This window comes from Heterodontus francisci, chromosome 2 (assembly GCF_036365525.1).
Source record: "Heterodontus francisci isolate sHetFra1 chromosome 2, sHetFra1.hap1, whole genome shotgun sequence".
In the NCBI taxonomy this organism is placed as follows: domain Eukaryota; kingdom Metazoa; phylum Chordata; class Chondrichthyes; order Heterodontiformes; family Heterodontidae; genus Heterodontus; species Heterodontus francisci.
The window spans coordinates 197,409,202-197,553,380 of NC_090372.1; positions in this window are offsets into that span (position 1 = coordinate 197,409,202).

Consider the following 144,179-nt stretch of genomic DNA (forward strand, 5'->3'; position numbering starts at 1 on the left):
CAATACCAATAAAGGGGATATAAGGATAGTGTGGGAAAAAGGCATTGAAGTGGATGATCAGCCATGATCGTATTGAATAGCGGGGCAGGCTCGATGGGCTGAATGGCCTACTCCTGCTCCTATGTTCCTATACATACACATGTACACTTTACTTCGCACCAGTTGATCATAATTATTGATGTCTTTTTTCAGGTTTGCAATGCAGCTGGAAGAGAAATGTAATTTCCTGGTTCTTTAAGATATAATTTCAATTCCAGTTACCTGTCTATTCACATAACAGTTAGCTACAAAATGAATACAGATTCCTCATGCATATTAGTCTTTGACTTTTCACATTCAGTAAATAAAAGGCCCATGGTATGTAGCTATCATTAAATGATGCTTTTATTTCTGAGACTGTATTTGCCTTTTATGATACAATTCCGTCTCACTTTCTGGAATGTGCAAAAGTAAGATTTCTCACCCAGGTGCAGCAAGCGTACAAGAAGAGATGGTACACTTGAGTGGAAGAAGGTAATCTCAACTGCATAGGACAGTGGGACAAAGCAGAGTATGCGGCAGACCTAAAACAATAACTCTGCCTCTCTCTCCACAGATGCAGCCAGACCTGCTGAGTATTTCCAGCACTTGCTACTTTTCTGCTAGATTGCCGGCATCCACAGCATTCTGTGCTGTGATAAGTATTTGGCAGCTGTCAGGAAGCAGGTGCTTTAAATAGGACCCCAGCACCTGCTCCTCAGCTGAGCCAATGACAATCATGGCGCCGGAAGTCCCACCCCTGCCATGTAATTTGGCGGGGGGCGGGAGGGGACAGCGCATCACCGTGATGCTAGTGAGCCGCAGTGCTGAATTTAGCGGGGGCTCAGTGACGGGCGATCCGCCATCTTCAAATGCACAGCTGCAATCGGTGGTGCGCTTTGAAAATTCAGGCCCTAATATCTGGAACAGTAACTGTAAGAGTTGTCCATAGTTTGCCAGCAGACAGAGTTGACCTACTCCTGGGGAATGATTTGGCCAGAGCGAAAGTAGCACCATCTCCAGTTGTCACAGAAAAAACAAGTGAGGTTTAAGAGACAGAAAAGTTACAGGAAAAATTTCCAGGAATTTTTCCTTCATGTGTAGTAACCCGAGCAATGGCTAAACAAAAGAAATTATAGCCCTTTATCCCAATCATGTGGATATTTGTGACAGTATGCCCTGATCATCGCTTTGAGGGTCTGATGGTACCTTCTAAAGCTCTTTGTGTCTGTGGGTGGTCAGCTGAAGACTTTAACTGTGTTATATCCAAATTACCCATAACTTCCTGAAAAATTTTAGACATAAAATTGGAACCTTGATCCAACTGAATCTCAATGGGTAATCCATATCTAGTGAAGAACTGAGTTAACTTCTGTACTTAGCAGAAATTGTTCTCAAGGGAATGGCCTCATGTAACCGAATAGCCATATCCATGATAGTGAGTATATACTGGTGTCCTGCTTTTGTTTTCGGTAAGGTTCCTACACAGTCGACCAACACCCTACTAAATTGTTCCCTAAAAACTGTTATAGGAATTAGAGTTGCCGGTTTATGGCAGGTTAAGGTTTTCCCACAATCTGGCATGTATGGCATGTTTTACAAAACTGCACCACATCCTTGGAAAGACCTGGCCAGTAGAAATGTTGACTTATATATGATTTGGTCGTCTGGATCCCCACTTGTTGTACTAGAGGAATTTTATGCACTATCTTTAATAGTTCCTGGCGATACTTTGGCGGTACCAGATGCTTTATCAAGAATCTAACTTTGTTTCGAGTTATCTGAATGAAAAGAGGGTACAGAGCAAAATTATATTAACTAAAGGTAAAGAGTGAATGGGAATGAATGTGAAAACGTGTTTTAAAATTTTCATTTTTTATTTTTCCCACACTTTGTAATGAAATGCATTGAAAGATAGTGCTTTATTCCTCCAGGGGTGGAGGTGTTATGAAGGTGCTTCTGTTTTTCTTAAGTATATTTTTTGAAGAATTCATAGTCAAACTGAAGAAATGTTGGACCAATTTTTTTCCACGAGGGTCATCAAGAGGACTAGTTTGACAAAAGTTACTGGTTGTCACATGACTCAAGTTAAAAATAGAACAGCAACCCTGGTAACTGGGGAAGATGTGTGCAGAGAAGTGACAGGTCAGAAGGCGGACTTTGTGTTTCTGATTGCTCTTTTGAACTGTTTGGAGTTGGAGACGAGAACTCCAAGGAGAAGTAGAGAAGAAATAAAAAGGAAGAGAACTTCCAAGGAGAGAAGAGAATTCCCAAGGAAAGAGAGAAGACCACAACCGAACTCAACTTTCCAGCAACTTTCTAAAAAACCCGAAGTCCACTATGTCAACTCATCTCATCTTCTGTCTTTGAAGAAAGCCTGCTTAATTAATTCTCAACACCGTCTAAAAAGAACTGTTCTAAAAGATCCCGGTTACCCGTCTACGTGTACTCAGAGGCCAGACTGTATGCCGGTTTTGGAACACAACATATCTCATTTGCTGTTTTCTTCAATAATGAGCAAGTTTTCAGCCCATGTGCTTTTTGTCTGTAACAGAGCTCTGAACAAAAATCCCTTTTATTTTCTCCGGTTAACCGGTGTATGTGTGTGTGAGTGTGAGGGACTGAGGTAAAAAGGGAACTTTAATATTTCAATCTGTGTGTTTATGCTTTACTTCATTATTGGTTAAGGCCTGTTTTATAATAAACTGATAATTTTGTTGGTTCATTAAAGAAAATAGTTAGTGTGTTTTATTCTGGGAAAAATACAGTATATGATTGACAGTATCAGTAAGTGGGAAAATTTAAATATATGTTGTGACCTGTGGAGAAGTGGAACTGGACAAAGGAAAGCTGTGACCTGATTGGCTGGTAGGGAATTTGTACTGAATTTAAAAATAAAACATTGATAAAAATTGATTAAAACCCTAATTAACTAATTAATAAGTAGAGTAACTAAACCAGAGGGAGGAGATTACTGTATTTAGTCAGCATTTAATATTTATTGTAGGAATCTAGCACTAGGGACCATATCGTTAATTATAACAATTTAGTAAGGATTTAATAAGTATTTATTTTTATTTATTAAATAGTGCTAGAAATGTCAGTCAGAGGGGTCAAGTGCTTCAGCTGTGAGATGTGGGAGGTCCGTGACGCTTCCAGCGTTCCGGACGACTACATCTGCAGGAAGTGTACCCAGTTGCAGCTCTTCACAGACTGCATGGATCGGTTGGAGCAGCAACTGGATGCAGTTAGGAGCATGCAGGTAGCAGAAAGTGTCAGAGACAGGAGTTTTAGAGAAGTGGTTACACCCAAGGTGCAGGCAGATAGATGGGTGACCGTGAGAAGGGGCAGGCAGTCAGTGCAGGAATCCCCTGTGGCTATCCCTCTCTCGAACAAGTATACCGTTTTGGATAATGTTGGGGGGGATGGCCTATCAGGGGAAACAGCAGCAGCCAGAGCGGTGGCACCACGGCTGGCACTGTTGTTCAGCAGGGAAGGACAAAGCGCAGAAGAGCAATAGTTATAGGGGACTCTATAGTCAGGGGCACAGATAGGCGCTTCTGTGGACGTGAAAGAGACTCCAGGATGGTATGTTGTCTCCCTGGTGCCAGGGTCAAGGATGTCTCTGAACGGACAGGGGGCATTCTGAAGGGGGAGGGTGAACAGCCAGAGGTTGTGGTACACATCGGTACCAACGATATAGGCAGGAAGAGTGACGAGGTCCTGCAGGGGGGGTTTAGGGAGTTAGGTAGAAAGTTAAAGGACAGGACCTCTAGGGTTGTAATCTCGGGATTACTCCCTGTGCCATGTGCCAGTGAAGCTAGAAATAGGAAGATAATGCAGCTAAACATGTGGCTGAACAGCTGGTGTAGAAGGGAGGGTTTCAGATATCTGGACCATTGGGTTCTCTTCAGAGACAGATGGGACCTGTACAAGAAGGACGGGTTGCATCTAAACTGGAGAGGCACAAATATCCTGGCTGCGAGGTTTGCTAGCGTCACTCGGGAGGGTTTAAACTAGTGTGGCAGGGGGGTGGGAACCAGAGCAGTAGGACAGCAAGTGAAATAAATGAGGGGGAACTGGTAAATAAGGCCAGTAAGACTAAGAGGAAGAGCAGGCAGGGAGATGTTGTGGAGCACAGCAGGACTGGTGGTCTGAAGTGCATTTGTTACAATGCAAGAAGTATAACAGGTAAGGCAGATGAACTTAGAGCTTGGATTAGTACTTGGAACTATGATGTTGTTGCTATTACAGAGACTTGGTTGAGGGAAGGACAGGATTGGCAGCTAAATGTTCCAGGATTTAGAAGCTTCAGGCGGGATAGAGGGGGATGTAAAAGGGGTGGGGGAGTTGCATTACTGCTTAAGGAAAATATCACAGCTGTACTGCGGGAGGACACCTCGGAGGGGTCATGCAGTGAGGCAATATGGGTGGAGCTCAGGAATAAGAAAGGTGCAGTCACGATGTTGGAGGTTTACTACAGGCCTCCCAACAGCCAGCGGGAGGTAGAGGAGCAGATATGTAGACAGATTTTGGAAGGATGTAAAGGTAACAGGGTTGTAGTGGTGGGTGATTTTAACTTCCCCTATATTGACTGGGACTGACTTAGTGCTAGGGGCTTCGATGGGGCATCCAGGAGGGCTTCTTGAAACAATACGTCGATAGTCCAACTCGGGATGGGGCCGTACTGGACCTGGTATTGGGGAATGAGCCCAGCCAGGTGGTCGAAGTTTCAGTAGGGCAGCATTTCGGGAACAGTGACCATAATTCCATAAGTTTTAAGGTACTTGTGGATAAGGATAAGAGTAGTCCTCGGGTGAAGGTGCTAAATTGGGGGAAGGCTAATTATAACAATATGAGGCAGGAACTGAAGAATTTAGATTGGGGACGGCTATTTGGGGGTAAATCAACGTCTGACATGTGGGAGTCTTTCAAACGTCAGCTGATTAGAATCCAGGACCAGCATGTTCCTGTGAGGAAGAAGGATAAGTTTGGCAAGTTTCGGGAACCTTGGATAACGCGGGATATTGTGAGCCTAATCAAAAAGAAAAAGGAAGCCTTCGTAGGGGCTGGAAGGCTAGGAACAGACTAATCCCTTGAGGAATATAAAGACAGTAGGAAGGAACTTAAGCAAGGAGTCAGGAGGGCTAAAAGGGGTCATGAAAAGTCATTGACAAACAGGATTAAGGAAAATCCCAAGGCTTTTTTTTATGTATATAAAGAGCAAGAGGGTAACCAGGGAAAGGGTTGGCCCACTCAAGGACAGAGAAGGGAATCTATGCATAGAGCCAGAGGAAATGGGCGAGGTACTAAATGAGTACTTTGCATCAGTATTCACCAAGGAGAAGGACTTGGTGGATGATGAGCCTAGGGAAGGGAGTGTAGATAGTCTCAGTCATCTCATTATCAAAAAGGAGGAGGTGTTGGGTGTCTTGCAAAGCATTAAGGTAGATAAGTCCCCAGGGCCTGATGGGATCTACCCCAGAATACTGAGGGAGGCAAGGGAAGAAATTGCTGGGGCCTTGACAGAAATCTTTGCATCTTCATTGGCTACAGGTGAGGTCCCAGAGGACTGGAGAATAGCCAATGTTGTTCCTTTGTTTAAGAAGGGTAGCAAGTATAATCCAGGAAATTATAGGCCGGTGAGCCTTACGTCAGTGGTAGGGAAATTATTAGAGAGGATTCTTCGGGACAGGATTTACTCCCATTTGGAAACAAATGGACTTATTCGCGAGAGGCAGCATGGTTTTGTGAAGGGGAGGTCGTGTCCCACTAATTTGATTGAGTTTTTTGAGGAAGATACGTAGATGATTGATGAAGGAAGGGCAGTGGATGTTCTCTATATGGACTTCAGTAAAGCCTTTGACAAGGTCCCTCATGGCAGACTGGTGCAAAAGGTGAAGTCACACGGGATCAGAGGTGAGCTGGCAAGATGGATACAGAACTGGCTCAGTCATAGAAGACAGAGGGTAGCAGTGGAAGGGTGTTTTTCTGAATGGAGGGATGTGACTAGTGGTGTTCCGCAGGGATCAGTGCTGGGACCTTTGCTGTTTGTAGTATATATAAATGATTTGGAGGAAAATGTAGCTGGTCTGATTAGTAAGTTTGTGGACGACACAAAGGTTGGTGGAGTTGCGGATAGTGATGAGGATTGTCAGAGGATACAGCAGGATATAGATCGGTTGGAGACTTGGGCGGAGAAATGGCAGATGGAGTTTAATTCGGACAAATGTGAGGTAATCCATTTTGGAAACTCTAATGCAGGTGGGAAGTTTACAGTAAATGGCAGAACCCTTCGGAGTATTGACAGGCAGAGAGATCTGGGCATACAGGTCCACAGGTCACTGAAAGTAGCAACGCAGTTGAATAAGATAGTCAAGAAGGCGTACGGCATGCTTGCCTTCATCGGTCGGGGCATAGAGTACAAAAATTGGCAAGTCATGTTGCAGCTGTACAGAACCTTAGTTAGGCCACACTTAGAATATTGCCTGCAATTCTGGTCGCCACACTACCAGAAGGATGTGGAGGCTTTGGAGAGGGTACAGAAGAGGTTTACCAGGATGTTGCCTGGTCTGGAGGGCATTAGCTATGAGGAGAGGTTGGATAGACTCGGATTGTTTTCACTAAAACGACGGAGGTGGAGGAGCGACATGATAGAGGTTTCCAAAGTTATAAGCGGCATGGACAAAGTGGATAGTCAGAAGCTTTTTCCCAGGGTGGAAGAGTCAGGAACATAGGTTTAAGGTGAGAGGGGCAAAGTTTAGAGGGGATGTGTGAGGCAAGTTCTTTACACAGAGGGTGGTGAGTGCCTGGAACTTGTTGCCGGGGGAGGTGGTGGAAGCAGATACCATACAGACGTTTAAGAGGCATCTTGACAAATACATAAATAGGATGGGAATAGAGGGATATGGACCCCGGAAGTGCAGAAGGTTTTAGTTTAGGCAGGCGTCAAGATCGGCGCAGGCTTTGAGGGCCGAATGGCCTGTTCCTGTGCTGTACTGTTCTTTGTTCTTTGTTCTTTGTTCTAGAATAAAATGAGTGCTCCTCCCACCTCGGTCCGAACTAGGTTGACCTCTTTTTTGTTCCCTGCATCATACCTGTCCTTGGAGTGCTGAGCAAAATGGAAATGCCAGTTTCTCACACTAAAATCACTCACCTTGTTAAACAATACTAATTTGTATGGAGTGCCGTTGATAGCACCATAATTTAACTGCTAACAACAAAACAGTTTACAAATAAAAAAATTGGTTCTGACTGTCGGGGCCTGTCAGCACTGCATCAGGACACCACTGCTGGAATTCCTCAGGGAAGTCCCCTTAGCCCAACCACCTTCCTCTGCTTCATTAATGATCGTCCCTTCATCATAAGGTCAGGAATGGCACATCGATAATGAAGCAGATTCCAGTCTTTTTGCAGCAAGATCTGGAGAACATCCAATCTTGGGAAAACAAGTGGCATGATCATGTTGAACAGAAGGAGAGCCAGGTTTCTCCCCTTCTCCTGCAACTGACCACCATCAATGAATCCTCAGCATCAATAACTTGGAGGTCACCAGATGTTTAAGTAGACCAGCAACTGTGAACACTGTGACGACAAGAACAGGACTGGGCCAGGTACACTGAAATGGGTAGCTTGCCTCCTGACCTCTTAAAACCTATCCGTGCATGCCAGCAGCAGAGTGGGAGTGTCAATATGGCTCAGTAGTAGCACTCTTGGCTCTGAGTTGGCATGTTGTGGGTATCAAAACTGACTCCAAAGACTTAAACACAAAATCTAAGCCAACACTCGAGTGCAGTACTGAGGGAATGTTGCATAGTCAGAGGTGCCATCATTTGGAAGAGATGTTAAACTAAGGCCCTGTCTGTCCTCTCAGGTGGACATGAATGATCCCATAGCAGAATTATAAGAACAGCAGGGGAATTATTCTCAGTATAAAGGGATAGGCGGTGGCATAGTGGTATTATCAATGGACTAGTAACCCAGAGAACCAGGGTATTTCTCTGGGGACATGGGTTCGAATCCCACCACAGCAGAAGGTGGAATTTGAATTTAATTAATAAATCTGGAATTAAAAGCTAGTCTAATGATGGCCACGAAACCATTGTCGATTGTTGTAAAAACCCATCAGGTTCACTAATGTGCTTTAGGGAAGGAAATCTGCTGTCCATACCTGGTCTGTCCTACGTGTGACTCCACACCCACAGCAATGTGGTTAACTCTTACATGCCCTCTGAAATGGCCTATCGAGCCACTCAGTTGTATCGAACCACTATGAAGTCAATAAAAAGGAATGAAACCGGACGGACCACACGGCATCGACTGAGGCACCGGAAACGTCAATGGCAAACCCAGCCCTGTCGACCCTCCAAAGTCCTCCTTACTAACATCTGGGGGCTTGTGTCAAAGTTGGGAGAGCCGTCCCACAGACCAGTCAAGCAACATCCTGACATAGTCATACTCACAGAATCATACAGACAATGTCTCAGACACTGCCATCACCATCCCCGGGTATATCCTATCCCACCGGCAGGACAGACCCACCAGAGGTGGTGGCACAGTGGTATACAGTAGGGAGGGAGTTGCCCTGGGAGTCCTCAACATCGACTCCGGACCCCAAGGAGTCTCATGGCATCAGGTCAAACATGGGCAAGGTAACCTCCTACTGATTGCCACCTAGTGCCCTCCCTCAGCTGATGACTCAGTACTCCTCCGTGTTGAACACCACTTGGAGGAAGCACTGAGGGTAGCAAGGGCACAAAATGTACTCTGGGTGGGGGACTTCAATGTCCATCACCAAGAGTGGCTCAGTAGCACCACTACTGACCGAGCTGGCCGAGTCCTAAAGGACATAGCTGCTAGACTGGGTCTGCGGCAGGTGGTGGGGGATCCAACAAGAGGGGAAAACATACTTGACCTCGTCCTCACCAATCTGCCTGCCGCAGATACTTCTGTCCATGACTGTATTGGTAGGAGTGACCACCGCACAGTCCTTGTGGAGACGAAGTCCCGCCTTCACATTGAGGATACTGTCCATCGTGTTGTGTGGCACTATCACCGTGCTAAATGGGATAGATTTCGAACATATCTAGCAATGCAAAACTGGGCATCCATGAGGCGCTGTGGGCCATCAGCAGCAGCAGAATTGTACTCAACCACAATCTACAACCTCATGGCCCGGCATATCCCCCTCTCCACCATTACCATCAAGCCAGGAGACCAACCCTGGTTCAATCAAGAGTGCAGGAGGGCATGCCAGGAGCAGCACCAGGCATACCTCAAAATGAGGTGTCAACCTGGTGAAGCTACAACCCAGGACTACTTGCATGCCAAACTGCGTAAGCAACATGCGATAGACAGAGCTAAGTGATCCCATAACCAACGGATCAGATCTAAGCTCTGCAGTCCTGCCACATCCAGCCGTGAATGGTGGTGGACAATTCAACAACTAACTGGAGGAGGTGGCTCCACAAATATCCCCATCCTCAATGATGGGGGAGCCCAGCACATCAGTGCGAAAGATAAGGCTGAAGCATTTGCAACAATCTTCAGCCAGAAGTGCCGAGTTGATGATCCATCTCGGCCTCCTCCTGAAGTCCCCAGCATCACAGATGCCAGACTTCAGCCAATTCGATTCACTCCGCATGATATCAAGAAACAACTGAAGGCACTGGATACTGCAAAAGCTATGAGCCCTGACAATATTCCGGCAATAGTACTGAAGACCTGTGCTCCAGAACTTGGCGTGCCCCTAGCCAAGCTGTTCCAGTACAGCGACAACACTGGCATCTACCCTGCAATGTGGAAAATTGCCCAGCTATGTCCTTTACACAAAAAGCATGACAAGTCCAACCCGGCCAATTACCGCCCCATCAGTCTACTCTCAATCATCAGTAAAGTGATGGGAGGTGTCATCAACAGTGCCATCAAATGGCACTTGCTTGGCAATAACCTGCTCAGTGACGCTCACTTTGGGTTCCGCCAGGGCCACTCAGTTCCTGACCTCATCACAGCCTTGGTTCAAACATGGACAAAAGAGCTGAACTCAAGAGGTGAGGTGAGAGTGACTTCCCTTGACCTTAAGGCAGCATTAGACCGAGTATGGCATCAAGGAGCCCTAGCAAAACTGAGGTCAATGGGAATCAGGGGGAAAACCCTCCTCCGCTGGCTGGAGTCATACCTAGGGCAAAGGAAGATGGTTGTGGTTGTTGGAGGTCAATCATCTGAGTTCCAGGACATCACTGCAGGAGTTGCTGAGAGTAGTGTCCGAGGCCCAACCATCTTCAGCTGCTTCATCAATGACCTTCCCTCCATCAAAAGGTCAGAAGTGGGGATGTTCACTGATGATTGCACAATGTTCAGCACCATTCGTGACTCCTCAGATACTAAAGCAGTCCGTGTAGAAATGCAGCAAGACCTGGACAATATCTAGGCTTGGGCTGATAAGTGGCAAGTAACATTCGCGCCACACAAGTGCCGGGCAATGACCACTCCAACAAGAGAGAATCTAACCATCTCCCCTTGACATTCAGTGGCATTACCATCGCTGAATCCCCCACTATCAACATCCTAGGGGCTATCATTGACCAGAAACTGAACTGGAGTAGCCATATAAATACCATGGCTCCAACAGCAGGTCAGGGGCTAGGAATCCTGAGACGAGTAACTCACCTCCTGACTCCCCAAAGCCTGTCCACCATCCACAAGGCACAAGTTAGGAGTGTGATGGAATACTCTCCACTTGCCTGGATGGGTGCAGCTCCAACAACACTCAAGAAGCTCGACACCTTCCAGGACAAAGCAGCCCGCTTGATTGGCACCCCATCCACAAACATTCACTCCCTGCACCACCGACACACAGTGGCAGCAGTGTGTACCATCTGCAAGATGCACTGCAGCAGTGCACCAAGGCTCCTTGGACAGCACCTTCCAAACCCGCGACCTCTACCAACTAGAAGGACAAGGGCAGCAAATACATTGAAACACCACCACCTGCAAGTTCCCTTCCAAGTCACACACCATCCTGACTTGGAACTATATCGCCGTTCCTTCACTGTCGCTGGGTCAAAATCCTGGAACTCTCTTCCTAACAGCACTGTGGGTCTACCTACCCCAAATGGACTGCAGCAGTTCAAGAAGGCAGCTCACCACCACCTTCTCAAGGGCAATTAAGGGATGGGCAATAAATGCTAGCATAGCCAGTGATGCCCACATCCCATGAATGAATAAAAAAAAATCTGCCAGTTGGTCGGGCAGTAACCCTGCTTTATCGCACTTCCATCAAATGATAAGCCCAGACTCATGGTTGAGAATGAGGTTTGGCCAGGATTAATCTCAACTCTGATGCATCCCAATGGTGACCATTAGCTGAGTAAAAAAAAAATTGGGCATGGGTAATGCTGTCAAGGCTGTATTTGTTGCCCATGCCAAGTTTCCCCGAGAAAGTGGCAGAGATGGGCTTTCTCCCTGAACCTCTGCCATCCTTGTAGTGTTGGGGTTCCCCTGAAGGATGAGATACCAGAGGGATTTTCCACCTGTATATCTGTAGCCCAGCATGAGACACTCTTCAGGTCAGAAATAGTGGAACAGTGAGGGAAGAAGACAGGAAAAAAATTAATAATCTGACAATTCTCCAATGAGTTCCTACACTTCCAATGTAATAAGATTAGGATTAACAAAACTTCTTCTTTGAAAGCAGTCAGAAAACCATGACATCAAGCAAACTAACTGAGACACAACAATTAAGGTATTCCACTATCTTAGGTATATTGTAAACAGCAATACCTTCAGGTAAATTGATTATATGCATCTCGCCTTGAGATTCAACGAAGCTCAAATTTCACTGTGATATGATATGATTTTTTTTCCATTCAGTATATAAAATTCACCTTTTACATCTAATATTTTAGTTTAAGAAAAACCTGCATTACACTTACCAGACAACCTCCATCTTAATTGCCATCACTAACATTTGAGGTTTTAGGTCACACAGCAACCAATTCGCACTTGGCTCATTTTGATGTGGAAAGTCACAAGCATTTCAATTTTCATAACAAACCACACAATTACAGTAAGGAGAAAAAATATATTTGTTGTGAGTATTTAGTAAAATTCTACAACACATTTCAAAGCAACCACCTATGTATTTCTTCAAGATGTCTTCTGGATTTCAGATACCACACACACGCAGCCTGGAGTCAACTGAGGAGATTGATACACCCAAGTGTTTTAAGTTTACACATCGAAAACCTGAAGTATACATTATAAATAATTACAAAAGCTGGAGGGAAATGAAAGGTAGTAATCTGATGTACCGACTTGTAATTTCTATTCATTATTCGCCACGAAAATGGTAACAGTATTTATATATTAATAGAGTTTACAATATGGAAAGCAGCCTCCCATACCCAACCCCCACTCCATATCCCAACATACAGGCCTAGGTATATGATAAAATTAGCATGAATGCCAAGTGCTTTTGACTCCATATCCATCCAAACTCTACTGTCATTTGATTGTGTAGCAGCCTAAATCAGACTTAGGCCAGGTGGTACGAGTCAACTCCAGAAAGGGCTCTTAAACTGAATGGGTTTTGTTATTCGACCAGCTGGTTAGTCTGCCCTCACTAGGCCAAACAATTATTGGAATCCGGATCTGAAATGAGCAAAGGATACTCGTTTCACTATTGAAATGCACTCGTTTCAGGCAGTCACCAGAGACGCCTAAAAGAAAGTCCCCCGACCAATTTAGTGATGGCCTGAACTCCCGTACTTTCAGACACAGGCCTCTGCCCTGCTAAATTGGTTATCATTGCACATGTGTTAGACCCATAAAATTGGTGCAATGTGGCTAAATTGGACCCATTATTCCTGCAGTCAAAGGGACAGGCAAGAGGCCTATTTGCAGAACTCAGAATGTTACAAGTCCCCAACCTAGCTGGAAAGATGTCAGAACACCTGTGCATGCTACAGTCACATGACATTAACAGGAAAGCAACTGATTGCACGACCCATTTGCCTTCTCTGCAGCAGTATAGTCTGGCGCTATGGCCTGCAACTTTAGGAGTCAGGAGCTGGCACAGGTGATCTGGGATCCCTCCGGATGACTTATAGGATGTACACTTTTGATATGTTGACCACCAGAAATTATATATGAGAGTCTTACACAGTGACATTTCCCTCTCTTTAGCAGAAAAGTAATTAGCCACTGCCTGAAAGCTGTCAGGAGTAGGAACTCCCCATATGGGGCATATTTACCTATCCTGTCAATTTTATATATAACAGCACACAAGCTTTTCACACATTAAATGGTTCGTTTAAGAAACCAGTGAACAGAGGAACAAATTAGCACAGAGTCACATCTTGCATCCAGCTTTAATTTCATATGAGAGAGAAAGGAACAAAGTTTCTCTCTGCCAAATACAAGGTTCCTAATAACACAAATGCTTTCAATATACATTATTCGATGTCATATACTTAGGCAGGTGTTAACACATTTAAAATAAATAGCATCACATTAACACGTGCCTAAAAATAGTGCACCGAAGAATTTAGGACCAACGCATTATTTATTTGCACCTGAACATTTGACATTCAAAACTATATGTGGCAGACATCTAAGGGGATATTTCAGAATACTCAGGATAAGTATATTCCTACGATAACAAAAAATTCTAAGGGGAGGACCCACCATCCATGCTTAACCAAAGTAGTTAAGGAAAGCATCAAACTTAAGGAAAAAACATATAATTGCACAAAGATGAGTGGCAGGTCAGTTGATTGGTCAAAATATAAAGAATGGCAGAGAATGACTAAAAGGTTAATCAGGAGAAAGAAACTACAGCATGAGAGGAAGCAAGTTAGAAATGTAAATATGGACAACAAGAGTTTCTACAGCTATTTAAAAAGGAAAAGAGTAAGTGAAGTGTGTGTTGGTCTTCTAGAGAGTGAGAATGGGCAGTTAATAGTAGACAATAAGGAAATGGTGGGTGAAATGAACAAATATTTTACTTCTGTCTTCACTATAGAGGATACAAAAAACATTCCAGTAATAGCTGTGAATCAGGAGGTGGAAGGAAGAGAAGAACATGGTGCAATTACAATCTGCAATTACAGAGAAGCGGTACTGAGCAAACTAATGGAGCTGCAGGCTGATAAGTCCCCGGGTCCGGATTCATTTCAACCTAGGGTCTTAAAAGAGGTGGCTAATGAGGTAGTAGATGTGTTGGTGTTAATTTTTCAAAATTCATTAGATTCTGGAAAGGTTCCATCAGACCGGAAAGTATCAAATATAATCCCTCTATTCAAGAAGGGTTGGGGGGGTGGGTGGGTGGGTGGGTGGAGGCAGAAAACAGTAATTATAGGCCAGTTAGCTTGATGTCTGTCGTGGGGAAGGTGAAGGTGTAAGAATCAATTCAGGAGGCATGGCTGGGCACTTAGAAAAACACAAGGTAATCGGGAATAGTCAGCATGGTTTTGTGAAAGGGAAATCATGTTTAACCAATTCATTGACGTTCTTTGAAGGAGTAACATGTCCTGTGGATAAAGGGGAGCCCGTTGACATACTGTACTTGGATTTCCAGAAGGCATTTGACAAGGTGCCACGTAAAAGGTTATTGCACAAAATAGGAGCTCATGGTGTAGGGGGTAACATATTAGCATGGATAGAAGATTGGCTGGCCGGCAGAAAACAGAGAGTATGCATAAATGGGTCCTTTTCTGATTGGCATGATGTGACAAGTGGAGTCCCACCGAGGTCTGTGCTGGGGCCTCAACTTTTTACAATTTATATCAATGACTTAAATGAGGGGAGCAATCGCATGGTAGCTAAATTTGCAATGACACAAAGATAGTTAGGAAAGTAAGTTGTGAAGAGGACATAAGGAGCTTGCAGACCAATTGTTGAGTGAGTGGGCAAAAATCTGGCAGATGGAGTATAATGTGGGAAAATATGAAGTTGTTCACTTTGGCAGGAAGAATAAAAAAAGCAGAGTATTACTTAAATGGAGAACGACTCCAGAATTCCGAGGTGCAGAGGGATCTAATGCACGAGTCACAAAAATTTAGTATGCAGGTACAGCATACTACAGCATAAAGAAGGCTAATGGACTACTATTTTTTATTACAAGAGGAATTAAAAATAAAAGTAAAGATGTTATGCTTCAGTTATACAAGGCATTGGTGAAACTACATCTCTAATACTGTGTGCAGTTTTGGTCTCATTTAAGGAAGGATATGAATGCGTTGCAGGTGGTTCAGAGGAGCTTTGCTAGATTGATACCTGGAATGAGCGGGTTGTCTTATGAGGAAAGGTTGGACAGACTGGGATTATTTTCACTGGAGTTTAGTAGAGTGAGGGGAGACTTGATTGAAGTATATAAGATCCTGAACGGTCTTGACAAGATGGATGTGGAAAGGATGTTTCCTCTTGTGGGTGAGTCCAGAACTAGGAGGCACTGTTTTAAAATTAGGGGTCGCCCTTTTAGGACAGAGATGAGGAGAAATCTTTTCTCTCAGAGGGTTGTGCGACTTTGGAACTCTCTGCCTCAGATGGTGGTGGAGGCGAAGGTAAATAGATTCTCGTTAGGCAAGGGAATCAAAGGTTATAAGGAGTAGATGAGAGTGTGGAATTTGAGACACAAACAAATTAGCCATGATCTTATTGAATGGCGGAGCAGGCTAGAGGAGCTGAATGGCCTACTTCTGCTACTAATTCATATGTTCGTATGGACAAAAGCGTTGAACTCCAGCAGTGAGGTGAGAGTGACTGCCCTTTACATCAAGGCAGCATTTGACGAAGTATGGCATCAAGGAGCCCCAGCAAAACTGGAGTCAATGGGAATGAGGGGAAAAACTCTCCACTGATTGGAGTCATACCTAGCACAAAGGAAAATGGTTGTGATTGTTGGAGGTCAATCATCTCAGTTCCAGGACATCACTGCAGGGGTTCCTCAGGGTAGTGTCCTCGGCCCAACCATCTTCAGCTGCTTCATCAATGGCCTTCCTCCAGCAAAGGTCAGAAGTGGGGATGTTCACTGATGATTTGCATCATGTTCAGCACCATTTGTGGCTCCTCAGATAATGAATCAGCCCGTGTCCAGATGCAGCAAGACCTTGACAACATCCAGGCTTGGGCTGACAAGTGGCAAGTAACATTCGCGCCACACAAGTGCCAGGCAATGACCATCTCCAACAAGAGACAATCTAACCATCTCCCCTTGATGTTCAATGGCATTACTATCCCTGAATCCCCCACTATCAACACCCTGTGGGTTACCATTGACCAGAAACTGAACTGGAGTAGCCATATAAATACCGTGGCTACAAGAGCAGGTCAGAGGCTAAGAATCCTATGGCGAGTAACTCACCTCCTGACTCCCCAAAGCCTGTCCACCATCTACAAGGCACAAGTCAGGAGTGTGATGGAATACTCTCCACTTGCCTGGATGGGTGCAGCTCCAACAACACTCAAGAAGCTTGACACCATCCAGGACAAAGCAGCCCTCTTGATTGGCACACCATCCACAAACATTTACTCCCTCCACCACCAATGCACAGTGGCAGCAGTGTGTACCATCTACAAGATGCACTTCAGCAATGCACCAAGGGTCCTTGGATAGCACCTTCCAAACCTGTGACCTCTTCCACCTCAAAGGATAAGGGCGGCAGATGCATGGGAACACCACCACCTGCAAGCTCCCCTCCAAGCCACACACCATCCTGACTTTGAGCTACATTGCTGTTCCTTCACTGCCACTGGGTCAAAATCCTGGAAGTCCCTTCCTAACAGCACTGTAGGTGTACCTACCCCACATGGACTGCAACGGTTCAAGAAGGCAGCTCATCACCACCACCTCAAGGGCAATTATGGATGGGCAATAAATGTTGGCCTAGCCAGTGGCGCCCACATCCCATGAATGAAGAAAGGAAAAGACAGGTTGGTGGAATGGCTGGTCAAGTGGCTTCTCTATTGATCTATCTCCCAGCCGAGTAACCCAGTTCACTTCAGTTAGCTCAGCTTTCATGCCCACGTATTTCCCCTTATTTAAGTTTAAAATACTAGTCTTAGACTCACTCCTCTCTCTTTCAAACTGGGTATAAAATGCAATCATATTGCATTCGTTGTTACTCCGAAGTCATTGATTAATTCTGTCACATTACACAAAACCAAATCTAATATAACCTGCTCTCTGGTTGGTTCCAGAACATGCTGCTCTAAGAAACTATCTCAAAAGCATTCTATGAACTCTTCATCCAGGCTATTATTGTCAATCTGATTTTTACAGTTTATATGTAGATTAAAATCACCCATGATTATTGCTGTCCCTTTATCACAAGCCTCCACCCAATATTCCTTCTTGTATACTTCATCCTACATAGTGGTTACTGTTAGGCGGCCTGTAGACCACTCCCACTAGTGACTTCTTTCCCCTACTATTCCTATCTCCACCCAAACCGATTCTACATCCTGATCTCCTGAACCAAGGTCATCTCTAACTATTGCACCACTGCCATCCTTGATTAACAGTGCTACCCCTCCACCTTTACCTAGCTTCCTATTCTTAAATGTCATATACCCCTCAATATTCAGAACCCAATCCTTGTCATCCTGCAGCCGTAATGGCTATCAGATCTTATTTGTTTACTTCAAAGTGCACTATCAGTTCGTATACTTTGTTATGAATGCTATGTGCATTCAGATACAGAGCCTTTAGTTTGTCTTTTTGCTATTTTTGTAACATCTAATCTTGACTATTGGTGTGTTCTTAGGTTTTTTCTCTCTGTCCCTTCCTGCCATCCTCTGACCTTCATTTCCCATATTACTATTCCGCCCTCCTGCCTTGACTCTGCCCCTTGGTTTGTTACATCTACCCAGGCTTGATCCCTCAACCCCCTTGTTTAGTTTAAAGCTCTATCTACTTCCCTAGTTATATGGTTTGTTAGAATACTGAGAAGGATGAGGGGGGACATGATTGAGGCATACAAAATTATGAGGGGCATTGATAGGTTAGATAGGAAGAGACTTTTTCCCTTAGCGGAGGGGTCAATAACCAGGGGGCATAGATTTAAGGTAAGGGGCAGGAGGTTGAGAGGGGATTTGAGGAAAATGTTTTTCACCCAGAGGGTGGTTGGAATCTGGAACGCACTGCCTGAAGTGATGGTAGAGGCAGAAACCCTCACAACATTTAAGAAGTATTTCGATGAGCATTTGAAACGCCATAGCATACAAGGCTACAGGCCAAGTGCGAGAAAATGGGACTAGAATATTTAGGCGCTTGATGGCCGGCACAGGCACGATGTGCCAAAGGGCCTGTTTCTCTGCTGTATAACTCTATGACTCTGAGTTAACATGGGCTCACAACTCCCCACAATGCACTGCCAAACAGTATCAAACTGCGACAGCCCATAAACATACTTGAAAACTGTTTTTCACCAATTCTCAGTTTGGGTTCTGCCAGGAGCACTCGACTCCAGACCCCATTACATCCTTGGTCCAAACATGGACAAAAGAGCTGAATTTCAGAGGTGAGCTGTGAGTGATTGCCCTTGATATCAAGGTGGCATTTGGCCAAGTGTGGCATCAAGGAGCTCTAGTAAAATGGAAGTGAATGGGCATCGGGGAAAACTCTTCATATCCAGCACAAAGGAAGATGGTTGGGGTTGTTGGAGGCCAATCATCTCAGCCCCAGGCCATTGCTGCAGGAATTCCTCAGTAACATTTGCACCACAAAAGTGCCAGGCAATGGCCCGTCTCCAACAAGAGAGAATCTAACCGTCTCCCCTTGCCGTTCAACAGCATTACCATCACTGAATACTCCGCATTCAACTTCCTTGGAGAGCAATACTCTTTAATGGAAAGAAAAATAAAGGAAACAATTCTGTTCCATTATGCTACCCGATTGTGCTGGTTCATGGAAGATTTTATGCATGTGACTATGTTAATGAACTTTCACAGAATCTTTAAGTGTAACCTAACCAGCACAATTTCAAAGAGAAAATTCCTAGTTCCTGAGGTACATAGGGAGCAAATTGAACCTCACCTGCTGGAAAATGATGAGAGCGGGTACAACACTGATGTAAAACTAACATTACACCCAATCATGTGGGTTTCTCGCCCAGTGAGTTAGGTTAAAATTGGTCCAACAGTTATAGGAAAATCACTGACCATCAAGCAGTCCAGGCCCTATAATAGACATTTTTACATATTCTTTCATCGGATGTGGGCATCCCTGGCAAGGCCAGCATTAGTTCCCCATCCCTAATTACCCTTGAACTGTTGGCTTGCTAGGCCATTTCAGAGGAAAGTTAAGAGTCAACCACATTGCTGCGGGTCTGGAGTTACATGTAGGTCAGACCAGGTAAGGATAATAGATTTCCTTCCCTAAAGGGGATTAGTGAACCAGATGGGCTTTCATGACAATCGATGATAGTTTCATGGCACCATTAATGAGACAAGCTTTCAATTCCAGATTTTTATTAATTAATAGAATTTAAATTCCACCAGCTGCCATGGTGGGATTTGAAACCATATCCCCATGGCATTAACTTGGGCCTCTGGATTACTAATTTGGTGACTTTACCACTACACCATCGTCGCCCCAAGATGTTAAAAATCTCCAATTGCACACAGTAGCATAAATTACCCCCATGTTCTCTGCCTGGTGTCTCTTTAAATTAATGCACAATATTCGAACAGCCAAAAAGTACACGTATTTTGATATGACATGTGGAAACATCAAAAATATCCCAGCCCATATTTGGTCTTATTAACATTTGACGTATTGGGAAATAAATTACTAACATGTGCAAGGCTTAATTGTACTGAAGGGCAGCACAGGGCATTTTATTTTGCAGTGAAATGATTTGCTAATCCCAATGAGCTGCTTATCCCAGTATGTGTATAATGAGGCAAGACTCCGGCTAAAAAAAGGGTTTCTTAATCTACCTCATTCATTGCTGTTGTTTGATGATGTTGCTAAGCAAATGATGTCATTAAATCTCCAGCTCTAAGTTTGTTTTGACAGTTATACTGATGATACGAGTATATTCGCAGAAAAACCAAGAGGTGAATGGGAATGGTTTCAATAATGAATTATGATTGCACATGGAAATTCAGGTTGAACTTTTTGTTACTACTGGGCTGACACTTCATATCATTGGGACATTGCAATCAACATCAATCACTATTACACACACAGTTGGAGTCAATTTTAACATAACCCGCCGATCAGGAAACTGACTGAATCGGGTGAAACCCAATATTGCTCTCTGTTGAAGTCAGGAAGGGGGTAAAACTAGCATTCCACCCAATCCTGTCAGTTTCCCAATCAGCAAGTCTGGTTATAATGGCCTCCAGTGATCCACATGTACACAGACAAGGGTACATCAAGAGTGAATCCTTTCAAGTCACCATGAGATAAAAGAACTTGTTGGAGTCCACGTCATTATGATAATAAAATAATGGTCGAGACCAGAACTGGCCCCCATAAATAAATACAAGCACCTGGATTGTGCTGTGGTAATGACAATGAAGCTGCCAGTGTTTGCTGTCATTACTCTATGGAAACTGACTGCAACTTCAGGAGTTCAGACATGCACAGAATAAGGCGGAAATCAGCACTTGCTGTCAGTGAGCATGATTTTATTCTGCCCTCGGAGTCAGGCACAGAAGTGGGGGGGCAAACAAAATGGCAGAGGGCATCGTTCCCGACGGTGAGCTAACTGCCATTTTGTCAAGTGTGGGGAAGGCTGAGGACGGCCTTCCCGCCCCAGGCCAATTGAGGCCTTTAAGTGGCCAATTAATGGCCAGTTATGGGCCTTTTCCTGCCTCCCCTTCAATTTTATTGAAGGAGGAAGGGCCTGCTGCTGCGGGAAGATGCTGCCAGGTAAAGCCTCCTAGCAAGATCAGGGGTCAGGGGGCCCTCTTTTGGGGGCAATCCAGGACCCCCGGAGGGCCTCCCCCCCCCACCCTCACCAACCCCTCCTGCCCACACTATCACCAGAGCCCGTTTGAATGACCCCGGCGACCATGGCCCCACTTCCCTCTCCCGGGGTCTCCAGAACCCGCACTGCAGAACCGGCAGTGGCTACCACTCCCAGTGGTGCTGCTGACACTGGAGAGCTGCTGGCCTTCCGATTGGCCAGCAGCTCTGGAGGTGGGAGCTCGTCCCTTAAAGGAACAGCACCCCGATAGTGGGCAGTTAATTGGCTGCTGGCCGTGTGATAATGACAGGTCTGATGGAGGGACTACCAGCCCACCACTGGGGAATCCATCGCTGGAATAAAATCCGGTCCTATGAGTCTATGTTCCTCCATAGGTTCCACTGTAGAATTTCCCACAAACTGCTGTCTTCCTTGCAATCATGAATTAATGCTAACTTCCACTCTAATTACTGTAAAACACCCTTACTGGCCCCGAGAAACTAACTTTATATTTGTGGAATGTCAATTTCTTCACAGTTATTAAAAATTCCACTTATTTTTAAAAACATAAAAAATGTTTTCTGTTTTTTAAAAGCCTGTTATCTTTATTTTAGCTTCTATCTTCTTACATTTATCAGCATATTAAGAGCAAGAGGATAACTAAGGAAAGGGTAGGGCCTATCAGAGATGTACAAGGGAACTTATGCATGGATGCAGAAGATATGGGCAGGGTTCTTAATGAATTTTTTGTCTCTGTGTTCACAAAGGAGAGGGATGATGTAGACATTGTAGTAAAAGAGGAGTGTGAAATATTAGATACGATAAGCATAATGAGAGAGGAAGTACTAGAGGGTCTGACATCCTTGAAAGTGGATAAATCACCAGGGCCAGATGGATTGTATTCCAGGTTTTTTAAAGGAAGCAGGGAGGAAATAATAGATGCTCTGAGGATCATCTTCAAATCCTCACTAGATACAGGCGAGGTACCAGAGGCTTGGAGGTCTGCGAACGTTGTATCATTGTTTAAAAAGTGTGCGAGGGATAAGCCAAATAATTATAGGCCATCAGTCTGACCTCGGTGGTGGATAAGTTATTAGAATCAATTCTGAGAGACAGGATAAACTGCAACTTAGAAAAACACGGATCAATCAGGGATAGTCAGCATGGAATTGTTAAGGGAAGGTCAACCCTTACTAACTTAATTGAATTTTTTGAGCAAGGATTGATAAGGGTAGTGCAGTGGATGTGGTCTACATGGATTTTAGTAAGGCATTTGACAAGGTCCCACATGGTAGACTGGTCAGAAAAATGAAAGGCCAAGGGATACAGGGGGTTGTGACAAGTTGGATCCAAAATTGGCTCAGTGACAGGAAACAAAGGGCAGTAGTCAACGGATGTTTTTATGAATGGAAAGCAGTTTCGAGTGGCATTCCACAGGGCTCAGTGTTGGGTCCCTCGCTATTTATGGTATATATGAATGATTTGGACTTAAATGTGGGAGGCATGATTGGGAAATTTGCAGATGACACAAAAACTGGCCGTGTGGTTGATAATGAAGAGGATAGCCATAGACTCCAGAATGATATCAATGGTTTGGTTGAGTTGGCGGAAAAGTGGCAAATGGAATTCGATCTGGAGAAGTGTGAGGCAATGCATTTGGGGAGGGCAAACAAAGCAAGGGAATACACAATAAACGGGAGGATATTGAGAGGGGTAGAAGTGAGAGACCTTGGAGTGCATGTCCACAGGTCCCTGAAGGTGGCAGGACAGGTAGATAGAGTGGTGAAGATGGCATATGTAATGCTTTCCTTTATTGGCCGAGGTATAGAATACAAAAGCAGGGATGTAATGCTGGAACAGTATAAAACGCTGGTTAGGCCACAGCTGGAGTATTGTATACAGTTCTGGTCACCACATTACAGGAAGGACATAGTTGCTCTGGAGAGAGTACAGAGGAGATTTACAAGAATGCTGCCGGGGCTCGAAAGTTACAGCTATGAGGAAAGATTGGATCGGTTAGGGTTGTTTCCCTTAGAACAGAGGAGGCTGAGGGGTGACTTAATTGAGGTGTACAAAATTATGAGGGGTCTAGATAGAGTAAACAGGAAGGACCTGTTTCCCGTACCAGAGAAATCAATTACCAGGGGGCACAGATTTAAGGTGATTGGTAGAAGGATTAGAGGGGACATGAGGAAAAAGGTTTTCACCCAGAGGGTGGTGGGTGTCTGGAATTCACTGCCAGGAACAGTAGTGGAGGCAGAAACCCTCAACTCTGACATGCACTTGAAGTGCTGTAACCTGCAAGGCTACGGACCAGCTGGAAGGTGGGATTAGATTGGGCGGCTAGTTTTTTTGGTCGGTGCAGACACAATCGGCTGAATGGCTTCCTTCTGTGCTGTAACCGTTCTCTGGTTCTATTTATTGCAGTACCTGAAAATTGCGAAAATCTGAAAAGTGAAGGATTTTAAGTGCTTTTAACTTCCTGGTTTTCTGTGTAGGTGTGTGTCAATTTGATTGGTTGCATAGCAGCTTGCTGACATTACTTCTGCCGCATGCCAAGCCATCCCTTTGATTTGGTGTCAGATTTACACTGTCCTGGGGAAAGGTGAAATTCCTGCCGCAGAGATCACTAGATTTGTGTCGGCAGCTTTCTTTGAGGTCAGTGGCGAGTGGCCTTGCTTCACAGGCCAAGGTAGTCACAAATAAATCCAATAGGAAATTCAGGAGAAACTTCTTTACCCAGAGGGTGGTTAGAATGTGGAACTCACTACCACAAGGAGTAGACGAGGCGAATAATATAGATACATTCATTGGGAAGTTTGATAAGCACATGAAGGAGAAAGAAATAAGAGGCCATGCTTATTTATTTATTTAGAGATACAGCACTGAAACAGGCCCTTCGGCCCACCGAGTCTATGCTGACCATCAACCACCCATTTAAACTAATCCTACACTAATCCCATATTCCTACCACATTCCCACCTTCCCTATATTCCCCTACCACCTACCTATACTAGGGGCAATTTATAATGGCCAATTTACCTATCTACCTGCAAGTCTTTGGCTGTGGGAGGAAATTGTTGATGGAGTTAGATGGAGAGAGATAGAAAGAGGGTGGAACATAACCACCGACATGGACCTATTGAGTTGAATGAACTGTTTCTGTGCTGTAAATACTTTGTTATAGAAAAATTACCTATTTTTAGTGTGCAAACGGGAGAGTAGACATTCCGGGAATAGTTTTACAATGCATAGGCGTAAGCTATGCCATGCATCTCAGGCTGTGTCTTAGTTTTCTGATTAATTAGACAGACACTGACTGTGTATTAGAGTGAATGTCAGCAAACCAACACTCCCTATTCTTTATATCAAAGCAGAAACAACTCCAGAGGATTTTAAACAAAGTAAATTAGAAAAAGAAACTTTTTTGCATTGTTGATCTCTGTAGGAAATGGATTTCTGCAACTTTGAAATCTGAGAATAAAAAAGATATTACATAAAATCCCGTTGTTGTCAGCAAACAATAGGCTTAAACAGAGCTTTCTTACAAGATTTATGTAAAATGAGGACTAATGAGGGTTGCTCATGGGTGGTAACATTTGAAGCATTTCAACAAATAATTATTGCAAAGAGAAATTGCAGCAATTGAAATGACTGGGGACAAAGGACAAACTCCTACTCAATTTTTTTCTACTTCCAAGGCAGTGTTGACATGGCATAGTCATACCGCAGTGATGAACTACACTCAGCTGCTGGGCACTGTGCAACCAATTCGGGGAACACAGAATACAAGATTCTTAAAGTCCCATTTTCCCCCTCAGGTGAACATAAAAGATCCCACGGCACTATTGAAAGAAGAGTCGCTATCCTGGCCAATATCTATCCCTCAACCGATATCACTAAAAACAGAACACTTATCACATTGCCGTTTGTGGGCCTTTGCTGTGCGCAAATTGGCTGACATGTTTCCCTCCATTACAACAGTGACTTCAAAAAGTATTTAATCTGTTAGACATGTCTATGCTGGAAAAATTAGGTCCTAAGTTTGCAAGGGCAAAATTTTTCTCGAAATTGGATGTAAAGAACGGTTGTTGGTCAGTTCACTTGGTGAAGAATTCACAAGCGTTGACTACTTTTAGGATTCCATTTGGGCGTCATTGCTTTCAGCAAATACCCTTCAGTCTGTCTGTCAGCCAAGACCTCTTTCAACAACATATGGACAGGATCACTTGTGAAGTACTGGGGTGTACCTGTCTAGCAGATGACATCAGTATTGTCGGTAAAACAAAGAAGGAACACGATCACAACCTACATCTATTAATGGAGGCAGCGTGTCGAGAGGGTCTTCAACAGTCAATTTTTTTGGCTCGATTTACTCAAGTAGAGGTATCTGTCCAGACCGAAGTAAATAGGTGCATATACATGCAATGGCAACTCCAAAAGATAAGGAGGATCACCAGTGCTGTTTGGGGTTGTTCAACTTTCTTTCTCCATATATTCCCAACTTCGCACAGAACGCATCACCATTTTTGTAATTGTTCAGGAAAGAAGTGCCTCTTCTAAGGCACGAAGGCCACCAACATATGTTCAACAAGCTCAAGAATTCGCTATCCCGATTAAACATACTTACTACAATTCTATGATCCAAGAGAAGAGACTACCTCGGATGTAGATGCTTCTTAAAAAAAGCTAGGAGCCTGTATACTTCAAAAGAGAAAGCCAATTGCATTTGTTTCCAAATGCGGCACAGTGGCGCAGTGGTTAGCACCGCAGCCTCACAGCTCCAGCGACCCGGGTTCGATTCTGGGTACTGCCTGTGCGGAGTTTGCAAGTTCTCCCTGTGTCTGCGTGGGTTTCCTCCGGGTGCTCCGGTTTCCTCCCACATGCCAAAGACTTGCAGGTTGATAGGTTAATTGGCCATTATAAATTGCCCCTAGTGTAGGTAGGTGGTAGGGAAATATATAGGGACAGGTGGGGATGTGGTAGGAATATGGGATTAGTGTAGGATTAGTATAAATGGGTGGTTGATGGTCGGCACAGACTCGGTGGGCCGAAGGGCCTGTTTCAGTGCTGTATCTCTAAACAAAAAAACAAAAAAAAAAATAAACAAGCCTATCAGCAGACCAATCAAACTACTCCAACATAAAGCAGGAGACGTTAGCTCTCATGTTTGGGATCATGCGATTTCGCACCTATTTCTTTGGGAAGAAATTTGTGGAGGACACTGACCACAAACCACTCGAAATGATTTGGTGCACCTCCTAGGTTACAGCATCTCTTAGTTAAGGTACAAGGCTATGACTGTGACTTCAGCTATAAACCCAGAAATTGACCGGTTATGTCAGATACCTTGAGCAGATTGCCCAACCCTATCAAAACTGCAGACGTTTCACTAGACCTGCAAGTAGATTTGATTGACAGTGTTACGAAAGTGCTTCCATTTTTTAAATATTTTATATTTTTAAGGACTTGTGTTGAAACTGAAAAGATTCCATGGACGTGTTTTTTTTTACCAAGTTCACCGAAAGGACACTAGAGATGTTGTTTGAAAAATACCTGTGCTGGAAGTCATGTGCTTTGGGGCTCAGAAACTAACAGAACCCTTGATGACCTTTGGAAAAATGATTGAAATATGAAAGTTCCCTTTTTAAAATTCTTCAATTACACTCACACACACACTGGAAAAAATACAGAAGTTCTCTCTGCAGAGGTCTGTTACAAAAAAAAGACAAAGAAAGATTACTTTGGCCAAATACTTGCTAATTATTGATGATAAAAAAGAGAAGATATGGAAGGAAGTCAGTTGTCCCTTTTTTGGTCTGGCATCCGGGTATACGGAGATGGGTCAAGCCACATGTAAAGGCTTATGGAGGTCAGGAGGTCAACTCACTGTTTTGGGTTTGGGCATTGCTTTCAGTTTAGTTGGGGGTGTGAACTGCTTGAAGCCAGTTGGTGTTTTCCTGCCAAGGAAAAAGAAACCACCCAGCTCACCTCCTTCTCTATCTCTTTGAAGAAATCCTTCAAAGATCCAGTGTGGGAGAGCTAAATTCCCTGGTGCTGCATAGCTCCTGAGAATTTGAAAAAAATCCTGCAATTCAAGTGTGTGCTGGTGGAAACCCCCTTACCACATTTCTCCTAGAAAGCCTACTAGAATAATTCTTGACATCTCCAGAACAGACTGCTTATGAAACGATCCCAGTGATCCATCTCCGTATACCCGGATGCCAGACCAAAAAAGGGACAACTGACTTCCTTCCATATCTTCTCTTTTTTATCATCAATAATTAGCAAGTATTTGCCAAAGTAATCTTTCTTTGTCTTTTTTTTGTAACAGACCTCTGCAGAGAGAACTTCTGTATTTTTTCCAGTGTGTGTGTGAGTGTAATTGAAGAATTTTAAAAAGGGAACTTTCATATTTCAATCTGTGTGTTAATGCTTTGCTTCATTACTGGTTAAATGTTGTTTTATAGCAAACTGATACTTTTGTTGTTTATTAAAGAAACCTGGTTGGTGTATTTTACTATGGGATATAAAAAATAAGGATTGTCTGTATCGGTAACTGGGTAAACATTTAAATATATGCTGTGACTGTGGAGAAATGGAACTAGAAAAGGCAGTGGACTCCTCTCACCTCGGTCATAACAACGGCAAAGTCGAAGATGTCCTACAGATAGACTTGATGAGTTTTGGACAACACAAATGCCAGTAATTCGAGAGACACTCACTCCAAGAAGTTCAAGAAATAGTGAGACCATTTTGGGCGTACCAGGATGAGCTCTGAATATCCCGTGGTTTTATCTTTAAAGCAAAATAGGTTCTCATTCATGAATCACTGCGACTGGGAATTTTGCAACAGTTACACCAAGCACACATGGATATAGATCGTACTAGATGGCTAGCACAAGAAACAGTATATTGGCCAGGGATTAGCAGTGACATTGAGGCAACTGTCAGGTAGCGCAAGGCATTCCAAGAACATACGCCCAACCAACACAAGGAACTGTAACTGTCCCACAAAGTTCTTGCACACCTGTGGTCCAGGAATGCCACTGACCTTTTTCATGTCCATGGTGATGATTTCTGTGTTGTGACTGACTATTTTTCTAAATTTCCATTCATACGTCAGTTACAGTTATCAGTGCACATACGTTGAGTGCTGTTTTAGCTTGTTTGGAGCACCGCAGGAGATTGTTTCAGACAACAGACCTCAACATACAGGCAGGCCATTCCAGAACCTGTGTGAGAAGTGGGGAGTGGTTCACATTACTTCATCACCACAATATCCTAGGCCAAACGGCTTGGCAGAGCACATGGTGCGTACCATTATATCCTTAATTGTCAAATGTCGGCAGACCAGGCAAGAATTACATGTGGCCATGTTACAGCTCAGAGCAACACCACTAAGTGCAACTATTCCTTCACTGACAGAGCTGGTCTTCGGCAGACAGGTGAGAATGACCCTACTGAGTCATCATCCATCTACACTTCTAGACTTCCAGAGATACAGGATGAATTTCTCGAAAGACAGGGGAAGATGAAGGATGTGCATGACTGGCATACAGGCAAAGAACTACCAGGTTTAACGGTTGGACAGAAAGTTCAGATTTTACATCCTACTGCGGAAGGTGGAATCCAGCCGAGGTAGCTGGAGTCTGTCCTGATCCAAGATCTTACAAGGTACTGACACCAAGGGGTATGACGTTGAGACAGAATCAATGTCAAATCAGGGAAGTTCCTAATCATGAAACAATAAGCAATTCTATTGCAAGCAGACAAGGTCAAAGACAAGATCTAAGCACAACTCCCCTGCAAATACAGATCATTGTGAGAACGATTAGCAACCTCAGACTAGATTTACAGCACCAGATCAGGACGTATCAGCAAACCACTGTTAGGCTTCATAGACTTATAAGCTCGCAGCCTTATAAAGTTGTAAATTTTTATTGTATAAGAGTATGCTGTGTTGTAAATTGTTTAATAATAGGAGACTCCTGTGTGGAGTTTGCAAGTTCTCCCTGTGTCTGCGTGGGTTTCCTCCGGGTGCTCCGGTTTCCTCCCACACACCAAAAGACTTGCAGGTTGATAGGTAAATTGGCCATTAGAAATTGCCCCTAGTATAGGTAGGTGGTAGGGAAATATAGGGATAGGTGGGGATGTGGTAGGAATATGGGATTAGTGTAGGATTAGTATAAATGGGTGGTTGATGGTCGGCACAGACACGGTGGGCCGAAGGGCCTGTTTCAGTGCTGTATCTCTAAACTAAACTAAACAAGATACCTTTAAGTTCAGAAAAAGGGGGATGTTGTGCTGTTCCTTTAAGTAGGTGTGGCTATGATCCATGCACAACACCAGATAGGAAATGATATGAGGTACCACATGATAGGTAGTCTGCGGTGTGTAATCATCCAAGTAAGAAGTGTTATCAAGAGCTGTCCAAGATTGTGCATGTTCTACGTAATCCTCATGAATAAAGAACCCAAATTTGAGTTTACCAATCCCATTTGAGTGGTTGGTGCATTTGTGTTCAGTAGTAAGAAAAGGAAACACAACAACCACTTCCCTTACAGCACGGCACTGACCCAAGCGGCGTCAGGACCCGGAAATGGTCCTGACGCCGGAAAACCTTATGAGTGCAGATTCCACCCTAAATTAACTAGTCCCCTCTGTCAAAAGTTGACACGGAACTTTGGCAGATTTTTGGTATGTCATGTCGAGTGTGGATCTGGGGGCTCATGTGGCGACAGTGCATGGCTTTTTCTTCTCTGACCCATTATTACCTTTTTGTGGGTAGCATTCATTTTGCTTTGAATAATGCCACACATATCCTCAGAAAAAACACATCAAGCATACTGCTGTATGACTTGCTTTGACATGTTGGCTTGTGGCTCTTGTCATTTTTACTCCAACAGCCCATAGTGTGAAAGAAAATGCTGTTAAAATTCCGACAGTGAAAAAGAAATGAGTTACATAGAATTTACAAGCACAGAAACAGGCCATTCAGCCTAACTGGTCTATGCTGGTATTTATGCTCCACATGAGCTTCCTCCCACCTTGTTTCATCTCACCCATCTATTTCTTTCTCCTTTGTGCACTTAAGTAGCTTCCCCTTAAATGCATCTATGCTATTCGCCTTACTATATCATGTGGTAGCAAGTTTCCACATTCTAACCACTTTATGGCTAAAGAAGGTTCTCCTGAATTTCTGATTAGATTTATCAGAAAATATCTTATAATTGTATCTTCTCGTTTTGGACTCCCCACCAAGTGGAGACAACAGCTTTTCCACATCTACACTATCAAACCCCTTCACAATTTTAAAGACCTCCATTAAGTGACCCGTCTGCTTCTCTTTATTACTCTGTGTTAATGTTTGTGCTTTTTTTTATATGAGGAAGCATAAAGGAAATACCATTCAGTGCTGGGAAAGTGTCCCGCTGAACTGCTTTCTTATGCCCAAGAAGTATGCAAATGGCTCCACGTCAAAGAGAACCGGGAGCTCAGATCGACATTATCACATGAAAAAACAAGAGCGGTTTGATATTTTAGCTTGCACATTCCTTCTGTCCTCAATCAAAATTCTTGGCATTGTCAAAGCCAAATCGCAGTTATGATGAAAGCAGCTGTCAGTCAGCACTAAGGCTTGCCTCTTGAACATCTGTACTTGATCCCAGCACTCTCACCTGTACAAGCCCATAGGTTGGATCAAGTCAACTCCTCTTTTCACAAAGCTCTCATGAGCCTGTCATCATCAGAACAGGCAACAGAAAGACCATCACAGCTTTTCTGTCATAGGGACATATTTGACAGAGGAAGCTGTTAGTCAAGGAGCCTTAAACTAGCACTGCACCGCAGGTATCAAATAACAACCTGGCACATGCACAAGAAGCTATCATTAGCAGTCTTATTCTTCTTGAAAAAGGTGTCTGCATATCAAAGTCTCAAGTTAAGATATTTCCTTGCAAGCCTTTTCACACTAACAAGATACGTGGGCTAAGAAGCAAGTCATTAACAAAACATTTTGCTTTGACTGCAGACTGTGACAGTGCTTGAAATTCTGACGACAAAAAAACATTATAAACTATGATATTTCCTCCAACATTTTTTTAAGATTTCAAACATGGGGAATGAATGCCAAGTTGTTATTTTTAATATAGTGGGTGAGAAATTGGAATCGTTTCCACCCATTTTCTGGCAGGACAAGTGCCCTTAAGAGCTCCAAAATGGCGTCCGCAGTACATGCGCACACTTGCGGGGCAAATTGCATCAGACGCCATATTGGTAAGGCCATTAGCATCCGCACAGTGAACGTTGGCTGGATGTAGAGCAGGCAGATCCTGATGAAAATCAATGTGCAATGTTGATTTGGTGCCAACAGTACAATTTTGGAGTTCAATGCTGCAGCTAATAACCTCTCTTAACCTCAGACAGCTGAACATGTGCTTAGCAGCAGGAAGGACTGTCAACTCTGCCTTATACTGGAACTGAAAGGGATTCCAATCCCGCAATGTCCAGCTGGTATGTGACTATTGGCAGCAAATCATGCAAGTCAATGCCCAGTATCCTGGCAGCAGTCAGCTGAGTAGCTACACTTGAGCCACCACAGCAAACCAAAAGGTGGCTACTGGGCGACAAGGGCTATCCACTGACAACATGGCTCATGACTCCGGTGCTCAACCCACATACAGATGTGCAGCATCCGTACAATGAAAGCCTTGCTCTATTCATTCCAGGAATGTGTACATCACTGGCAAGGCCAGCATTTATTGCCCATCCTAATTGTCCTAAAGAAGGTGGTGGTGAATTGCCACCATGCCACTGACCTGAAACGTTAATTCTGCTTCTCTCTCCACAGATGCTGCCAGGCCTGCTGAGTATTTCCAGCATTTCTTGTTTTTATTTCAGATCTCCAGCATCTGCAGTATTTTGCTTTTAAAATAGAGTAGAGCAATGTCATGCTGAAACAATGCTTCCGCTGCCTGGGCTGCTCTGGAGGATCCCCGTAGTATTGGGCAGAGCAGGTACCAAGATTTGTGATGGTCTGCTGCATGCTGCACAACCTTGCCCCCGTGAGGAGACAGCCCTTACTACCAGCTATACAGCAAGCAGCTGAGGAGCTGCAGCATGAGGAGGAGGAGGAGGGGAGGAGGTAACCTAGACAGCCCCTTCCTGCCCGGATTATCAGTGAAGAATTTATCTCGGTGTGATACCTGTAACTGCAACCCCAATTCCCCATTCACCAATAGTCCCACACTCCTTACCTTCCCTCTCTCACTGGCCACCACTGTATTCACTTGGCCACAATGGAAAAATAAAAGCCAGCACAAAATAAACATTCCAAACCAAATTTATTAATGAAATCATCCACAATGCATACAAAAGTCATCTAATCACCCTTGTACATTCCTTTAGTCTGTCTTCCGTGTGCCTTTACCTGTCCTTGTGACCCTATGCAGTGATATCCAATGGCTGCAGGATGGCTGGTGAAAGGCTGCTGACTTTCAGTGGAGGAGACTGCAGATGCCTTGAACCACAGCCTGGAGCAGCTCTGGGCCTTGGAGGCCCGGCTGGGGACTGCAACATCTCAGCACGGGCGGCAACAGTCTGGGCATGCTAACTGACAGGCAACAGCAAGGGCAGAGTGGCAGGGTTGGGAGGAGGAATGCAGTCATCCTGAGAGTGGACAGCAGGTTCATGCTCCACGGAGCCACTGCCACTCCCTGGGGACAGTGCTTCAGCTATCCTAGTAATATGTTGGAGGACAGACTGCTGGACTGCTTTGACACCCTGCACGCCCCATTGAACACTATAATCGACAGCCATGATGGCAGCAGTCTGAGCTTGCATGACAGCACTCAGACATCGGCTGGCTTCTGCTTGTGCTGCAATGGAAGCTGCGACATTGGCCATGAGACATTGCCATCATGGTTGGGTCCACAAGTGCAGGAGCAGAGTTAGCCACCATGTCCATGCTGCAAAGGGTGAACTCAAAGACCTTCACAAAGCCATGTGGAAATTGGTCCTTGATAATGAACAAAGGCATTCTGGCAGGCTTCCCAATGCAACAAACATTTCATATCCATCAGCTTTCTTTTGTAGGCTGCCCCACTAAAGTCCGCACCTGAATCCTCTGCAGCAGAACCCGTATGTGACCTCCCTCTCTGGCGAGATGGCACTTGCACTATTTTTACTGCCCCCACCCCCCCCAGCCTGGCTACAAGCCACTCGTAACTCACCATGTGCAGATTCTGCCTTTAAATTTATCCGCTAAATTACTCACAGTATCAGTGGCCTGTTAATTGGGTGCTGCCGGCAAAATGCTTTTGGCCCTGGCAGCGGGATTTCATCCTTCTCCAAAAAGTTCAGCCCAGTATCTGAGCTGATGTCTACGAGTGTCAGAGTGACAATGTTACTTCATCATCACTGTCTTCCTGCTCTTCCACCTCTTGCTCTTCCGCCACTGCCTGGCCAGGTTACAGTTCTAGGATATCGGAAAGGAGGCAGGCACAAGGGTAGCTTTGTGGTACATTGAGCAGAGGAATGTAAGGGTTGCATGCTTACACCATCTGCAGCTTGTAATTCAGAAAAGATTGTGGGACAAGAGTGTGCTGGGATTTGAAAAGGAGGACTAGTTATGAGGAAACCATCATCTTCAATGGTTTCAGCCCTGCCGCTGGCCACAGCTTTAGCAATGGGTGCCGCAATAATGGCCAGCACCATTTTCTCTATGGGGGTTAGGGCATGTGGGCATGCTGAATGTCCCCCTCCAGTGAGATCCTGTTGCCTTTGGTTGGGTGCCATGATGTCCTGCAAGAGAGCGGGAAGTGTGTCAATGAGTGTGGTGCTTGGGTGATGTGGTTGTTATTGTTAAATGGCTGCGTTTGCTGACAATTCAACCACTAGGTGGTGCAGTACTGGCACATGCATAAATGCAGCCTCATCAACTGAAACGTCACTGTCTGTGATCTCTCAGGCAGCTACCAGTAATAAAACTGGCGCTGCTCAATTTGACACAAAGAAACGAATTGAACCCAAACGCCCTCACCCCTGAATGTCCGCGATCGCCGCTTCCATCCCCCACAACAGTACCCCGTTCCCTCCCGCAATCATCGCTTCTGTTCCCCGCTCCCTCCGCAGTTTCCCACTTGCTCCCACGATCGTCGCTTCTCTTCCCCGTTCCCGCCTTCTCGGTCTTTCCTTTCACTTCAGACTGCTCAGGGCTCCATCCCACTGCTCCCAACTGCTCGCCACTCTATCCCGCTGTTCTCTCCCATGCCTGGAGAAGCATCAGGCGGAATGGGGGATGTGTGGAGCAAATGGGGTGCTTGCAGCAAGGCGGGAAGCGAGCAGCGGAATGGAGCGGTGAAGAGTCAGGAGCTGTCTTGACTAGGTGGCAAGGGAGAAAGCGGCGGGAGGGAGCTGGGGAGACAAGCAGCGATTGAGGCGCTGATTGCAGGAGGGAGCAGGTTACTGTTGGAGGAGATGGAGGCAGCAATCATGGACCTTGAGGGGTGAAGCAACACATGGACGTCATTATGTCTGACATCATTACGTAGTGACACCGACGTGCGCATGAGCAGACTCATACTGGCAAGCTGGAAAATGTTCGGAATGCACTGATGACGTCAGCAATCGCTCTGCACATGCTCGGCATTGTCAGGAGACACTCCATTGTTAAATAACTGGCAGTGTATGAGAGTGTGGTGGAGCATATGAATGTTAGGTATAAGTCCTGATTGATAGAGATTGTTGGTAGGTGGGTGATGAGGGTGTGGTGCATTAAGCAGTGTCTGAGGCTATTGGTGCTGTTGGTAGGATATGGCATTTGAAGATGCATGACCTCCATGGTTATCTTCTCCCAATGCTTTCTGAGCATGTGTCTGGAGGGCCTCCTGTTCCGACCACAAAGCACCTCCCCTTTGTTGTTTAGGGAAGAAAATCTGCTATTCTTACCTGGACTGGCCTTCATGCGACTCCAGACCCACAGCAATGTGGTTGACTTGTAACTGCCCTCTGAAATGGCCTAGCAAGCCCACATCCCATGAAAGAATAAATAAAGGTGCGGGCTAGCTTTAAGTAGTGCTAGTCACTCACAATAACTGCCCCCTACTGATGTGTCCAGCCAGTCAGCAGCCCGGTTAGCGCTGGCTGGATATTTAAATCATTGAAACGAGCAAGATGCATGAATTTGGCCTGCTGCTTGCATTGCAATCAACGGGCACAGGTTAGTCTCACATCACGATCCATGTGTTTTCAGGGGATATCTAATTTAACCCTCAGTGACCCTAGGCTAGATCTTGACTTTGGGTAATAATGTAAAACGGATGACAGCAAGTCAGTAGCTCCTCTTTCATCTCTCCCGATTAAAGTCAAAGGAAATATAAAAAGATGGGTTTCCCTCAGATAATGTTTCAGGTGGGACCTGTCTTCCTCTTTCAGATACTCACTCATTTGCTGGTGCATTTCCAATATTTTCTGTTTGCATTTCAGACTCTTGTGGCTTGGCCTTTTTACCTCACTATTTACTTGCAGTTTTGTCCAAACAACTTCTAATTTGGCAGAAGGATTTAAATTCCTTTTGCAGAGTAAAAATGGTCTATATAAAAAAATGCGTCTGAAAGCTTAATGTGGTTATATGAGATTCCTTTCTCTGCTATTTTAACAGATGGATTAACCTGCGTATTTTACATTGATCAGAGTGCCGCTGTTACAACAACGGACAAAGGAGGTTCTTATGAACTCATTAAGAGTTCTTTTGCTAATATCGCACAATGCAATTTCATCCCACTGGTGCAAGTTAGTTCATGAAAATTGTCATTGAATTGAATCAAGAGATACAGAAGTAAATACTCTATAAATGCCAGCTTACATAGAATTACCTAGAATGTACAGCACAGAATGAGGCCATTCATCCCAACAGGTCCATGCATATATGCTCCAGACGAGCATCCTCCCACCCTCTTCATCTAACCCTATCCACATATCCTTCTATTCCTTAAATGCATCAATGCTATTTTCCCCACAGTTTCTTTAAAGTTTCCAAAACGCAATAGGGGTAGGCCTTGGCTTTGTGTAATAGTTTAAAATGGGTGTTAGAGAGTCGGCATTTTACATCTCTCCATTGACTTGTTTGATTTGTTACCGTCTGCTTTACACTATCACACAAAGTCATGGTCTATCCCGCACTCCTGTCAGCTTGCCATACATTTCCAACATTTTCTGTTTTATTTTGTAAGTAATAAAACATTCAAAAATGATATCACTATGAAAATATAGCATGCACGAAAGGGGTCTTTTTTAAGATTTTTTTTTTGCAAATTCCGAGTTCTGGTTTTACTGCTTGCTCTGCACACCAGCTGTGACATTTTCTCGGGCAAGAAAACCAACGTAAGTGATGACCAGTGGATTTTTGATTCCAGTACAATAAATGGTTACCCTTACTGAATAGTACTTTCTCACTGCTTGTTTGTTTCTGTGCAGTATCCACAAATGAGATTAAAATGAATGTCATATTCACAATACTTTTCACAAGCTCTGAATAGCCCTTGTGGGTATAAACATTGCCCAGTATGGTACTCAAGTCTTATAAACTAGAAGATCCCAGATTCCCCAGTCTGATCAGAGTGAGCTCATTTCAGATGGAGCATCAGTTGAGAAGGGATACAGGGAAGGGAGTGTTAGCTCAGGAGCTTAGCATCAATGGCAAAGGAAAAATCAGACAGGGTCTCCACTCCTGATCTTCAGCCTGCGTACTGTGCTGGAAAGTAAATATCAGGTGAGGACAGGCTTGGCATTGTTGAAGAGTGACCTCTTGTATGAGGTGCCAGGGTACTGTTGCATTGGATGGAATTACAAACCAACAAGAGCTGGCACCTTGAGGGGCAGAAACTAGAAAATATTTTATTAAGACAAAGCGAATAGAAGAATGTCAGAAAGAGAAATCTACTCATAGTAACATGAGTTAGTTTATTTTTACAAGTAGTAAACTAATGAAAGATAGTGTGGAGCACAGAGTGATTGGGGAACTGCGTGCTTTGTAAACAGAGTGCTAAAGTTGAGAATTTAGTGCAGTGGGAATTCAGTGCAGAGGGGGAAGGAGGTGCTCTTTTTAATTTCTCTTTGTTTTACCTCCAGTAGCTGGTGAGTGTTTTTCATTTACCTCTAAGCTAGAAGATTGTAACATGCTATTATTTTACTCAATTAGTAACTAATTAACTAATCAAATAAATAAAGAAATAAATCCAGATATGGCAGGGAAGATGATGTCCTATAACTGCAAGCATGCAGGAGGTTGTGGAGAGCATGGTAATCCCAGACAACCATATCGGCAGTAATGTTCTACAGCTCGAGCAACTTCAGCTCAGAGTTGTTGAGCTGGAGACCTAGCTGCAGACATTGCAGGGCATTTGGCAGAAGGAGAGTAACCTCCGGGAGGCAGTCGTATCTGTTGGGTTAAGTAGAACTTTAGAGTTGGTCAATGGTCAGGGACAGACTTCAAGTCAGGCAGGTATGAGGATCCAGGATGAAGGAGCCTCGGCCCTTGACTTTGACCAATAGCTATGAGGTACTTGCTACCTGTATGGATGAGAACAAGAGCTGCAGGGTGGTTGGGAAAACTGACCACAGCACCATGCAGCAGGAGATCATTCAAGTGGGGAAGGTGAATAGGAATGTATTAGTGATAAGAAACAGTATAGTCAGGGAAATAGTTAATGTTCTTTGCAGCCCCGACCGGGAGTTCCATAGGTTAAGTTGCCTGCCCAGTGCCAAGGTTAAAGACATCTCATGGCTGGAGACAAACTTGGAGTGGGAGGGGGAGGATCCAGTTATCGTGATCCACATAGGAACCAATGACATAGGTTGCACTAGAAATGATGGTCTGCTGAGAGAGTTTGAGGAGTTAGGGTCAAAATTAAAACACAGAACCTCAAAGGTAATAATCTCTGGATTGTTAGCTGAACCACGCACCAATTGGCATAGAGTCAAGCAGATTAGAGAATTAAACCTGTGAATCAAAAATTGGTGTAGGTAAAAGGGGTTTCGATTCATGGGGCACTGGCACCAGTACTGGGGAAGGAGAGAGCTGTTCCACTGGGATGGGCTCCACTTAAATCGGACTGGGATCAGAGTCCTGACAAATCATATTACTAGGGCTGTGGATAGGGCTTTAAACTAAAAAGGGGTGGGGGAGGGGTCTGGATAGAGTAAATAGGGAGAAACTGCTTACATTGGAGGAAGGATTGAGAACCAGAGGACACTGATTCTAGGTGGTTGACAAAAGAGCCAGAATATCATGAGGAAAAATCTTTTTATACAACAAGTGGTAGGGATCTGGAATACATTGGCTGACAGTGTGGTGAAGGCAGATCCAATCATACCTTTCAAAAGGGAAATAGAAAAGTCTCTGAAGAGAAAAAATTTGTAGGGTTACAAGGAAAAGGCAAGGGAGTGGGACTAGCGAATAGCTCTTATAGAGAGTAGGCATAGACATGATGGGACAAATGGCCTCCTTATGGGCAGATGAAATTTAATGCAGAGAAGTGTGAAACTGATTCATTTTAGTAGGAAGAACGCGGAGAGACAATATAAAATAAAGGATGCAATTCTAAATGGGGTGCAGGAGCAGAGGGACCTGGGTGTATATGTGCCTAAATCGTTGAAGGTGACAGGACAGGTTGAGAGAGTGGTTAATAGAGCGTACAGCATCCTAGGCTTCATTAATAGGGGCATAGAGTACAAAAGCAAGGAGGTTATGTTAAACTTGCATAGCACATTGGCTCGGCCTCATCTGCAGTATTGTGTCCAGTTTTGGGCATCACACTTTAGGAAAGATGTGAGGGCATTAGAGAGACTGCTGAAAAGATTCATGAGAATGGTTCCAGGGATTAGGAACTTCAGTTATGTGGATAGACTGGAGAAGCTGGGACTGTTTTCCTTGGAGAAGAGAAGGTTGAGAGGAGATTTGATAGAGATGTTCAGAATCATGAGGGGTCTCGACCTGGTAGATAGGGAAAAACTGTTCCCATTGGTGGAAGGATCAAGAACAAGAGGGCACAAATTTAACATAATTGGAAAAAGAAGCAATGCCGACATGAGGAAAAGCTTTTACACACAGCGAGTGGTTAGGACCTGAAATGCACTACCTGAGAGCATGGTGGAGGCAGCTTCAATCAAGTCATTCAAGAGGGAATTGGATAGTTATCTGTAAAGGAAGAATGTGCAGGGCTAAGGGGAGAAGGTGGGTGAGTGGCAATAGGTAAACTGCTCTTTCGGAGACCCAACACAGACAAGAACTGTGAATCTGAAAGGGGATATAGATAGGTTAAGTGAGTGGACAAAAACTTGGCAGATGGAGTTTAATGTGTGAGGTCATGCAATTTGGTAGGAAGAATCAAAAGGCAGACTATTATTTAAATGGAGAGACTGCAAAAAAGTGCAGCACAGAGGGATCTGGGTGTTCTAGTGTATGAAACACAAAAAGTTAGCATGCGGGTGCAGCAAGTAATTAAGAAGTCAAATGGAATTTTGGCCTTTATTGCTAGGAGTTTAAAAATAGGGAAGTCTTGTTACAACTGTACATGATGTTGGTGAGGCCGCACCTGGAGTACTGTGTACAGTTTTTGTCCCTGTATTTAAGAAAGGGTATACTGGCATTGGAGGCAGTTCAAAAGAGATTTACTAGGCTGATTCCTGGGATGAAGGGGTTGACTTATCAAGAACAGCTGAACAGGTTAGACCTTTATTCATCAGAGTTTAGAAGAATGAGGGGTGATCGTATTGAAATGTACAAGATTCTGAGGTAGCTTGACAGGGTAGATGTTGAGAAGATGTTTCCACTAGTGGGGGAATCTCCAACTGGGGGACATAGTTACAAAATAAGGGGACACTCATTTAAAACTGAGCTGTGAAGGAATTTCTTTGCTCAGAGGGTAGTGAATGTCTGGAATTCTCTACCCAAAGAGCTGTGGAGGCTAGATCACTGAAAGTATTTTTTTTTATTCATTCATGGGATGTGGGCATCGCTGGCCAGGCCAGCATTTATTGCCCATCCCTAATTGCCCTTGAGAAGGTGGTGAGGAGCTGCCTTCTTGAACCATTGCAGTCCATGTGGGGTAAGTACACCCACAGTGCTGTTAGGAAGGGAGTTCCAGGATTTTGACCCAGCGACAGTGAAGGAACGGCAATATAGTTCCAAGTCAGGATGGTGTGTGACTTGGAGGGGAACTTGCAGGTGGTGGTGTTCCCATGCATTTGCTGCCCTTGTCCTTGTAGTTGATTGAGGTTGTGGGTTTGGAAGGTGCTGTCGAAGGAGTCTTAGTGCATTGCTGCAGTGCATCTTATAGATGGTACACACTGCTGCCACTGTGCGTCGGTGGTGGAGGGAGTGAATGTTTGTAGATGAGGTGCCAATCAAGCGGGCGCTTTGTCCTGGATGGTGTCGGGCTTCTTGAGTGCTGTTGGAGCTGCACCCATCCAGGAAAGTGGAGAGTATTCCATCACACTCCTGATTTGTGCCTTGTAGATGGTGGACAGGCTTTGGGGAGTCAGGAGGTGAGTCACTCACCACAGGATTCCTAGCCTCTGACCTGCTCTTGTAGCCACGGTATTTATATGGCTACTCCAGTTCAGTTTCTGGTCAATGGTAGCCCCCAGGATGTTGATAGTGGGGGATTCAGTGATCGTAATGCCACTGAATGTCAAGGGGAGATGGTTAGATTCTCTCTTGTTGGAGATGGTCATAGCCTGGCACTTCTGTGGCGTGAATGTTACTTGCCACTTATCAGCCCAAGCCTGGATATTGTCCAGGTCTTGCTGCATTTCTACACCGACTGCTTCAATATCTGAGGAGTCACGAATGGTGCTGAACATTGTACAATCATCAGCGAACATCCCCACTTCTGACCTTATGATTGCAGGAAGGTCATTGATGAAGCAGCTAAAGATGGTTGGGCCTAGGACACTACTCTAGGAACACCTGCAGTGATGTCCTGGAGCTCAGATGATTGACCTCCAACAACCACAACCATTTTCCTTTGCGCCAGGTATGACTCCAGCCAGTGGAGGGTTTTCCTCCTGATTCCCATTGACCTTAGTTTTGCCAGGGCTCCTTGATGCCATACTCGGTTAAATACTGCCTTGATGTCAAGGGCAGTCACTCTCACCTCACTTCTTGAGTTCAGCTCTTTTGTCCATGTTTTAACCAAGGCTGTAATGAGGTTAGGAGCTGAGTGGTCCTGGCGGAACCCAAACTGAGCATCACTGAGCAGGTTATTGCGAAGCAAGTGCCGCTTGATGGCACTGTTGATGACACCTTCCATCACTTTACTGATGAGTGAGAGTAGGCTGATGGGGCGGTAATTGGCCGGGTTGGACTTGTCCTGCTTTTTGTGTACAAGACATACCTGGGCAATTTTCCACATTGCCGGGTAAATGCCTGTGTTGTAGCTGTACTGGAACAGCTTAGCTAGTGGCGCAGCAAGTTCTGGAGCATAGGTCTTCAGTACCATTGCCGGAATGTTGTCAGGGCCCATAGCTTTTGCAGTATCCAGTGCCTTCAGTCGTTTCTTGATATCATGCGGAGTGAATCGAATTGGCTGAAGTCTGGCATCTGTGATGCTGGGGACTTCAGGAGGAGGCCGAGATGGATCATGAACTGTTGCAAATGATTCAGCCTTGTCTTTTGCACTGATGTGCTGGGCTCCCCCATCATTGAGGATGGGGATATGTGTGGAGACACCTCCAGTTAGTTGTTTAATTGTCCACCACCATTCACGGCTGGATGTGGCAGGACTGCAGAGCTTAGATCTGATCCGTTGGTTATGGGATTGCTTAGCTCTGTCTATCACATGCTTCTTATGCAGTTTGGCACGCAGATAGTCCTGTATTGTAGCTTCACCAGGTTGACACCTCATTTTGAGGTATGCCTGGTGCTGCTCCTGGCATGCCCTCCTGCACTCTTCATTGAACCAGGGTTGGTCTCCTGGCTTGATGGTAATGGTGGAGAGGGGGATATGCCGGGCCATGAGGTTACAGATTGTAGTTGAGTACAACTCTGCTGCTGCTGATGGCCCACAGCGCCTCATGGATGCCCAGGTTTGCATTGCTAGATCTGTTCAAAATCTATCCCATTTAGCACGGTGGTAGTGCCACACAACACAATGGAGGGTATTCTCAATGTGAAGGCAGGACTTCGTCTCCACAAGGACTGTGCGGTGGTCACTCCTACGAATACTGTCATGGACAGAGGTATCTGCGGCAGGCAGATTGGTGAAGATGAGGTCAAGCATGTTTTCCCCTCTTGTTGGTTCCATCACCACCTGCCGCATACCCAGTCTAGCAGCTATATCCTTTAGGACTCCACCAGCTCGGTCAGTAGTGGTGCTACCGAGCCACACTTGGTGATGGACATTGAAGTACCCCACCCAGCGTACATTCTGTGCCCTTGCTAGCCCCAGTGCTTCCTCCAAGTGCTGTTCAACATGGAGGAGTACTGACGCATCAGCTGAGGGAGGGCGGTAGGTGGTAATCAGCGGGAGGTTTCCTTATCCATATTTGACCTGATGCCATGAGACGTCATGGGGTCCAGAGTCGATGTTGAGGACTACCAGAGTAATTCCCTCCCTACTGTATACCACTGTGCCGCCACCTCTGCTGGGTCTGTCCTGCCAGTGTGAAAGGACATACCCGGGGCTGGCGATGGCAGTGTCTGGGACATTGTTTGTCAGGTATGATTCCATGAGTATGACTATGTCAGAACAAAGAACAAAGAACAAAGAAAAGTACAGCACAGGAACAGGCCATTCGGCCCTCCAATCCTGCGCCGATCTTGATGCCTGCCTAAACTAAAACCTTCTGTACTTCCGGGGTCCGTATCCATCTATTCCCATCCTATTCATGTATTTGTCAAGATGCCTCTTAAATGTCTCTATCGTACCAGATTCCACCACCTCCCCTGGCAACAAGTTCCAGGCACTCACCACCCTCTGTGTAAAGAACTTGCCTCGCACATCCCCTCTGAACTTTGCCCCTCTCACCTTAAAGCTCCGTCCCCTCGTAACTGACTCTTTCACCCTGGGAAAAAGCTTCTGACTATCCACTCTATCCATGCCACTTATAACTTTACAAACCTCTATCATGTCGCCCCTCCACCTCCGTCGTTCCAGTGAAAACAATCCGAGTCTATCCAACCTCTCCTCATAGCTAATGCCCTCCAGACCAGGCAACATCCTGGTAAACCTCCTCTGTACCTTCTCCAAAGCCTCCACGTCCTTTTGGAAGTGTGGCGACCAGAATTGCACGCAATATTCTAAGTGTGGTCTAACTAGGGTTCTGTCCAGCTGCAGCATGACTTGCCTATTTTTATACTCTATGCCCCGACCGATGAAGGCAAGCATGCCGTATGCCTTCTTGACTACCGGATCCACCTGCGTTGCCACTTTCAGTTACCTGTGGCCCTGTATGCCCAGATATCTCTGCCTGTCAATACTCCTAAGGGTTCTGCCATTTACTGTATACTTCCCACCTGCATTAGACCTTCCAAAATGCATTACCTCACATTTGTCCGAATTAAACTCCATCTGCCATTTCTCTGCCCATGTCTCCAACCGATCTATATCCTGCTGTATCCTCTGACAATAAAGAACAAAGAACAAAGAACAAAGAAAATTACAGCACAGGAACAGGCCCTTCAGCCCTCCAAGCCTACGCCGATCCAGATCCTCTATCTAAACCTGTCGCCTATTTTCTAAGGGTCTGTATCTCTTTGCTTCCTGCCCATTCATGTATCTGTCCAGGTACATCTTAAAAGACGCTATCGTGCCCGCGTCTACCACCTCCGCTGGCAACGCGTTCCAGGCACCCACCACCCTCTGCGTAAAGAACTTTCCACGCATATCCCCCCTAAACTTTTCCCCTTTCACTTTGAACTCGTGTCCCCTATGCATTGAATCCCCCACTCTGGGAAAAAGCTTCTTGCTATCCAGCCTGTCTATACCTCTCATGATTTTGTACACCTCAATCAGGTGCCCCCTCAACCTCCGTTTTTCTAATGAAAATAATCCTAATCTATTCAACCTCTCTTCATAGCTAGCGCCCTCCATACCAGGCAACATCCTGGTGATCCTCCTCTGCACCCTCTCCAAAGCATCCACATCCTTTTGGTAATGTGGCGACCAGAACTGCACGCAGTATTCCAAATGTGGCCGAACCAAAGTGCTATACAACTGTAACATGACCTGCCAACTCTTGTACTCAATACCCCGTCCGATGAAGGAAAGCATGCCGTATGCCTTCTTGACCACTCTATTGACCTGCGTTGCCACCTTCAGGGAACAATGGACCTGAACACCCAAATCTCTCTGGACATCAATTTTCCCCAGGACTTTTCCATTTACTGTATAGTTCACTCTTGAATTGGATCTTCCAAAATGCATCACCTCGCATTTGCCCTGATTGAACTCCATCTGCCATTTCTCTGCCCAACGCTCCAATCTATTTATATTCTGCTGTATTCTCTGACAGTCCCCTTCACTATCTGCTACTCCACCAATCTTAGTGTCGTCTGCAAACTTGCTAATCAGTCCACCTATACTTTCCTCCAAATCATTTATGTATATCACAAACAACAGTGGTCCCAGCACGGATCCCTGTGGAACACCACTGGTTACACGTCTCCATTTTGAGAAACTCCCTTCCACTGTTACTCTCTGTCTCCTGTTGCCCAGCCAGTTCTTTATCCATCTAGCTAGTACACCTTGGACCCCATGCGCCTTCACTTTCTCCATCAGCCTACCATGGGGAACCTTATCAAACGCCTCACTGAAGTCCATGTATATGACATCTACAGCCCTTCCCTCATCAATCAACTTTGTCACTTCCTCAAAGAATTCTATTAAGTTGGTAAGACATGACCTTCCCTGCACAAAACCATGTTGCCTATCACTGATAAGCCCATTTTCTTCCAAATGGGAATAGATCCTATCCCTCAGTATCTTCTCCAGCAGCTTCCCTACCACTGACGTCAGGCTCACCGGTCTATAATTACCTGGATTATCCCTGCTACCCTTCTTAAACAAGGGGACAACATTAGCAATTCTCCAGTCCTCCGAGACCTCACCCGTGTTTAAGGAAGTTGCAAAGATATCTGTTAAGGCCCCAGCTATTTCCTCTCTCGCTTCCCACAGTAACCTTGGATAGATCCCATCCGGACCTGGGGACTTGTCCACCTGAATGCCTTTTAGAATACCCAACACTTCCTCCCTCCTTATGCCGACTTGACCGAGAGTAATCAAACATCTGTCCCAAACCTCAACATCCGTCATGTCCCTCTGCTCGGTGAATACCGATGCAAAGTACTCGTTTAGAATCTCACCCATTTTCTCTGACTCTACGCATAACTTTCCTCCTTTGTCCTTGAGTGGGCCAATCCTTTCTCTAGTTACCCTCTTGCTCCTTATATATGAATAAAAGGCTTTGGGATTTTCCTTAACCCTGTTTGCTAAAGATATTTCATGACCCCTTTTAGCGCTCTTAATTCCTCGTTTCAGATTGCGCCTACAATCCCGATATTCTTTCAAAGCTTCGTCTTTCTTCAGCCGCCTAAACCTTATGTATGCTTCCCTTTTCCTCTTAGCTAGTCTCACAATTTCACCTGTCATCCATGGTTCCCTAATCTTGCCATTTCTATCCATCATTTTCACAGGAACATGTCTCTCCTGCACGCTAATCAACCTCTCTTTAAAAGCCTCCCACATATCACATGTGGATTTACCTTCAAACAGCTGCTCCCAATCTACATTCCCCAGCTCCTGCCGAATTTTGGTATAGTTGGCCTTCCCCCAATTTAGCACTCTTCCTTTGGGACCACTCTTGTCTTTGTCCATGAGTATTCTAAAACTTACGGAATTGTGATCACTATTCCCAAAGTAGTCTCCCACTGAAACTTCAACCACCTGGCCGGGCTCATTCCCCAACACCAGGTCCAGTATGGCCCCTTCCTGAGTTGGACTATTTACATACTGCTCCAGAAAACCCTCCTGGATGCTCCTTACAAATTCTGCTCCATCTAGACCTCTAACACTAAGTGAATCCCAGTCAATGTTGGGAAAATTAAAATCTCCTATCACCACCACCCTGTTGCTCCTACATCTTTCCATAATCTGTTTACATATTTGTACCTCTATCTCACGCTCGCTGTTGGGAGGCCTGTAGTACAGCCCCAACATTGTTACCGCACCCTTCCTATTTCTGAGTTCTGCCCATATTGCCTCACAGCTCGAGTCCTCCATAGTGCCTTCCTTCAGCACAGCTGTGATATCCTCTTTGACCAGTAATGCAACTCCTCCACCCCTTTTACCTCCCTCTCTATCCCGCCTGAAGCATCGGTATCCTGGGATATTTAGTTGCCAATCATGCCCTTCCCTTAACCAAGTCTCAGTAATAGCAATAACATCATACTCCCAGGTACTAATCCAAGCCCTAAGTTCATCTGCCTTACTTACTACACTTCTTGCATTAAAACAAGTACACCTCAGACCACCAGTCCCTTTGCTTTCATCATCTGCTCCCTGCCTACTCTTTCCCTTAGTCACGCTGACTTCATTATCTAGTTCCTTACAGGCTTTAGTTACTACATCCTTACTCTCCACTGACCTCATTTGGTTCCCATCCCCCTGCCACATTAGTTTAAACCCTCCCCAACAGCGTTAGCAAAAGCACCCCCAAGGACATTGGTTCCAGTCCAGCCCAGGTGTAGACCGTCCAATTTGTAATAGTCCCACCTCCCCCAGAACCGGTCCCAATGTCCCAAAAATCTGAACCCCTCCCTCCTGCACCATCTCTCAAGCCACGCATTCATCCTGACTATTCTTTCATTTCTACTCTGACTATCACGTGGCACTGGTAGCAATCCTGAGATTACTACCTCTGAGGTCCTACTTTTTAACTTGGCTCCTAACTCCCTAAATTCTGCTTGTAGGACCTCATCCCGTTTTTTACCTATATCATTGGTGCCTATGTGCACAACGACAACTGGCTGTTCACCCTCCCCCTTCAGAATGTTCTGCAGCCGATCTGAGACATCCCTGACCCGTGCACCTGGGAGGCAACATACCATTCGGGAGTCTCGTTTTCGACCACAGAACCGCCTATCTACTCCCCTTACAATCGAATCCGCTATGACTATAAACCTTCCAGTCTTTTTCCCGCCCTTCTGAACAGCAGAGCCAGCCACGGTGCCATGAACCTGGCTACTGCTGCCTTCCCCTGGTGAGCCATCTCCCTCAACAGTATCCAAAACGGTATACCTGTTGTGGAGGGAGATGACCGCAGGGGACACCTGCGCTGCCTTCCTGCTCTTTCTCTGCCTTTTGGTCACCCATTCCCTTTCTCCCTCAGCAATCCTAATCTGCGGTGTGACCAATTCGCTAAACGTGCTATCCACGACCTCCACAGCATTGCGGATGCTCCAAAGTGAGTCCATCCGCAGCTCCAGAGCCATCATGCGGTCTAACAAGAGCTGCAGCTGGACACACTTCCTGCACGTGCAGGAGTCAGGGACATCAGCCGTGTCCCTGAGCTCCCACATTGAGCAAGAGGAGCATAACATGGGTCTGAGATCTCCTGCCATTTTTAATCTTAAGCTTAACTTAGTCTGAAACTTAGCTAAATGAAAAAGGAACGAAAAGTTTTTACCAATCACACGATAAAAAACAAAGCAGAAAAAGCCTTACCTTATCTACACACCACCAAGTCCTTTTTTCTTGGTTCGAGGAGGAGGGCGGGTGGGAGACGCTACCCGTGTAGTGTCTCGGGTTCAGAAACGGCCCAAATATATAGGGTTTTACTTACCCAGCAGCCCCTTGGTAGGCCGAAAACAAAAGGAAATTAAGTTTAAGCTGAAACTGACCTTCCCAGCTGCTCACTCGCTCGCACTCTCTGCTCCCGAATAAGCTGCTGCAATGCAATCCTCATCACTATCCGCAACTCCACCACCCTTTGTGTCGTGTGCAAACTTACTAATCAGACCAGCTACATTTTCCTCCAAATCATTTATATATACTACAAACAGCAAAGGTCCCAGCACTGATCCCTGCGGAACACCACTACTCACATCCCTCCATTCAGAAAAGCACCCTTCCACTGATACCCTCTGTCTTCTATGACCGAGCCAGTTCTGTATCCATCTTGCCAGCTCACCTCTGATCCCATGTGACTTCACCTTTTGTATCAGTCTGCCATGAGGGACCTTGTCAAAGGCTTTACTGAAGTCCACATAGATAACATCCACTGCCCTTCCTTCATCAATCAACTTTGTCACTTCCTCAAAAAACTCAATCAAATTAGTGAGACACGACCTCCCCTTCACAAAACCATGCTGCCTGTCGCTAATTTGTTTCCAAATGGGAGTAAATCCTGTCCCGAAGAATCCTCTCTAATAATTTCCCTACCACTGACGTAAAGCTCACTGGCCTATAATTTCCTGGATTATCCTTGCTACCCTTCTTAAACAAAGGAACAACATTGGCTATTCTCCAGTCCTCTGGGACCTCACCTGTTGCCAATGAGGATGCAAAGATTTATGTCAAGACCCCAACAATTTCTTCCCTTGCCTCCCTCAGTATTCTGGGGTAGATCCCATCAGGCCCTGGGGACTTATCTACCTTAATGCTTTGCAAGACACCCAACACCTCCTCCTTTTTGATAATGAGATGACTGAGGCTATCTACACTTCCTTCCCTATGCTCATCATCCACCAAGTCCTTCTCCTTGGTGAATACTGATGCAAAGTACTCATTTAGTACCTCGCCCATTTCCTCTGGCTCCACACATAGATTCCCTTCTCTGTCCTTTCCCTGGTTACCCTCTTACTCTTTATATACATATAAAAAGCCTTGGGATTTTCCTTAATCCTGTTTGCCAATGACTTCTCATAACCCCTTTTAGCCCTCCTGACTCCTTGCTTAAGTTCCTTTCTACTGTCTTTATATTCCTCAAGGGATTCGTCTGTTCCTAGCCTTCCAGCCCTTACGAATGCTTCCTTTTTCTTTTTGACAAGGCTCACAATATCCCGCGTTATCCAAGGTTCCCGAAACTTGCCAGACTTATCCTTCTTCCTCACAGGAACATGCTGGTCCTGGATGCTAATCAACTGACATTTGAAAGATTCCCACATGTCAGATGTTGATTTACCCTCAAACAGCCGTCCCCAGTCTAAATTCTTCAGTTCCTGCCTAATATTGTTATAATTAGCCTTCCCCCAATTTAGCACCTTCACCCGAGGGCTACTCTTATCCTTATCCACAAGTACCTTAAAACTTATGGAATTATGGTCACTGCTCCCGAAATGCTCCCCTACTGAAACTTCGACCACCTGGCTGGGTTCATTCCCCAATACCAGGTCCAGTATGACCCCATCCCTAGTTGGACTATCTACGTATTGTTTCAAGAAGCCCTCCTGGATGCTCCTTACAAATTCTGCCCCATCCAAGCCCCTAGCACTAAGTGAGTCCCAGTCAATATAGGGGAAGTTAAAATCACCCACCACTACAACCCTGTTACCTTTACATCTTTCCAAAATCTGTCTACATATCTGCTCCTCTACCTCCCGCTGGCTGTTGGGAGGCCTGTAGTAAACCCCCAACATCGTGACTGCACCCTTCCTATTACTGAGCTCCACCCATATTGCCTCACTGCATGACCCCTCCGAGGTGTCCCCCCGCAGTACAGCTGTGATATTCTCCTTAACCAGTAATGCAACTCCCCCACCCCTTTTACATCCCCCTCTATCCCGCCTGAAGCTTCTAAATCCTGGAACATTTAGCTGCCAATCCTGTCCTTCCCTCAACCAAGACTCTGTAATAGCAACAACATCATAGTTCCAAGTACTAATCCAAGCTCTAGGTTCATCTGCCTTACCTGTTATACTTCTTGCATTGTAACAAATGCACTTCAGACCACCAGTCCCGCTGTTCTCCGCAACATCTCCCTGCCTCAGGTTGTTGCTTGACTAGTCTGTGGTACAGCTCTCCCAACTTTGGCACAAGCCCCCAGATGTTAGTAAGGAGGACTTTGCAGGGTCCACTGGGCTGGGTTTGCCATTGTCGTTTCTGCTGCCTGGGTCGATGCCGGGTGGCCCGTCCAGTTTCATTCCTTTTTATAGACTTTGGCGGTTAGATACAACTGAGTGGCTTGCTAGGCCATTTGCTCTGGGTCTGGAGTCACATGTAGGCCAGACCAGGTAAGGACAGCAGATTTCCTTCCCTAAGGGATATTAGTGAACCAGATGGGTTTTTACAACAATCGACAATGGTTTCATGGCCATCATTAGACTAGCTCTTTAATTCCAGATTTATTAATTGAATTCAAATTCCACCTTCTGCTGTAGTGGGATTTGAACCCATGTCCCCAGAGCAATACCCTGGGTCTCTGGGTTACTAGTCCAGTGACAATACCACTACGCCACCGCCTCCCCTCAAGGAGGAGGTAGATAGATTTTTGAAATATCTGGCAGTTGAGGGCTATGAGGAGCTGGCACGAAAGAGGACTTGAGGTTTGGGGCAGATCAACCATGATCTTATTGAATGGTGGGACAAGCTTGAGGGCTGAATGGCCTATGCCTGCTCCTATTTCGTATGTTCTTATGTTCTAAGATGGACCAAATGCCTCCTTCTGTGCTGTATCAAATCTGTGATTCTGTGCATTAACCAGTCTCTGATTCTAGGTGAAAAGAGAAATAGAAATCTAAAAAGATGAGGCAATTGAGAGAATAGTGATTTGTGTAAAGACAAATGGGAGAGGAAGGGACAAAGAGTTCAACAGCAATCGTACATCAGCGGATAAGGTCCATGCATAGAATAGTGATAAAAAAAAATTAAAGGCTCTTTATTTGATTGCACTTAGATAAAAAGGTTTGATATAATCGCCATTACAGAGGCATATGGCTGAATTTTTCCAGGTAGGTCGCAACCCCAATGTTGGGATGAATTCTGGGTCAGTAACCCAACATGGCAGCTGGTGGAGTTTAAATTTAATTCATAAATTCAATTAATTAATAAAACTCTGGAATTAAAAGCTAGTCTTGGTAATGGTGCAATGAAACTACCATCAATTGTCAAAAAGAAATCTGGTTCACTAATATCCTTTCGGGAAGGCAATCTGCTGTCCTTACCTGGTCTGGCCTACATATGATTCCAGACTCACAGCAATGTGATTGTCACTTAACTACCCTCTGAAATGGCCTAGCAAGCCATTCAGTCATCAAGGGACAAAAGGGATGGGCAACAAATGCTGGCCTTGACAGTGATGCCCACATCCCATGAAAGAATTTTTAAAAACTTCCTGGATGTGGCTAATTAAGAAGCCGTATCCCCGGGAGTCCCATCCAATTAGGGACACCAGCCAGGTTCCAGTGTCGGGAGATCCAATTAGCACCTTCTCAGTGTGAGCGATGCCTGGCCATCAGCAGGCACCATGAAGGTGTCTTCAGTGGATGGGAAGTCGCTGCCATTGCAGCAGGGCACGCATTAGTGGAGACATCAGTCTCCAAAAAGTGGCTTCAAGGGTATACTTGCTGCTTGTGGATAGAGCCCCTTTGTGAATTACTGCTGGCAAGTAAATTTAAACCGTCAATAACTCGCAGCTCAGTCCTCCTGATACAAAGCCGCCTCCATTATATTTTCAGGCTCCTGATGTAGCCAGAGTGGGCTAGGGTGGTGGGGATGCTGCACTGTAGGGAAAATCTCTTGCGGCCTGGAAAATTGAAAGTATGAGGCTCATTACCATCCTTCAGTGGATTCCCGCCACTGCTAGGTGGGTTGCCATCGAACCCACTAGTCCACCTCCAGAAAAAGCAATCGGAGGCAGGAAAGCATCGCAGAACCGACCTGACATACATCTTTCCCAATTTCCTCATGTCCCGCCTCCGAAGCCGCCTCCATTGGCCTGATAAAATTCAGGCCCATGGTTGCAAGGTGACCAAGGTTGGGAAATAAATATTCCAGGGGACACAGCATTTCGAAAAGACCGACGATATGGAAAAGGAGGAGGGGTAGCTCTCATAGTAAAGGAAGACATAAGGACAGTAGCAAAATAGGATCTTGACTTAGGAGATCAGGAAGTCGAATCAGTATGGGTGGAGATTAAGAATAACAAGGGTCAGAACGCATTGGTTGAAGTAGCTTATAGGCCCCCTAACAGTTGTTATACCATTGGTCAGAGCATTAAGAAAGAAATAATTGGAGCTTGTAACAAAGGCAATGTAAAAATCTTATAGATGGGACAAATCAAATTGGAAAAGGTACTCTGGAAGATGAGTTTGTAGAATGCTTTCATGATAGTTTCCTGGAGCATTATGTTGTGGAACCAACTGGAGGCAAAGCTATTTTGGATCTAATATTGTGTAGTGAGGCAGGGGTAATTAATAATCTCATAGTAAAAAACTTCTGGTAAAAACTGATCAGAATAAAATAAAATTCCACATTAAATTTGAAAGCAACATGCTTGAGACCAAAACAACAATCTTAAACTTAGAAAAAGCCAATTACATAGATACCAGAGGAAAGTTTGTTCAGGTTGATTGGGTAAATAGACTTAAGGGTATGACAGTAAATAACCCGTAGGAAACATTTAAAGAAATATTTCAAAATGTTCAGCAAAAATACATTTAATTAAAAAACAAAAATTGAGTGCAAAAAATACATCTGTGGCTTATTAGGAAAGTTAAGAATTGTATTAGATTAAAAGAAGGGGCTCAAAGTGTTGCAAAGAATAGTAGTAAGCCTGAGGATTAAGAGTGTTTTAGAAACCAGCAAAGGGTGACCATAAAAAATAAGCCAGGAATATAAAAATGGATTGTAAGAATTTTTATAGGTATATAAAAAGGAGGAGAATAGCTAAAGTATTGGTCCTTAGAGGCAGACCAGGAGAATTTATCATGGGGAATATGGAAATGGCAGAGATATTGAACAAATATTTTGTGTCTGTCTTCACAGTAGAAGACACAAATTACTTGCCAGAAATAGAGGGTACCTAAGGGGCTAGTAAGACTAAGGAACTTAAAATAATTAACATCAGTAGAGAAACAGTATTAGAGAAACTTAAGGACTAAAACCCAACAAAGTCCCAAGAACTAATGGCCTACATCCTAGGGTTCCAAAAGAGGCTCCGCCTCCACAGTGGTAGCCAGGCTACTAAGCACATTTTAAATTTAACAGTTAAAAAGGTTGGAGAGAGGAGGCCTCTATCTTTGGATGGCCTCTCTCTCACTTACCTGAAAAGGCAGCCTGCTGCTACTTCAGTGTTGGAGAGCTTCCTCTTATCCCTCAAGCTTCAAGAGCCTGCCCGCCGTCCTGAATGAGATGGTGATTCTGCCCTCTGGCCATTGATTGGCCAATTTAGGGAAAAACACAGCCAGGTAACTTCCCCACACTATGCGGGCTTCTGACTCCCATTTGATCCTGACAGCAGGGTCCTGTATCCTGCCCATAGAGGCATCATTAATACAAGCATATAAATTAGGAGTAGGAGTAGGCCACTCTGCCCCTCGAGCCATTCAACAAGATCAAGGCTGATCTAATTGTAATCTTGACTCCACATTCAGGCCTACTCCCAATAACCTTTCACCACCTTGCTTATCAAGAATCTATTTACCTCTGCCTTAAAAATATTCAAAGACTCTGCTTCCACTGCCTTTTGAGGAAGAGAGTTCCAAAGACTTACGGCCCTCAGAGAGAAAAAATTTCTCCTCATCTCTGTTTTAAATGGGCGACCCCTTATTTTTAAACAGTGACCCCTAGTTCTACATTCTCCCACAAAGGGAAACATCCATTCCACATCTTTCCTGTCAAGACCCCTCAGGATCTTATACGTTTCAACCAAGCTGCCTCTTACTCTTCTAAACTCCAGCAGATACAAGCCTAGCCTGCCCAACCTGTCCTCATAAGACAACCCGCCCATTTCAGATATTAGTCTAGTAAACCTTCTCTGAACTGCTTCCAATGTATTTACATCCTTCCTTAAAAAAGGAGACCAATAATGTACACAGTACTCCAGATGTGGTCTCACTAATGCCCTGTATAACTGAAGCATAACATCCCTACTTTTGTTTTCCATTCCCTTCGCAATAAACGATAACATTCTGTTAGCTTTCCAAAATTACTTGCTGTACCTGCATACTAACCTTTTGCGATTCATGCACTAGGACACCCAGATCCCTCTGCATCTCAGAGCTCTGCAATCTCTCACCATTTAGATAATATGCTTCTTTTTTATTCTTCCTGCCAAAATGGACAATTTCACATTTTCCCACATTATGGGCTGAATTGTACCAACTCCTCTGCAGGAAGAGGCCCGCCTCAACCTCCTCCGTCGAGTAGGACCCGTCGCATATTACTGGCGGCGGGGACACCTTGGTACGGTCTCCCCTGCTGCCTGGCAGTGGGCCCTTCATCTGCATATTTAAATCAACCTAAATGATATGCAAGTAAACTTACCTGCAGGCTGCGGCTGTCCCACGCCGATTTTACCGCCACCATCGGTACTTCGCACGCCTTCGGAACTCCTTACAGAACTCCAAGGCGAGAACTTGGTGGGGAGGGGGGAGGAATAAAATTTTCAGGGCTGGAGGGGTGGAGGAGCCGGTAAACACTGTTTATTGGTTGTGGGGATGGTGGGAAGGGTTGAAGGGCAAATGACAAAAGTTTGGGGGGCAAGTTCAGGTAGGGAATAACCTGAGTTTTGTCAATAAGAGACAATTAAAAGACCATTTGGGGGATTGGGTAAGGGCCTTAATATCATAATTGTTTATTTAAAAACATTGCTCCACTGGAACTTTATAAATTAAAATCTGTGTTAAGGGCTTAAAGTCCTTTAAAAATGGCACCGGCACCTGCGCGGTGGTGCCGGACGCCGTTGCCGGGGGCGCGGCAGCCACCCCCTCTACGCCGGAAGGCCGCCGAGTTCATATCCAGGGTCCTATACTCCATTTGCCAGATCTTTGCCCACTCACTTAACCTATCTATATCCCTTTGTAGCCTCCTTATGTCCTCTTCACAACTTACTTTCCTACCTATCTTTGTGTCATCAGCAAATCTAGCAACCTACCTTCGGTCCCTTCATCCAAGTCATTTGTATAAATCGTAAAACGTTGCGGCCCCAGCACTGAACCCTGTGGCACACCACTCATTACATCTTGCCAACCAATAAATGACCCATTTATGGCTACTCTCTGCTTCCTGTTAGCTAGCCAATCTTCTCTCCACGACAATATGTTACCCCCTACACCATGAGCTTTTATTTTTCTCAATAACATTTGATGTGGCAACTTATCAAATGCCTTCTGGAAATCTAAGTACAGTACATTCACCGGTTCCCCTTTATCCACAGCACATGTTACTTATTTAAAGAACTCCAATAAATTGGTTAAACATGATTTCCCTTTCACAAAACCATGTTGACTCTGCCTGATTACCTTGCGGCACAGAAGGAGGCCATTCAGCCCATTGAGTCCATGCCTGTTCTCTGTAGAGCAATCCAGTCAGTCCTATTTCCCTACTGTATCCCCATATCCCTGCAAACTTATTTCCCTCAAGTGCCCATTCAATTTCCTTTTGAAATCATTCATTGTCTCCACTTCCACCACCCTCATAAGCAACAAGTTCCAGGTCATTACCATTCCCTGTGTAAAAAAGTTCTTCCTCATATTCTCCCTGCATCTCTTGCCTAAAATCTTAACTATGTGTCCCCTAGTCCTTGTACCATCAACTAATGGGAATAGCTTTTCTTTGTCTACCTTATCTAAGCCTGTCATAATCTTCTACACCTCCCTCAAATCACCCCTCAATCTCCTTTGTCCCAATGAGAACAACACAAGCTTCCTTCAAATCCATACAGACAACATCCATCGTATTCCCTTCTTTAACCTTCTCTGTTACTTCATCAAAAAATTCAATTAGATTCGTCAAGCACGATCTGCCTTTTACAAATCCATGCTGGCTGTCCTTAATTAACTCAAATCTGTCTGCATGTGGGTTAATTGTTTTCCTTGATTTATTGTTTCTAAAACATTACCTACCACTGATGTTAAACTGACCAGCCTGTGGTTACTATGAATTTCCTTGCACCCTTTCTTCAACACAGGTGTCACATTTGCCACTCTCCAATCCTCTGGTACCTCCCCCCTATCTCGGGATGATTGGAAGATTATGGCAAGCCCTTCATCTCTTCGACTAATATTTTGTCTTCCTTAGTATACACCAATACAAAGAACTCATTAAGTATTCTAGTCTTTCCCCGCACCTCTTTGTCCTTAATCGGCCCTTCTCACTTCTTACCACCCACTTACTATTTACATGCCACTGGAAGATTTTTGGGTTCCCGTTTAGGTTAACTGCCCTTCTATTCTCATATTCTCTCTTTGCCAGTCTTATTTTTCTCTTCACTTCTCCTCTCAAGTTATTATATTTGGCCTGGTTTTTGCTTGAAAAATTCATCTGATGTGCATCATACACCCTCGTTTTTTGTTCCATCATATTTTCTGTCCCCCTTGTCATCCAAGGAGTCCTGTCTTTTGTTCCCCTACCTTTCACCCTTATTGGAATGTACTTGAACCATGTCCTCCCTACAGATCACTCATTGATCCATTACAGTTTTTCTTGTCAGGGTTTGATTCCATTTTACTCTGGCTGTATCCCTTTCATCCCTCTTCCAATTTAGAAGTTTTAATTTAGGTTGTTCCTTGCTCTTCTCCATTACGAATATAAACTTATGATACGATGATCACTCTTACCCAAGTGCTCTCCCATAGACACGTGGTCCACTTGGCCAAACTCATCCCTCAGCAGCAAATCTAGCAATCCTCCTTCCTAGTTGGGCTGAGAACATATTGGTCAGGGAAGTTCTCCTGAACACATTTCAGAAATTATTCCCCTTCATTACTCTTTACTCAAACATTTTCCCAATCCATATTTGGGTAATTAAAGTCCCCCCATATCACCACTATATAGTTCTTGCACATCTCTGTGATTTCCCTGCAGATTTGCTCCTCTCTCTCTCTCTTTCACTATTTGGAGGCCTATAGAATACCCAGTAATGTGATCATTTCGTTTTTGCTTCTCAACTCTAACTAAATGGTTCAGTCTTTGCCCCCTCCAGGACATCCTCTCTCTCCAACACCGCAATGTCTCCCCTAATCATTTCTGCCACCCCACCTCCTTTATTCCCTTCCTATCTTTTCTGAACACTTTGTATCCTTGAATATGAAACACCCTGACCTCACCATTTTCAAGGCACGTTTCTGTTATTGCCACTACATCATATTCCCACCTGGCTATTTATACTTGTAACTCCCCAACTTTATTCACCACACTTTGTGTGCTTACATACATGCATTCTCAACCCGTCTCTCTATTTCTCCTTCTTAGACTGCGTTTATCTAATAGGGTGCTTCCTTCTCTAATACTATCCAAAACTCTCATTCCTTTATGCACCTTATTCCTCTTTTCTACTTCTATATGTTGGTGTCCCCCTGCCAATTTAGTTTAAACCCTTCCAACCACACTAGTGAACCTCCCCTTGAGGACATTGATCCCAGTCCTGTTGAGGTGCATCCCACCCCTTTTGTATAGGTGCCTCCTGCCCGGAACTGGTCCCAATGCCCCAAGAATCTGAAGCCCCCCCCCCCTCCCCCCGCATCATGCCTCAAGCCACGCATTGATCCTCCCAATCTTCCTATTTCTACTGTTACAGCTGCATTGCATGGGTGTAATTCAGAGATTACTTCCTTCAAGGCCCGACTTTTGAACTACCTCCCTAGCTCCTGAAAGTCTGACCGTAGGATCTCAGTTCCTGCCCTCTCTATGTCATTGACATGTACCACAACTTCTGGCTCACTCCCTTCCCGCTGCAGAATATTGTGCACTCTCTCCGTGATGTCCTTTACCCTGGCACCGGGGGGGGGGCAACACACATGCAGAGCTCATAATGACGGTTACAGAATTGCCTGTCTGTCTTCCTGGCTATGGAATCTCCTAGAATGACTGAATTTCTATCCTCTGCTTTTCCCTCCTGTGCAGTCCCTTGTCCCTTGTTGCTATGGTTTGCACTGCACTCCTTCAAGAAGTCATCATTCCCAATGGTCTTCAATGCTTAGTACTCGTTTGAGATTGGCACACTCCCCAAAGACCCCTGCACTTCCTGCTTCTTCCTAATCTTGCAGATGGCCACCCATCGACTATCATGAATTTTCATTGCCTGTAGGGTGACCACCTCCTGGAAAGTACGGACCAGCAAACTCTCATAGAAATCATAGAATCATAGAAAGTTTAAGGCACAGAAAGAGGCCACTTGGCCCATCGTGTATGTGCTGGCCGAAAAACAATCCACCTATTCTAATCCCACCTTCCAGCATTTGGTCCATAGCCCTGCAGATTATGGCACTTAAGGTGCATATCCAGACTCCTTTTGAATGAGTTGAGGGTTTCTGCCTCAATTACCCTTTCAGGCAGTGAGTTCCAGACCATCACTACCCTCTGGGTGAAAAAGTTTTTCCTCATCTCCCCTCTAATTTTTCTACCAATCACTTTAAATCTATGTTCCCTCATCACTGACCTCTCTGCTAAGATGAATAGGCCCTTCACCTCCACTCTGACCAGGCCCTTTAAAGTTTTGTACATTTCAATCAGATCTCCGCTCGGCCTTCTTTGTTCCAAGGAGAACAACCCCAGCCTATCCAATCGTTACTCACAGCTGCATTTTTCCAGTCCTGGCAACATTCTCGTAAATCTCCTCTGTATCCTCTCTAGTGCAATTACATCCTTTCTGTAATGAGGTGACCAGAACTGCATACAGTACTCAAGTTGTGGCCTAACCAATGGGTTATACAGTTCCAGCATAACCTCCCTGCTCTTATATTCTATACCTCAGCTAATAAAGGAAAGGAGTCCATATGCCTTCTTAACCACCTTATCGGCCTGTCCTGCTACCTTCAGGGATCTGTGGGCATTCACTCCAAGGTCCTTCACTTCCTCTGCACTTCTCAGTATTTTCCCATTAATCGAGTATTCTTTGCCTTGTTTGACTTCCCCAAATGCATCACCTCACACCTCTCCAGGTTGAATTCCATTTGCCACTTTTCTACCCATCTGACCAGACCATCAATACCTTCCTGCAGCCTACAGCTATCCTCCTCGCTATCTACCACACGGTCAATCCTTGTGTCGTCTGCAAACTTCTTGATCATGCCCCCTATATTTACGTCCAAATCATTAATATATACCACAAAAAGCAGGGGACCCAGTACTGAGCCCTATGGAACACTACTGGAAACAGCCCTCCTAAAACACCCGTCAACAATTACCTTTTGTTTCCTGCCACTGAGCCAATTTTGTATCCACCTTACTACATTTCCCTGGATCCCATGGGATTTTATTTTTTAAACCAGTCTGCCATGTAGGACCTTGTCAAAAGCCTTGCTAAAATCCATGTAGATTCTTCAAAAAATTCGATCAAGTTGGTCAAACAAGATCTTCCTTTAACAAATCCATGCTGACTATCCTTGATTAATCTGTGCCTTACTAAGTGACAGTTTATCCTATCTCTCAGAATAGATTCCAATAATTTGCCCACTACTGAGGTTAGACTGACTAGCCTGTAATTATTCGGTCTATCCCTCGCTCCCTTTTTAAACAGAGGTACAACGTTAGCAGTTCTCCAATCCTCCGGCACCACATCTGTATTCAGTGAGGACTGGAAAATGATGGTCAGACCTTCTGCTATTTCCTCTCTTGCTTCTTTTAACAGTCTAGGATACATTTCATACAGCCCTTGTGATTTATCAACTTTCAAGGATGCTAATCCCATTAATATTTCCTCTCTCCCTATGTTTATTACATCCAATACTTCCCTGATCATCTTCCCTGATGCTCCACAGTGACTCCAGCTGCCCCTCCAGCTCGGAAATCCTGAGCTTGAGCTGAAGCAGCTGGAGACACTTCCTACACACATGGTCGCCCAAGACACGTGAAGTGTCCTGGAGTTCTGAAATGGTGCAGGAACTGCAAATGACTGCAGCTGCCCATCCATGATCTAAAAAATCTCTATTCCATCTTTGAGAATCTCGTTGGTGCCTTGTTTAAACTATTAATTTTAATTAATGCCTCTAGACCTGCTCTGTGCTACTACTCTTATCAATTCACTCACTGTTATACTTACTCCCATTGAACTTTTTAATTCCCGGCTCCTAGTTTGAAGAAATGTTCTAATTTAGAGAGTGAAAAAGTGAAATACTCACCAACCAATCACTTACCCGCTTTCTGGTGACATCACACTTTGATTTTTTTTTTTAATCTCCACTCAGGCTCTCAGTTCCCGCTCTTTTCCAAACTCCGTTCAGTCTCTCAGCTGCTGCTCTTTTCAAATCTCCGCTCTGCCTCTCAGCTCCCTCTCTTCTTTAAATTTCTGCCCAGTCTCTCAGCTCCTGCGCTTTTTCAATCTCTGCTCTGGCCACTAAAGACAGATTCAGGCGAGAATATAATGGATAGCATGAAAATGGCAGCCTTGGCAAAGGAATGCTTTATATCCATTTTCATAGTGAGGAAGAGGACAAAATTCGAATGGTACAAGGGGAGGATTCCAGTGGATTTAAACAACAGTAATGGAGAAAATTATGAAAGAAATAAAAGTTGTATTTATATAACGGTAATGGAGAAAATAATGAAAGAACGAAAACACTTGTAATTATATAGCAAATTTCACGACCACAGGACATCTCAAAGCACTTTACAGCCAAGGAAGTACTTTTGCGTTATAGTTACTGTCGTAATGTGGGCAACATGGGAGCTGATTTGCACACAGCAAGCTCCCACAAACAACAATGTGACAATGACCAGATAATCTGTTTTGTGATGTTGATTGAGGGGGAAATATTAGCCAGGATACTGGGGAGAATTCCACTACTCTTCTTCAAGATAATGCCATGGGACCTTTTACATCCACCTGGCCAGACAGGTGGATGTAAAAGTTAATGTCTCATCTAAAAGACAGCACCTCCGACTGTGCAGCACTCCCTCAGTACTACATTGGAGTGCAAGCTTTGATTTTTGTGCTCAAGTCCTAGACTGGGACATAAACCCACAACTTTCTGACTCAGGGATGAAAGAGCTACCAACTCAGCCACAGCTGAAACACATAAATGAGACTTAAGATAGACAGATCTCAAGAACCTGATGGTTTCCAGCCCAAGAAATTAAAAGATGTCAGTGAAGAAATTGCAAATGAATAGTCAGAATTTTCCAAAGCTCAGAAAATCAGAAATTGGATTGGAAAATTTCAACTATCATCCCATTACTTAAAAAGGGGTGGAGGGAGGAAGATCCAGGTATCCTACAGACCTGCCAATTTCAAATCAATTGTGAGGAAGTTAATGGAATTCATCATCAGAGACAGAGTGACTAAGCACTTGGACAAGTATCAGCTGATCAAAGAGATTCCGCAAGGATTTGTGAAGAGTACGTCATGTCTGACTAATCTAATTGAATTTTGTGAAGAAGTCACAGACATGGTGGATAGGGGTGGGTCTGTGCATGTTGTCTGTATGGAATTCATTTGATAGGGTTCTGCACAAGAGATGGTTAAAAAAGAGAAGCACACAGAATTGCAGAATTGGAGGCTGCTCAGGGGTGGTACAGCTACCCACCCACAAGTAGCGGGTAGCTTGTTGAGATAATTTAAAGACCAATTTTCAGAGGCCAATTGGAATTTTTCAATGGGCCTATGGCCCCACCTCCCCCGCTTTGTTGGAAGCACAACAATGGTGGCCCGGTGCTGCGGCCATTTTTTATTTCAAATTTGTTAAAGTTGCTGAGAGGGCACTTCAAGATGGAGTCGCCCTATCTCTCCCTTAACTGCAATGGCAGACTGCAGCTCCTTCCATGCTGGAGGCTGTCGGGTGACTGTTACCAACACAGTGCAGGGTCAGGACCCTACTTTGACCCCGATGGCAGGATCCTCACCCAAAACACAAAATCCTGCTTGGAGAGTAAGGATAAACGGAATGTACTCTGATCGGTCGGATGAAACAAATGATGTCCCCCAGGGATCTGTCGTCAGGACTCAGTTCTTTCACACATCTACTAATAACTTGGAATAAGGAATACAGCATTATGTATCCACATTTGCAGATGACATTAAGTTAGGTGACACAGTAAGTTGTGTAGATGGGAGCAGGAAGTTAGAAAGGGATATAGACCAAAGTGAATAGGCAAAGCAATGCAGATGGAATTCAGTGTGGGGAAGAGTCATCCACTATAGATCTGAGGAAGACAAATCAGAATATTTTCCTAATGGTGAGAAACTAGAAATAGTGGAAGAGCAAACCCAAAAATCTTCTACCAGCATGTAAATAGTAAGCAGGTACTAAAAGGTGGAGTGGGGCCTATTAGGGACAAACAGGGTAATATATGCTTAGAGGCACAGGGCAAGGCTAATATACTTTATGTGTACTCTGTATCTGTATTCACTAAGGAAGTAGAATCTGACAAAATATCAGTAGAAGTGGAGAGAATAGAGGCAATAGAGGATAGGGTAAAAATTGAGAGTGGGGGGAGGTACTAAAAGGACAGGCTATGCTAAGGGTAGATACATTACCTGGTCCAGATGGCCTGCATCCTAGGTTGCTAAAGGAAGGGGGGATGGAGATAGTAGAAGGGCTTGTCATAATCTTCCAATCTTCCCTGGATACAGGGGAGGTGCCAGACGAATGGAAAGTGGCAAGTGTGACACCCTTATTCAAAGAAAGGGTGTAAGGACAGTTCTAGCAACCACAGGCCAGTTAATGTAACACCAGTGGTGAGTAAGGTTTTACAAATAATAAATCAACACACACTTGAAGAGGTTTGAGTTAATTAAGGATGGTCAGCACAGATTTGTAAAAGGCAGATCATTCTTGATGATTCTAACTGAATTTTTTGATGAACAGAGAAGGTTGAAGAAGGGAATGCAGTGGATGTTGTTTATATGGATTTTAAAAAGGCGTTTGATAAGAACCACATAAAAGCTGGTTAACAAAATTGAGGCTCATGGAATAGGAGAGTCAGTGTCCAATTGGATAAAAAAAATTAGTTTAAGGACAGAAAACCACGAGTTGTAGTAAATGTTTGTTTTTCAGACTGGTGGATGGTAGACAGTGGTGTTCCCCAAGGGTCACTGCTGGGACCACTGCTTTTTTTTGCCATATATGAATGACTTGGATCTTGGAACACAGGGTAAAATCTCAAAATTTGCCAATGATACCAAACTTGGAGGTGTGACAAACAGTGAGGATGATACAAACCACCTGCAACAGGACATAGATAGGCTGGCAGAATGGGCAGAGAAGTGGCAGATGGGAATTTGATACTGACGAGTGTGAGGTAATACATTTTGGCAGAAGGAATAGGGAGAGGCAATATATACTTAATGGCACAGTTCTAAAGCGTGTGCAGGAACAGAGTTCTTCATATCCCCCCTGCATCTCTTACCAAAAACCTTCAATCTGTGTCCCCAGTCCTTGTACCATTAGTTAATGGGAGCAGTTTTTCCTTGTCTAGCTTATCTATGCCTGTCATAATCTTGGATTAGTGTGCATTGATCTTTGAAGGTGGCAGGACATATTGAGTGAGTGGTTAGCGAGGCATAGGGGATCCTGGGCGTCATAAACAGAGGCATTGAGTACAAAAGTAGGGAAGTTATCCTGAATCTTTACAAAGCTCTGGTTAGGCCCCAACTGGTGTACTGCATCAAGTTCTGGTCATCATACTATAGGAAGGATGTGAGGGTCCTTGAGAGGGTGCAGAGGAGATTTACCAGAACGGTTCCAGAGAAGGGGGCTTTTAGTTACAAGGTTAGGTTGGAAAAACTGGGCTTGTTCTCCTTAGGACAAAAGAGATTGAGGGGAGATTTAATTGAAATATACAAGATTATGACAAGCATAGACAAGTTAGACAAGGAAAAACTGTTTCCATTAACTAATGTTACAAAGACTAAGGGACACAGATTGAAGGTTTTAGGCAAGAAATGCAGGGGGAATGTGAGCAAGAACTTTTGGTAATGATCTGGAAGTCACTGGTGAAAGTGGAGACAATCAATGACTTCAAGAGGAAGTTAAATAGCTACTTGAAGGAAATAGACTTGCAGGGCTACGGGGATCGAGCGGCAGAGTGGGACTGACTGCACAGCTCTGTCGAGATTTAGCATGAACTCGATGGGCTGAATGGCCTCCTTCTGTGCCATAAATGATTCTATGACTCTATTGTTTAGGTCCTCTACACAATCACTAAAATCTAGTGCACAGATACAAAAATAATTTTTTTTAAATAATGTAATGTTAGCCTTTATCTCAAGGGGATTGGAATTCAAAAGTGAGGGAGTGATGTTTGAGTTGTACAGAGCCATGATTAGACCAATTTGGAGTCCTGTATACCGTTTCAGGCATTGAACCTCAGGAAAGCTATATTGGCCTTGGATGGGGTGCAACACAGCTTCATCAGAATTATACTAGGACTTAATGGGTTAAACGTGGCATAAACATGGCTTGTGATCCTTTAAATTTAGAAAATTGAGAAATCATAGAAATCCTAGAAATTTACAGCACGAAAGGAGGCCATTCGGCCCATTGTGTCAATGCCACCGACAAGTAGCCACCCAGCCTAATCCCGCTTTCCAGCTCTTAGTCCGTAACCTTGAAGGTTACGGCACTTCAAGTGCATATCCAAGCACTTTTTAAATGTTATGAAGGTTTCTGCCTCTACCACCCTTTCAGGCCGTGAGTTCCAGATCCCCACCACCCTCTGGATGAATATATTTCCCCTCGAATCCCCTCTAAACCTCCTACTTGTTACGCTAAATCTGAGATGAATTGATAAAGGGATTCAAGAGGATAGATACAGAGAAACTAGTTCCTCTGGGGGGAATTCAGGAAAGGGGGGCAAATTCTCAATGTTAATGCTTGGCCATTTAAGAGTGAAATCAGGAGAGACTGTTTTTCCCTCCAAGTGTAGTGGAAATCTGGAATGTGCTCTCCCCGTTAGAGTGTGAATTCTGGGTTAATCGAGATTTCCAAGACTGAGAATGATAATTTGTTGATAGGTATGGGTTCACAGGATGTGGAACAAAGGTGGGTAAATGGAGTTGAGTTAGAGATTGGCAATGATCTAACAGATTGGCTAAATAGACTTGAGGGCTGAATGATCTACTCCACTTCCTATGTTGCTATATTTTCAAGACAAGAAATTAATAAATCTATTACCTTTCACCAAACCATAGAACACATTCTCTCCAATAACCTATCAAGTTTTCTACTAAACACAGATTTCAAACAGATCTAGCAACTCAAAACAGGGCATCCATGAGGCGGTATGGGCTATCAACAGCAGCAGAATTGTATTCAACCATTAAATGTAACCTCATGGCCCGGCATATCCCGCATTCTACCGTTACCATCAAGCCAGAGGATCAAACCTGGTTCAATGAAGAATGCAGGAGGGCATGCCAGGAGCAGCACCAGGCATACCTAAAAATGAGGTGACAGCCTGGTGAAGCTGCAACACAGGACTATTTGCATGCCAAAGAGCAGAAGCAGCATGCAATAGGGCTAAATAATCCCATAACCAATGGATCAGATCTAAGCTCTGCAGTCCTGCCACATCCAGTCGTGAATGGTGGTGGACAATTAAACAACTGACAGGAGGAGGAGGCTTCACAAATATCCCTTCCTCAATGATGGGGGAGCCCAGCACATCAGTGCAAAAGACAAGGCTGAAGAATTTGCATCCATCTTCAGCCAGAAGTGCCAAGTGGATGATCCATCTCAGCCTCCTCTGAGGTCCCAGCATCACAGATGCCAGTCTTCAGCCAATCCAAGTCACTCCACGTGATAGAATGAAATGGATGAAGGCACTGGATGCTGCAAAGGCTATGTGCCCTGACAACATTCCGGCAATAGTATTGAAGACCTGTGCTCCAGAACCAGCTGCACCCTTAGCCAAGCTGTTCCAGTACAGCTACAACACCGGCATCCACCCAGCCATGTGGAAAATTGCCCAGGTATGTCCCCTGTGCACAAAAAGCAGGACATATCCAAACTGGCAAATTACCGCCCTATCAGTGATGGAAGGGGTCGTTAACAGTGCTATCAAGCGGCACTTGCTCAACAATAACTTGCTCACTGACATTCAGTTTGGGTTTTGTCAGGGTCACATAGCTCCTGACCTCATTACAGCCTTGGTGCAGACATGGACATATAAGAGCTGAACTCCAGAGGTGAGGTGAGAGTGACTGCCCTTGATATCAAGGCAGCATTTGACTGAGTATGGCATCAATGTGCCCTAGTAAAACTGGAGTCAATGGGAATTGGGGAAAACTTTCCGTTGGTTGGAATCATACCTAGCACAAAGGAAGATGGTTGTGATTGTTGGAGGTCAATCATCTCAGTCTCAGGACATCACTGCAGGAGTTCCTCAGGGTAGTGTCCTATGCCCAACCATCTTCAGCTGCTTCATTAATGAGCTTCCCTCCATCACAATGTCTGAAGTGGAAATGTTCGCTGATGATTGCACAATGTTCAGCACCATTCACGACTCATCAGATACTGAAGCAGTCCGTGCAGAAATGCAGCAAGACCTTGGCAACACCCAGGCTTGGGCTGATAAGTAACAAGTAACATTCGCACCACACTGTGCCAGGCAATGAATATCTCAAACAAGAGAGAATCTAACCATCTCCCCTTGATGTTCAATAGCATTACCATCGCTGAATCTCCCACTATCAACATCCTGGGGGGTCACTATTGACCAAAAACTGAACTAAATACTGTGGCTGGGAATTCTGTGGCAAGTTACTCACCTCCTGACACTCCAATGCCTGTCCACCATCTACAAGGCACAAGTCAGGAGTGTGATGGAATACTCTCCACTTGCCTGGATGCGTGCAGCTCCCACGCACTCAAGAAGCTCGACACCATCCAGGACAAAGCAGCCCACTTGATTGTCACCCATCCACAAACATTCACTCCCTTCATCACCAAGGCACTGTGGCAGCAGTGTGTACCATCTACAAGATGCACTGCAGCAACGCACCAAGGCTCCTTCGATAACACCTTCCAAACCTGCAACCTCTTCCACCTAGAAGGAAAAGGGCAGCAGTTGCATGGGAACACCACCACCTGCAACCTCCCCTCCAAGCCACACACCATCCTGATTTGGAACTATATCGCGTTCCTTCACTGTCGCTGGGTCAAAATTCTGGAACTCCCTTCCTAACAGCACTGTTTGGTGTACCTACACCCCAATGAACACAGTGGTTCAAGAAGGCCACCTTCTCAAAGGCAGTTAGGGATGGGCAATAAATGCTGGCCTAGCCAGCGACACCCACATCCCCCGAATGAATTTTAAAAAAACTTTTCAGATAAATAACCACTGCTGCAGAATCAGGTGACCCCCAACCAATAGATTGAAACTGCAGACAGGTTGGTGGCAGGTTGGTTAATACAATGTAACCAAAAATGTGAGTTGACGCTCTAAAAGCATGAAGAGCTTGCAAACATTGATTTGATCTGTCACAGGCAAAGTTGAAAAAAAACAGAAGCAGGTTGATGGGCAAGCGAAAGAGACTAAAAGAGAACCAATGTTTAACATCTTAGGGTGAGGGGGGAAAGGGGAGAGGGTGAGGGTGAGGGTGATTCTTTGCTGAGGGATACTTGGTTCAGAATCTAGCACCTTGTTACTGTATTTCTCCCATTCATCAAAACAATCATCACAGTGTCTGACCTGCATTTCACAAATGGGGCCAGCTGTCTGTGTTTTCTTCTTTTCAAAGCAGGTTTGATCTTATAGCAAAAGAAAGGGGAGAAGGAAAACAGTGTTTAAAAGTAATGTAAATAAGAAGGAAAACATTAAAAAGTTGTGCAGTGTCCCTAAGTTCACATTAGCTTTCAAAACAGTCAAAAGGATACATAATTAATACTTTATTCTGCTGTAGACTTTTTCTAAGGAGCAGATGTATGCAAAGTGACAGTTGTAAGAAACCACATGTGAAGTTTATGGAATGAGCATCACGATCTTACCTATCAATTTTGCAGCTGAGCTTTAGTGTGGGACCTTTCATAAGGAGTTTGGGATGAGATTTGGTCAATGTGGCAATTGTGCTGGCTTTCCAGCTTCTGTTTGGGTTTTACATGCCGTGCTTAGCGTGCCCCAACAGTAATTTCCTGAAAGTAGCACAAAGACATGCAGCAAGGGAAGGAGTGGTTGCTAAATTAACCAAAGACATCAATATATCATCGCAGTAATGAAGCTACTCCTTGGATTGATTTTCATCCTTTTAGTATCAAGTGCCTCTTATCTTCAAAAAGGCAGTTCATCTCACCTACCTGAACTGCCTTGGCTCAGTGAGTAGCACTCTCACTGCTGAGGCAGACGGTTGCAAATTTGTAATCCGTTTCCGGAGATTTGAGCACAAAACTCTAGGCTGACACTCCAGTGTAGTACTGAAGAAGTGCTGCATTGTCAGAGGTACCATCTTTCAGATGAGATGTTAAACTGAGGCCCCATCTGCCTTCTCAGATGGTCATAATAGATGCCATGGCAGTAAATCAAGGAAAAGCAGGAGAATTCTACCTGGCCAATATTTAACTCTCAAGTGAAGATTTGGTCAATATCACATCGCTGTAGGCTGCTGTGTTTCCTATGTTACAACAGTGATCACACTTCAAAAGTACTTTAATGGCTGTAAATCACTTTGGGATGTCATGAAAGGCACAATATCAATGCAAGTCTTTGTAGCTAGTGTGCTGATTGTTGGTTCCAATTACTTTAGTATGAAGAGCCACTTGGTAATACCAAAAAAAAGAGTCATGCTGTCGAAGCTTTTCATCTTGCACTCATCAGGACAGACGCAAGAATGCAAATTTCAAAGGCAGCAATAATTTATATTGCATAAGAAAAGGGTGCTGATTGGTTGGCAAGTCAACTTTGATTGGTCGGGGCATTGTCATGGAGAATGCACCAGGGAACTATTGTCTCCCACGCTTTTGTTTAATTCAAAAGGCACAATGCCTGGACATGTTCCTGTTATATCAGAAACTCTTCCTTTTTATTAAGCAGCAAGTCTTCTAATTGCACCTCTGGGCAATCTACAATGTTTCTTTCTTTATCATTCTCAGGATGTAGGCATTGCTGGCAAGGCTGGCATTTATTGCCCATCCCTAGTTACCCTTGAGAAGCTGGTAATGGGTCTTCTTTTTGAACCTCTGCAATCCATGTGTTTCAGCTGCTCCCACAATGTATGTACCGAGGGATTTCCAGGGTTTTGACCCAACAACAATGAACGAATTGTGATATATGTTCAAGTTGGGTGGTGTGTAATTTGGAGAGGAACTTGGAGGTGATGGTGTTCCCATACATCTTCTACCCTTGACCTTCAGGGCAGTAGAGGACATATTTGAGCAATTCTGCTGAAGAAGCCATGATGAATTGCAACAGTGCATCTTGTAGATAGTATACACTGTAGCCATGGTGCACTGATGGTGAAGGGAATTGATATTTAGGATAGTTGATGTCTGAGGAATTGTGAATGGAACTGAACACTGTGCAACCATCAGTGAACAGCCCCATTTCTGACCTTATGATGGAGGAAGGTTCATTGCTGAAGATAGTTGGGCCTTGGACGTTTCCCTGAGGAACTCCTACAGTGATGTGTTTTGTACCCGGCATCCTATACTGTATACAGTCCTCAGATATTGCAATATATATTCTCCATTTTTGTCTACATAACAGTAGTCACATTTTCTATATTTTAGGCATTCTAAACGCAAGATGTTATTTCAAAGTAATTTCTTGTATAAGTAGCTCTGTGTGATGTTTCTGAGAGCTGCAATACACACTATATAAATATAAGTTCTTCTTTTCTAGATGTATCCCCAATCATTTCAAACCCGAACCCAACCCGCCTCATACACAACCATTTTCAGTTTTAATGGGCAGGCAATGGTTGGGCCAGTTGATAAAACCTTTTAAGGAGGATGTAAGCTTAACGTGATTTCTATTTTTAACTACTGTCAGCTGGGTTTCCCGCACCTCAGGAAACCCAACAGGTAACCAGAGACAAGAAGTGCTAGATCCATGAGGTAAGTGCTTTTATGCTTGTGGGTCAAGATAAGCAGGAGTGTTCCTTCCAGACACAACAAGCTAGCTTGCAAACCCTCCACAATCTGTCTGACCCTATCCCATGATCTCTCCCTTGTGATCTGGACAGGTGGGAAACCTGGAAAAAATATTTAAAAACACACCCTGCATTCTATGGTCTTTCCTGCCCAAAACTCCTCCCCCCAGCTCTGAAAATCCACCTCAGTAAATATCGGGGCCATAGCTTTGCATCCCTGTCATAATTCTGGGGAATGCTGACTCCAGCTCGCTGTGGCTTTACTGTCCTGTCTATAATCAGATGCTCAAAACTGTGCATAATCATCTGACTGCCACATATCCAGTGCTTTGCACAAATGTTTTAATACTTGTATACTCTCTGCATCATTTATAAAACCCAAACTAAAGTTGCCCTTCTCTGTATTTATACCTTGAGGGAAATATGGGGATGAATTTCCTCCTCTTGCTCTGGCAAAGTCACCACAGCAGAAGATCGGCAGAGGTTTGTTAGAATCCTAACTTAGACACCTAAATGATGTAAAATTACCCTGAAGTAATGCTGATGGAGAGAGAAGTCCCAAAGAAATGCACCCTTCATATTTGAGAAGCTGGATTACTTTGTGCATTCAGGGTGTTAACATTGGCTTTTCGTCAGTCCCATGGCACAATTTTCATATTCAGGGGGGATTGTTAAAGTTATGCCCAGGGTCTTTTCTGTCTCCTGTCTGAATGCAGACAGTGCCTGGTTACTTACTGTACCCAGAAAAAATTCCTTTTCCACAGTTAGCTCAAGGAATTGTTCCATATCTTCCGCCAGTATGGAACATTTTTGTTTTCACCCTCATTTTTAAAAATATATTTAGTATCTCGCAGCATAGGAAGGAACATAGGAACAGGAGGAGGCCATTCAACCCCTCGAGCCTGTTCTGACATTCAATTAGATCATGGCTGACCCGTATTTGAACAATATATCATCATCTTCCAGTTAGCTTCCTTCCTTCATCCTTGATCAGTCCTACCCTCTCTTTGACTATAGTTTTACTTTTACTTTAAATATGTTTATTGAAGTGCTTGCTGTTATCTTTTATATTATCTGCCAATTCATTTTCCTATTTTTATTTTGGTAGCCCCTTCTCATCTCTCTTTTCACCTCTACACTATACTTGCTCCATTTTATGAACTGTCCCTCACATAACATCATGGGCTGGATTCTATAGAGCCCTCGACGTCAGGATCCGCGGTGGGGGGGGGAGGGGGGCCTGAAGATGGCCCCCGATGAGGCCCGCCATGGACCTTGGCGCGGGCAGGGCCAGGCCCGATCTTCCCGCCGGCGGCAGGACGTCATGGCAGCCAACCCCCCCCCCACCACTCGGTGATGGGACCACATTTTAAATATTTAAATAAATTTAAATACCTGCATTAATTACGCTCCCATCGCCTCCTGAAGTCCCACCGCGATCTTCACCCTTGCAGCCGGCACTGCCGTGCCTTCGGATCCCCGTCCGGGGAAACGAGACGCAACACCGGTGGGGGTGGGGGAGAAGGTAAGTTTCTCAATGCGGGGAGGGGGACGGGGCCACATTAATTTCATGAGTGTGGGAAGGGTTACAGTTTAAAGTTTGTGCAGTTGGGGGGGGGAAGGTCAGCTGGTAAAGGTCAGTGTTTTGCAGGGGAGAGAGCAAATAATTAACTTGTTATTGGCGGGGAGGTAGAAGAGGGGCAAAAGAGACGTATTTATTTAATTTCATTTAATCTTACTTTAAATATTTAAATTTGCCAGTAGGGCTAACAGTCCTTTAAAAATGACGTCAGCGCCTGTGCACAGGCAGCTGACGCCATTGCCAGGGACGGACATCCTGCCCCCTCCAGGTGATCGGGGGAGGGAGTGTGGTCCACCCCGGCTATTTAAATAAGCCGCCACGCTTGGAATTGCAGTGGCTCTGTGGCATTCAGCCACTGCCAATTTCGGCGGCAGGCTTATAGAATTCAGCCCCATGTGTTCCACCATATCCTGATTGGTGTGCAGTGGAGGACATTTCTCGCTCCCACCTCCCCACCCCATTCATGTCTCATTGATTCGAGCTTCCTTATATAGCGCTTAGATTTATAGGATATTTCAGTAGAACATACTTTCTCTTTAATTGAATAAAACCTCCATTATACATTCTTAACAGTGCAGACTCCCATAGAACTAAAAGAGGGAAACTGGGCTTTTACAAATCTCTCCACTCAGCAGGGATGCACTTAAGCAGAGCAGAATAAGTACAGTTATGAATTGTTGATCGGGCCTCATTAATTCACTGATTTTTGAACTAAAATATGATGGAAAGCTCGTGATTTCATCTCCATAATCCAACTCTCTGAATTTGTGACATTGATTCATCAATTTGAGCACCAGATGGCTGAATCGCAAAATAATGTCACTTTATAAACCCACAGTGTTGAACTCCCTGGTTCAGCATCTTACACTGTTCTTACAAAATTGCACTTACTTATTTCAAATTTACTTCTTGCAGGGGCATTTTCTGTTATTGCAAAGCATTTAGAAATTAATTTGAACCTTTCCACATGGCAGAAACCAGGCAGGTCAGCAGTTAAAGCTGAGCAGGTTAGTTAACGTTCAAAATTGGCCCTCTTTCACATCCCGTGTTCTTAAGCTGTAGGGTTTTGCAGGCAACCGAGGTGCCCATCTAAAGCTGGTGGTATCCTCATGAATTTATGCAAATTGGGATCTTCTTGCACTGATAGGGCCCTGATTGCATTTTAACCGGGCCCTTAGCGGGAATGTAGCAGCGACTTTCCTGCCAGGTGGAAGCAGCTGTTAGGAAGGACAAAGAGGCCCAAAAAGGTAAGCCCAAACCTATTCTGTTGTTGGGGCCAGGAGGAGTAGGAATGCTCCTTTGTTATCAACAAGGAAGACCAAGGCTTCCCCTGTTCTGGATTCCCCCCTCCACAATCCCTTCCTTTCCAAATCCCAATCTCTGTCATTTACCTGGAAGCCAGCAGACAACCAAGGGCCACCTGATCTTTGGTTTCCAGTCCAGGTGGGAAGTGAACCGGTGCCATTTAAAAGGCACCTGGTAGTTAAAGCTGCCCCAAGTTAAAATTCCCCCTCTCTTAGTTAATTTTTCCATTTATTTTCAATTCCAGTGAATCTAATTACAGCACATGGCAGAGGTAATCAAAATTGTAACAAATCATACATAATGAGGAATCGAAAAACAGGAATAGCAGCAAAACTCAAAACTAAAGGCTGCAAGAGGACAAATTGGACCAAACTGATTACCATTCATGTTTGTCAAGTTTGAAGCACAACCCAGTCAAGTGTGAAGCATCCTCAATGAGGCCAGCAGGATCATCAAACCTCAGGAAGTAAGGATGGAAAGGTCAAAGCCTTACAGCTGAACTCCCAACAAGATTGAAGCAAAGCAGACATGAAGGGCTGAATTTAGCGTGGCTGTCGAGGGTGGGGATGGTGGCATGGGGGTGGGGGGGGTGGTGGGGGGGGTGGTCAGGGAATCGCAACACAACCATCTGCCCAGAAATCCAGCATGTGACGTCATTTCTGGATTTTGGCAGTGGCAGGAAAGCACAATGGTGGCATTGTTGCCACAACATGACGGGAACCTATTTTAAATTGCTGAAATGGCCAGGAGGGGTCCAGCATCCTGGGGGCTCTGCAAGGGGGATAAGTGTGCATTTGGTGGGCTGGGGCGGGGTCAGTATAGGGAGGGCAAACTTCTGTGTGATGGGTCTGGTCACTCACACTGCTGGGTGGGCATCATCAAGGTTGTGCTCGGAGCTCCATCAGCAACTCCGCTGACAGAATTGCCACATCCTCAGGTGCCAAGGGAGAAGGCCAGATGGGTTATGTAACGTGCAAAGGAGGCAAGCGACAACCTCATAATGACTCGTTTCTAACCATCCTGGAGTCCATTCACAGAAACTGAGATAAAGGCTCACCTTATTGCCTGAACACTGTCGCCTCCATCCCATTTGTGGTTCCTGTCTTGCGAGCAGCTGCAATGCAAGCTAGTGAACATGGGAGACCATATGTTAACAAGGGGTCTCATCACATTAACATGTTCATGAGGGATGTGGTCACATTGACATAACCCGAATGGGGAAAGGGGAGGTCAGGAGCTCACAATTAAGGCATAATGGCACATGGCCTTCAGACAATGATGCCTAATGATTTGAACAAAGGATATTTTCATTAATTTATACAAGACATATATGCTACACCCGTGAGACACAAAGTGTGGCTAGGTCATCTTCTTAATATGTTTGTGAGTGCTCCTATGTGGTGTGATCCCTGCGGCAGCAGCTGGGCTGGAGGCAGGCTACTGATCAGGCTGTCCCTTGGCCTGTGATGACTTTGGCAGGCCTGGAGGGCCCCGGCTGCCTGAGTGTTTCCTAGACAGATGCAGGACTCTCCTTAGGCATCTCAGCTGTTGGAGCTGGGCTCACTGGCGGAGGGGTTGAGGAGCCAGCGTCCACACTCAGAGTGCCCTGAGAGGAGCCCCAGATAGGAACATAGGAAATAGGAGCAGGAGCAGGCCATTTGGCCCCTCAAGCCTGCTCCGCCATTCAATTAGATCATGGCTGATCTTCTACCTCAATGTCATTTTCCCATACTATCCCCATATCCCTTGATATCTTTAATATGTAGAAATCTATCGATCTCTGTCTTGAACATACTCAATGACTGAGTCTCCACAGCCATCTGGGATAGAGAATTCCAAAGATTTACCACCCTCTGAGTGAAGAAATTCCTCCTCATCTCAGTCCCCAATGGCGTTCCTCTTATTCTGAGACTGTGTCCCCTGGTTCCAGGCCTCCCCAGCCAGGGGAAACATCCTTCTTACATCTACCCTGTCAAGACCAGTAAGAATTTTGTATGTTTTAATGAGATCACCTCTCATTCTTCGAAACTCTAGAGAATATAGGCCCAGTCTCCTCAATCTTTCTGCATAGGACAATTCTGCCATCCCAGGAATCAGTCTGGTGAATCTTCGTTGCACTCCCTGTATGGCAAGTATATCCTTCCTTAGGTAAGGAGGCCAAAACTGCACACAACACTCCAGGTACGGTCTCACCAAGGCTCTACACAATTGCAGTAAGACTTCTTTACTCCTGTACTCAAATCCCCTTGCAATAAAGGCCAGCATACCATTTTCCTTCCCAATTGCTTGCTGCACCTTCATGTTAGCTTTCAATGACTTATGAACAAGGACACCCAGTTCGCTTTGGACATCAACACTTCCCAATCACTCACCATTTAAGAAATACTCTGCATTTCTGTTTTTCCTACCAAAGTGCATAACTTCACATTTTTCCACAATATATTCCATCTGCCATGTTCTTGCCCACTCACTTAGCCTGTCTAAATCCCCTTGAAGCCCCTTGATGTGGATGGCAGCCTCTCCTCTTCCCTTTGAAGGCTCTCTTGAGCCTCCCTGCTCACCAGAGAAAGACCAGGAGCTGGTGAAGTCTCCGGGATCCTGTTCCTTCTCTCACCTTGCCACTGGTGTGCTGAGCTTATGGCCGAGGAGAGGACGTGCAGTTTCTGGCGCATCTGTGTGATGTTGCTCTCCATGAGGGTCGCCAAGCTTTCAATGGAGGAAGCCATGCACTCATAGGCCTGAGAGATGGCAGCACTCATGGCATGGATCGGCTCCTCCATCGTCCGCTCATGGCTGCGCTTGGCATCTGGCATCTCCGCCAGATGTTCCCATGCTTCTTTCTGCAACTCCAGCATGCCCTGTGCTGTCGACACCAGAGGCTCATCATCAGCCTGGGGCTCAGCATGGGCCTGGCTACCCACAGTCCTCCGACTGTCAGAGGCCTTGGGTGTCTCAGCCTCAGCCAGCTTCACAGACGTTTATGCAGTTCTCTCACCAGCTTGTGACCCTGATTCTGATGCTGAGCGGGTACCCACCGAGGTGAAATTATCTGTGCTGGGGGAGGGTGCAACAGAGTCATGAAACAGTGCATCCTTTGAGTAGTCCTCTTCAGAGGTGGATGATTGTCCCCCTCTGGCAGCGGACCCCTTCTAATGGCTACCTGCATGAGAGAACACAAACATATGAGGCTTAGACTGTGCAGATCTCCTGATGCCAACCAAGCATCTCTCACATGAATGCACATGCCAACAGGGGTCAATCCTCACTCTCTTGCACAGGGACTCCAATCTACCTGTCCGATATTGTGCGGTCACCCAGATCCAAGGCCTCTTACTCGATGGAGGTGAGTGGATGCAGATCTGGGAGTCCTCTGCCAATCCGGGTCATCTTCTTCCTATTATGGACATTCTTGTCCTGCAAGAGGAGGGATGGACATAGTAGAGAATGGCAGAGAGATCAACATGATATTTCTGCTCATTTCAGCCCCTCATCCCCTACTGGGGGACCTGATATCTCTCCTGCTGCCACACACTCTCAGGGGAGTTAAGAAGAGTGAGCTATGAAGTAAAGCAGCCTGGAGCCAAGAGGCAGCCATGCATCTGTCAGGATGACATGAAATCCTCGCCTCTCAGCCAACGCCGCAGCAGCACCGTTCCCTCCCCATGTCGCATAGCCTCCCGCATAGTCACATGCAATCCACAAAGAGGCGAGTGGTATGCAGAACTCACCTTGGCAGAATGCAGGAGGTCATTGACCTTCTTCCTGCACTGGACCCAGTTGCATTGGGCACCCCCACGGTTACTAACCTCCTCTGCAATCTCCACCCAGGCTTGCTTGGTCAGGCAGGAGGGCCTCTTCTTACCATCGCAGGGGAAAAGAACCTCTTGCCTTTCACTCACAGCCTGAGGAGAATCTGCAGGGAAGCATCACTGAACAATGGGGCTACCCTGTTTCTTACTTCCCACATCATCCACTGTCCATCTCAGGGGATGGGGGGGGTGATACAAGAAGCAGTCAGACAGAGTTTTAGGCTGCACAAAGCTACAATTGACTCCAAAGCAGGAGTAAATGCAGGGCTGGCAGGCCTTTAAATATGGTGCCAGCACCTGCTCCGGAGTCATCTGAGGTCGTAATCAATGACCCGCCTCCCGTCCCGACACGTGACTGGGGGGATGAAAACCGCACCTCCCCTATTCAAAATGGCCACCCACTGCATAATCACAATGGAGTGGCTGCCTACGTGAGGAATGGAAATGGCGGCCTTTTCTGGGCCCGCCGCCAGGACCGATAGTAGGCTCATTAAATTCTGCCAGAGTATGCAAAAACCATCTGTGGAAGGGCAGTAATTCCTGGAGGGGGGAAAGGGGAGAGAAAATTGAATGAGGAAAGGGGAGAGGAAAGACAAAGGGGCAGAAATGACTGGAGATCAGCACAAAGAAAGAGGGCTTCCCAGAAAGAGAACAATGTAAAGTCCTCCAATGTTCAGATCCAACAACCCCAGCCATTTTGTATTTTACGATATTAAAGCTGCTGGGACTTCTGTGGTGACATTTTCACATTACTTTCGTGATGTTATTAGAGAGTCACCAGTCCCCAGTTGATAAAATGCATATCCCAACCGCATCCCCAATCCCAACCCCCCTCCAAAAACAATTAAATGAGCTGGGTTTTCTGCAACATTTTAATGTTTAAGATCCATTTTTGAGAACATAAGAGTATTGGATACATACTTGATGGGAAAACATTTCCAGATCTATGGAGAAAGAGCAGAGGAATCGGGTTACTTGGTTAGCTGCATCAAAGAGCCAGCATAGGCATGATGGGCAGAACAGCCTCTTTCTGTCCATATCATTCTATGATTCCATGAACTGCCAATAATTTTGAAAGCAGTTTATGCAAACAGAATTATTGTTAGGTGAGGGAGTTATGATTCAGTTAGAAAGACTCTTGGTCAGACCCCATTTAGAACACTGCCTTCAATTCTGGGTACTGCACCAGAGGAAGGATGTATTGGCCTTAGAGTCATAGTGTCGGCTATAAATCACCTAACTATTCTAATCCCATTTTCCAGCGCTTGGCCCGTAGTCTTGTATGCTATGGCGTTTCAAGTGCTCATCTAAATACTTCTTAAATGTTGTGAGGATTCCTGCCTCTACCACCTCTTCAAGCAGTGTGTTCCAGATTCCAACCACCCTCTGAGTGAAAAAATGTTCTTCAAATCTACACTAAACCTGCTGCCCCTTACCTTAAATCTATGGCCCCTGGTTATTGACCCCTCCGCTAAGGGAAAAAGTTTCTTCCTATTTAACCCATCAATGTCATTCATAATTTTGTATACATCAATCAGGTCCCCCCTAAGCCTTCTCTGCTCGAAGGAAAACAACACTAGCCTTTTCAGTCTCTCTTCATAGCTGAAATACTCCAGTCCTGGTGAATCTCCTCTGCACCCTCTCCAGGGCAATCACATCTTTCCTATAGTGTGGTGCCCAGAACTGTACACAGTACTCCAGCTATGGCCTAACTAGCATTTTATACAGCTCCATCATAACCTCCCTGCTCTTATATTCTATGCCTTGACTAATAAAGGTAAGTATCCCATATGCCTTCTTAACCACCTTATTTATCTACCTGTGCTGCTACCTTCAGTGAGCTATGGACAAGTACACCAAGGTCCCTCTGACCCTCTGTACTTCCTAGGGTCCTACCGTCCATTGTATAGTCCCTTCCCTTGTTAGTCCTCCCAAAATGCATCACTTCACACTTCTCAGGATTAAATTCCATTTGCCACTGCTTCATCCATCTTTCAGCCCATCTATATTGTCCTGTAATCATGTCATCTGCAAACTTACTGATCATACCTCCTATATTCACGTCCAAATCATTAATGTACACTACAAACACCAAGGGTCGCAGCACCGATCCCTGCGGTACACCACTGGTCACAGGCTTCCACTCGCAAAAACAATGCTCGACCATCACCCTCTGCCTCCTGCCACCAAGCCAATTTTGGATCCAATTTGCCAAATATCCCTGATCCCATGGGCTCTTACCTTCTTAACCAATCTCCTATGCGGAACTTTATCAAAAGCCTTACTGAAGTCCATGTAGACTACATCAACTGCTTTACCCTCATCTACACATCCAGTCACCGCCTCGAAAAATTCAATCAAGTTAGTTAGACACGATCTCCCCCTAACAAAGCCATGCTGACTATCCTTGATTAATCCCTGCTTCTCCAAGTGGAGATTAATCCTGTCCCCCAGAATTTTTTCCAATAGTTTCCCAACCACTGATGTTAGACTCACTGGCCTGTAATTACCTGGTTTATCCCTGCTACCTTTCTTGAATAATGGTACCACATTCACTGTCCTCCAATCCTCTGGTCAGTGAGGATTTGAAAATTTGTGTCAGAGCGCCTGCTATCTCCTTCCTTGCCTCACATAACAGCCTGGGACACATCTCATCTGGGCCTAGGGATTTATCTACTTTTAAGCCCGCTAAAACAGCTAATACTTCCTCCCTTTCAATGCTAATTTGTTCAAGTATATCACAATCCCCCTCCCTGATCTCTACACCTACATTGTCCTTCTCCATCGTGAACACAGGTGAAAAGTAATCATTTAAAACCTCATCTATGTCCTCTGGCTCCACACACAGATTGCCACTTTGGTCCCTAATGGGCCCGACTCTTTCCCTGGTTATCCTCTTGCCCTTAATATACTTATAAAACACCTTAGGATTTTCCTTTATTTTGCCTGCCAGTGTTTTTTCATATCCCCTCTTTGCTCTCCTAATTACTTTTTTAAGTACCCCCCTACACTTTCTATACTCCTCTAGTGCCTCCGCTGTTTTCAGCGCTCTGAATCTGCCATAAGCCTCCTTTTTTTCCCTGATCCAATCCTCTACATCCCTTGACATCCAGGGGTCCCTGGACTTGTTGGTTCTTCCCTTCATCTTAATGGGTACATGTTGGCTCTGAACTCTCATTATTTCCTCTTTGAATGACTCCCACTGGTCTGATGTAGACTTTCCTACAAGTAGCTGCTCCCAGTCCACTTTGGCCAGATCCTGTTTTATCATATTGAAATCGGCCTTCCCCCAATTCAGTACCTTTATTTCCGGCCCATCTTTGTCCTTTTCCATAACCTTAAATCTTGCAGAGTTATGGTCACTCTCCCCGAAATGCTCCCCCACTGACACTTCTACCACTTGTCCAGCTTCATTCCCTAGGATTAGGTCCAGTACTGCCCCTTCTCTTGTAGGGGTCCAACATAGATTCATCAAAATAGTATCTAGGTTTGAAGGGTTTAGAGGCTATATAAAATTGGCTTGAATTGCCTTGAGTTTAGAAGATTGAGAGGTGATCTGATCAACATATTTTAAATGGTTTAAGGTTTGACAGGGTAGATACAGAGAAATTATTTTCTCTGGTGGGGGAAATAACAAACGAGGGGACATAATCTTAACATTAGAGCTAGGCCATCCAGGAGTGGAATCCGGCAGTACTTTCTCATACAAAGGGTAGCAGAAACCCCAAAAGTCTGAAGATGCTGGGACAATTGGTATTTTCAGGACTGAGATAGATAGCATTTTGTTAGGTAAGGGCTTCAAGGGATACAGAGCAAAGTGGGCTAAATGGAGTTGAGATGCAAATGATTGAATTGAATGGCAGAGCAGGACTGAGGGGCTGAAAGGTTCCTAATGTTGCAACATTCTTTACATTTTGGCTAAAATTCCTCTCCCAACATACATATAAATTTGGAAAGCTCTCAGCATTTGACCCAATATGAGCTCAAAACTTACCATAAATAAATAATTAAATCGTTTTTCTTACTTGTGATCGAGATGTGAGGAACACTGGCAAGGTTGCATTTATTGCTCATCCCTAGTTATCCTAAGAAGGCGATGGTGACACTGCTCCTTGAACTGCTGCAGTCCATGGTGCTTCCATCATTGCATTAGGTAGGGAATACCAGGATCTTTGACCCTCTGGCAATTAAGGAATGGGAATTTATGTCCAAGATGTTAAGTGATTTGGAGGGGAATTTGTAAGTGATTGCGTTCCCATGACATTGCTCCAGCATGATGTTGGTTAGTGCTGGGCTCACTGCAGTGGTCTCATTATTTTGGTACCTGCATCATAAAATTCATCCTTAATCCAACTTTGGGCTCACCTGTACAAGTTTAGAACATATTCTTCTGACTTCCCATCAAGTACCTTTCAGAGATATCCTAGTTTTTGTTTAGCTTTGTTACAGTGAGTAACTTGTGTGCAGGTAGAGCCAGAGTACGAGCAGAGGGGGTAATTCCCTTTCCCCATCAAAGCCAATGGCATAGGATGCACCAAAGTACTTTGGTTTTCTAGCCTTTATGAAATAGGTTTTGTACCACTTCCCACCTCCCACCCCATCCAAAAAGCTTTGCTTCACTCAAGGTACGATCCCTTTTGGGATTCTTGCACTTGTAACTTTTAACCTTCTACTTTCATGCACTCATCTTTTAGCAATAAAAAAATCACTTCGCAGATCAACATCAAGTGCATTTCAAAACTTTAGGAATAACAAAAAGCTAACAGTTTTCTCAAATATCTCATCATGTTGAAATATGACAAGGTGAGCTTTAGTTCACCTGGTGGATTTTAAGAGATTTGCTATCGTGCCTTATCACACTTGTCACATCACATCTCTTAGTAACTTTTCACAGCATTTCACACACAATGAATTACTCTGAAGTGCATTAACTGTTGTTATGTGGACAGCCAGGCAGCCATTTTGCACACTGCAAGGTCCTATTAATAGCAATGAGATGAATGATCTGACTTTGATTGTGTTGGTCAAGGGACAAATGTTTGCTAGAATACTATGAGAACTGTCTTTGAATAATGCAGCACTTCCTTAATACTGCACTGGGCTGTCAGTCTAAACTATATGCTCAGATCCTTTAATGAGACAATAATTAATTACTATTACACCACTTCCGACTTGCATTGTACCGCATCTTTAACATAGAAAATGTCTCACAGTGCTTCACAGAGGCATAAGGAAAATATGGACATCAAGCTAAAGAAGGAGATAGGAAGAGAGGCGATTAAAAGCTTGGCCAAAGAGGTGAGTATTAGGAAAGGTCTTAAAGAAAGAGACAGAGGTGGAGGGGTTAAGAAAGGGAATCCCAGAGTGTGGGGTCTAGCCTCTAAACCTTTGTCTCAGATGTGATAGTGATACCAACATGCAATCACATTATACAGAACGTGGAGAAGGTAGGATAAAAGTGTTATGAAAGTTTCATGCACTATTTTAAAATAAAATTATAGCTTGAAGCCCAAATGACATTACCTCTTTCAAACTTGCAATACTTCTGTACAGGACATGTTTCTTTTGGAAAAATGTCCTTTCAACTGTTCAATATCTGTCAGAATTATTTATTATAAATATTGTTGAATAATTTATTCTAACTGCAATCATATGCCTTCCATCCCCAGTGTTGTCTATGTTTTTTTTAATTGTTGTATAACTGCTGGGACAATCCTGAAAGGGTTAATCTAGGGAAGCTTCAATGCAAAGCCCATCATATTTCAGGCAAAGTACTGAAATGTTGCTGCCTATTGCAGATGATTAATCTTCTTGTAGTTACATTGACCTTGACTGCGTTTCACAAGATGCAATGACCATGTTGCTGGCAGCCTGAAGAGGGGCAAAGACGGAAACACATATTACAATAACATTGCAAGGGTTGAATTGGTCTCTGCGCAATATCAGAATTCAGCCCCGTAAGGATCATATTGTCATTCCCTTAGCGCTAGAAAACAGTTACTTTGGCATTACGAGGGTTAATTTGTGAAAGATGGCAGAACTCCTGCATGACTGTGACCTCTGTGCAAGGCCATAGTAACACAGAGGGGGTGGGGAACGCATTGATATAGGGAAAAGCTACTTCCTTTCTCCCCCACCCTCTCTATAAGCAGAGCAGGTTAAGCCTGCCACTTTGCATGAACTTCTGCCCTTCATTTTTCCATTTTACAGACATTATTTGGCTGGTAAGAGCTAATGTCACATGTGGTTTGTGTGCTTTATATTGGCGTTCTGTGAAGCAGGCAAAATAGATCTTTAACCACAGAATAAGAAGGCATGGCAGCAGCAGGAGCAGAGCTAAGTGACTATCAGTAGTGAGGGATTACTATGGAGAACAGTGCAAGAAATATATTGTGAGCACCCAAGTCAACTGTTAGGAGAATTTTGAATAAATATTTGAATCAGACATTTAAACTAGGTCCAGCTCTCTCTGCAATGATGGATTATTCATGAATGCAGCATTTTCTAAGTAAGGGTCCATTACAGGGACAGAAGCCAAGCATTAACAAAATTAACAAAATGTTTCTGAGGTTACAAAAGCTCAGTACTCAATATGCCCTTTATAATTTATTTTTGTTTTTCTCTTTCCTTGAATTTTTTTTCTTCTGCATATCATATTGAAGATGGGCGATTTTTTCTGAAACTGGGAATAGTTGTACATTTGCAGGAGACATGCAGTATCTGAGCAACGTGTTCTGGTTATTTTTCAGTGTTAAGTCGGACATCACATTTCTTTCCAATTGCTTTCTGGAGCGATTATTTAAATAATACTATTTTTTAAAGGCACGCCTGATGGCTCACCTAGGAAAACATACTCCAATGAGAGACTGAGTTACACAAACCCAGAAGGTGGCAGTTCGGTGTTCAGTGAGGACGTGACTGAACTCACGATAACCTCCCATAGTCAAACTGCCTGCTGGAAGTCACTATCCAGCCTCACACATAAAAAATGGTGACCACCTATATAAAGTACTGGAGCACAGCCAATGTCCAATTTAAACTGCGCCTGGCAATCAGATACTGCCATTGATGCAAGATGACCATAAACACTTTGGCTGCTGACAGAAATTTAAGCGGTCATTTTCGAACAGTGCACTTCCAAGGGGAAGCCTGGCCAGCCAGAATCATCTTTCGTAAATTCGGGCACGTGTCATATTTTTACAATCAGCGCTCCCAGCTGGTGAGACTCCCCTCCAGGAATGCAAACTGGAAAAATTATCCTTTTAGAGTCTACACCAAACTGATACATTTAAAAAAACAGAAAAATGATTAACTGTATAACTGCTGTTGAGATTAGAGTTTAACATATAGGCAGTTTATAGCTCAGAACTCTTTGAATAGAACAGGATTTTCAAAGACTGTTAGGAAACAGCAAATTCAGCCAAGAAGAACTCATCCGAAATGAAATATTACTGCAGTTCCAGACTGTAAAAGGGAATGCACCCACGTCACAGTTACATCTTAATACAAGTTTCTCCTTTTCACTTGCTTACCTATCTGATTATTGGCAGCTGTAATGATTACTTTTTGAACTAGTCACTCACTGGACCTGCAAACTTTCATCTACAGAATCAGTAAAAATATTTGATAAATACAGGGTTTCAATAAAAAGGCCATTTCAAGGAATTTTTAAGATAAAGTTCATGCATATGTCCTTTTATTCTGCATAACAGCTGTGATTTACCAAAGGATAGACTGAGGTAGCACTTATTTCAGCCTTGATTTGGTTTGTTTGGTCTGGTCTAAACTGTCTTAAAGCCTTTGAACCTGGAACTAAACCAACCCATTAAATCAATACTTCAAATATCAATCAATGATAATCAAAATACATTTATCTGATAACACACCTCCTAAAAAGTTAACAATGCATATTTACTTGCTGTTTGTGACAAATACCCTGGTGCATTTTCGGCCTGAGTAACCGTGTTATTACAGTTTCTCATCACATTGACTATCGACCAGCTAGTAAGAAAGATTAAGCATTGGTAAACAATAAGAGACTCTTGGGAATGAGAATCTAGAACAGTAGTAATTTGTTGTTATATATAAGTGCAATGGATGATCTTTAAGGAGGAAATGCTTCAGGTACAGGCTAGGTACATTCCAATTAGGGTGAAAGGTAGGGGAACAAGGTAGGCCCACTGCACGGTGCGGGTGCAGGGAGTGGGAGGTGGGCGGGGGTGTCGCGTAAAATTTAGGCCAATAACTTGAGAGGAGAAGTGAAGAGGAAGATAAGACTTGCAAAGAGAGAATATGAGAATAATGTGGCAGTTAACATAAAAGGGAAAACTCAAGTCTTTCTACCAGCACATAAGCTGGTAGTAAGGTAGTAATGTAGGGTAGTAAGAGTCTGATGGTTCCTATTAGGGTCAAAGAGAGTGAGATATGCTTATAGATGCAGGGCAAGGCTAGAATACTTCATGAGTGCTTTGTATCGGTCTTTACTAAGGAAGAAGATACTGACAAAATATCAGTAAAAGTGGAGATGGTAAAGGTAATGGGTGGGGTGAAAATTGAGAAGGGGGAGGTACTAAAAAGGCTGGCTATGGTTAGGCTAGAAATGTCACCTGGTCTGGATGGCTTGAATCCCAGGTTGCTAAAGGACTTAGGGGTGGAGATAGAAGAATGGCATGCCATAATCTTCCAATCTTCCCTAGATACAGGGGAGCTGCCAGAGGATTGGAGAATGGCAAATGTGACACACTTATTCAAAGAAGGGTGTAAGGGCAGTCCGAGTTACTACAGGGCAGTCAGTTTAACATCAGTAGTGGGTAAGGTTTTAGAAGCAATAATCAGGGGAAATAAATCAACAAGCAATTGGAGAGGTTTGAGTTAATTAAGGTTAGCAAACACAGATTTGTAAAAGGCAGATTGTGTTTGCCTCATAGGGGAGGTGGTGGCACAGTGGTAGTAATCTAGATGCCTAGACTAATGCTCTGGGGGGTAGGTTCAAATCCCACCATGGCAGGTGGTGAAATTTGAATTCAATTAATGAAAATCTGGAATTAAAAGCTACTCTAATGATAGCCATGAAGTGATTATTGTAAAAACTCATCTGGTTCACTAATGTCCTTTAGGGAAGGAAATATGCTGTCCTCACCTGGTCTGGCCTACTTATAACTCCAGACCCACAATAATGTGGTTGACTCTTAAATGGCACAGCAAACCACTCAGTTCAAGGACAATTAGGGATGGGGAAATAAATGTTGGCCTAGCTAGCAATGCCCACATCCCATTAAAAAAAAATCTAATTAAAGTTTTTGATGAAGTAACAGGGAAGTTTGGTGAAAGGAATGCAATGGATGTTGTCGATATGGATTTGAAGAAAGCGTTTGATAAAGTACCACATAAAAGGCTGGTTAACAAAATTGAGGCTCATAGAATAGGAGGGTCAGTATCAGCTTGGATAAACAATTGGCTTACGGACAGAAAACAGTGAGTCATGGTAAATGGTTGTTTTTCAGACTGGAGGATGATAGACAGTGGTGTTCCCCAAGGGTTAGTGCTCGCACCACTTCTTTGTTTGATGTATATTAATATTAAAATATAGAGTGAAAATGTTTAATTTGCCAATAATAGCAAAGTTGGAGATGTGGCAGACAGTGAGACTGATACCAATCAACTGCAACTGGACATAGATAGGCTAGCAGAATGGGCAGACAAGTGGCAGATGGAATTTAATACCGAGAAGTGTGAGGTGATGCATTTTGGCAGAAGGGATTGGATGAGTCAATATAGACTTAATGGATTAAAGAATGTTCAGGGACAGAGGGACATGGATTTTCATATGCATAGATCTTTAAAGGTGGCAGGACATGTTGAGAGAGAGTTAGCAAAGAAAGTGGTTCTCGGGTCTCTTAAATAGCGGAATTGAATACAAAAGCAGGGAAGATATGCCGAACCTTTAAAAAGCTCCGGTTACGCCACAACTAGAGTATTGTGTCCAGTTCTGGTCACCACACTTTAGGAAGGATGTGAGGGTTCTTGAGAAGGTGCAGAGAAGATTTACCAAGATGGTTCCAGGTTTGAGGGATTTTAACTGCAAGGTTAAATTGGAGAAGCTGGGGTTGTTCTCCCTGAGCAAAGGAGATTAAGGGAAGATTTGATTGAGGTGTACAAGATTCTGACATGTTTAGATAGGGTAGTCAAAGAAATGCTGTTCCCATTAGTTGATGGTACAAGGACTAGAGGACACAGATTGAAGGTTTTGGGCAAGAAATGCAAGTGTGATTTGAGGAAGAACTTTTTTACGCAGCAAGTGGTAATGACCTGGAACTCGCTGCCTACGAGGGTGGTGGAAGTGGAGATGATCAATGATTTCAAAAAAAATTGCATAGACACTTGTGGGAAATAAACTTGCAGGATTACGGAGATAGAGCAGAGGAGTGGGACTGATTGGACTGCTCTGCAGAGAGCTGGCATGGACACGATGGTCTGAATGGCCTCCTTCTGTGCAAAATGACTCTATAGGCTGGAGTGGGAGTAAGTGCACGTACAATTTGAAGATCACGTTCTCAGAGGTTGGCACTGGGTCCCACCGCCTCCAGAACTCAAGAGAATTTGTAAAGGGACTTCAGGAGGGAGAGAACAGGAAGTGTGAATGCCTCCAATTAATTGCCTGTTCAGCTTATTGAGGAGCTCATTGAAATTCTTGTCAAGAGCAGTTTCTAAGTTTCAATGAAAGAGCACAGGGAAAATGCCATGTCTGGATCATGGCAGGGTGTAGAAGTCATGAATAATGCGGACGGTCATGCGGGCTATTGGAAGGGCTGTCTAACATACTGCAGAAGACCAAAATAAAGCTTAACTGCTCCAAAAGTGCCACAGAGTAGCCATTGCTGGAGCTGAAAGACTTGCACTTATCAGTGCCTGCCTTAAAAAGTCCTCTGTAACCTGGTCCCACCTCCAAGATGCTTCTGGCACCTCTAATTGGACAGCAGGCTCACCAATTAGGCCCTTTAGATTTGAAAATAGAGTACGCAGCACGGGGTCGGGACCGGAAATGTTCCTGACCCCGGAATGAAAATCCAGCCCTATGACTCTCTGACTTACATAGCCAGAGTCGACACAGCAAAATAAAGAAATATACTGCTTTCTGAAGTAGTGATGATGAAGAAGAATTATGCTTGCCACACAATCCTGCTTTGAAGTGTGTGAAAAGTCCATGCAGATGAAATAGAAGAAACGTTCAAACTGAGGGCGTCATATTTACAGAACCAATAGGAAGTGGAGCACATAGCATTGGCATCGAGGACAGGAACTGACAAGCAACAGTGAATGAGTAGTGGTGAAGATAAATTGATCACTGACACAAATAGATCTGATTTCCATAGAAAAATATACATAGAGAATGATATTAATGCATAAAAGAAATAAATCATGTTTAAGTAGCAAGAACAGCTTTAAATAGTTGCTAAGGAAAAGCCAAATGTGGAGATCGTCATCTATTCAAGACATTCGGTTATATTGCTGAAAGACAAGAATGTACACGCAGGCAACTACATCAAGGAAAATAAAACACATTACATTAAATGTGGGGCTGCATAGCAATGGTGATTGTGCAGTGATGGACAGATATATATCATTTACCAAACCTCAGTTCTTTTGCATAAGGGGCGGCACAGTGGCGCAGTGGTTAGCACTGCAGCCTCAGCTCCAGCGACCCGGGTTCAATTCCGGGTACTGCCTGTGCGGAGTTTGCAAGTTCTCCCTGTGTCTGCGTGGGTTTCCTCCGGGTGCTCCGGTTTCCTCCCACATGCCAAAGACTTGCAGGTTGATAGGTAAATTGGCCATTAGCAATTGCCCCTGGTATAGGTAGGTGGTAGGGAAATATAGGGACAGGTGGGGATGTGGTAGGAATATGGAATTAGTGTAGGATTAGTATAAATGGGTGGTTGATGGTCGGCACAGACTCGGTGGGCCGAAGGGCCTGTTTCAGTGCTGTATCTCTTAAAACTAAAAACTTAAAAACTTAAAAAAGTGTACGAAAAAAGATTGTGCTGTTTGACTCAATGAGTGCTGGCCAATGATTATAATCTCTTTCCTGTGATGGCTTCAAAAAAAAGGAAAACTTGCATTTCTATAGCACCTTTCACAACCACAGGATGTCCCAAAGCGCTTCACAGCCAATTAAGTACTTTTAAAGTGTAGTGACTGTTGTAATGTAAGGAATGCAGCAGTCAATTTTCACACAGCAAGCTCCCACAAACAGCAATGTGATAATAACCAGGTCAATCTATTTTTGTGATGTTGTTTGAGGGATAAATATTGGCCAGGACACTGGGGACAACTCCCCTGCCTTTCTTCAAGACAGTACCATGGGATCTTTTACATACAACTTAGAGAGCAGACAGGGCCTCAGTTTCACATCTTATCTGAAAGATAGAACCTCCTATAGGGCAACACACTCTCAGTATCACGCCAGACTATCAGCTTTGTTGCTTGTGCTGAAGTCTAGCAGTGAGACTTAAACCCACAACCTTCTAAGTTAAAGGTGAGAGCACTACCAGCATTGAGTACCAAAGCTCATAGACACAACACTCCAACCACTGCAACACTGACACAAAGTTCTAAGTTTGCCAATGGTTTACCACATCATAGCTGGAGCTGCACCTTCTTCAGCTACGAGCTTTCGCAAGAGTCCACCCAGATAATACAATAGTTCCTAGCAAAGGGACTTGACACTACAGGCAAAGTCCCTCACTACAAGAGTTTGATCCATCTACTGGTACCTTTGTCTTCAAGTCACAAGATTCTTGGTCCAATCCCTAATGCAGGATTTGAGTTTATAATTTAGGCTGCCACTTCAATACTGTGAAAGAGGGAAAAAAACAACAACTTGCATTTATATAGTGCCTTTAATGTAATAAAAATGCACTACCAGATGAGTCATTATGCTGAGGTTGTGTCCACTAGTCCCAATGGTTCAGATTGATATTAAAGATCCCATTGTACTACTTGAAAAAGAGCAGGGAGTTGTCCTAGCCACCATTCAATGCTGAACCTCACCAAAAACAGATTAATTAATCATTCGTCTTAATAGGTATTTTTGGGATCTTGCTGTACATACAATGGCTGCTGTGTTTCCCTAACTAACAGCAGTCATTGGCACTGCAGTTCAAAGCACTTCATTGTAAATGCTGTTTCTGAGCGATGTGCTTTCTTTCCATGTGGAGTTTTTAACTATTACCTTGGTCCTCTGAATTAAAAAAAAATCCTAATATTATTGCTGGTCAGTAGCCATCGATGAAATAGGGTGAAAATATCATCAATCTCTCAATAACAGCCCCCAGCTCAATTGAGGCTTGGTGTAGTACTAGAGGTCAGTATTTCCAGTGACATGAGGACTGCCAGCTTCCAGATGGGTGGACGTGGATCCCATCAGGGCAGGGTTGGTGCAGGCCAGGCAAACAAGCAGGCCTCAGAGGAAACAGCAACAGTCAGTTCAGAAGAGGCAACACAAAAATGGAACAAAAACACTATAGGCTGTCAGAGGTCCCAGCAACAATGCTATTGAGGCATTCATTGTTTCAATTAAACCTTCCTATAAGGGATCGTTACTGCATTGTCACAGCGTGCATTTTGTTTGTGTATTAGGCTTTCTCAGAGAATGCTAGAGAATTTCAGCAGTCATTTCAGAACGGTTCCTATGTACATAAGCGATGCATCAATCAATGGTTCTAGGTTTGTAGCCATTTACAAGTGAAGAAACAGCAGTAAGGGAAGGGCAAACAGAGAGAGAGAGTGATAGAAAATATAACCATGAGAACAAGAAAAAAAGCCCATGGGAAAGAATTCCCCTGTGTGCTGCATGTAATGAAACGGCAAACCCATTCTTTAGAAGCAAGTTTACAATTTTGTTACAGGTGGCATACAGAGGAAGCCTTTTCCCAATTGAAGTATCACAGCAAAGAGGAAGAACGAGAAACACCAGCAAGCCAGTATTAATTGCCATCACTAATTAAAGGACAAAATATTGGAAACGCTGACTATGTCAGACAGCATCTGTGCAGAGAGAAACAGAGTTTATGGGAGGAATTTTATTCTGGCAGTGGGGGAGCTCAGTAGAACGAGAGGAACCCGGATGTTCCTGCAGCACATCTGTCAGTGGCTTTTTAAACCAGCATTTGCATCTGACTTTCGGATTTCCTGGCCAATTAGCACTAGCGGGCTGGATGACAACCCGCATGAGTCAATTTCAGCAAAAACAACAACAACCTATATTTATATAGCGTCGTTAACATAATAAAACATCTGAAGGTGCTTCACAGAAGCATTATAAAACAAAATATGACACTGAGTCACATAAGGAGATATTAGGTCAGATGACCAAAATGAGCATCTTAAAGGAAGAATGCGAGGTAGAGAGGCAGAGTGGTGTAAGGAGGGAATTCCAGAGTTTAGAGCTGAGGCAGCCTAAGGCACGGCCACCACTAGTGGATCGATTAAAATTGGGGATGTTCAAGAGGCCAGAATTAGATGAGCACCGAAACCTTAGGGGGTTATAGGGCGGGAGGAGATTACAAAGACAGGGAGGGACGAAATCAGAGAGGGTTTAGGAAACAAGAATGAGAATTTTAAAATCATGGCGTTGCTTGAACGGGAGCCAATGTTAATCAGCAAGCATGGGATGATGGGGAACGGGACTTATTACGAGTTACGACGTGGACAGCAGAGTTTTGGATGCCCTCAAATTTACGGAAGGTAGAATGTGGGAGACCAGCCAGGAGTGCATTGGAATAGTCAAGTCCAGAGGTAACAAAGGCATGAATGAGGGTTTCATCAGCAGATGAGCTGAGACAGGGGGTGAATTCGGGCAATGTTACAGAGGTGGAAATAGGTGATGTTAGTGATGGCACGAATGTGTGTCAGGAAGCTTGTCTTGGAGTCAAATAGGACACCAAGATTGCAAACAGACTAGCTTAATCTCAGACTGTTGCCAGGGAGAGGGATGGAGTCAGTCGCTAGGGAAAGGAGTTTGGAGCTGGACCAAAAACAATGGCTTCAGTCTTCCCAATATTTAATTGGAGGAAATTTCTGCTCATCCAGTCTGATAATTCAGCAACGGTGGAGAGTCGAGAGAAGGGTGGTGAGGTAGAGCTCAGTGTTGTCAGTGCACATGTGAAAACAAATGCAATGATTTTGGATGATGTCACCGAGGGGCAGCATGTAGATGAGAAATAGGAGGGGGCCCAGGATAGATTCTTGGGGGACACCAGAGATAATGGTGCGGGAGCAGGAAGAGAACCATTGCAATGGATACTCTGGCTATGATTAGATAGATAAGAATGGAACATGGTGAGAGCAGTCCCACCCAGCTGGGCGACAGTGAAGAGGTGTTGGAGGAGAATTTTTTTTTAATTCTTTCATGGGATGTGGGTATCGCTGAGAAGGCCAGCATTTGTTGCCCATCCCTAATTGTCCTTGACAACTGAGTGACTTGCTAGGCCATTTCAGAGGGCAGTTAAGAGTCAACCACATTGCTGTGAGTCTGGAGTCACATTAGGCCAGACCAGGTCCTTCCCTAAAGGACATTAGTGAACCAGATGGGTCTTTACAACAATCGATGAGTTTCATGACACCATTATGCAAACTAGCTATCAATTCCAGATTTTTTATTAATTAATTGAATTGGTCAACTGTGTCAAAGGCAGCAGACAGGAGGTCAAGAAGGGAAAGGTTATCTTCGTCACAGTTACATAGGATGTCATTTGTGACTTTGATAAGAGATGTTTCAGTACAATGGCAGGGTGGAAACCTGATTGGAAGGCTTCAGACATGGAGTTCTATGAAAGATGGACACAGATTATGGAGGTGACAACACATTCAAGGACTTTGGTGAGGAAAGGGAGTTTGGGGATGGGATGGTAGTTTGCAAGGACGTTGGAGCCAAGAGTTTTTTTTTAAGGAGAGGGGGGATGACGGGAGATTTAAAGGGGAGAGGGAAAATACCTGAAGAGAGAGACCATTAACAGTATCAGCTAACATGGAGACCGGGAAGGGATGTTGGGTGCTCAGCAGTTTAGTGGGAATAGGATCAAGGGAGCAGGCAGTGGGTCTCATGGACAAGATGGAGAGGGCATGAGGGGAGATAGGAGAGAAACTAGAGAAAGAGGCAAGTTCAGGGCTAGGGTAATAGGGAATTTTAGAGGATGCTTGGCCAATGAGCCAGTGACAAAGAAGTCCATGAGCTCCTCGCACTCGTTATTGGAGGTGAGGGTGGAGGAGATGGGGGAGAGGGGTTCAAGAAGACAGTTTGCAGTAGAGAAAAGAAGCCAGGGGTTTTCTTTGCATTCCAGGATGGCTAAACCAGTTGTCCACCATATTCTTTCAAGTCTGCATCTCTTGGACTTAAGGAGGTGGAGATGAGGGCTGTACAGGGGAAACAGCCAGGGTGAGAGAGAGAGAGAGAGAGAGAGTAATGCTTTTATTGGACTCTCGGGCATCAAAGGTAGAGGTCAAGGTGCAGTTGAGGAAATCATTAGCTGCAGAAATGTTGTGGCAAAGGGAGGGCCAAAGGCTAGACAGTTGGGATTTTGAAAGTGAATTGGGGATAGCTTTTTCCAGGGGCAGATGCAGAAGGAGATACGGTTGGAGTGTGGAAGGGGGATTGGGTGGAAAGTGATACAGAGAAGTGATCAGAGATAGCCTTATCTGTAATTGAAATGATGGGACTAGCAAGATCACATGAGATGGCAAGGCCGGGGGATTGGGTTGGGGAGTGTACATGGAGGGAGATTTTTAGGGAGGATAAGAGGGCAGTGAACTCAGAGGAAAGAGAACATGATGAGTTGAGATGGAGGTTGAAATCACCAAGGATGAAAAGTAATTCGGTGTAGAGGCTGAGGGAGGAAAGCAGTGAAGATAACTCAGTGAGAAAATTTTTATCATACCTGGGAGGACAATAGAGAACAATGATTTTGAAAGAGAAGTGAGAGAGGTGGAACAAGTTGAGATGCACAATGGAGGAGAAAGTGGAGTAGGGAGTCAGGCCAAGCTGTGATCTGGTGATAACACCACACCGCTACCGTGAGGGTCTCGATAGGGCAAGTGGTGGAAGATATAGCCAGGCAGGAAGGCTTCATTAATGGGAAACGTGTCATTACCCTCAGCCAGTCAAGACCATGATATTGATACAATTTCAAATGAAGATGACAGTTAAGGATTGTGCACATGGAGGAACAGAGGAAGCTGCGCCTCAGTTCACAAATGCCTCCCTAGTCCTGAAGCTGCAGACTTTAAACCCCTGCAGTGAGGCTCTCTTCCCTGTTGTAGAGAGGGAAAAGCTTGCATCAGAGAACAAGAGAGATTGCTGAGGAAATTAGCAGCAGGAGTGTGGTGCTGCACACAGTGCCAGAAGCAGTTTAATTACCTAAGCAGAGTGGGAAATGTGAGTGCTCTGGCACATTCAACCCATATTACCCCAACCCTCCTCACCTTGCCTTCCCAAGCCTCCTCCTGCACATCACTCCTCACATTAATTTACCTTGCAGGTACACCCATCCCTCTCTGTCTATGCACTTTCTCACATCCCCATCTGACCATCCACCACTGACGTTCACCCTCAACATCCCTTTTCCTTAAGTAGAAAGATTACATAAGTTACAAGTTATGTACGTAGTGAAATAAGATAATTATGAACAGCATTTACACATGTATGGACTCTCATATTAATTATTCAAGAGTCTCTGAAATGGACAGGTGGTCTGCTGACTTGACCTGATCCAGTAACAGTGAAACTTTGACGAGATCTGGGTTTGTCAATTCTTTTCTCTTGACTCGCAGGTCGAGACTGACAATTATTTTGTACCTGAGTGGTGCACTTGTCATCTTCCTTCACTTCACTCTAAAAACTTGAATGTGAATGTGTTCTTAATGCCACAGATTAGGTATGATACTGTTGGATAACTCTCACAGCTGACATCTATTCCTTCTCAATGTCGTGCCATTTGGGGTGATTACTTTATAAGACTGTGGCTCATTACAGAATTTTGACACTTCCGCAGGGAACCACATCTTCTCTTGCAGGTAGATCCCTCTGACCTTCTGTCCAACCTGCAGAGGAGGCAACTCCACGCCTGCATGTTTGTCATGTGTGATTTTCATTTTCTCCTATCTTACCAATAACTTATCTTGGACTGACAATGATCTGATCAGATGATGACTTGGCAGAGTTGTCCTGACTTGCCTCCCAAACATGATCTCTGCTGGGGATAGTAATCTGTATCTAGGTGCAACATTGCTATTTGGATTAAAAGCAGAATACTGCGGATGCTGGAAATCTGAAATAAAAACAAGAAATGCTGGAACCACTCAGCAGGTCTGGCAGCATCTGTGGAAAGAGAAGCAGAGTTAATGTTTCGAGTCAGTGACCCTTCTTCGGAACTGACAAATATTAGAAATGTCACAGGTTATAAGCAAGTGAGGTGGGGGTGGGGCAAGAGATAACAAAGGAGAAGGTGTAGATTGGACAAGGCCACATAGCTGACCAAAAGGTCATGGAGCAAAGGCAAGCAATATGTTAATGGTGTGTTGAAAGACAAAGCATCAGTGCAGATAAGGTGTTATAAAGTGCAAACATGCACTTGCTGCTGTTCAATCTTCAGTCCGTTAACACCTTATCTGTACTAATGCTTTGTCTTTCAACACACCATTAACATATTGCTTGCCTTTGCTCCATGACCTTTTGGTCAGCTATGTGGCCTTGTCCCAGGCTTTTATGGATTCTCCCATTGTTCACAATGTTGTGCTTGTGACCACTGTCACTGTATCAAACACTGCTGCTAACATGTTGTGTACATCTGCATTGCTGCCACCATATAGTGTTATTGGTTCTTAACACAAATATACCAAACACTATAACAACGATTGGTAAACTAAACAAAGGATTCTTTATTTAAGAATAACAGGATTCTAGGAGAGCTCTTCAATACACATGCTACCTGCTGCGAACACTGCTCCAACTATTGTATCATGTTAACTTGCAACACTTCCTGTGATGATGTATCCTAAACTATTTACATATTCAGTAGTACGTTTATCAGTATTAAAACAATTAAAGCAATATCACAACATCATTTTAATGCAATGTCACTCATAGTGATTCTCAAAATCTGTTGTCCATCCATCCATTCCACACATGCCATTACTCTCATTCATAGGTCTCTTCTTTTTCTCCTTGCAGGAGAAGAGAACACAGACCACCAGGGAGAGGCAGGGAACCAAAGGCAGCCCTCCAGCCATCTCCATACTGACAGCTGCAGAGGAGACTGTGCTGGAGATAAGCCAAGTCTCAGCATGCCTGGCCATCGGAGATGGAAAGATGGGACCCTCCCAGCTACCTGATGATAGAATTAACTATCACGCAGCCACATGGTATGCAACACTCATGTTGACTTGATATTATCAGCCAATGAAATATGATCATATGCACAATGTTAACTTAACCTTGGCTAATTCATGTCTTTTATCCCCCTCAGGCTCTTCAAGCATCCCACAAAATGTGAGGCAGGACAAAGACTCCTCAGAGAAGGTCATGCAGTCCGAAGAGTCCCTGTCACTGTCGCAGCATCCACCAGTTCAGAAACAGATACATCGATGTGGCCGCAAGACGGGTAGTTGAGTTTTCACCTGGTATCTCATACATCACAATTGAACAAGAGCAGGTGGTGGAGACAGAGACAGTGGTGGAGAGTCCCCATCGATGCTTCAAGCTCTGCTCACCTGGATACAGCTACTAAGCCTTAGGGGGCACTGACAAAGAGGATAGTTATGGAGCTGCAGCAAAAAATGTGTGAAGCAATGGCAGGTTTTCCAGCCGCAGTGTGCATGCTTGGGAAGAGATTGGAGGAGACTGTCTCTAACATGAGCACCATGATGAAGCAGGCCTTTGCAATGATGTCTTTAACCATAGAAAAAGTGTTCACCTGCTTGAAGCATCAGACACAGCAGGCCCTCAACAATGGCTTGCGGACTCAGAATGCCACCCAAAATAGCATTGATCATTTCTAGTAGGGAAGTGCGGATGGGCCATAAGAGGAAGGATGGAGAAAGGGGCATGGGAGGGGGGACTCTGCTCACCTATTGCCCATTACCCCCACCCCCGCTGCCACCCACCCCCCCACCCCTGTCAGCAGCCCACATGCTGCCTCATGTCCTGATGGCTGAGTCTTTCCCAGCGGCTCTTTGTCAGAGCAAAACACATTCCAACTAGAAAGTCAAGTCCCATTGTCCCCATAAAGTCAAGGTGTTCAATGTGTTATAGACCAGTTATATTGCACGTTTTACTTTGTTGTGAAGCAGGTTCAGCTTCAAATTGGAACAAGCTGCATAGTCTGGTGGCAAATTGCCTGAACCAATCTCGAATTTTCGCCTCCAAAAGGCTGTGGATTCTGGAAAAATTGGAGCTTTTAAGACTTAGATGGATGGATAAGGATATCAAAGGAATGGAGCAGAGGTGGGTAAATGGAGTTGAGATACAAGCCTATTTCAGTTCCTATGTTCCAAACAGTTCATTCCTCCAAGAGTCTCGTGGTGCTTTGGCTTCACGTCAGCTGCATTATAACTGCAACTAGTACAAAGCAAATTCTGAATAGTTCCCAGACTGTTAACTGGAAAAAAAGAACTTGGTAAACTTTATTATCAACTGTTTAAGAGTCAAATATCTTGCTGTCTCTTTGCCATGTTGGTGAGCAGAATTTTGAGCGTATTTTCCCTGGAACAATAAGGTACAGCTGCTAGTAAAATTTGATTCTGCCACACTTCATCTCTCTGAGTCCGGATCACCCTGTAGCATGATGGAGCCCCTAGTAAAAGTCTGTCAGAATATCATTCATATGGAGTTTTGTACGGTTACAGCAGCTTTACAGAGGATGCTTTTGACATTACTGCACAGTGATGTCAATGAAAATGTGCCCAAAAGTGATGTAAAATTTAGGTGTATTTCCTCATGGCCCTTCCCATTCCACCACAGTAACTTAAGTGTAAGTTCAGTGGAAATGCCATAACTAGGGTTATGATTAAACCGCCATCAAAATTAAGGCACCGGAGCAGGAGAGGCCCCGAATTAATTCAATGCTAATATTCTCACAATGGTTTGCCTTTTTTTTCAGCTTTCCCAAAATCTGGCAGCATGGATAGCCTGGAGGAGCAGGGCTGCATCTTCCGAAGAGGCAGTGAGAGATGTTGAAGGAGTAGAAAATCCCCCAATGGTGAAGAAAACTATTGGTCTTGTAGGCTTCAGCTGAGAGCAAGCTTAGTGTATAGATAGGAGACAAAAACAGAAAATGCTGGAAATACTCAGCAGGCCAGGCAGCACGTGTGGAGTGAAAAGCAGAGTTAGTGTTTCAGGTCGCTGACCTTTCATTAGAACTGGCAAAGGGTAGAAATGGAATAGGTTTTGAGCCAATGAAAGCGGGGAGGAGGAGAAGAAGAATAAAAGAGAAGGTCTGTGATTGGGTGGAGGGCAGGAGACATCAAATGTCAAAAGGTTTCATGGTACAAAACCAAGTAAAGAAACAAAAGCTGTGTAGAAGGCAGTACAGCAGCCATCTGAACACAAAGTAAAGGGATTAAGAAAGGAATGGGGTGGGGGTGGGGGGGGGGGGAGAGAAACCAGAGAAAGAAAACATGAGGAAAGGAAAAAAATTGAGGCAGTGGTTCTGATCTAAAATTATTGAATTCAATGTTGAGTCCAGAAGGCGGTAAACTGCCCAGTTGAAAGATGAGGTGCTGTTCCCCGAACTTGCATCGAGCTTCATTGGAACATTGCAGCAGACCAAGGACAGAAAGGTCAGAGTGGGAGCAAAGTGGAGAATTAAAAGGACAAGTGACAGGAAATCTGGGGTCATGCTTGAAGACTGAACAGATGTGTTCCACAAAGCGGTCACCCAGTCTGCATTTAATCCCCCCGATGTAGAGGAGACCACATTGTGAGCAGCAAATACAGTATACTAAATTGAAAGAAGTACAAGTACATCGCTATTTCACTTGAAAGGAGTGTTTGGGGCTCTAGTGTTAATTATGTCTAATCATATGCAGATGGAGGGTGTTAATTAGGGTCTTACTTGAGTATATATAAGGAAACACTTGCTGAAACTGGGTGAAGACTTGAGTGAGGAGCTGCATGTTTGTAATCTTTTTACTTTGTAAACTAAATGCAAGACTGAGTAAAGATTGGCTGCAGCAACATGCTTTTTGGAGTATAACATGATAGCAGAGGATGGTTGCCTAAAGGTGAAGGTTGAAAAGTAAGATTTTTTTTTTTCACATAGAAAACTAAAATCCCAGTGGCTATTGTGGAAAATGGCAGAAAGCAAGTGTAAGTTGTCAGGGTTTGATTACCCTCTGATGTTCTCTGAGTCTGAGCCAAATGACCAGTGGAAGAACGAAATGGATATGTGGATATAGGTTACGTCCCTACGAAAGAGGAAGCAAAGTACAGCCTTGGCGTTGTCATTTCCTAACAAAAGTAAAATTAGAAGTAAAGTATTTTGTAAATTGGAAGCTCGTCAGTTGGACACTGATGAAAGGTTTGGATCTTCAGTTAGAAATCTTGGATGTGATTTACAAGAAAGATGATCTATTAAATGCCTATGAGGCGTGGTCAAACTTTGATAGATTTTGGAAAACAGATGGTTATTCATGGAGGAATATATCATGGTCTTTAACAGACTGTATAGTAGATTGAGGAAATTCAATTTGGAGATCCCTGGTTCAGTGCTAGTATTTAAATTGCTAGATTGTGCTCGGGTGTTGCATATGGACAGGCCCCTGGTTCTAGCTGGGGTTCGGTTCTCGGATAAAGACTCCATGTTGGATCAGGTGTCTCCTGCCTTGAAAAAAATCCGGGAAACAGTCATTTCCTGCAGCCTTGGTAGAACAAATGGGACATTCTTTGGTGACACAAAATATGGAGGACTCAATGATTACCGGATTTTGAAATGGTTCATATACTGGATGCAGGCACAATGCAACAGAAAAGTTAAAGACAGGAGGAATGAGGATGAAAGCACCTTTAGCAGGTCTGAATATTACAGCAGAGGACAGAATTGGAACAGCAATAATAGGAAAATGAATCCCAAGAATGCCCAAGCAACAGTTAATAGGTGCTTCAGGTGTGACTTGAAGTATCATTATACAATGAATTGTCCTAAGCAAGGGTTCTTGAAATGACACATGGCACAGAGAATTCTGAAACAAAAGAGGAAGATAACAATGACTCTAAATGAATTGTACTAGTCGCAAGCAGTTTTTGTCCTCTGATGAATGCGTTAGTTGCGGATTTTTTCAACTGTGCTGTATTAGATAGTACTTGTATGTCGACAGTATGTGAAGCACATTAGCTAAAACGTTATTTGGATTCACTCAGTAGTGAGGATCGACACAGGGTTAAGGAATATAAAAGTATTACAGTAAAGGCTTTGTTATCTGGCACTTTTCCAACCGGTTAGCTCTATTGTCCGGAATTTCCAAAATCTCCCAAAACCCACCTGGGCCAAGTTTTCCCGAGCACAGTCGATTGTTCTCAGCAGTAGTTAGTGATGCTCATTGGAAAGGCCTGACTTTCACACGTACTACAGGTGCAGTGGTGCACCGACCCTGAAGGATTAAGGAAAAATTAAAAATTGGCTGGCCTGGATATCCTTCAGTCTTCTGGCAATAACTTCGGAATGGAAAGTCGGATCTCCACCCGCCTTGGTAAGTACAACTCTTGATTAACCAGAATTTTTGATTGTCTGCACCTCTCAGATCCAGCACGTGCCAGATAGCAAAGCTGTTACTGGTGATGGCAACACATTGAAGTCACTAAAGAGAGTTGTCATTCCATGTAAAATAGCTGGAGTAAGTCATTTTATCAGTCTCTAATGAGATACCTTCAGTGTTGAGTAAACATTCTTTGAAAAAGGCAGAAATGAAACTTGATATGGAGCATGATAAGGAATTGTTTTTGCAAAGTCAGTGCATTTGCAGTTTACGCAGTCAGGGCATTATTGCATCCCCTTAACAATACCTGATGTTTCTGGTCAGGTGATAAGAATCAGAGGGGAAAAATGCAAATTGCCTTAAAGTTACGCATGACAATTTGCTCACCCTTCTTGTCAAAGATTGGAACCCTGTTAAAGGATGTAGGTGTGATTGAAGAGTATACAAGGATAATAGCAGAGATTAGCGAAAAGTGTGAAATCTGTAAAAAGTATTGGACGCTGTCACATCCTATTGTAAGCCTTCCATACTCACATAACTTTAACGAGGTAGTTGGCATGGATTTAAAGGTATGGGACAGAGACAGAAATATTTTCATTCTCCATTTTATAGACATGCAACCAGATTTAGTCATTCTACAATAGTACATAGCAAGGGCAAAAGTGTGATTATAGATAAAATCAAGGAGAAATGGATAGGGACCAGACTTGGGGTACCAGCTAAGTTTCTGACTGATAATTTGCCAATGACGAGTTCCGAGATGTGTGTGAAAACATGAACATTATGGTCATAAATACTGCAGCTGAAAGTTCTTTCGGAAATGGCCTCTGTGAAAGGAAGCATGCGGTGATTGATAAAATGCTGCATAAAATCTTAGCTGACCAACCAAACTGCAAGTTGACTACTGGCCTGACCTGGGCGGTTCATGCAAATAATTTGCTTCAGATGGTTGGGGTTATAGTCCCTATCTATTAATAAAATCCCAAATTGCCTTCTGTGCTGTGCGACAGTCCTCCTGACCTATCTTTCTGCATATGTGAATGCTTTACATGCAAGGAGATGGGCTTTCATCAAGGCTGCGGTATCACAGAAAATTCACAGAGCTCTGAGGCATCATGTAAGGCCATCTGAGACAGAATTCAAGAGACTTGATGCACTGCAAGAGAGAGGGGCATAGGGAATGGAAAGGCCCTGGTAAGGTAATAGGTCGTGATGGTAAGACAGTAGTCATCAAACATGGAAATCAAACGAAGGTTCTTTCCTCATGATTAATCGGGATTGATTACAAAATCTCAGAATCTGAGCAGCTGGTAGAAGGAAACGAGGCACTTTGTAGTTTAGTTTAGTTTAGAGATACAGCATTGAAACAGGCCCTTCGGCCCACCAAGTCTGTGCCGACCATCAACCACCCATTTATAATAATCCTATACTAATTCCATATTCCTACCACATCCCCACCTGTCCCTATATTCCCCTACCACCTACCTATACTGGGGGAAGTTTATAATGGCCAATTAACCTATCAACCAGCGAGTCTTTGGCATGTGGGAGGAAACCGGAGCACCCGGAGGAAACCCACACAGACACAGGGAGAACTTGCAAACTCCACACAGTGCAGTACCCAGAATTGAACCCGGGTCACTGGAGCTGTGAGGCAGCAGTGCTAACCACTGCGCCACTGTGCCACCCTCATGGTCATGTGTTTTGTGATGAAAGTCCTGAGGAACAGAATATGGTAGATCAAGGGTTGCACAGTGGTAATATGAACAATCATGATGCTCAGAACAGAGCTATCATATCCAAAGGCCAACTGGCCAGAGTGCATACTCATGTGGCATATATTCCAGAGGGGTCTTGTGAGTGGAGGGATGCGACAATTGTGGGACGTGCAGGAAAATCTACTGGCAAGTTTAAATATTGGTTGAATGTTCAGGATGATGGCCAAGCAGAATGGGGTGAAAGAGTGGAGAGTAAGTTCGCGCACTACAAATTCTAATAGTGGGTCTGGCAGTGACTGTTGCATCAGGAAATGATCATGTACTAGAGAAAGGGAGATCTTACATTAGTAGTCCTGAAAGTCATCAAAGTGCTAGTGGAGGCTGTAGTTTAAACAGATTCCACAATGAAACGAAAGCTGAAGAACAGTCTCGTAACAAAACTAGAAGCAGAAGTCCTCATGAACTTGAAGTTTTGATGGTTGCCAATAAACGTGAGGATAAACTAATAAGAGAGGCAAAACAAAAGGAGTTAGAGAGTTGGAGAGAGTTTGATGTTTATTCTGAGGTACCAGATAAGAGACAGACAGCCTTGTCACACGGATGGATTTGTATTGAAAAAGTCCTTGCAGGTGGGACTTCTAAGGCTAAAGCAAGGCTAGTTGCGAGAAGTTTGCAAGAGTGACTGGGTGATACAGATGTTGGACCGGACTGTCCCACAGCTGGAAAAGCAATCTCTTGGCCAGATATTCATGGGAGTGTAGATCAATTGGCATAAAAGCCACATTTCTGCAGGATGATACTTTTCAGAGAGAAGAGTTTCTGAAACCGCCTAAAGAGGCAGCAGATATTTTTCTTACATGGGATGTGGGCATCACTGGCAGACCAGCATTTGTTGCCCATCCCTAATTGCCCTCGAACTGAGTGGCCTACTAGTCTATTTCAGAGGGCAATTAAGAGTCAACCACATTGTTGTGGGTCCGGAGTCACATGTAAGCCAAACCTGGTGCGGACAGCAGGTTTCCTTCCCTAAAGGGCATCAGTGAACCAGATGGGTTTTTACAACAATTGATAGTTTTATGGTCACCATTACTGAGACTAGCTTTCAATTCCAGATTTTTATTTGATTGAATTTAAATTCCAGAAGCTGCCATGGTGGGATTTAAACCCCTGTCCCAAGGCATTGGATTTAAACCCCTGTCCCAAGGCATAATCCTGGGCTCTGGATTACTAGTCCAGTGACATTACCACTACGCCACTGTTCCCGCAGCCCCACCCCCCCTTCACCCTGATGCAGATGCCGAAGGAACTATGGAAATTAAACAAATGCATCTATGGCCTTAATGATGCTTCCAGGGTGTGGTATTTCTCGGTGAGATCTGTTTTGCTGAAAATTGGTTGTGTTCAACTAAAAGCAGATCCTGCAATGCTTTATTACTATCATAAAGGGATTCCGGCTTCTTCATGATGCACGTTGATGATTTCTTATGGGGTGGTAATGCAGAATTTGAGAAATGTGTTATTAATAAGATTGGGGTAGAATTTAAGATTGAGAGTCAGGCTTGAGGGGCTTTTAAATATATTTAGCTATTAAGCAGACAAGGTCTGAAATAACTTTAAATAAACAATCCTATTTAGAGAGTGTCTCTTCCATCCCAGTTAAACGTGCTAGATCATCTCAGAAAGATGATGATATATCTAAAGAGGAGATAGAGCAATTGTGAAGCTTGATTGGTCAATTAAACTGGTTATTTAAAGAAAAAGAAGGAAATCTGTTCATTGTGTTTAATCATATGCAGTGGAGGGTGTTAATTCGGGTCTTACTTGAGTATATATAAGGAGACACTTGCTGAAACTGGGTGAAGGTTTAAGTGAGGAGCTGCATATTTGTAATCTTTTTACTTTGTAAAATAAATGCAAGACTGAGTAAAGATTGGATCCAGCATAATCCTTCAATAACAAGCTTTCTGTAATATAACACCTGGACAGTGGGAAGGGAGGAGGTAAAAGGGCAGGAGTTGCATCTCATAGAATCACACAAAATAAGCATCTCCTGCGGCTGGCATGGAAAAGTGCTGTAGGAAAGAGGAGAGGTTTTGAGGAGCGGACCAGGGTGTCGCAGAGGGAAGGGTCCCACAGATGCTGCCTGACCTGCTGAGTATTTCCAGCATTTTCTGTTTTGATTTCAGATTTCCAGCATCTGCAGTATTTTGCTTTTGTATAGGTAGGAAGTTGAATTGGAGGTGCAGGAGGAAACCCTTTGGCCCATTTACAAAATGTTGGGGCTTACCACTGATACCCCAGGTGTACAGCCTACCTTTCCCCAAGTGGTGCTAGGGAGCAGTGGTAAGAGGAACGAACAGCACTAAATCCACTAAGAAGATGGACATCGATCCCCACTAGCATTTGCATGCAGTTGGTGGGGAGGGGTGCCTGGGGCATTACAGACAGGGGCAGGGGGAAGGAAATGGAGCTCAAAATGGGGACACGGCTTTGGCCTTGTTGTCGACTTTGCTTCATTTCCTACTGCCATCCCACCCAATTTTGACAGGCATTGTGAGGAAAATCCAGCCTCATCTGTCAACTGATTTTGAAATGTCCAAGTACTAGAGTGTTCACATGAGAAGCAACAAAATATTAAAAATTTTAAAAATATTAAATATTAAAAATTTCCCTGTTGTGCTGAAAAAAATTAGGGAAGTGTGCAAACCACTTTGTCACCAACACAAATAAGAATCTAAAATATCATCATTTAGAATACTTCAGCTTACATTGACATCTTAACATAAGAATTTACAGACCACCAAAGTCCACTCTGCTGCCTCTGTGCCATCCAAAACTTCATAAAATGTCTTCTCCACCCTCTATGTAAAGTAGTTAAATCTGAACTATCTGTTCACCTGCCTTCTTCAGAATTTCAGTCCACGCCCTTGGTAACTAAGCTTGTGCGGCTATCAAAGACGGTAATAGCATTCCATTCACGTACATCCCTGAGAAAGCTTCAAAGCAAGGCCTACCCTGAGCTGCCTTTATCCCAATGTCAATATTTCAAACTTCCTTAATTTCTCCTTGTAGCTCAGGCACCTAATTCCTTCCAAGAGTTAAGATTCCTTCCTCTGTACCTTTTTCAGAGCTCGGAAGTCCCCATGGTTGTACGGTGGGCAAAATTGTACACAGAATTAGAGCGAGAGCCAGTGCTTCATATAAACGCACGATCAGTTCCTGAGGCTTGTATTCGACACCACTTGCAATACTGTAAGATCTTGATTGCCTTACTTCCTGCTGTCATATGCTGGTTTCAACACTTTATTCACCAATACTCCCAAACTGACACAGAGAGGGAGGAGTAGGAAAAGTATCTCAATACCCCCAGATCTCTGTCCTGTATTGTGCCCTCTTATCTACTCCCATTCATCCTACATTTCCACTGTTTATTCCTCTTTTACAGGCTCAACGCATTGTCTGCATTAAACAATTTGCCAGCCCAATCACCTAATCTATCCAGACAGATGCTATTTTCAGACGTCTCCCCCCACAGTCCCGTATGGGTAGAGTAGCCTAGTGGTAATGGTACTGGACTAACAACCCAGATGTTATGCGTTCAGAATTCCACTTTAACAAGCTCTGAAATTGAATCCAAACTAGTAATTTTTGGGCTAACACCAAGTAATCATTAAAACCCAACAGATTTATTAATCTTCTTCAGAGAAACGAACCTGATACCCCCAACCCTTGTCTGCAGACATTCAAGAAAGACCTCAGCAGACGGGCAGAGGGTTTGTATGTCAGCGTGGATGGAGTGGGAAAAGTACCTGAGCTTGGTGGGCAGGGGGTGGAAAAGTAGCTTAGGTGAGTAGATTGGAAGATTATTTTAGTGTGGGTGTTGCTGGTGGAGGATAGTGGTAAAATAACTCATTGTAGGGAATGGAGAATACCTTAGTGGCGTGGATTGGAAGAGTTCCTCAGCAGGGGGAGTCTCATATTTTTCAATAAATAGAGGAGCTGGTTTTTCTAACATTAAAGAGGTCCTGACATTTTTGATAACTATATGGGTCCTGATTTTAATAGGTCATGGTTTTTCAAGAGGTGAAGAAGCTCCAATACTTCAAGTCTGAAGGACCCCGATTTTTAAAATAAAACGGAAAGATGCCTACTTGTACTGACAAGGAGTCTTCACTGACAAGGTGCATTTATTTCTGAAAAAACAACAATTTCTCCATGTTTGTTCTGAAGATAACATATTATGTGTCACCATTATTATGTTTCTAAATGAAAACCCTAACAGTGCCACTTATAGTGATAACTGGTACTTTTGGTAAATGTGGGCACTTTTAGAATGGGAATATCCATAGCACTAGGTTGGCAGAGGATCTTCAAATGTTTTTGACCACATATCAATTTTAATGCACAGTGGTTAGATTGTAAACAACAATGGCTCTAGCACTGGGGCAGCGCAGTGGTTAGCATCACAGCTCCAGCGACCCGGGTTCGATTCTGGGTACTGCCTGTGCGGAGTTTGCAAGTTCTCCCTGTGACTGTGTGGGTTTCCACCGGGTGCTCCGGTTTCCTCCCACAGCCAAAGACTTGCAGGTTGATAGGTAAATTGGCCATTGTAAATTGCCCCTGGTGTAGGTAAGTGGTAGGAGAATGGTGGGGATGTGGTAGGGAATATGGGATTAATGTAGGATTAGTATAAATGGGTGATTGTTGGGTTGGCACAGACTCGGTGGGCCGAAGGGCCAGTTTCAGTGCTGCATCTCTCTAAGATTCTATGACTGACTCTTGAGACACCCCAGTAATCATTTTATTTCATTCTGATAGTACTAACTTCTGTCAGCCATGGCTCAGTGGGTAACATGCTCACCTCTGTGTCAGAAAGTTGTGGGTTCAGGTCCTATTCCAGGGTCTTGAGCACGAAACTCGAGGCTGACAATCCACTGCAGTACTAAGGGAGTGCTGCACTGTTGGAGGTGCCATCTTTCAGATGTGACGCTAAACCAAAGCACCATCTGTCCTTTCAGAAGGATGTAAAAGATTCCATGGCACTATTTTAGAGAAGGGGAGTTATCCTAATGTCCTGGATAATATTTAGCTCTCAATCAACATTACCAAAAAAACCCAGATTATCTGGTCATTATTACATTATTGTTTGTTGTGCGCAAGTTAGGAACATATGAATTAGGAGCAGGAATAGGCCAGTTAGCCCCTCAATCTTGCTCCAGCATTCAACTAGATCATGACTGATCTTCTACCTCAACACCATTTTCTTGGACTATCCCCATATCCCTCGATGCCTTTAATATCTAGAAATCTATCGATCTCTGTCTTGAACATACTCAATGATTGAGCCTCCACACCCCTCTAGGGTAGATTAAGGTTCATCAACCCTCTGAGTGAAGAAATTCCTCCTCATCTCAGTCCTAAATGGCCTGCCCCTTATCCTGAGACTGTGTGCCCTGGTCCCCCAGCCAGGGTAAACCTCCTCCCTGCATCCATCCTGTCATTAGCTGCCATATTTCCTACATTACAACAGTGACTACACCTCAAAAGTACTTCATTGACTGTAAAGCACTTTGGAACATCCTGAAATTGGGCAAGATGCGAGCTAAATGCAAGTCTTCCCTTCCTTTGATTTCTAATCTACTTCAGAAGCTCTTGTCCTATCGTGTGCCTTCTGACCACCTAGGCCAATCCGTCCAGTACCAGGACAATCCAATTTTATGTTTAAACATTTAGTGAAATATCTCGAAGGTATGTCAAAGTATTCCAGTGATAATAGTGAAGTGCAACATATTAGGGTATACTGAAGTATTAAGAGGATGTTTTGCATCAGTGTTAACAAAATATAACCCCAGTCGCCGTGGTGAGGCTCTCTGGTGATAGTATAAAGTCAAGTGATCGCCTTGAGGCTAATCCAACCCCAAAGAGACACTTCTCATCTCCCCCACAAGGATTGCCAGCAGTTTTTTTACCAACTTGTCCTTTGTTGTGATGGTTCTAATGGAGTAACTTGTACAAGTTGTTGTTGAACTCTTGTGTGTAATAGAAAGCGTTAAAGCAGAGATCTTTCCAAATTCTTGTATCTGGAACTCAGACATTGAGATCAGCAGGATGCTAGTGATTTTCTGAGAGGGTGAGGCCTTCAACCTTATGCCCCAGAGGTGGGGGAACACCTGCCACCCCAGAGTGGTGAAATCCAGGCAACAGCAGGGAATGGGATGGGGGAAGGATGACATCAATCATCTTCACTCTAAGGAAAGAAATCTGGTGAGTTTCTGCCCACATGCCTTATTAGTTACCATGATTGGCAGATGGTTAAGAGAATAATAAGAGTGATCAGTCATGTGATTCCCCTGGGCCAATATGATGCCATAAAGTGAGAAATCCTGAACATGTCCATCAGATGGCTGGAATGTAATGCTTTTAACAGAAAATAGAGGTTTATAGCACAGAAGGAAGGCATTTTGCCCTTTGTGTATTTGTGCCTGTGCTTTTCCAGAGCAATCCAAAAATTTATGTCACTGCCATGCTTCCTTATCTTAATGGTGTTGCATCTTCCCCTAATTAATTTATCCAATTTCATTTAAAAGTTACAATGATGTCTGCCTCAATAATGTTCTGTGGCAAAGTATTCCACACTCCAACAGTCATCTGCATAAAGAAATTTCCCCTTGTGACAATTTTAAATTAATGACCTCTCAACCACGGGAAATTGCCTTTCCCTAACGGCTCTATCAAAAGCCCTTATGACCTTAAAAAAAATCCTCTAATAGATCTCTTCGTAGTTTGCTTTGTTCCAGTGATAATAGTCTCACTACCTTACCATCGAGAGATACTAAGCAGAATTCATAATGGAGTTTCCCATTTCAACTTCTCCAACCATTTCCAAACTTTCCAAGCTGGATTCTTGGACAAGCTTTCTTTCAGTTTCCACCAGCTCTTTTTCTTCCTCCTGTTCCTTTCCTCAGTTTTTCCTTTGTTTTTTGTTATGCTGTTAAACTGTTTTCAGACCTCGTGCAACTTATTTTTCTTAGGAATTTTATCAAATTAGGGTTCAGCCTCCTCACAGAACTCTCCCTAGCTGCATAGACTTACTGGATTTAAGCCTTCTTTGCAGCAGAAACAAGTAACAACAAAAGCTTGCATTTATATAGCACCTTTAATGTAGCAAAACGTTTCAAGGCACTTCACAAGGACATGTTCAAACAAAATTGCACTCTGAGCCACATAAGGAGATATTAGGCAGATGGCCAAAAGCTTGGTTTTACGTTGATAACTGACTGCACCACCAGATGCATATGCCCAGTCTTTTAACACGAGCCATCAGCCTTATAATAGAAAAGCCTATGGGTCTGGTTTGAGCTCACAATGGCCCTTTCCAGGAGCTGGACCATAGAATGCCATCCAGGAAGGCAGGAAAACAAGAAAAATGCAATTCCTTGCAGATTTGCATTGGTTATCCTAAATAATATCGCAGGGTAAAGTAAGTATTGTGGCTGTTCAAACCTAGAAAAAGTTGAGCAACTTTAATCACACAATGTTACCATGACAACAGGCTCCACCATCTTGCGATACTTCAGGGACAACAACAACGTGGCAGCCACAGGCATCATCCCGGTTTCTCACTCTTTTGTGTGTCATGAAGAGGCTTCTGCCTTGTGCAAAGCTGTACAAGAGGCCAAACCAGGCTGGTGAAAGCCACAGAGGAAAGAGCAATGAATAATCAGCAGAATCACCAAGTATCTACTTACCTTATCTGTTATGCTCTAACTATTGTGGGTAGAGGCTGGTATAAGCTATACTGTGTACGATGACATGGGATTAGGAGTCTACTGGGGCATTCTGTAACTTGAGAGTCCTGCAGTATTTGGAGGGGACCTTATTTAATGGAAATTATTTGCCTGTATCTGTCTTTACTGCCAGAGAGTCTCCAGATATTAACCATCTTATCTGGTGTAGTTGGTTGAATGTGTAACTCCCTCCCTTCATGGTTTTTCCTTCATGTCTCGAAATATCCCATGGCACCTTAATGCCACCTTTATAAGAGTCATCCAAGTCAATTTATTATCGTGCTTCTGGATTTGCAGGCATGCTCCCATCCTTCCAGGTTATATCCATGAATGCCCGTCTGTCCTTTTAGCCCTTTTGTACACTTTAAGCTTTTTTTTAGAGCTGTCTACTGCATTGCATACTCCAAGTATTGAAACCGTGTCATTGCCTCATCCACTAAAGAATCCATCTCCATTTACCACTCAGCTTTACTGTCAGCGTGACCACATGGGCGGGGTGGGGGAGCAGAGATTTCCTTTGTGCGTTAAGCACAAAACTCCAATTCATTTATGAAGGACTTGATGATTTTGTAACACTCAGATGTACCCATCTCCCCATTGTGACTTATGATGCCCACAGACCTCACTTATACATCATTCAAATACTGAACGGGTCACTGCTGATATCTGATGACTGACTCTCCGAACATACCACCAGCAGCAGGTTAAGAGGCAGTAGGTCACAATATTTAGCAGCTTGGTGGTACACATGTGTAGTTAAAACCTTTTCCACCTGACGGACTGAAAGTAGGCCCGCAACTGGTTTCTAATTAATTATAAAAGCAAAATACTGCAGATGCTGGAAATCTGAAATAAAAACAGAGTGCTGGAAATACTCAGCAGGTCTGGCAGCATCTGTGGAGAGAGAAACAGAGTTAACGTTTCAGGTCAGTGACCTTGCATCGGAGTTGGCAAAGGTTAGAAAAGAATTAGGTTTTAAGCAAGTGAAGGGATGGGGGGGGCTGGGGGAGAGAACAAAGGGGAAGGTGTTTGATAGGGCAGAGGGCAGGAGAGATTAAATAACAAAGCTATCCTGGGACAAAGGCAAAGAATGTGTTAATGTTTGTGGTGAAAGACAAAGCATTAGTCCAGAGAGAGTATTAATAGCAGAATAATGAGCAGCTCTGGCTACATGAAAAGCAGGCACATGGTTAAAAAATAAAATATGAAAAAAGGCCAGTCCTGCTCTGAAGTTATTGAACTTGAACATGGATAGTGTTCAATGTTCAGTCCGCAAGGCTGTAGAGTGCCTAATCGAAAGATCAGGTGCTGCTCCTCAAGCTTGTGTTGATGTTCACTGGAACTCTGGAGCAGGCCAAAGACAGAAATGTTGGCATGAGAGCAGGTGGGGTGGGGTGGGGGGGTGGTGTTGAAATGGCAGGCAACTGGAAGCTCGGGGTCATGATTTTGGACTGAGCAAAGGTGTTCAGCAAAGCAGTCACCCAATCTGCGTTTGGTCTCCCCAATGTAGAGGTGACCGCATTGTGAGCAGCGAATACAGTAGACTAAATTGAAAGAAATGCAAGTAAATCACTGCTTCACCTAAAAGGAGTGTTTGGGGCCTTGGATAGTGAGGAGAGAGGCGAGCCTCCACATCCAGAGGATCATTTTCCGCCATTTCCGCCACCTCCAGCGTGATGCCACCACCAAACGCATCTTCCCCTCCCCTGTCAGTATTCCGAAGAGATTGTTCCCTCCGTGACACGCTGGTCTACTCTTCCATTACCCCTGACACCTCATCCCCTTCCCAAGGCATCTTTCCATGCAATCACAAGAGGTGTAATACCTGCCCTTTTACCTCTTCTATCCTCACTATCCAAGCACTCCTTTCAGATGAAGCAGCAAATTTACTTGTACTTCCGTCAATTTAGTATACTGTATTCGCTGCTCACAATGCTGTCTAGTCTGCATCGGGGAGACCAAACAAAGATTGGGTGAGAGCTGAGTATTTCTAGCACTCTTTGTTTTTATTTCTAATTAATTATAGATTGATAGGACATCATTGATAGACTTCTGCTCTTTTACTGTTTTCTTACAGTAGACACTAATGAAAATGTTATAAGTAAGTGTTGATTTTGATTACACTTGCTCACAATCCAAGACTTCCCTATTTACCAAATATGAATAAAATTTACAACCCAGCAACAGGCCATTCTGTCTGTGCCAGTGTTTATGTTCCACACAAGCCTCCTCCTACCTCTCTTCATCTAATCCTATTAGAGAACTTTATATTCCTTTTTCTCTCATGTACTTATCTAGCTTCCCCTTAAATGCATCCCTGCAATTCGCCTCAACCACTCCATGCGGTAGCATGTTCTACATTCTAATCACAGTCAAAATAATAGATGATATAACACAACAGAAATCAAAGCAATTTAAAGAAGTTTTCTTTTTTTATGTTTCACATATTGCGAGAGTAATTAGAAAGCATATAGGACCTAGAGATTCATAAATAGAGGCATTGAGTACAAAAGCAGGGAAGTGATGCAGAACCTTTAAAAAGGTCTGGTTAGACCCCAGCCAGAGCATTGCATCCAGTTCTGGTCACCACAGAATAGGAAGGATGTAAAGGTCCTTTAGAGTCCAGAGGAGGTTTACCAGAATGGTTCCAAAGATGAGGGATTTTAACTATAAGGTTAGATTGGAGAAGCTAGGGTTGTTCTCCTTGGAGGAAAGGAGAGTGAGGCGATTTGATAGAAGTGTACAAGATTATGACAGGTTTGGATAAGGTAGACAAAGAAAAGCTGTTCCCGTTGGCTGTTGGTACGAGGACTAGGGGACACAGCTTGAAGGTTTTGGGCAAGAGATGCAGGGGGAATATGAGGAAGAACTTTTTTGTGCAGTAGGTGGTAATGATTTGGAACTCACTGCACACGAGGGTGGTGGAAGTGGAGGCAATCACTGATTTCAAAAGGAAATTGGATAGGCACTTGAGTGAAATAAACTTGCAGGGCTATGGGGATAAAGCGGGGGAATGGGGCTGACTAGATTACTCCACACAGAGCTGGCATAGACTCCAAGGGCCGAATGGTCTCCTTCTGTGCCGTAAATAACTCTATGACTCTATAATTGCATGCTGGATTACCAGATTAAATAATACCACACAATGGGGATAAAATTAATGTATGAGATGAGAGTCTCTAGGGGACAACAGCAAGGCACAGTTTATATGGCAGATCCATACATAGACCGAATATAACATATAACATCTGCTATGATTTGGAATGCACTACCTGAACGAGTGATGAAAGCAAAGTCAATACTGACTTTTAAAAGGGAATTGGATATATACTTGAAAAGAAAAACTTTGCAAGGCTATGGAGGAACACAGCAGGGAGTGGGACTAATTGGATAGCACTACCAAAGAGCTAGCACAGGCATGATGTGCTGAATGGCTGCCTTCTACGCTGTAAGATTCTATAATTCTGTGATCTAACTGCAACCAATAGCCCTCATTGGAATAAGATGAGCAAACTGGTCTGTGCAATACTGCTTTCATTTTGTTACTGTCTCTCGTATTTCTTTTATGATAGATTGCACCATTCCTTTAGTCAACTTGCATGTTGTCTTTAGAATTATGTCTTCAACACTAAGTGTATTTTGTTAGAGGCGGCATCATTTATCTGCTGATATAATTTCACCAAGATTGTATCTCGTGTCACTGCAGGTTGTATGTCCCCTAATAAAAAACATCATAGCAGAAGACAGATAAAAAGACATAAAAATAAACCATTTTCTCAGAAGTTTGAACAAATGGCAGATGTAATGATATGATTAATCAAGTTCTAATGTCTCGATGCTCTTGGGACTTTGTATGTACATTTAAATGATTGCCTATCATATTACGAACAATGTGCTTTTGTCCTACAGCCCACATTATTTCATTGTTCTCAGTTTTTCTGGATGTGAAGTGTATATTGGGCGGGGCAAATGCAATGCCAGCACGTTTTCAAAAATCAATTCACAGGATGTGGACATTGCTGGCAAAGCTGACATTTGTTGCTCATCCCCAGTTGCCAGAGAAGGTGGTGGTGAGATTTCTACTTTGAACTCCTGATTCTTTGCAGCAGTTTGATACAACTGAACGGCTTGCTGGACCTTTTCAGCCAGCAGTTAAGAGTCACACATCTGGACAAGACTGGGTAAGGACATCAGGTTTCCTTCCCTAACTTGGGTTTATTACAGTAATTCGACAGCTTCATTTTTACTTGGTAGGATTTGTACTCAAAATTCTCTGAAGTTTTAGTCCAATGCTTCTGAAACCATTGCTGAAGGTAAATCAGTGTCAGAGCAGTGGGAGGCATTCAAAAGGGAGATTCAGGGGGTTCAGAGTAAACATGTTCCCACAAAGAAAAGGGTGGGACGGTCCCTGGATGTCAAGGAGCTTACAGGGTATGATATGACAGAAAAAGAAAGCTTACGTCAGACACCGAGAATTCAATACTACAGAAAGCCAAGAGAAGCATCGAAAGTGGGAGGGGGTGAAATCAAAAATTAAATTAGGAAAGCAAAGAGAGGGCAAGAAAGCATTTTGGCAAGCAAAATCAAGGAGAACCCAAAGATGTTTTATCCATACATTAAGAGTAAGAGGATAACTAAGGAAAGAGTAGGGCCCATAAAAGACCAAAAAGGTAACCTATGTATAGGGCTGGAAGATGTTGGTATGGTTCTTAATGAATACTTTGCATCTGTCTTCACAAAAGAGGGGGACGATGCAGGCACCGTAGTTAAGGAGGAGGAGTGTAAAGTATTGAATGTGATAAACATTTGGAGAGAGGAAGTATTAAGGGGAATAGCATCCTTGAAAGTGGATAAATTACCAGGGCCAGATGAAATGTACCCTAGGCTGTTTAAAGAAGCCAGGGAGGAAATAGCAGAAGGTATGATCATCATTTTCCAATCCTCACTGGATATAGGTGTGGTGCTGGAGGATTAGAGGTCTGCTAATGTTGTACCTATGTTTAAAACGGCAGCGAGGGATAGACTGAATAATTACAGGCCAGTCAGTCTAACCTCGATAGTGTACAAATTATTGGAATCAATTCCAGGAGACAGGATAAACTGTCACTTAAAAAGACATGGATGAATCAAGGATAGTCAGCATGGATTTGTTAAGGGAAGGTTGTGTCTGACTAACTTGATTAAGTTTTTTGAGGAAGTAACAAGAAGGATTGATGAGGGTAGTGCATTTGATATGGTCTCCATGGATTTTAACAAGGCTTTTGACAAGGACCCACATGGCAGACTGGTTAAAAAAAGCCCATGGGATCCAGGGGAATGTAGCAAGCTGGATACAAAATTGGCTCAGTGGCAGGAAACAAAGAGTAATTTTTGATGGGTGTTTTTGCAACTGGAAGGCTGTTTCCAAAGGGGTTCTGCAGGGCTGAGTATTAGATCCCCTGCTTTTTGCAGTATATATTAATGATTTGGATATAAATGTAGATCTAGAAGTTTGCAGATGACTTAAAAATTGGCCACATGGTTGATAACGAGGAGGATAGCTGTAGACTGCAGGAAGATATCAGTGGACTGGTCAGATGGGCAGAAAAATGGCAAATAGAATTTAACCCAGAGAAATGTGAGCTGATGCATTTGGGGAGGTCAAATAAGGCAAAGGAATGCACAATAAATGGGAGGATGCTGAGAGGTGTAGATGAAGAGAGGGACCTTGGAGTGAATGTCCACAGATCCCTGAAGGTAGCAGGACAAGTCGATAAGGTGGTTCAGAAGGCATATGGAATCCTTTCCTTTATTAGCCAAGGCATAGAATATAAGAGCAGGGAGATTATGCTGGAACTATATAAAACATTAGTTAGGCCACAACATGAGTACTGTGTACAGTTCTGGTCACCTCGTTACAGGAAGGATGTAATTGCACTTGAGAGGGTACAGAGGAGATTTACGAGGATGTTGCCAGGACTGGAAAATTACAGCTATGAGGAAAGATTGGATTGGCTGGGGTTGCTCTCCTTGGAACAGAGGAGGCTGAGGGGAGATTTGATTGAAATGTACAAAATTGTGAGGGGCCTGGATAGAGTGGATGGGAAGGGCCTATTTACCTCAGCAGAGAGGTCAGTGACTAGGGCCATAGATTTAAAGTGCTTGATAGAAGGATTAGAGGGGAGATGAGGATAAACATTTTCACCCAGAGGGTGGTGAGAGTCTGGAACTCACTGGCCGAAAGGGTGGTAGAGGTAAAAAACCTCATATCAATGTGCACCTGAAGTGTCGTGACCTGCAGGGCTACGGACCAAATGCTGGAAAGTGAGATTCGGCTGGGTTTTTTGTTTTCGGCTGGCGCAGACACAATGGGCCAAGTGGCCTCTTTCTGTGCTGTAAACTTTCTATGATTCTATTCTATGATAGACCACCAAACCTCTGAGCAATATACAGCCTGGCAGAGGCCCACACAATCTCATGTATTGGGCCTCAGTAAACTTAAAGCAGCAAATTGCCCAAGCTAAACGAGTGCTGATAAACAGTTCACTGACCAGCAGCATTGAAAATCTAATGGCCCATCCACAGAGCCAAGCAGTAGAAGGGGAAGGGCCAACACCAGGCTCATTTTGGTGGCGGGGGAGCAGGGGGGTGGGGATAGGCACCAGAAGATAAGGCAAGGCAAGAGTCAGGAGGATTTTTGTGGAGGTGCAGGAAGAACAATGCTTCTCCTCCTTCCACAAATGTCCTCTCCAAAACCTTCCTCTGAATGGCTTACAGTAGTCCCTTTAAGAGACACAGTTAAATTGATTCCAAATTCCTACAGATTTTATTTCTGCACATGCCCTGCCTTAACGATGGTCATCGATTTGCCTGCTCATTCTTGCAAAAGATTCTGATGAAGGAGCCCAGAAATCCCTTACATCATACCTCTTTGATAATGCTAGCCAAAGTCTTTCCATTGTCTCCTTCCTAGCCACATGCTTCAGAAGCTTTGTTTCATGCACATCTCCTACCCCTCCCTGCCACAGAACAGTCAGCTGTCCAAAATGCATAGTTTTCTGAGTTCTGTTCAGCTGTACAGCTCCAGATGCTGATTTATGTAAATGCTTGTTTGTTGGGCGTTCATGCTGATACATTCTTTAATGTATATATATATATTATACATTATACATATACATTATACATATACATTAGTGTTCTACATACATTCTTTACCATTCAGAGCCATACACCAGATTTTGGGCTTACTTTGGGTAACAGTTCTCCTGCAGATAATAACTTAACGTCTCTCTTTGCAGTACTTCTGCACCATTCAGTTTATCAATTATCTTCAACAAGTGATAATGTCTCCAAGTTTACCATTCATGTTGTCGGACAAGCGCTCAAAATATGCCCATCTGCCATCAAACAAACCTCACTTCTGAGACTCCAAACAGATAGGCTCGCAGTTGAATGCAACAGCATCGTGATTGTGTTAGTGGACTAATTATTCCAGTAGGCCTGGATTAATAACCGAGAGAACATGAGTTCAAACCCCACTCTAGTAGTTTGAGAATTTGAGTTCAGTTCTTAGAAACAAATCTGAAAATAAGAAAGAAGCTGGTATCAGTAGAAGTGACCTTGAAGTTGTCAGATTGTTGTCAAAGCCCAAATGGGGGTCACGAATATTCTTTAAGGAAGGAAACCTGCTGTTCTTACCCAGTCGAGCCTATATGTGATTCAACTCCAGTTCCATACTAATATGAGTAACTTTTAACTGCCCTCTGAAGAGGCTTAACAAGTCACTCAGTTGTGCCATCACCATCTCAAGGACAACCAGGAATGGACAATAAATGCCAAAGACTCCCACATTGCAAGAATGATTTTTTTAAAAGGTGCTTTTTTTGTATTAATTCATGGAATGTGGGCATCACTGGCTAGGCCTGCATTTATTGCCCATCACTAATTGCCCTTGAGAAGATGGTGGTGTAGGCAGTGTATTATAGGTGAAGCTTGCAAATGCCAATCCATGAGAACTTCCCAGCCTCTATTCCATTCCAATGCATCCAGGTGCTTTACTGAAGCTTTGCTTCTTTCTTTTTCCCATCTCTGCAACCACCAACTTTTACTTTCCATGATCATTCTTTGCAGACCTAAAACCCATTAAAATTCCTGTAACAACAGCATCATATCCTTGAGTCGCTGGCCCTGTAATGTTTGTGCATTGTTACTTGACTCTGCTCTTTCCATGGCATCCCATATGCTCCATTTCCTGCCAAATCACAACAAGGACATTTCATTCATGAGTTACTGGGTCTTGGACTATCTGATGCACATTTTGCAGCTGTACCTTCCCAACATTGAATTCTTCCACAATGGAGGTCACCGGTAACTAAAATCTTGTCTTTTCACCATATTGAGAAATATTAGTTAACCTTCTGGGCATCCCTAGCCACTTCCATAGATAGTTGCTAACTTCCTGCACAATCAACTTGACAATGTTACAATTGTAATGACCACAAAAGTTAAATCACAAAACCAAACTCATAACACTAAAGTGTGAACTCTCCTCTGATTTTCTTTGGTCTTCCTTTAGTCTCTTGACAGATTTCTTTCCCACAGTGATTGTTCTCTATTTGTGAAGTAGGACATTGAGCATTATCAAGGGATTCAATCATGAAGAGTATCCCAGCCAAGTCTGATCCTGTCTGATGTCCACCAATGTGCATTTTATAGCAGGAATTAGTTGATAGATCAGGAGTGGAAAACATAACTGAGTTAACCACCACCACACCCTCCCTCAGACCCCGCCCTTCCTAATCAAAAGACATTACAGTCAATTATAGTGCCCTATTGTTATCCTGAGTCCAGCTTGCTCAGGACAGAATGGGAAATATACCTGCGGGCATCTTGGTGTGTACGTCACCATTACGCACTTGACGTGCCTGCAATTGAGCCCGTTGGAACAGCTAATCATTACTTTTCTATGTAAGTGGCAGTATCTTTTCATTAAAAGCTTCGGCTCTGTATTTTACCTCTGTGCCAAAACCAATATGCTGACTTGTGATGTATGTGGTTTAAGAGATAGTGAACAGTGTGCTTATTCAGAGCAAGTCAGATCCTACACCCTGAAATAGTGAAGTGTTTAAAAGCATTTAACAGAAGGTGGGGAGGAAATGTCCCTGAGCTCTCACTAAATATGAAAAGTGCTGAGAGTTACTTAATTAGTATTTGATTGCATAGCAGATATTTCAGGAGCAGATGCATGAAAAAGATGGTGCCGTGTTGAAAACCACATGTAAAGCTTATGTAAATGCGACTCATGTTTCTCTCTAACGTGTCTGATATTCTTAACTTTCAGTTGTGCAGCTGAGACAGCTAAGTATTTTTATGGATTACTTCATAGGATGTTCTTGGCGTATTTTGTTTGTTAATACAATACTTTACTGTCTTCCAGCATTTTTATTTGTATGTGCTGTTTCAACACATTTGGCTATAATTGCTGAAAGCCATGACAGGCGATAAATCAAGCAACAAGGTGGGGATAAGTATGGCAGTCAATGAGTTGCTGCAGTTTGGCTTTTTTTTTTGAGAGGTCACAACAAGAATCACCAGCAAAATATGAAATAGTGTGACTGCGCCATGACTGTCCGCAACATCTTAATCGCTCTGGTGATGCATCTGTCTACAGTTCTTTTTGACCTATGAAAGAGACATTTCAAGCACCTAACATCTGCATTGAAAAACACTTGCTCTTTGTGACCCAACTCAATTCACTATCATTTCCATGGGGGAGAAATTTGATTCACAGACATTCGATTTGAGCCTGGAAAACAATCTAATAGTTGACTATCTGGTGTGGGGGCCGCCCCATTGATGTCCAAATCATATTCAGGCAGAATTGTAAATGACTAAACAGCCCACCCACTTGAAACATCTTTTTAATTTTGCGCCTTTAGAGAAATAATCCTCATCTCTCTACATCCTGTCCTTGCCCGACATGCCCAGCTAAAAGGGCAAAGAGGTTGATGCACTCCCTGCTACAGCTTTGTACCTGTTAGGGGAAGTACATGAGAGCTTGTGGGGTTGACTCATCTTCTGACATTTCTCTCAGGGCAGGGAAATTGTGGTTGCACACCTGCATCTTACTGCTTGGTTGCTACAACAGTGTAGTGCATCACCTTCACATCCAGGAATAATCCTTTCAATTGGATGTAAGAACACACAATCATAATTGCAACATTGCTAGTAATCTATGGCCAGGACATTCCTCGGAGCCGTTCCCACTCCACTGGTGTTATTTCACCGAAAAATGCTGTGGAATCCCCATCTACAACATCATCAGGGTTTTCGCCAAAGCAATATAGTGGATTGGGAGCACCTATGAGATGCCTGGGAATACATTTTATACCTGATGAATGCTGATACCATCAATTGGCTTAAACTACATCAGTTCAGCTCAATGTTGAAATTCAATTGACTTATTAAAACATGACATGCATAGCACATTTGTGAGATGTTGACATCTAATTATGTATTTAAATGCATTATTATTACACTATTGATATTAGTTTGAAACTACTACCTTTTGAAAGCAGGTATGGTTGCAGAATCAAGTATGGATGTCAACTCAAGAGCATCATTGCAGGGGCAGGACTGAGACCCAATGGCTTTATAATAATTGATTAATTTTCCCTATAATTAAACTTTTTACAAATAAAGCTCTTACTTCACATCACATTTACTATTAGTACATGCCAAGCATAAGGTTTACGTACATCTCAAGATGTAATCTCACTTTTCAGACTCAGGACCCTTTGCAGAACCGATAAAGCATGGCTTACAGTAAAACCCCTAACTCAGTAGATTTTACAATATGATTTTACAAAGTTAATGTTATTCACTCACAGGAATATTATGTACCCACACTGGACAATCAAGAGCTGAAGTTTTACAGATTGATCTCTCCACATTATGCTGGTGACAGTCATCAATACATGAAGGAGCCTTCCCCGCCCCACCAAAAGAGAAGTTGGTAGGGACTGAGTAGTTGCACCTCATTCCAGCCACTGCATTATAACCAGGTAGACACAGAGAGAAAGCAGTCTGTCTCCTCCATCTACATCCCAACTAGTCCAGCAGGATGCAGGCACCTGTAACATATGCCAGATTTGCTTTTCAGCCCGTCTCCGAGCAGCCTTAGAACAGGCAAAAGATTCATTTGAAGTTCCTGAATGTTGCCAAGCACGCCACTAGTTCAGACTATGAGTTATGCCAGAGAGGGAGTAAAAGAGGAAGAAACTTGCATTTATATAGTGCCTGTCATGACCTCACGATATTCCAAAGCACTTTACAGGCAATGTTGTAATGTCGGAAATGCAGCAGACAATTTGCGCATAGCAAGTTCCCACAAACAGCTGTGTGATAATGACCAGATAATCTGTTTCATTTGTTTGTTGATAAAAATTGACCAAGATACAGGGGAGAACTCCCCTACACTAAAGCAAAATACTGCAGATGCTGAAAATCTGAAATAAAAAAAGAAAGTTCCAATGAAAGGTCACCAACCTGAAACAGTAACTCTGTCCACATATTCTGCCAAACATGGAGAACTCTTCCACAAAACAGTGTCATTGAAATTTTTATATCCACCTGGGAGGGCAGATGTCTCACCCAATTTAACATCTCATCTAATAGATAGTGCATCATCCTCTCACTACTGCAATCTCAGTTTAGATTATGTGCTTAAATCTAGAGTGCAGCTTAAACCCACAACCTTCTGATTCCAAAGTGTGAGCACTACCACTGGGCCACAGCTGATATCAAAGCACTTAAAGTTGCAACTCTATGCTGATAGCAACTCACACTAGCTTGCAAGTGCATTACACCCTGGAAATTACTATTGGTGATGCAGAACTGACCAAACACACTTACATTTGCAACAATAGACCCAATTTACAGTACCAGCTCTATGTTGTTCACTGACAGAATATATTGAGCGCTGCAGATGTGTGAAATTGCACAATATCCAAACACCAATTACATTTTAATGTTTGTTTGGCTCTCAACTAATAGTAAGCAGATGAAGAATGACTTTTAGAGAGTCGGGATAAATGGAGCATTTTCAGGTTGGCACAAGGATCAGTGCTAGGGCACTGATAGGTGGGAAAGCTGTGAGGAGGACACAGAGTCTCAGTGAGCAAAAATTTGGAATATAATGTGGGAAAATGTGAGGTTATCCATTTTGGTAGGAAGTATAGAGAAGCAACATGTTATTTAAATGGAGAGAGACTATGGAATGTTGTGGTACAGAGGGATCTGGATATTCTTACACATGAAACACAACCAGTTAGCATGCGGGTACAGAAAGTAATTAGGAAGGCAAATAGCATACTGGCCTTTATTGCAAGAAGGATGGAGTATCTAGGCAGGGAAGTCCTGCTACAACTGTACAGGGCATTGGTGAGACCCCACCTAGAGTACTGTGTGCAGTTTTGGTTTCCTTATTTAAGGAGGGATACATTTGCACTGGAGGCAGTTCCAAGAAGGTTCAGTAGGTTGATTCCTGGGATGAAGGGGTTGTCTTATGTGGAAAGGTTGAGCAGGTTAGGCCTATACTCATTGGAGTTTAGAAGAATGAGAGGTGACCTTATTGAAACATATAAGACTCTGAGGGGGCTTGGCAGGGTAGATGCTGAGAAGATGTTTCTTCTCATGGGGGAACCTAGAACTAGGGGGCATAGTTTCAGAACAAGGTGTCGCCCATTTAAGACGGAGATGAGGAGGAATTTCTTCTCTCAGAGGATCATGAATCTTTGGAATTCTCTACCTCAGAGATCTGTGGAGGCTGATTCATTGAATATATTAAAGGTTCAGACAAACAGATGCTTGAACTATAGGGGAGACAAGGGTTAGGGGTAAGCAGCAAGAAAGTGGAGTTGAGGCCAAGATCAGATCAGCCATGATCTTATTGAATGGTGGAGCAGGCTTGAAGGGCCATATAGCCTACTCCTGCTCCTTTTTCTTAAGTTTTCATGTTATTATGTTCTTATAAAGTTCCCAGGAGGTCCATTTGCTGCATGGAAACATCTTTGGCTTATCTTCTCATTGGCTGCACTTCCCCTACAGTTGGTGTGAAACTGAAGCGGTGTGAGATGAAGACCCAGAGAAGGTATCATGATATGATGCTGACATCTTCACACCAGATTTGCACTATGCAGTTTGCTGAAATTGTTCCACATTGCTCAGAGATTGTGTGTATAACTGGTCTATAAAAATCCATTGTTTTATTTGATCTGAGTATACAGCACAAACAGGTGGAAATTCATCTTGGGCCCAGTGTATAACCGTGTGTTATTGAATCAGCCATGTGTTATACATCCCATCCAACATTCAGTTCCATTGGATTATAACGGACAGTGAATGCAATTTCACCTGTTTAGTGCCACCTGGCCAACACCAGTTTCTACCCCATAAACTTTCATTTTAACTTATTATTCATTTGCATTTACACTAGGAATTTTCTTGGGGATTCTCCCCATCGGTCACTGTAATGTCAGCAGATGTGTCCGGAAGATCAGTAGAATCTCTGAACACATACATAGATGGGGTTTATAACCTTCTTGCCCCAAAGTTATTAAGGCTGATCAGAAGAAACCCCCAGGAAATTTATGAAGCCCTGATGGCATACATATTAGAGATTCCAATCCATGTACCCGAGAACCACAGCTTCCCACGGAGTCCCCAGGAACAGGGAATTGGCATTATATTTATATTTACAATTTCGCTATAAATAGTAAACAGAGGCCAGGACACCAGACAAAACTGCACTGCTCTTCTTCAGTTAGAGCCATGGGATCTTTTAGGTCCACCTGAGAAGGAAAAAGGGCCCTCGGTTTAATGCCTCAACCAAAAGATGCAATAGCATCAGGACACAGGTTTGATGTGTCCAACACCTTTGGGGCTCTGATGGGAGGGGTTGCAACAGTACATTGCTGTGTACTACAGGCAAGGTTTTGAGAATCTCATGTTTGATTGGCCTCTTGTTTAAGGCAGAGAAAATGATGCTGTTTCTCCAGTGTTTACACTGCTGAGGTTAAGTTGAACAAGTATGACAACCTACTGCAGAAATTCATCCTCGTTTATCCTGGGATGTTTCAGCAAAGCAGAAGACACGGACAGGATCTTCAAAAGGTATTTTGAGTGATCTCACTGGTTCAGTTTTGCCCTTAGTTTTTGGCAGGTGTTTTCTGACTGCCCTGATTTTAATTGGTTGTTTGTGAACTACTTGATTGGTAGTTCAACTTGCTCACTGGAATATTCGGATGCAAAATTCACATACGAGCAGATATCCCATAGCATTCCTCACAGTTCCTCACATTCAATGGTATTGCCATTGCTGAATCTCCCACTACCAACATCCTAGGGGTTACCATTGACCAGAAACTGAACTGGAGTAGCCATATAAATACCATGGCTACAAGAGCAGGTCAGAGGCTGGGAATTCTGTAATTCTGTGGCAAGTAACTCATCTCCTGACTCCCCAACACCTGTCCACTATCTACAAGGCACAAGTCAGAAGTGTGATGGAATACTCTCCACTTGCCTGGATAGGTGTAGCTCCAACAACACTCAAGAAGCTCGACTCCATCCAGGACAAAGCAGCCCGCTTGATTGTCACCCCATCCACAAACATTCACTCCCTCCAGCACCGACGCACAGTGGCAGCAGTGTGTACCATATACAGGATGCACTGCATCAAGGCTCCTTCAACAGCACCTTACAAACCCGCGACCTCTACCAACTAGAAGGACAAGGGCAGCAAATGCATGGGAACACCACCACCTGCAAGTTCCCCTCCAAGTCACACACCATCCTGACTTGGAACTATATCGCCGTTCCTTCACTGTCGCTGGGTCAAAATCCTGGAACTCCCTTCCTAACAGCACTGTGGGTGTACCTACCCCACATGGACTGCAGCGGTTCAAGAAGGCAGCTCACCACCACCTTCTCAAGGGCAATTAGGGATGGGCAATAAATGCTAGCCTAGCCAGCGATGCCCACATCCCATGAATGAATAAAAAAAAAATCTAGTGGCTATAAAATACAGAACGTATTATCATAGGTGGGAAAAGTGATGTGTTCTAGTGCAATATGCTGCAAGAAAGGGGCGGCACAGTGGCGCAGTGGTTAGCACCGCAGCCTCACAGCTCCAGCGACCTGGGTTCAATTCTGGGTACTGCCTGTGTGGAGTTTGAAAGTTCTCCCTGTGTCTGCGTGGGTTTCCTCCGTGTGCTCTGGTTTCCTCCCACATTCCAAAGACTTGCTGGTTGATAGGTTAATTGGCCATTATAAATTGCCCCTAGTATCGGTAGGTGGTCGGGGAATGTGGTAGGAATATGGAATTAGTGTAGGATTAGTATAAATGGGTGGTTGATGGTCAGCACAGACTCGGTGGGCCGAAGGGCCTGTTTCAGTGCTGTATCTCTAAACTAAACTAAACGAGAATGCAACTTTTCCCTGTCTGTGTACTCCCTGCACTTTCATTTTAGTCAGCTATGTATTTTAAATGCCTCTCAACCAACCTAAGAGCAAAGGAATTTTCTAGCTAGTGGCCCCAACAATTGCTTGTGCTGTCAACACATGCTCCGCTAAACAGCAATTTAATCCAAGCTCCAATGTTAACCAGTCCCAGTGAATTGAGCACTCATTAACTGTCAAACCAGGTGTTACAGTAACTGCCTAGGAACTTCCTTCTGGGTTGAGTGGGCTGAAAAAGGCAGGATATCGTATTTTAAAAGATGCTGCTGATTGTGTGGGTCGAAGGAAAAATTAACCAGGACTGCAAGAAAAGTCTCTCTCACAATTGCCTAGGTTGGGATTGTTGTCTCTGTAATGGCACACATCCATCACTCTTAGGTCATTTCTATCACATCAAATCACTTACCCTGCTTATTCTTGATTTCCAATGATGTTGCGCATGAACAAAAATTATTTAAAAATTGATGGTCGGAAAATCCTGGGCCTCTTTGTCCCTCAATCCTCCATCATATTCCCTCCTCCCCCTTTATAGGCGTGCCATCAAAATATTTAATTGCCATGATCTTTCAGGCTATGACTGCAGTCTGGAGGCCTCAGAGGGCCCCACTTCCGACCCTTGGCTGACTTGTACACTGGGTCAATAGTGCATCCAGGTCTGTGGACAGAAAAGAAGCCTGGACTGAGGCTGGGATATGTGAGAGAGTGAGAGAGTGACAGAGTAACTGTGAGGAGGAGTGAGAGAGAGAGAGAGACAGACAGACAGACAGGGTAACTTCTGAAGACTGTGGACAAACAACAATTAGGGGGTGTATCTAGTCAGTTTTAAAAGGCATGCTGTTTTATAAATGCCTAATGCCACCTTTTGTTAAAGGATTGTACAGAGGAATTTAACACATCAACACATTTATCACTAATATTGCTTAACATGATTTCTGAACTCTTGGGGGTGGTCACCAGGGGTTCCCAAGTAGATATCCCGCACTGCATTTCGCAACTCCCCACTCTCTCTTCTCCCCACCTGATGTGACAATACTGGTCTGGGTGCCTACTGACCATATTTCATTTAGTTGACCCCACCCTGACTGAAAGGATCAGGAGTGGAAGTCAGTGGTGCCCACCCTGCTGCACAAACCCCAACTGAAAAGCTAGGGTATTTTCAGAGGCTCAATTCGTGTTAATTTTTGTTAACATTAATAAGGGTTGGGGTTTTTATTCATTTAATATTTGCTTGATCATCTTCTGACATCTCAAAGTGCCCACATAAGTTACCTATAGATGTTATTTATAAAGCTGAATCAAGGTGAAAAATGATAGACGCAAGTTAACTAACAACGAAATCGATCAGCATCAATTTTGTGGGACCCCAGTCCACTAGGAGAGGGAATTGTACTTAGTGCATATCAGATAACCAGAGAAAACTGGGCCTTGCAAAATATACTTGTTATGTTCTAACTTCTATTTATCTTGCATCCTTGTCACTTTTTGGCACCCAAATGCCTTGAATAATTTAAAAACATCTTAATGTGAACTAAGTACTATTTACAGTACAGATCTCTAAAATATTTTATCTGCTATCAATCATTCCTCTATGCTGATTTAGGGAGGGAAAGAAGTTAAGTTCTGAGTCTTGTTCCTGATTGCAAGTGGGTTAATAGTTTTATTATTTTGGTTCCTATCCTCAAAAGGATAAGGTAGAATCATAGAATGATGCAGAATAGATCAAGGCCGTTCAGCCCATCATACCTGAAAGAGCTATCCAATTAGAACCACTCTCCTGCCCTTTCGCCACAGCTTGCAAATTTTTCTACTTGAAATATTTATCTAATTCCCTTTACAAGTTATTATTGAATATGCTTTCAATACTCTGGGTTGGATTCTAAGTTGCCGCGGCTGTAAAAGGTGGTGGCCCGCACACACGGGTTTTACACGATCTTATATGTGGCGGCTCATTAACGTGGGACTGTCCCCCGCCCATGAAGTGGCACAGGTGCCAGTGCTGTTTTTAAAGGGTTTCCAGCCCTTATGTATATTTAAAATTTTTAAAGAGACATGACTTTAACATTTGTTACAAATAATGAAATAAATGTTCCCAGCCCCTCTCCCACCTCTCCAATAAATTTACATTTCATCCCTTGTCCTTTCCCTCACCAAAATACTCACCTTATGTCCGTAACCTTCCCCCCCAAAAGGTCAGATACTTTTAACTTTACCCCTTCCCATCACCCCCTGGACCAATCAAGTAAGTTTGACCCCGCTCCCCCACACCCCCCCCCACCCCCCGCACTGATAAGCTTGCCTCCTCTCCCCTCCCCAGGTGTCGCGCCTCGTTTCCCCGGACGGGGATCCGAAGGCATGTTAGTGCCGGCTGCCAGGATGAAGATCGTGGTGGGTCATCAGGAGGTAACGGGAGCTTCATTAATGCAGGTAAGTTAATTTATTTAAATATTTAAATTAAGGTCCCATCGCTGAGCGGCGGGGGGGGGCCATCACAAGGCCTCGCTACCGCCGGCAAGATTGGGATGGGCCCTGCTGGCATCGAGGTACGTGGCGGGCCTCATCCGGGGCAATCTTTATGCCCCCTCCCACCACGGATCCCGACATCGAGGCCCCTATAAAATCCAGCCCTCTATCAGTTAATAGATTGCAGATCATAACAACACTCTGCATAAAACAAAAAATCTTCTAATATGGCCTCTAGTTCTTTTGCCAATTGCCTTAAGTCTGTGCCCTCTGATTACCAACCCTACTGCCAGAGGAAACAGTTTCTCCTTATTATTCTATCAAAACCTTTTATGATTTTGAACACTTCTATTAAATCTCCTCTTAAACTTCTCTGCTCTAAGGAGTACAGCCACAACTTCTCTAGTCTCTGCAAGTAACTGAAGTCCTGCATCCTGGGTACCATTCTAGCAAATCTCTGAAATTTGACCCTACTTTGCCTTTGATTTTGTAGATTGTGGGTTCAGTTCCCACTCAAGAACTTGAGCACATAATATAGACTGGCACTCTAGTACAGTATTGAGAGAATGCTGCATTGAGAGAACTGAATTGCTACATTCCAGTAAACCTCCTCTTCACCCTCTCGAAGGCCTTGACATCCTTCTACAAGCAAACGGCAGTAGAAGTTTTGTTTTATTCGTTTGTGGGTTGTGGGTGTCACTGGTTAGGCCAGCATTTATTGCCCATCCATAATTGCCCTTGTCAACCTAGTGGCTTGCTGGGCCATTTAAGAGTCAACCACATTGCTTGTGGGTCTGGAGTCACATGTAGGCCAGACCAGGTAAGGACAGCAGATTTCCTTCCCTAAAGGGCATTAGTGAACCAGATGGGTTTTTGCAACAATTGACAATGGTTTCATGGTCATCTTTAGACTAGCTTTTTTTTTAAATTCTAGATTTTATTAACTAAACTCAAATTTTCACCATCTCCCATGGTGGGAATCTGAATCCATGTCCCCAGTGCATTAGTTAGGGCTTTGGATTACTGGTTCAATGACATTACCACTACTCCATCGCCTTCCCGAAGGGGGATTAATGCTAGATCAATTGTTAATGTTAAAACTAAGATTGATAGCTTTTTGTTAACCAAAGTATGAAGAATATGGGGCAAAGGCAGGTACACGGAGTTAGGTTGCAGATCAGTCATGATCTCATTGAATGGTGGAACAGGCTCGAAGGCCTAAATGACCTGCTCATGTTCCTATATTCAAGCAAAAGCAAAATATTGTGGCTGCTGGAAATCTGAAATAAAAACAGAAAATACTGGAAATGCTCAGAAGGTCTGGCAGCATCTGTGGAGACAAGAAACAGACAAGAAACACTTCAGTTTCTCATGAAAGGTTATTGATCTGAATCATTAACTCTGGTTTTCCGTCTCCACTGAGGCTGCCAGACCTATATAGGGCGGCACAGTGGTGCAGTGGTTAGCACTGCAGCCTCACAGCTGCAGGGACCCGGGTTCAATTCTGGGGACTGCCTGTGTGGAGTTTGCAAGTTCTCCCTGTGTCTGCGTGGGTTTTCTCCGGGTGCTCCGGTTTCCTCCCACAAGCCAAAAGACTTGCAGGTTGGTAGGTAAATTGGCCATTATAAATTGTCACTAGTATAGGTAGGTGGTAGGGAAATATAGGGACAGGTGGGGATGTTTGGTAGGAATATGGGATTAGTGTAGGATTAGTATAAATGGGTGGTTGATGGTCGGCACAGACTCGGTGGGCCGAAGGGCCTGTTTCAGTGCTGTATCTCTAATCTAATCTAATCTAACCTGCTGAGTAGTTCCAGCACTTTTGTTATTATTCCTGTTCCGAGTGTGGTGCCCAGAATTGGACTCTTAACTCCAGCTGCAGCTTAACCAGTGTTTTATAAAGGTATAGCATATCTTCCTTGCTTTTGTACTTTGTTCCTCTATTTATAAAGCTGAGGATAATATATGCTTTTATAACAGCCTTCTCAACTTATCCTACCACCTTCAAAGGTTACTATCCATACATCTCCGGGTCTCTATGTTCTCGCACACCCTTTAAAATTGTACCATTTCTTTTGTATTGCCTCTCCTATTTCTTCCCTCCAAAATGCATCACTTCACACTTCCTTGCATTAAAATTCATCCACTATGTGTCTGCCTATTTCACCAGTCTATATCCTCCCAAAATTTGTTACTTTCCTCCCAACTGTTTTCTATATTTCCGAGTTTTGTGTCATCTGCAAACTTTGAACTTATGCTCTTTACACTCAAGTCCAGGTTATTAATATATCAAAAAGAACAGTGGTCCTAATCCCGACTGCTTGGAGAATATCATTGTATACTTCCCCACCTCTCAGCTGCAAGATTTTTAATTACACAGGATATATGGAATGCCCTACCAGGAACAATGAAGCAAGTGGAATCCACAATAGCTTTTATAAAGGAAATGGATAAATACTTGAAAAAGAACATTTTAAAGGGTAAAGACAGGGGAATGAGACAAAGTAGATAGTTCTTTCAGAGAGACAACACAGGAACGAGGGGCTGAATGGTCTCCTCGTGCTGCAAAATTCTATAATTTTATGAAAGTACAGTCAGTATGACACAGTATCGCCCAGGAAGGTCTCATATCAGACTTAATCCATGTTAAGACAGCTGATTCCTGCTGGAATAGAAATTAGAAGTCCTGGAATACGCCTTGGTGTTTCTCAATAGAACATAAGAACTTACGAAATAGGAGCAGGATTTGGGGATTCGGTCCCTCAGGCCTGCTTTGCCATTCAGTAAATTCATGGCTGATCTGATTGTGGTCTTAACTCCAGTTTCCTGCCTGCCCACCATAACCCTTGACACCCTTGTAGATCAAAAATCTGTCTAACTCAGTCTTCAATATATTCAATGACCCAGCCTTCACTGCTCTCTGGGGAAGAGAATTCCAAAGATTAACAACCCTCTGAGAGAAGAAATTCCTCCTCATCCCCATCTTAAAAGGGAGACCCCTTATTTTGAAAATGTGCCACCTATTTCTTGGTTTAGTGATACAGCACTGAAACAGGCCCTTCGGCCCACCGAGTCTGTGCCGACCATCAACCACCCATTTATACTAATCCTACACTAATCCCATATTCCTACCACATCCCCACCTGTCCCTATATTTCCCTACCACCTACCTATACTAGTGGCAATTTATAATGGCCAATTTACCTATCAACCTGCAAGTCTTTTGGCTTGTGGGAGGAAACCGGAGCACCCGGAGAAAACCCACGCAGACACAGGGAGAACTTGCAAACTCCACACAGGCAGTACCCAGAATTGAACCCGGGTCACTGGAGCTGTGAGGCTGCGGTGCTAACCACTGCGCCACCGTGCCACCCCCACAAGGGGAAACATTCTCTCAGCATTTACCCTGTCAAGCCCCCTTAGAATCTTGTATGTTTCAGTAAGGTCACCTCTCATTCTTCGAAACTCCAATAGGTCAACGTGCTCAACCTTTCCTCATAAGACAACCCCTTCATCCCAAGAATCAGCCTCTCTGAACTGCTTCCAATGCAAGGAGACCTAAACACTACACAGTACTCTAAGTGGGGTCTTACAATGCTCTGTACAGTTGTAGCAAGACTTTCCTATTTGTATACTCTATCCTTCTTGCAATAAATGTCAACATTCAATTTGCCTTCCTAATTACTTTCTGTACCTGAATGCTAACTTTTTGTGATTCATGTACAAGGACATCCAGATCCCTCTGCACTGCACTATTCTACAGTCTCTCTCCATATAAATAATATTCTGCTTTTCTATTTTTGCTGCCAAAATGAACAACCTCACATTTTCCCTCATTATACTCCATCTGCCAAATTTATACCCACTCACTTAACCTATCTCTATCTCTTTGTGTCCTCCTCACAATTTGTTTTCCTACCTATTTTTGTATCGTTCACAAATTTGGCTACAATACACTCGGTCCCTTCATCCAAATCTTTAATATGGATCGTAAATAGTTAAGGCCCCAGCACTGATCCCTGTGGCATTCCATTAGTTACAGTTTGCCAACCTGAAAATGCCCATTTATCCTGACTCTCTATTTCCTGTTAATTAGCCAATCCTCTATCCATGCGAAGATATTACCCCAACACCATGAACTCTTATCTTGTAAAGTAACCTTTTATGTAGCACCTTATCGAATGCCTTTAAGAAATCCACATATACTACATATATGTAGCAGCACAGTGGCACAGTGGTTAGCACCGCAGCCTCACAGCTCCAGGGACCCGGGTTCGATTCCGGGTACTGCCTGTGTGGAGTTTGCAAGTTCTCCCTGTGTCTGCGTGGGTTTTCTCCGGGTGCTCCGGTTTCCTCCCACAAGCCAAAAGACTTGCAGGTTGATAGGTAAATTGGCCATTATAAAAATTGTCACTAGTATAGGTAGGTGGTAGGGAAATATAGGGACAGGTGGGGATGTTTGGTAGGAATATGGGATTAGTGTAGGATTAGTATAAATGGGTGGTTGATGTTCGGCACAGACTCGGTGGGCCGAAGGGCCTGTTTCAGTGCTGTATCTCTAATCTAATCTAATCTAATCTACATCTACTGGTTCCCTTTATCCACCCTGCTTGTTACATCCTCAAAGAACTCCAATATATCCATCAAACATGATTTCCCTTTCCTACAACCATGTTGACTCTGCCTGATTGCATTATAATTTTCTAACTGGCCTGCTACTACTTCTGTAATAATGGATCCTAGCATTTTCTCAATGACAGATGTTAAGCTAACTGGCCTATAGTTTCCTGCTTTCTGTCACCCTCCTTTCTTGAGTAGATCTGTTACATTTAAGGGTTTTTCAATCTGCTGGGATCTTTTCAGAATCTAGGGAATTTTGGAAGATTACAACCACTGTGTCCACTATCTCTGCAGCCACTTCTTTTAGGACCCCAGGATGCAGGCCATCAAGTCCAGGGGATCTGCCAGCCTTTCATCCCATTAGTTTTCCGAGCACTTTTTCTCGAGTGATAGTGATTGTTTTAAGTTCCTCCCTCCCTTTTGCCTCTTGATTTTCTACTATTCTTGGGATGTTTTTTTGTGTCCTGTGCTGTGAAGACAGATACAAAATACTTGTTCAAAGTCTCTGCCATTTCTTTGTTTCATTATTAATTCCCCAGTCTCATCCTCTAAGGGACCACAATTACTTTAACTGCTCGCTTCATTTTTATATAATTGTTGAACCTTTTCCTATCTGTTTTTATATTTTTTGTTAGTTTACTCTCACACTCATTTCTCCCCCTTCATATTTTTTAGTCATCCTCTGTGGTTTCTAAAATTTTCCCAATCTTCTGGCCTACCACTACTCTTTGCAGCATTGTATGCCTTTTCTTTCAATTTGATACCACCTTTAACTTCCATAGTTAGCCACAGATGCTCATAGAGTCATAGAGTCGTACAGCATAGAAACAGGCCCTTCGGCCCACGGCGTCCATGCCGACCATAATGCCTAACTATACTAATCCCACCTGCCTGCATTAATTCCATATCCCTCTATGCCTTGCTCATTCAAGCACCTGTCCAGATGCCTCTTAAATGTCGCTACTGTTTCTGCCTCCACCACCTCCTCTGGCAGCTCATTCCAGATACCCACTATTCTTTGTGTGAAAAATTTACCCCTTTCATCCCCTTTATACCTCCTCCCTCTCACCTTAAATCTATGCCCTCTAGTTTTAGTCACCCCTACCATGGGAAACAGACTTTGGCTATCTACCCTATCTATGCCTCTCATAATTTTATATACCTCTATCATGTCCCCTCTCAGCCTCCTTCTCTCCAGGGAAAACAGACCCAGCCTATCCAATCTCTCTTTATAACTCAAGCCCTCCAAACCAGGCAACATCCTTGTGAATCTTTTCTGCACCCTCTCTAGCTTAATCACATCTTTCCTGTAGTGCGGCGACCAGAACTGCACACACTACTCCAAATGCGGCCTAACCAACATTATGTACAACTGTAACATGACGTCCCAACTCTTGTACTCAATGCCTCAGCCGATGAAGGCAAACATGCCATATGCCTTCTTCACCACCCTGTTTACCTGTGTTGCCCTTTCAGGAAACTATGTACTTGCACCCCAAGGTCTCTCTGCTCAACAACACTCCCCAGGGCCCTGCCATTCACTGTATATGTCCTGCCCTGGTTTAACTTCCCAAAATGCATCTCTTCACACTTGTCTGCGTTAAATTCCATTTGCCACTCCCTTGACCACTTTCCCAGTTGATCTTTATCCTGTTGTAACCTTAGACAACCTTCTTCACTGTCCACTATACCACCAATTCTGGTGTCATCTGCAAACTTACTAATCATGCCCCTTACATTCTCATCCAAGTCATTAATATATATGACAAACAACAGAGTGCCCAGCACCAATCCCTGCAGCACACCACTGATCACCGGCCTCCAATCTGAAAAACAATCCTCCACTACCACCCTCTGGCTCCTATCACCAAGCCAATTTTGTATCCAATTGGCTAGCTCACCCTGGATCCCATGTGTTCAAACCTTCCGGACCGGCCTACCATGTAGGACCTTGTCAAAGGCCTTGCTAAAGTCCATGTAGACAACGTCCACCGCCCTGCCCTCGTCAATCCTCTTGGTCACCTCCTCGAAAAACTCAATCAAATTCATGACAGATGATTTCCCACGCACAAAGCCATACTGACTATCCCTAATCAGACCTTGCCTTTCCAAATGCATATAAATCCTGTCTCTCAGAATCCCTTCCAATAACTTTCCCACCACTGATGTAAGGCTCACCGGCCTGTAGTTTCCTGGCTTATCCCTGCTGCCCTTCTTAAATAAAGGCACAACATTAGCTATCCTCCAGTCTTCCCGTACCTCACCCGTGGCTAACGATGATACAAAAATCTCTGCCAGAGCCCCAGCAATCTCCTCCCTTGCTTCCCATAGCATCCTAGGATACATCTGGTCAGGCCCTGGGGATTTATCCACCTTAATGCGCTTCAAAACCTCCAACACCTCCTCTTTTGTAATGTTCATATGCTCCAGGCTATCGATGTTCCTTCCCTTGAACTCACTAGCTTCAATTACCTTCTCCACGGTAAATACAGATGAGAAGTATTCATTTAAGACCTCGCCCATTTCCCATGGCTCCACACATAGATTACCACACTGATCCTTAAGGGGACCTACTCTCTCCCTAGCTACCCTTTTACTCGTAATATACTTACAGAATCTTTTAGGATTCTCCTTTATCTTATCTGCCAGGGAAATCTCATTGCCCCTTTTTGCCCTCCTAATTTCCTTCTTAAGGGTAGTCCTACATCCCTTATAATCCTCGAGGGACTCGCTTGATCCCAGCTGCCTGTACCTGACATATGCCTCCTTCTTTGTCCTGACCAGACCCTCAATATCCCTCGTCAACCAAGGTTCCTTAAACTTGCCAGCCTTGCCCTTCAATCTAACAGGAACATTCCGGCCCTGAACTCTTTCTATCTCACTTTTAAAAGCCTCCCACTTGCCAGACATTCCTTTACCTGTAAACAGCTTCTCCCATTCAACTTTTGAGAGTTCCTGTCTGATGCCATCAAAATTAGCCTTCCCCCAATTTAGGACTTCAACTTGAGGACCAGTCCTATCCTTTTCCATAACTATCTTGAAGCTAATAGAGTTATGGTCACTGGTCCCAAAGTGCTCCTCCACTGACACATCAACCACCTGCCCATCGTCATTTCCTAAGAGGAGGTCGAGTGTAGCCCCTTCTCTAGTAGGGCCATCCACATACTACTTCAGAAAACTATCCTGGACACACTTAACAAATTCTTCCCCATCTGAACCCTTAGCACTAAGGCAGTCCCAGTCAATATTAGGGAAGTTAAAATCACCTACTATTACAACTCTATCATTCCTACACCTATCTGTGATTTCCCTATATATATGCTCCTCCACTTCCCTCTGACTATTGGGGGGCCTATAGTATAATCCCATCAAAGTGATCACCCCTTTCTTATTTCTAAGTTCTACCCATATGACCTCGCTGGACATTCCCCCTGGGATATCTTCTCTAAGTACTGCCGTGATGTCCTCCCTAATCAATAGTGCAACTCCCCTCCTCTCTTACCTCCACCTCTGTCATGCCTGAAGCATCGGTACCCCGGAACATTGAGCTGCCACTCCTGCCCATCCCTCAACCACGTTTCCATAATAGCTATAATATCACAATCCCATGTACCGATCCATGCTCTGAGTTCATCTGCCTTACCTGTAAGGCTTCTTGCATTAAAGTAAATGCAGTTTAGCCTACCAGACCTTCCACGCTCCCTGTCCTGCCCCTGCCCGGCCTGCCTACTGGACTTACTTGCTTTAACCTCTACATTTACCTCAACTATCTCATCAGAGAGACTACTACTTTGGGTCCCACCCCCCTGCCGGACTAGTTTAAACCCTCCCGAGTAGTACTAGCAAACCTCCCCGCAAGGATTTTGGTCCCTTTCCAGTTTAGATGCAACCCGTCCCTCTTGTATAGGTCACCTCTGCACCAGAGGAGATCCCAATAATCCAAGTGGCTGAAGCCCTCCCGCCTACACCAGCTCTTCAGCCACGCATTCATTTGCCTAATCCTCCTATTCCTACCCTCACTAGCACGTGGCACAGGGAGTAATCCTGAGATTACAACCCTAGAGGTCCTACTTTTTAACATTCTGCCTAACTCCCTATATTCACTTTGCAGGACCTCATTTCTCTTCCTGCCTGTGTGTTTAGTACCAATATGGACCACGACCTCTGGTTGCTCACCCTCCCCTTTCAGAATGCCCTGTGCCCGTTCAGAGACATCCTTGACCCTGGCACCAGGGAGACAACACATCATCCTGGATTCTCGCTCACGGCCACAAAAACGCCTATCTGTGCCCCTGACTATAGAGTCCCTATCACTACCACTCGCCTACACTTTGACCTTCCCTGCTGTGCAACAGAGCCAGTCATAGTACCATAGACCTGGCTGCTGCTGCTTTCCCCTGAGAGGCCATCTCCCCCACAGTATCCAAAACAGCATACTTGTTATTGAGGGGAATAGCCACAGGGGACTCCTGCACTTCCTGCCTGCCCCTCCTGGCAGTCACCTATCTATCTGGCTGAACCTGCGGTGTGACCACCTCCCTGAAGCTCCTAGCTATGATACTTTCTGACTCCTGTATGCTCCTCAGTGAGTCCAACTGCCGCTCCAACTGATCCATGCGATCTGAAAGGAGCTGCAGTTGGACACACTTCCTGCAAATGTAGTCATTCCTTCTAGTAGAGTCGTTCTTCTCAATGGAATATATATTTTTTGAGAGTTATGAAATATCTTCTTAAATGTCTGCCACAGCCTCTCTACTATCTTATCTTTTAACTTATTTTCCAAGTCCACTTTCGCCAATTCTGTCTTCATACCCTTGTAATTGCCTTTATTTAAGTTTAAGACACTAATTTCAGACCCAAACATCTCACCCTCAAACAGAATGTGAATGTTATGATCACTCTTGCTTGGAGAATACTATGAGGTCATTTATTAATCCTGTCTGATTACACATTACCAGGCCTAAAATAGCCTACTCCTGAGTTGGTGCCAGGATGTATTGTTCTACGAAACTGTTCCTAATACTCTCTATGAACTCATCCTCCAGGCTACCTTTGCTAATTTGATTAGTCCAATCTATATGAAGATCACCCACAATTATTGCGGTACCTTTCCTAAAAGCCCCCATTATTTCTTGATTTATATTTTGTCCTACAGTGTAGCTACTGTTGGAGGTCTATAAATTACTCCCACCTGTGACTTCTTTCCTTTGCTGTTTCTTATCTCCACCCGAACTGATTCTACATCTTGATCTTCCAAGCCAAGATAATTTTTCACTACAGTACTGATTTCATCTTTTATTAACAGAGCTACCCCACCTTCTTTTCCTTCCCTCCCGTCCTTCCAAAATATCATATACCCTTGAATACTGAGTTCCCAGCCTTGGACACCTTGCAACCACGTCTCTGTAATAGCTATTATATCATACCATTTATTTCTATGTGCTATCAATTCATCCATCTTGTTATGAATGCTGCATACATTCAGATAAAGAGCCTTTAGTTCTGACTTTTTACCATTTTTCCCTACTCATAGAGTCATAGAGTCGTACAGCATAGAAACAGGCCCTTCGGCCCACCACATCCATGCCGACCATAATGCCTATCTATACTAATCCCACCTGCCTGCATTAATTCCATATCCCTCTATGCCTTGCTCATTCAAGTCATGGACAGTACTCTGGACTTATTTGCTGGTGCACTCTTACGTTCAAACGCTTGGTCCCTTCCTGTCACATTCTGGCTATCATTACTCATGTCACTACCCTACACTATTGCCTTGTCCTTTCTAGTTAACTTTCTAAATCTCCCCTCACCTGAACCCTCCCCCCACCACCCCCCACCACCCCCCACCACCACTATTTACTTTAAAGCCCTGTCTACTGCCCTAGTTATACAATTCACCAGGACACTGGTCCCAGCAAGGTTCAGATGAAGGCCATCCCAACAGTACAGCTCCCTCTTTCCCCGGTACTGGTGCCACTGCCCTATGAATCGAAACCCATTTCTGCTGCACCAATCTTTGAGCCACGCATTCAAATCTCTGACCTTCTTTACCCTATGCAAATTTGCTTGTTGCTCAGGGGGATTATTAGCTTTGTGGTTCTGCTTTTTAATTTAGCCCCTAGCTGCTATACTCCCTCAGCAGAACCTCTTTCTTAGTCCAACCGATGCTGTTGGAGAAGAAAGATGCGCTAGGGATTCTGCTCCTGACTGGCACTCATTGAACCCAACTAGAATGTATGTATGCATGGATGTCAGATAAGGCTCAGTCATGGTGCCTCCTAGTCACTCGAGTTGATTTTCACCCAGTTAAATCGATATTAATGGGAAGTGAAGGCCTCAAACATAGGATACGTAAACTTACAAGGCTGCATTTTAAAACTCGGTCCGCACGCACAGGGACCACGTTGCGGAGCCGCCGTGATTTCAAACGTGACGGCTCATTAGCATGGCCGTGGCACCCGCCCCCCGCAATGACGTGGAGGGGGCGGCTAGCCGTCACCGGCAACGCATTCAGCGCCAATGCGCAGTCACCGGCGCCATTTTTAAATGGCTTACAGCCCGCAATTTAATGGTACATTAGGAGTTAATTTTATAATAATGAAGAAAATAAGTTTTCCATGTCCTCTCAAACCCCCACCCCCATGGCATATCACAACATTCCTGCCCTTCCCCCCCCCCCCCCCCCCAGAATACCTAAAATGAAAATTTGACCTTTTCCCCCACCAAAGTTCGAAACCTTTGTCCTTTACCCCTTCCCATCAACTCCCTGACCAATCCAAGGCATTGTAACCCCACTCCCTTCTCCCTCACAGAGAAAAACACCTCTTTCTCCCTTCCCCACAGTTGTTGTGCCACATTTCCCCAAGGCATGGTATTGCCAGCTGCCAGAATAAGGATTGGAACCTGCTGCCAGAATTGCTGTAGCCTGCATGGTAAGTAGGGATTAACATATTTTAATGCGGGTCCCGTCATCAAGCGGCGGGGCAGTTGCCCCGAGGCCTCGCCGCCAAGAATGGTACAGGGCCTGCTGCAATCGGCATCAGTTGCGGGCCTCCTCTGTTGCAATCTTCATTGCTCCCCCCCACCCTCTGCCACCGTTCCTGGTGGTGGAGAGACTTTAAAATCCAGCCCACTGTCCTGTTAATGTTGATGCTCCAGTCACCACAGCTTCTAAAGGGGCCTTCCAATGGGGTGGCTGGAGCACCTGCCCATAGTTAATGGGCCCTTGATTGTGCAAACTGGGCTCCTAAAACATTGTACTGACCCTGTTTGAACTTTACAGGGGTAGCTGGGTGGAGGTGTTGAGCAACCTAACAATGGTCCTTAAAGAATGGGCAAGGGCTAGGCCATTCAAGGGTAATGTCAGAAAGCACTTTTTCACACAATGGGTGGTGGAAACCTGGAACGCTGTCTGCGCAAAAAGCTGTTGAGCTGTGGAAAATTTCAAAACTGAGATTGCTAGATTTTTGTTAGGTGTGGGTTTTAAGGATTACAGAACCGAAGTGGGTAAATGGAGTTAAGGTGCAAAGCAGCCATGAGCGAATTGAAAGGCAGAATGGGCTCAAGGAGCTGAAGAGCCGACTCCTGTTCCTCACTTCCCACATGACCCAAGCCGAAAAAGGCAGCACCAGTCGATTGCCCAGAAGTTGGAATGATATGCCAAATGAGTTACATTGGCATTTGTTTTCAAAGGTGGGTGTGTATTGGTACTGGCAGATGAGCACAAAGCACTTCGTCTTCCAAACATTTCAGACAGGGTGACTCCCAATGGGAACCCTTTGTCAGCGGTGAAAATTAACCCCAATGCTTAAGCTCACACATGACAAATGACCACTTGGACAAGGGACTGGAAGTTGGAACAAAATTAAGAACAGGAGTAAGCCATTTAGCCCCTCAAACCTGTTTCACCATTCAATGAGATCATGGCAGATCTGTGACCTAACTCCATATATTCATCTTTGTCCTTTATTTCCTTGATACCTTTTGTAAACAAAAATCTATCAATCTCCGATTTTAAATTAAAAATTGATCTAGCATCAATTGCCATTTGCGAAAGAGAGTTCCAAACTTCTACTACCCATTGTGGCTATAAGTGCTTCTTAACTTCACTCCTGAAAGGCTTGGCTCTAACTTTTGGGCTGTGTCCCCAAGTCCTACTAGTGGAAATTGCTTCTCTCTATCTACCTTATCAGTTCCCCTTAATATATTCCAATGTGAGGCAGCACTTTCAGATGAAGTGGAGCAAACTAGGCAGAAAGTCAGGGGGAAACCTTTAACCAATACTACATTTTTCAGTTTCTCACTCGTGCATTTTTTTTGTGGACAGAAAGCAAAAGAGAATATTGGTGTAAGGTGGGCGGGGGTGGGGGGGACAATTAACAAAAGTGTAGGGATACTGTTGAAAGCTTTCCTTGGTGGAAAGAACTGTATGAAATAAACTTCGAGACATTTTTCTATACTGCATGCCATTCCAGTCACCGGTGGGCTCTTTGTAATGTCGCAAGTGGATGTGTTTTTACTCACTCCGATGCCATTTCTCAGGAAGCAAAATGCAACAGAGCAGGGCAAGTATGATGAGTGGGATTGAACGGCAGGTCTGAATGTAGCCCTGTGCCGCCTGGCCAGATACCAGTGTTTGAGGTGGGTGGGGGGAGGGCGGGTGGTGTTGTGGAGGGAGCGGTAGACTGGCTGCCATCTGTACGTCTGCATAATGCAACAAAAATGCTTCTGATACAGCGAGGGGAGAAATGCAGGTAGGCGACCCTGTCAGGTCGTGCAAAGAGGGCACATTTGCCAACAAGCAGGAGCGGCTGGCATCATTTGGGTCACAACACAACATTCACTGTTTTATGTGCAATTTCATCAAGCGATCTGAATCTCCAGAAGCTGCGTTTAAAGGCCCACTCACAGTTGATATATTGTAGGTCAACCTCCCACATTGGGCAATTACAAAAAGTACTCCATTCAGTACAATCCACGCCGATCTAGCAATAACACTTTTTTCTTATTTTTCGTTGTGGCTTAACATTTTCTCTCATGATACATAATGGGCTGCCAAATGTTAAATGTCACCTACTAAGTAATCTAGCAAAAATTATCAATGTGAATAAGTGGCTAAACGTTTAATCATCTTTTTTAATTGTCAAGGCAGTAAGGTCAAAAGTCGGCATTTTACAGTGCTAACGCCTTCTAGAGACCTACAGCCTTTTACAACACAAAAAAAAACCCCGTCGATATCAGTTTTAGGCCGCAGCTGGGGATTTCTATATTGTGTACTGTGTGTATAGCAACTGTCAGTTGGTGTTTGTTCTACACTGGCTGTGGCCTTGGATTGGGTCTTCAGGGCTGAATGGGGTCAACTGCTCCCCCGACAACAACCCCCCCCCCCCCCCCCACCCACCAGTGGCACAGTCAGCTACGTCAAAGGTCAGAGGAAAAATATGTCCATTTACTGAGCAACCAGTATTGATACAGCCAGCGTCTTCTGCAGCAGCTTCAAGGGCAAACCCAGCAATCGAGATTTACACAGCCAAACAAAGTGAGGAGCGAATCAATTCACCCCTTGATTTACCTAGGCTCCAAATCAGTGTCATCCCTACTTAAACAATCACAAAAGGAAGCAATCACTTGGCATAAACCCCCTCTCTCTGTCTGGTATATTCCAGGCTTTTACCTGGTAGATTGTCTTCTGTTTAAGCACAGATAACACAAAATGCAGCAAATAAAACATGCAAATAGATCACTTTTAATCTTTTAACCCTTTCCCTTCACCAGGTGATTTCTTTTTTTTCAAATCTTACCGAGAAGATAATTATACAAGGATAGCAGGGAAACAGAGACATGATATTGTCATCGCAATAATTCCAGTGTTTGTGTATAGTAATTTAATTTACCTTTAATCTAATTATAGGTAGCAGAATAGCTGTGTGTATCAACTGTTAAATAAGGCATAACTTTTCAAAGACAAATGGCTGCTTAATGGCAGGAAGAGAAGACATCCTGGGTGATCTCTAATTTATGACTTTTCTTTGAAAACATTTGTAAACACCTTATTAAATGTTATTAAGTTAATGTGGGTTTAGATTTTCACAAGTGAGACGCATTTCCTTTGTAGCTGATATACTGCTTTAATTCACTTCTGACTCCCAGAAGAATCTTTAACAAAAGGGCAAGATGCAGAAAATAACAAGGCAAAAATGTTATTTGTGGCTTTGTAATTTTAATACTAAAAGTATAGCATAGACTGAGCTGAGTTCATAGGGTACCTCTTTGTTAGTGACAAGACCAGGGCAGCCAAGAAGACAGAAGAAACAGGCCGAGCCTCTGTTATAGTAAGGAAGTTGACATCTATAAAATAAAAGCTCAAAGAACATTTTCTGAAATATATATTGTTCCTAACAGACTACGGGGCCAGTACCATAAACAGGAAGCATTAGATCCACACAGACCTTTCCTTATACGTGTAGTGGTTGAGATGCTTGCTTCACAACTCCATGTCAAGACCATGTCACCCCACAGGTAAAGCATCCCCTGACAGAGCAACAATGGTCCTGAAGCTGTAAGGAGGTTAATAGGCCCTCCGGATCTTTGGCATATGGAGATCAGAATCAAGCTGAAAGGCCCTGCAGGAATTCTGTGGAATTATATAGAAATTACAGTAGTACAACCTTCCCAAAATCTTCATCCACAAAGAAGTGCCAAGAGAGACAACAGAAAATCAAGCCATGTGGCCCATTCATATCAAAGTTATTAGTGGTCTGCTGTGGTTCAGTGGGTAGCTCTCTTACTTCTGACTTAGAAGGTGTGGGTTCATGTCCTACTCCAGAGTCTTGAGTGCACAATCTAGTCTAACACCACAGTACTGAAGGTGTGCTGCATTGTTGGAGGTAATCTCTTTTGGATGAGATGTGAACGCAAGATGTTGCCTGTCCTCTCAGGTGGATGTGAAAGATTCCAAGGCACAATTCAAAAAAGAACAGGGGAATTCTACCTAGTATTCTGGACAACATCTATCCCTCAACCAACATCACGAAAAATAGATTAGCTGGTCATTACCACATTGCTGTTGTGGGAGACTGTTGTACACAAAGTGACTGTATACAAAGTGGCTGCTGCATTTCTTAGATTACAATGGTGACTACAATTCAGAAAGTGCTTAATTGGCTACAGTGCTTTGGACTGTCCTGACATCTGGAAAAGCACTATATAACTAGAAGCTTTTTTCTTTCTTTAGTGCTTTTCCTCAAGGCAGGCAACGGTCCTGATCCCAGGAGCTGGCTTTGTTCCCATATCCCTTTATCCTTCCTCCAATAGTTCATTCCACAGACCGTCTGTGTAAAACAAAGTTTCTCCTGCTCTTTGTCTTAAATCTCTTACATTTAAAATTAAACCTATGTCCCCCCCATCCAAGACTCTTCCACTGGAAACAGTCTGCCACTATGCATTCCAACCCACCCTGCACTTCCCACCCTGCCCACCCTGGGAAAGGCTGTTTAGCAATGGAAGACTAAAGACTAAATTGCAAAATTAGGCCAATG